Consider the following 144179-nt stretch of genomic DNA (forward strand, 5'->3'; position numbering starts at 1 on the left):
GTGTAAGGGGCATTATGGTTATAAGGACATTAATAATGTGTGTCATGTGTAAGGGGCATTACTGTGTGGTATTATCAGCTGTGCCGAGAGAAAGGGGTAGGGGGTACAAATTACCCAGGCCAAAGTCTGATGGAAGGGCCCAGTGGGGGCTCTGGGCCCCCTCCCCTTAAGTGACAGCAGCAGCTGCAACTCTTCTCCTCTGCCCAGCACACACTGCTTTGTGCTGGGTTGCAGTGTGGCCATGGAGGTGCTTAAAATACAATATTTTCTCAGGATTTTATAAGGGTATAATATGAATAATGTGAGGAGTAATGTATGTAAGGTAAAGTGGTACTACTGTGTGATGTAACGTGAATAAGGGACACCATTGCATGATATAATGTGAATAAAGTTGCACTACTGTGTGGCATAATTTGAATTGGGGGTACTATTGTGTGGCCATGCCCCTTCCCAGCAAGAACACACCCCTGTTTGGGCTACGCACCGAATGTGTGCACTGTTTCTATTTAAAATATTGCGGGTCACCAAAATGATGACTGCTATGATGAGGGTTGATGGTGCTGGGAAAGGGGAGCAGGGTCAGAGGCGGAACTAGTGGCGGTGCTAGGGGGCACCAGCCAAAATCTTGCATAGGGCATCATTTAGGCTAGGGCCGGTTCTGCTCCACACTGAGGGGGGGTGGGGTGTGGCTGCTCCTAAGTGCCGCCCTCCAGTGGCCGGCGCCCCAGGCAAATGCCTAAGGCTGCCTAGTGGTGGTGCCGGCCCTGCCTTCTTCTTTATCTATAAAGGCAAATAAATATTTCCCTGTTTTGGTCTTCTATTTATATTTTTTTTGGGGGGTGCACTAAGGGCTATTTCACACGCTCCGGCTCCTGCCGGATGGCGAAACCCCCCACGGCCAGGAAGCTGTGCCACATACCGTAGTTAATAATGGACACAAATGTGTCCGTTCACACGGGCCACTCGGTTGCAGCCGGATCCCACCACTGGATGGGACGGCTGCTGGGCTGTGGCATTCCCCACCATTGTAAACTGCTGTGTGCGGCACAGCATCCTGGCCGTGCGGGTTTTTGCTGCCCGGCAGGAGCCGGAGTGTTTCAAATTGCCCTAAAGGTACCAAAAATTGCAAATACAAGTGTTTAACAATATACAGTAAGTGCGGGATGAAAAGGTGGAGCTGCTGGACAGTCAGACTAGGTGTGTCTCCCCTATACTATAACAGCTTGGATAGCAGCACAACCTCTTCACCCACCACTGATACTAGACCTATGCTAAATACATATTGTACCTCGTGTTGCAATAGTTCAATGTTGTTTCAGTGTTGAAAGGCTATTTATGACCAATAAAGAATCACATTTATTTATACTTGAAAACATTTTATATTTAAAGTGAACTAACAGGCATAAAACATATTTGCCCAAAATAAAACAAGTTCTTTCCAACATACAACCCATTTGTCCTTCTACTGTGTCATAGTATGTAAGTTAAAAGTGAGGGTGTTACGGATATCCTCAGCAGTGGAACAACTTGTCTCACCCCCGTAGCCTGCTGATTCTACAAGGGTATCAGCCAGGTCATAGTCCACCACATTCCACTCAGGTAAAAAGTTCTCTTTCTGTAGCTCACACAGATTGTGCAGAATGTAGCAAGCTGCCACCACATCTGGAACCAGGGTAATGGCAATGTCATTCCTCTTGAGTAGACACAGCCATCGCCCCTTTAGTCTACCAAAAGCATTTTCCACCACCATCCGAGCTGAGCCCAGAGTGTGGGTGTAGTGTACTTGGTCAGGAGACAGTGGGGTATGTTGCATGAAGCCCTTCATAAGCCAACGCCTCAAAGGGTATGCCGCATCTCCAATAAGATGGACTGAGATCTCCACCCCAGATACAAACTTTGATCACTGTAAAGGTAAAAAAAAACATTAGAATAGTATAGGTGGCAAGTGTAAGTTGGTTTACTTGTGTCTCTATCTACTGTTTATTGATGTGAAACTGAACAGAATACGTATTTGTGCTTAACAATATACAGTGCGGCCCAATCATATCACTCACATGTAAACACTGCATACTGTACTACTTACCAATACTTATGGTCCACCACAGCCTGCAAGATGATGGAGTGCCAACCTTTACGGTTATGGTAATCCGCTGGGTTATCTGGGGGTGCAATAATGGGTATGTGTGTCCCATCGATGGCTCCAGCACACTGTGGATAGCCTCTTCGCAGAAAGCCTGTTATGGTCTCATCCAGTTGGTCGCCTTGTGGTAAGCAGATGAAACAGTGGTAAAGGCTCTCTAACAATGCCTGTGTCACACTCACTTCCCGCACTAGAACACACACCGTAGAAATGCCCACACCAAACAGACATGAGATGGTACGGTATTCCCCTGGGGTTGCGTACCACCACAACACAATCCCCAGTCTCCTGCATGGCTCGATGGTTTTCCGATAGTTGGTGCATCCCCTTGTAAGTGCCGGGGTGACCAGTTCCAGCAGGTAGTTGAAGGTAGCTCGTGACATCCGGAAATGTGCCAGCCACTGCCCAGGTGCAAAAGCTTCCGCAGTCGCCCAGAAAGCTTCTCCATGCCTGTGGTCTCTGGCCCACAACGACCGGTTTGAGGCACTTGTAGACTTCAGGATGGAGGTAACACTGGACAAAATCAGGGCTCTCCTCCAGCGCAAATACCTGCGTAGAGTGGAAGCCCTCTTCACCAAAAATTGGGCCTTCCTCCTCCTGGCATAACACTGTGCCAGGTAGCACAGTGTAAGCATCTGCATTATGCTCTGATTTGCTGTAAGCAGCAAAACACACAGAGCACTCATGACCTCCAGGTTCTGCAACTTGTCAGCCATGTTTAATGCAATGCAGTGAGCAGACACCTCCCACTTTTCATGATCTCATCTCTGTGTGCCTTTGAAACTGTCCTTTTCTTATGACACACAGAGTTTTGCAGGAAAAATCCGGCTTCTGTGTGAAAGGGGTCAACACAGGAAATACCCGGGTTTTTGCTCCTGTGTGAAAGGGGGTCAGCACCTTGCTGCCTAGTTCTACCCAGGTTTTTGTATCCGGGAAATACCTGGGTTTTTGGGATTTTTCTGTCTGAAAGGGGTACAAGAGACGACTGTTATACCCCGTTCTAACTGCCTCAAAAACCCAGGTTTTTGCCAGGGCAAGCAGTAATTTCCCGTGTCCTGCCCCGGGAATTAGACACGGGTTTTATGCAGGATTTTTCCTGGGTAATACACTGGTGTACGGCAGTGTGAACAGTACAGACCCGTGTTTTTCATACATGATGCCAAAAAACAAGATGTAATCATGTGATATGTGACAGGCAGCCAATAAAAGCTGTTTTTTAAACAGCCAATCAAAGCAATTTGTAGAAATTTCCCAACACTCAATCAAATTCCACACACTTGTTGGAAGGCAGACCATGGAAAGCAGTGTGAAAGGGGCAGACACAGGAAATTCCCGGGTCTGAGGTGCCGTATGAAGCTCTGTGCCCCGCCAAAAATCCGGCAAGAAAAACCGGGGATTTTGCAGGGGCGGCAATGAGAACGCAGCATTACTCCAGTATATTACGTTAATAGATTGAGTACACGGAAGCACACACGCAGTCTTTTTAACAATTTATGGTGTTGTGTCCTATTTACGTATATGTATGCGTGTTCTTTTATACTCCGCTTTTTAGTGTGATTCCTAATAAAGGTTATATTTTGGACTGATTTAATTCTCTATGGTGCACTACAAAGTGACAAACTTTTCCTTTTTTGATGATCATCAACCGGGGCCAAGCAACCAGGCAGAACAAGACGTGCCATTACATGAAACATCTGAGACCAAGCAGGTGCCTGCTGAGGTGACTGCCCACCCCAGCAATCGGCCTGCATCATCTAGGAAGCGTGCTAGGCAGGATCCCACCAAAAAAACACAAGAACCCTGCATTTCTGGAGACTCAACTACAGATTTTGGTACCCCGAGCACGGGACTGGATTGAGTTAACCCCCAGGAAGCTGACCCCCTCTGCGAAAAAGATTTGGGTACAAATCACAGATGAAGTCAATAAGGTGGCACCACTGCAGAAGGATGTGAAGTCTGTGCGCAAAAAGGCAAGTGTGTTAGTAGAACTGATATGTAGTTATTTGTGTAAAAATAGAAAAATGGTATATACCATTTAGGATAAAGGTGTGTTTGTTGATATGTCGTTACTTCATTGACACATGTGAGCACATTTATAGAGGGGAGTGCTGTCCCGGTGGTGTGATTATGACACCTGGCACCATGGACAATAATTGTAGATGTCATTGGTTTCCAAAGGTGATCTTCAAGGCAGGCCAACGTTCCAGGTATTAAGTATATCCATGCTTGGGCAGAGGTGACTTAATTAGAAACTAATTCAGTCTGATTTAACCATCTGTGCTGAGCCATGGATATAGCTGAAACCTGGACCGTTGGGGTGCGTTGAGGGCAGTGTTTGGGTTCCTGTGGTGTATGTGAGGGTTCACCAATTGTGTGTCCCAAAAATAGGCAAAGATAAATGTGTGGCATGACTCATCTTACTGAAACATGTTCAAACATGTTGATGTCATTACCCTGCAATAGTTGGAAATATGTGATAGATTAATGCTGTTTTATGGATGTAAAAATGTGGAAGCTGCTAACTTGCTGTATATTGATTCAAACCATACCAGCCACAATGCTAACTTTTCAGTAATTTTACATTATTGACTTTAGCTTTTTTAGGTGGCAGGACTTCAAGTGTGGCCTGAAGAGGAAGCTGAGTGACAGGTGGATCCAAACCATGACCACCGGGAATGGACCTATGCCATCACACCTGGAGATGACCCCCCTGGAGTGTACTGCATTAGATGTGATTGATGAGGCAGAGATCAGGGGGGTAGCTAACATGGATAGTGAGCTCCCAGTGGAGGTTTTTGCTGCAGAGTTAGCAGGTAAATGTGGCAAATGCATTGTTGTTGTTAACATACATTGTTTATTGATGTGATGGTGACCATGTTTTTTTTTTTTCATAGCTGAGGAGGAGCCTCCACTGTCACCAGCAGCTTCCCCTTCAAGTCCACAACAATAGCAGGGTGCCACACAGCCTGAGGAGACCATCCAAGCCCAGCTGCTGAATAACATTTTGAAGCAAGGGGTGGAGAGTGCCCAACGCTATGAGTGCCAAGTGGTATTGATAGACAAGGTGGTTACTGCCATTAATAATATGGCGCAGCAGACCAGCCACCAGAATGACATTCTGGTGGCTGCCATTAACAATCTTGCGCAGCAGACCAGCCGCCAGAATGACAATCTGGCGGACCTTACCAGCAGCACCAGGGCGCTTGTAGCGGGCCAGGTAGCCAATCCACCTGCTGCCCCACCCCGTGCTACCAGAAGGAAGCCACCACCACCCCCTTCCTTAGCAGCTGAGCCTCCTCAGGCCACAGGCCGATGAGGATGAAGACCGGCTGCCCCCAAGTCCCCACCACCCAAGGTCAAAAAAGGGCAAAAGAAATAATGTGGTGCCACCTTATTGACTTTGTGTGTAGTTTGCTCCCAATTCTTCTTCTTTGCTCTGGACGGCTACTTCCTGTGGGAAAACGCTTTCTATTCCCATGCAAAAGGTACCAAAATCCAAAGTTCACACTCTGGAAATGTCTTGTTTTGATGTTGTGTATCCTGCCTAGCATAATTCCTGGATGATGCAGATCCTATGCTGGGGTGGGCTTTCATTTCAGCACGCACCTGTTGTGCACCTTACACATTATGCCAACCTTTATTAATGCCCTTCATACACATAATGACACACATAATGCCCATTACACATATGTTGCACACTATTAATGCTCTTATACACATGACACACATAATGCCCATTACACATAGGTTGCACTTTACTAATGCCCTTATACACATGACACAAATAATGCCTGTTACACATATGTCACACATTATTAATGCATTTATACATGACACACATAATGCCCCTTACACATATGCTGAACACTATTGCACAACCAACCCACCCGCAGACAGCACTCGCACAGCCGCTAAGAGTGACCTCTGCCTCTGCTTGGATACAGATGTTTCCTCATACATCTTGCCTCAATAGGACATGCAGCTCCTGGCCAGTTCTGCTAACGTTGGGTGCCTTTTTTGCTGAAAATTCGTCTTATTTGCATTGTTATGTGACCAGGACACACAAGGAGCTTCCGATGATTAAAATGATATGCAGCATGCCTATATTGTGTGTGCGACTGTGGCTGTACCTGCATCCGGAATGCTATGTTACAGTGATTTCCATGAATACACTATTTCATATGCAGATACAGCCTCACTCACACACATAATATAGGAATGCTGCAAATCATTTTAATCAGCAGAAGCTGCTGGTGCCCCTAGGCATTCCAAATGCCCTAGGCAATTGCCTAGTTTGCCTATGCCTAGGGCTGGCTCTGTTCAGATGTAGTTGGAGTTGCTATCACTGCTGCTTTCATAGCCCTAAATGGCAATGTAGTGGGAGGCGTCTAGTATTACATCCTAGGATACTGGCATGGGACCACACACTCACCATTGGACAGCATGCTGCACCCATGGGGATGCATAAGCCACCCATCACAGAGGCATCTTGGCCTCTTCCCTCCCCTTAAACTGCAGTGGCATGTCTCTCTTTTATGGAAAACAGAAGATGGCACCACCACCTCAAGCCCCCAAAACAGAGTATGTACCAAATGTGTGTTTTTGCTGGTGCAAGACAGAGGGCCAAATGTAATAGTGTGAGCGTTTCTGAAAGTGAGAGATTTTGGGAGAGTTTTCCCATGTTTTTTTTAAAGCAGCAATCAATTACATGGCAAAATCAACCTGGTTTTGCAGTGTAATTGATTGCTGCTTTAAAAAAAAGGGAAAACTCTCCCAAAATCTCTCACTTTCTGAAACTCTCACCCTATTACATTTGGGCCAGGAAGTCTTCAGCTGTCACTCCACAGACAGCATCATTATATTGCCTACATGCTCAACAATCAGAGTTCCCTCCTTGTTATGTCTCCCGTCATGGTAATTTTTTCTTTAATTGGATGCCACCCAGAAATGTAGGCAAGTCTCCCACAATTTTCCCCACCACCCCCTCAGCACTCTCAGCCACAGGCATGAATGCTAGCGCTTTGACCAGGGGGATTAAAAAGTAGACAAGTACACTTGTCTCCTATATTTAATGCAACATGAAGGGGTTCAGTGAGGGTGGCTGTGTATGTGTGTAAGTGTCTACTCGGGTCACACAGAGAATAAGAGCGCTGTCCTTCCTAATAAAACAGATATATCCTCATTCTGTTAAAGTCATATAAGCAAGTAAGTATGGTTAAAGGAATATTGCGCCTGATTCATTTCAGACCCAATTATAGTTTTGCAACACTTAGCGGTATTAGGCTGGAGGGAGCGTCCCAGTACAGGGCAAGCCACCCTGCTCATTGTGCCCTGTCCATTGATGTGTCCCAAGCGGTCCAAACATGCCTGCCTTGTCCATTCAACTATCATAAAATGCAGCGCTCCGCACCGTAGCACCACTGTCCCGTCGCCACCCCATCAGTACTTAAACTGTGATAGCATGTGCAGATCTCTGGAAATCGCAATCTTTGATTTTCCAAGGTCTGGGTCTATAACAGGCACACTGTCAGGTAAACAGATTGCTGTACAGCCATATATTAGTGAGCAATGTCAAATATATGGAGGCGATATGTAGTTATCCCCCTATCATTTTTTTTCACAGAATTTCATTTTTTTTTAATAACACAGTAAAAACAACAGCAGAAATGTAATAGGGATCTATTGTATAAGTATGCTTCCATGGACAGATAAGCTGTCAGATAAGATATTTAAAATATATTTTTTTTATTTAAAAAAAACCCACTGTGAAAAATAATTATGGGGATCACTTTGAACAACCTAACAGTTAAACATACACAGTTTAACCGGTTAACACCATATTATGTATGATGTTTAATCTTCCAAATATTCACACTTATGGGTCATGTGACCGAAGAATGTGAAAATCAACACAAGTGTCTTCATCTGGTTTTTAGATCACAGTGTGTTAATCCCACTTACTTATTTTAGGGATATGAGCCGCCAACGTCATGGGTTTTGGATCTGTATCTCCTTCGTGTTTTGGACTAACTCACAGCTCAGGGAAATATTGTTTTGATCCAGACAGAGTGGCAGTATAATGCACAAGAAGACAGTTAGCAATGCTCCAAAGAGTGCATAATGCAAAGAAAGGAGGTGCAAGATGGAATTGGGTACTTGTTTCCTAGCACGGCGCCCATCGTGGTACATCGCATGCCTTAAGTTAAGGTACTTAAGGCATGCGATGGACGCGATTGACCCGATTTTCTGTCTTTAACTGGCTCAATTGCCGGTAAAAGTGAAAATCGCGTTGAATAAGGGGCCGCGATGCAACCAACGCGATCAACGTGATTTCCCCATAGTGTTAAAGTGAAAATCAGGTTGATCGCATCCGATGCAATGCGATCAACTCGATTTCACATAGGTTATGGCCCATTTAACATTGATTATGTGTAAAAAGCATGGTTAATGGCCCCCCCAATTTTAAACGCCACCCCGCTATTGACGCCAACCCGAAGCGTGGCGCACGCAGCGAGCCCGCGAGGGGCGGCGGTACGCGTCCTCCAACCTTTTCATACCCCTACTATCCACGTCGGCGTGGAGTTGAAAATAGAAAGTGTGGCGAGCGCAGCGAGCCACCGAGCCCGAAGCGTGGCGAGCGCAGCGACCCCCACGAGGGGACGCGAACACCTGTGATGCCCGCGATGGGCCGCGATACCTGTGAAGGTATCTGCGTCCGCTTGCCACGCTTCTGGCTCGGTGGCTCTCACCCATGGCTTTCACCCATCCTTATTTTGTATATATGCACAGTTTAACAAACCAATCATTTCAGTGGCAGGGACTGACAAACTTGTTTGAAATGATTGGCTTGTTCGGGCCCCCATAAAACAATGGGCTGTGATGTCAATGATCTCTCCATGCACAAACTGTCTCTACATAGGCAAGATGCCATCATCATCCGATTCCTCACCCCTTTCAGTGTGTACATTCTCGTCTTCACACTACCATCTAGATCAGGGGTGTCAAACTCAAATTCATCAGGGGCCGCATCAGCAGTTTGGTCACCCTCAAAGGGCCGGTTGTATCTGTAGGACTATGTGTCCACTCTTTATTATCATAAATTATTGTCACTGCATTCAATTATTGTATACTCAGCAGTAGCATTTTCCTCCTGCTATTGCTGTGAACTGCAGTGCATTAGGGCACACGCTGCCTGCACAGGGGGGCAGCACTCAGTCTTAGGGCATATGTCCTTATTATTATGGGACACAGCAATTAATGATGGGCTGCAATGTGCCAGTGCACACACACACACACACACACATAGAAAGAGAGTTTGACACTTACCCGCTCTGATGCGTCCACTCCAGTCTGAGCTGCTCCACCACCAAGGACACAGCTGCGCTCTCACACAGGCGCATTTCCCCCTCCCTCCTGTGAGTAGCGCTCCTCTATCCAGGAGTGGGGGGCAGCGTGCTCCCGGTCACTGTGCAGTGCACACTCAGCAGTAAGTGACCTGAAGCGCACAGCAGCAGCAGCACCATTCACCACGACGGACCTGCTCTTTCCTCTCTCTTGCTCCTATACAGCAGGTGGGAGCGGAGGAGGGGTTGACGACCGGCAGCACTGCGCTAGAGGGCAGACGTTCTCTGGCTTGTAGGCTGCCACACATGCGCTGAAGAGGCGGCTTTCTTGTTTAAAAAAAAATAATCGAGAATAAAAGGTGAAGGCTGACGGCGGCTGCGCGGGCCACATAAAGAGGTCTGGCGGGCCTTGTGTTTGACACCCCTGATCTAGATCATGGGGGTGGGCAATTATTTCAGCTGGGGGGCCACTTAATACTTCCAGCAGATATTCGAGGGCCACACTCCAGAAATAGGGGGTTGTGGTCACTCAAAAGGGGGTGTGTCTTTGAATGTATTGTAGCACACATATACCCCTTTTACACATCATGCACACTATAGTAGGCCCCTTATACTTGCCCCTTACATTAGTAATTCCACACACCAGCTCCCCCTTAGTAATGCCACACACCTGTCCCCATTAGTAATGCCACACACCTGCCCCCTATAGTAATGCCACACATGCCCCTCACATTTCCACACACCTGATCCACCTTAGTTATTCCACACACCTGCCCCCATTAGTAATGCCACACACCTGCAGCCCCATGCAGTCACAGCAACTCACCCATCCTCGGCGGCGCTGCGGCTGTAGTGACATGCAGGACATCTGGACACCCCTAATCTGAACCCACTCTCCAAGCCTGTTCAGGATTTACCGCCCTGGCTCGGAGCGCGGGTCTTGGGACCTTGCAAGATCCCGCCATTGGATTTCACGAGATCCGGACCCTATATATATCTGAGCGGCAAGCTCCATTTTTCTCTACAGTTTCTGAGAGTGGTACTGCCATTAAAGTCCAGTCCAGTGGTACTGGCAACAGCTCCTCCTTCATTTTCTCCCACAACTGCGGCTGTGAGGAAACAGCTCAATTTTTCTACCCGGCCCAATGGCGGTGATGCAGGGCAAGCAGGAGCGAGTTTGGACATCTGGTCGGGACTGAAGTACCTGCCAACACATTCTAACATGTCTACTGTCACTGCATACGATGCTGTCACCATTAAAAAAATGGTGGAGGATTACATTGGTGACAGCATCCAAGTAGGCATGTCAGACAGTTCATATATATACTAGCAGAACAAAATGTGCAGCCTTGCGAGTCCATCAGACGCCGCCCGCAGTGCCGCCCCCCCCTCCTTGCACGCCTGCGAATGGATGATTTACATAATCATCCATTCGCAGGTGGGGAGAAATAATTTGATGGTCAGCGACCATCAATTCATTTCTCCACCGCTTGCAGTTCAGAGACACCTATATGGCGACTCTAAACTGCGGGCGCTCTTTGCGAGGACAGGGCGGGCAGCTGACAACCAGTGATGTCAGCTGCCCACCCCCCACACCCACATTGCAGCTTCATTACCATGAGAATGCCCAGTGGACGAATCAATTAGAATAAGGTCATATATATATATATATATATATATATATATATATGCACTTACCCCCTCTGTGTAGAAGGAATTGAAGCCAGCACTCAGCGATGTAAGTGAAAAAAAACAAAATAGCTTTTATTGCAAACACATCATTGCAAAAAATGACAGCTGTAGAGACCTGACAGCCGTTTCAACTGCTCCCAGGCAGTTTTCATCAGATGGAGCAGTTGAAATGGCTGTCAGGTCTTTACAACTGTCATTTTTTACAATGATGTGTTTGCAATAAAAGCTATTTTGTTTTTTCACTTACATCGCTGAGTGGGGGTAAGTGTTTTTGTTCATGTACCTATGTGCCCTGCACCAGCTCAGATATTTCTTGAACATTTAGGAGTGCCTAACCTGCAAAAACCTGCTATATATATATGTATATATATATATATATATATATATCCAATGTGAACAGTGTAGTATACACACAACTCAGCACTTCAGCAACTTTTAAAGAGATTGTATTAAAACATGAAAGTAGCAACGTTTCAGGGTCAGAGGCAGCTACCCCATATTTAGAGAAATGGGTACATCTGACGCTGAAACATTGCTGTTATATCATGCTTTAATTCAATCTGTTAAAAAGTTGCTGAGTGGGGGGGCGTGGCCTGGTGAGAGAGGGAGACAGACGTGCCCTACAGAGCTCTCTCCAGACACGGGCAGAATATAGCCTTTATCCCCCCCCCCCCAAAAAAAACACATTGCTGGGTCCCGCTGTACCTGAGGGTCCGGATCGACATCTGAGATAACTGCAAGGCTCGAGGGGGATCTGTGCGGTTGACAGAGGACGGCGGCTGTGAGAAACGAGCGGTGCAGGAGAGACGGCGTCTGACGCTAGCCAGAGCTCTGACGGCTTCCGGCGCACAGAATAGAGGCACACGCCGGGCTGCAGCCGCGAGCGGACGAGGAAGGAGGGAGCCACGTTGGGGCTAGGAGACAGGACGCTCTGAGACAGAAAGAGCCAAACTATAGACGGAGGAGAAAGCCCGATACCGGCTGAAACAGCTGGGAAGCAGGAACGTGCAGCAGATGGTGACACATGACATGCTGAATGAATATTGGTGACAGGAGCAAAATTGAAGCTATGATATATCATCATTAGGAGGTGGATTAAAGAATTTGCTGAGTTCACTTAATAGACATTCATTGGATATTAAGCCCGGCTGAAGGGCTATAAGACTTGCTAAATAACCTGTTGGAAATTATTATTCCAATTTATAAGAGACCTACTGCCAGATTGTTGGGAGACTTGTACTAATCTCTGCTGATAAATTGTATAAGACCTGACAACAGATCAGGGGCAGGAAACCAACATCTTTAACTTATAGAAGTTGCAGTAACACCGGGCCGCGGATACCCATTTAATATCAAGTTCTGCTGAAAATTGTATAAATCTGCCAATAAACCTGGGACTGAAAGTCAATATATTAAACAGCAGAAACTGCAGCAACTTGCTGCCAGGCTGCAGATATACACTCAATATTAGAGAAGGGCTATAAGACCTGCTAAATAACCTGCTGGAAACTATTATCCCAATCTATAGAAATTGCAGAGACTCACTGCCAGATTGCTGGGAGACTTAAACTGATCATTGTTGAAAAATTGTATAAGATCTGACAACAGATCAGGGGCAGGAAGCCAATACCTCTAATTTCAACTCACGAAAGCTGCAGAGATTTATTATCGGCCCGCAGATACTCATTTAATATCAAGCTCTGCTGAGAATTGTATAAATCTGCCAACAAACCTGGGGACTGAAAGTCAATACCTCAAACAGCAGAAACTACAGTGACTTGCTGCCAGGCCGCAGACATTTACTCAATATTAAGGAAGGGCTATAAGACCTGCTAAATAAATTGTTGGAAATTGCTATTCCAAAACACAGAAATTGCAGAGATCTACTGCCAGATTGGTGGGAGATTAGAGAGACTAAAGGCCCATACACACTAGAAGATTATCTTTCCAATCTGGCTGGTTGGAATGAAAATCTGGAAATATTTGGGAGCAAATGACAATTGACCATTTGCTTCTAACACAAATGACACTAATAGGCCCTACAAACAAATTGGTCATACTGTACATACTAGCGATATGAAAGCCAAAAGATATTGGTGAACAATTTCCCTTGAGCTGATCATGAAAGATATTGTGCATACACACTGATCACTGGGTGCATGAGCAATATTGGCAGATTGGCCTGTGTGTCCTGAAGATGTCAATATCTTTAACAATAAGTGGGAGGGGGGGGCACATTGTTAAAGATATTAGGAATACACACTAGAAGATATTGCTATCAATATCAGTCAGAAGCCAATTTCTGAATGAGATTGATGCCAATATCTTCTAGTGTGTATGGGCCTTTATGCAGATAACTGCTTTTGTCCATTTTCCAGCATCCGGTTGATTGTAATTTGTTCTTAGAAATTTCCAGATTTTCATTCCAGCCAGCCAGATTGAAAAGATTATCTTCTAGTGTGTATAGGCCTTAACACTGATCTTTGCTGGTACAGATCAGGGGTAGGAAGCCAACATCTATAACTTACAGAAGATGCAGAGATTTGCATATTATTTCAATCTACAGAAGCTGGAGAGATCTAGTACTGGACCGGCAGACTCTTACTTACATGGTGAAACGATCATCCTGAGCATTACGGACATTATCAGTTTTTCCCCTTTTTTTTTTTTTTTTCTTTCTCTCTTTTTTTTTTCTAACTCTGAGGAAAACCGTACAGAATTGCTAATAAAACTGAGGTTGAAGGTTATTATTTTCACTTCGTAGAAATTGCAGAAACCTACGTATTGACCAGTAAGCCCCTGTATATCGTGATATAGGTATCAGGGAGGCCAGTGAAGACAGACATCAGGGAACTCATCGGTGAAATAACGGATCTATATCTAAATAGTGAAACAACTAACCTAAACTTGCGTTGGTTCAGCAAAACAAAAAGGAGAAATCCAACATACTCTCCAAAATGGATAAATACGTTGGAAAAGCTTCAAAAAATTCTCAATCAGCTAAAACTGGCAGAGGGCGAGGACGAGAGAATTCAACATTAGAGACCCCCGCCTCACCAACAAATTCTCAACATTCTTGGGCCAATAAATCATCTACTGAGATACCACAATCATTCACAACAGAAGAAATTACAAACATATTATCATCTTTACTAGACAAGAAGCTGGCACCACTAAAAGAATCATTAGATGCAGCCCTTATCCAGATAAACAAACAAGAACAACGTATCTCTGCGGCTGAACAACGCATCTCAGATTTAGAAGATGATCTAGCCATAACTCGCAATACGCTAGAAGAAAATACAAAAATCTTAACAACAATGCAAGATAAATTAGAAGACCTTGAAAATAGAAACAGAAGGAATAATGTGAGAATTATTGGGGTACCAGAATCCGTCAAGCCATATGAATTAATGCAATTTGCGACACAATGGCTGCTTAAAGAGCTGGGCATAACTACCACATGCAATAATTTACAGATTGAAAGAATACACCGAATTGGACCGGACAGACAAACCACAAGAGACAGACCAAGACCAGTAATAATGCGAATCCTAAACTATGCAGATAAAGCTCGAATAATGGACGCTTACCGAAAACATTCCAATTTAATGTACCAGGATGAGAAGATTCTACTATTTCAGGATTTTTCCTACATGGTGGCCACAAAACGCTGCGAGTTTTCACCAATATGCAAGCGTTTATTTGAATCCGGATACAAGTTTGCACTTCTGTACCCGGCTAAATTGAAAATCAACCATGACGGGAAAGCATATATATTTGATTCTCCACAAGCCGCAAAAAAGTATGTGGACTCTTTGATACCATCAAAATCCCCCCCGCAAGGAAGGAGCAGACTGATGTAGATTGAGTATAAATTTAGCTTTTTCTTCATATCTCCCTTTTTCTTTTTAAACCGTATTATAGTCATATTCAAGTGTTAATGGGAAAAAAATATTTGGGAAAATGTCTTAATTTGGAGTGTAGAGAAATTATGGAGACTTCTTTCTTTTCCCACCTTTTCTTTCTATCATACTTCTCCCTCTTTTGCATTATTATTTATATAGGGATCAAATTGATAGGAGAATTGGTGTGGGAGGAACAAAACAACATACATAAAAGTATTGATGTGAATATAAAACTCTGGCAGCATAACAACTGCCTAAATAGAATAATATCTGGGTCCGAGGGGGAGGGGAAGAGGGGGGGGGGGGTGAAAGGGGGGGGGAGGGGAGGTGGGAGGGAAAAAAATTGATCGCTTAAAGATGCTAAAAGGTAGTTCTAACTGTAGAAATGTTTATGATAATGTATGGAACAATCAAGTTGTTAAATGTCTAAAACCCAATTATCCGTACGCTGGGGCGTATATGGTCAAGATATATGCACAAATCAAATATATGAGGCCAAGAGAAGGTGTGGGTTAATATGCCAGAAATTAAAACAAACCAGGAAAAAAGAGAGATCAAGTTTGTGACATGGAACATAGAAGGCATTAACACTCCAGTCAAAAAAAAGAAAATATTAACAGCACTTAAACGGATGAAACCAGATGTGGTTTTTTTACAAGAAACACACTGGAAAGCATCAGATACGAACACTTTTAGAGATACATGGACAGGTAGTTATTATACTGCCTCGTTTAATGCCAAACGCAGGGGAGTATTAATTATGTTTCATAAACAATTACAACATCAAGTTAAGTCTATCCTCAGTGATCCTGAGGGCCGGTATCTATTTTTGAAAGTAGAAATTCAGGAGGTACAATATACACTGGCCACGATATATGCCCCCAACAGCCCTAACGCTTCTTTTTTCACAACCATTTACTCAAAACTAATTGACTGGGCAGAAGGAGAGATCATACTGGGTGGTGATTTCAATTGTGTCCAATCAACTGGTTTAGATAGGACGTCTTCCACTAATACTTTAAAGAATAATCCATCCACATTTTCACTACTATCTAATGCATTACACTTATGTGATCCTTGGCGCACTCACTATCCGATTAATCGCGAATATACTTTTTTTTCTCACCCACATAATTCTTCATCACGGATTGATTTTTGGCTTGTCGCAGAAACACTAATAAGTAAAATTGCTCAGACACATATTGAACCAATTATAATATCAGATCATGCACCTGTTTGGTTTACCTTAACACTACCCCTTCCTATAGTAAAATCATTTAATTGGAGATTCCCCTCACACATGGAAAAATCAATAGACTTTTGCACACACTTAAATCTAGCGTTCCAAAATTATTCTAATGATAATATTTTACACAAGGAGGATATTAATTTATTTTGGGCCACTTCAAAACCAGTAGTGAGAGGGCAAATATTGGAATATATGTCGAGGAGACGTCGCCTCCTAACTTCGCAATTAAAAGATCTAGGGAAAAACTTAACAGAAACATATAATACATTTCTGCTAAATGAAACAATAGAAAACCGAGAAGAATATAAAAAGGCCAAACAACTATATGATATAGTTTGTACGGAAAAGGCACAATTCGCATATAACAACCAGCGTAATAAATTTTTTAGAAGAGGCAATAAAACGGGTAAAATATAAGCCAATTTGATTAGACCTTACTCATCAACCTCATTTATTAACCAAATGGGTACAACAGATAATAACAAAACATCGGATATCACTCAAATCTCAGAAACATTTTTACATTATTATAAATCCCTATATACTTCACCAATAGACGACCCTATAACAGGGATGGACTTTCTTAAAAAAGCTAAATTACCTACTTTAACAGAAGAGGAAAGGAAATCCTTAATTGAACCGATTACTGATAAAGAAATACTTTTAATAATAAAAATATTGAAAAAAGGGAAATCCCCCGGACCTGATGGACTGGGGGCAGAATATTATAAGATACTAGCCCCACAAATAGTTCCTCATTTAACAACATTGTTTAACTCACTATTAACAGGCCATATTCCACCTTCTGGGTTCAATGAGGCAAGAATAGTGGTATTTCCTAAACCCAATAAAGACCCTAAGCTGGTACAATCATACCGTCCAATATCGTTACTAAATCAAGATATGAAGATATTTACAAAGCTGATAGCGGATCGCTTACAATATGTATTACAACGTACTCTACGCCCTGCCCAAAACGGCTTTGTGAAAGGCAGAACATCGGTACACAACATACGAATGTTAATGGCTGCTATCCACCACGCTCAGAAAACAAAACTTTGCAATGCACTAGTAGTAAGCTGTGACGCCGATAAGGCATTTGATCGGGTATCGTGGACCCATATTCAACGAACATTGCAAATACAAAAATTTGGATCCCAATTTATAGAAATATTTCGTATGTTGTATAACCGACCAATGGCATTTCTAACAATAAATGGGCTTAATTCCCCTAGGTTCCAATTGTACAGAGGTACACGACAAGGGTGCCCTCTATCACCATTGCTTTTTAATATTGCATTAGATTCATTGATTCGTACATGTGAATTGGAAACATCTTGGGAAGGAATAAAGATAGGGACTTACAACATCAAAGTATCGGCATTCGCCGATGATCTGTTGTTGTATATTAAAGAACCAAAACTTTGTATGTCCAGATTAATGAATATCCTCCAAATATTTCATCAGATATCTGGTTTTTTACTCAACCACCATAAGTCGGAAGCATTAGCGATAGGCACAAGTACCGTAAATCAGGGAGACCAGAGATTCCCCTTTATTTGGGCGAAAGACAGCCTGCGTTATTTGGGTCTACGTATCCCACAAAAAATAACAGATATGTATAGTTATAATATTACCCATGGCATTAAACAAATGCTAAAAGATTTTACGAAGTGGCAATATTTACACCTTTCATACTATGGAAGATGCCATTTATACAAAATGGTATCATTCCCACGCCTCTTATATATATTACAGATGATGCCTTTCCTGGTTGCCAAACGTGACATACATACTATAAATCAAGCACTAACAAAATTTATATGGGCAAATAAACGACCGAGAATCTCATTATTTAAACTACAACAACAAATAACATTAGGAGGGGTGAACCTGCCATCTGTAGAAGATTATGCAATGGCAGCTAACTATAGATACGCACTAGATTGGGTAAGAGGCATAAATAACTATGTAAACTTAGATTTAGAACAATCCATGATATCAAAAATTGATTTAAGTGCCATTTTACACACCCCACTCAACTCTTTAAACGTGGAAATAAAAAACAATCCATTGTTATACACCACATGCTTAGCATGGCAAACTTTGAGAAAGCGAAGGAGATTACCCACACAAATTTCTGGGTTTAGATCACTACTAGATAATGCACAATTTCCGGCTGGTGAAAGTAATGCCACTATTTATAGTTGGCATCGACAAGGTTTGCGTTGTATACATCAATTTATGGATAAAAATGGTTTAAATATTCTAACCTTGGACCAGCTAAAAAGTAAATATCCAGATATAGATTTTCCATATTTCGCCTATTTTCAAATACGAAGCTATATACAAGACATATTACCCCAACTAAGGATAATAGATAACACATTTCCATTGGATAGAGTGATACGAACTAAACAAGACTGTGTATACTCCACATCATTGATATATGCCAAGTTTTGTCTCCCTGTATTGTTCCTTTGTACGGCGCTGCGAAACACTTGTGGCGCCTTATAAATAAAATTATAATAATAATTATAATATATGATCTAACCAGGAGAAAAATAGATCTCCAAAAAATAAAGACAGGCTTTGCCAAATGGCAAGATACATCTGAAAATATAAACCTACAAAAGATCATCCAATGGAATAATAAATAAAAAAAACAACTAGTATCCTCATCATACACGGAAATGCAAGACAAAATACTCCATCGAGCATACTACACACCTAAATTGAGATATCTAACTGGGGCATCAGACAACTCAAGATGTTTTAAATGCAATACTGAAGATGCAGATATTACACACTGCATGTGGGAATGCTCGATAATACAAATATTTTGGGGGGAAGTCCAGAAATATATAAATAATGAAATAGGGATTCCATTTGTCGTATCAAAACAGTGGGCACTCTGGAATCACTATACACCCCAGAATAAAAATGTAACACAAAATACAAAACAACTATTAGCCCGAATAGCAGCAGCGGCTAAAAAGGCGATTTTATCCCAATGGATACATAGTGAGCCAATATCTATAGCCCTAATGACATCTAGACTCCAGTTCCTTTATCAGATGGATTGGGCAGAGTGTATTCTAGAGGTGGAAATTAAATCTAACAAATTTTTCGCTATATGGCTATTATATATAAAAACATTACAAATGACAACTAAAGACCAAATACGCAAAATAGTAGGAAAAACGACATGGTATAGTACAAGACAACTAGCTACAGGAACTACACCATTTTAGAAAATACACATCATATTTTGAAGATCAGGATGGGGGGGAGGGGGGTGGGAGGGGAGAAGAGGAGAGGGACGGACTCAGAGAGATTTAATGTATGTTTAGCTTTGTTGAAGGATGAATATAGGAACCCATAAACAAAGATTTTAGTGACTTAATTATGACTTGGTTTATTGTAATGTATATAAAACACTTCAAATGATATACATTGTAAACAAATACTTTGTAATATAAGATGTGACATATATGCATGGAAAACAAAACATGTAAAATACAAATGCTTATGAAATATGTAATTTTAACTTTATATACTAATAAAGAAATAATAAAAAAAGTTGCTGAGTTGTGTGTACACCACACTGTTCAGGCTGGATTTGTATGATTGTTTAAAAGAGCACTCAGCGTTTGAATGCTGCAAACAGCAGCCAGCAGGTGACAGGTCTGATGCCTCATCTCAGTTAGGAGGATCAGACACCCTGCTGCTGCATCTGCCAGCCCACCTTCTCGGAGTGGCTGCTCTGACGGCCCTGGCCTTGCTGTAGTGTGGAAAGTCTGGTGAGGTGCTGGCAGTGCAGAGAAGATGCATGGTCAGTTGCAGTGTGTGCAGCTTATGGAGGGCTGGGAAAGCCTACTGCACCACCATCAAGCATAGGCACAACAGTATGGTGGCAGCGGCATTTAAATAAACAGCGTCGCTGCTGCGGAGAATGTAACTCGTGTTAGGGTTTTGGGTGTGAACCCACAGCCGGAACCGCTGTTTAGAACAGCCACGGTGACACCTACACTAACTCTTTTGACCTTCTTGGACAGGTGACCGTAGTCTGCTGGTAACTAGGGTTCACCTATAGTCACCGCATTCGAAGGAGCGAGTTAAGCTCCAACCCGATGCAACCAGGTTTTACGTGGTGACAAGGCTATGGTGTCCGTCAGAGGTAGAGACAAGAGGAGGTCTAGCTAACTGGCGCTATCTGGGAGTAACACCCTGCCTAGCAGCACCAGGCCAAGGACGGGACACCGGACACAACAGCCTCCAAGCTAAAACACACCAAAGTAAATAATGAGTACACAAACACACGGTACCCCAAAACAAGCGTATACCCACTACCGTGAGCCTCTGCACACCTGGCAGAGCCGGACCAAGGGAAAATATAAAGTAACAAAGGAAACAGGGCCACTTGCCCACAAGTGAATAACGAAAGGAATATGGCAGCTTTGCCAGAACTTTATAAATAAATAAAGAACAAAACCAGGCTCCACTGGAGCACTTACATTACCTGAACTGGACATACAGCGACAGGACCATGACACCCAGCTGCACCAGATGGAAAAGTGCAGGCTAGGAATGACTGGCAGGTCTGGACAAGACAGGAATGCTGACCAGGACAGGACCAGGACACACTGCAAGAAGCAATGAACTGACAGATGACCAGCAGGAAGCAAAGGACTGCAACTCCCTGCAACAGGAACAGGAAACTATAACCGACAGGACAGTGCTGGGAAGAATGACTTAAGAAGGGGTCAGGTGATTAAAAAACCTGTGAAAGATCCAGCCCAACTCCCAAGCTGGGATAACGAGGACATTAACTCCCAGACTTGTGCATAAATCAGGTCACAGAAGATTGAGCTGCAATGGCACAGACCCACCACCAGAGAGTCAAATACCAAAAACAGACTGAAACAGAACACAGAACTGACATGACAGGACTGAGCCATAATCAATGGCTCCTAACACCTCAGTCGGATGTTGACACCGGAGGGGCGAAGCCTAGGACTGAAGGTTGCAGTAGAAGGAAATATTTTTTTTCCTGTCTACAGCAGTGGAGATCTGCAGATCCTGTGGGCCTATTTTGAAGGATGAGTCTGGAGCTTCAGCTCCATTAGTACCATTGTTAATCCGGCCATGGTCCTAACAGAGTTAGGTCCCTTCTGCTCTACATGAGGTTTCTGTCCTCTCTGAGCTCACCTTCAGACAACTGCATTATGGTTTGAAAGGTGTGCCGACTCCCGTCATACTCCCCACCTGCCACAGAGTTAAGGCCCATACATGCTAGGTGATTTTGAGCTAAAAGTAGCTCAGTTTTCCCATTTTGAGCTACTTTGAACTCAAAATCTTCAAGTGTGTATGGCCGGGCGTTAAGTGTCAATTCACGCTACCTCATCATTGCCGGCGTCCGCCGTCCAAGTTGTTCACCACACGTGAATATCGCTGGACCATGTGAAAATTGTGCAGTTTGTATGCACTGAGCGATTTTCAAGCCAGCAATTTTTACATGATCGATCGGTATACACACTGAGCAAAAAAAAAAAAGTTATATCAGAATATCTAGATACTATCTTCATAAAATCATAAAATTTGCAGACGACACCACCGTCATCAGCCTAATTAAGGATGCATCCCAACACAAAGTGGTCTGTATAATAGAGTGGTGCGGCAAGAACAACCTTAAACCCCTCAAAATGGTCGAGATGATGGTGGACTTTAGAAGGAAACCAAACGCCATGCTCCAACTCATTATAGAAGACAGTGTGGTGTCGTGGGTCGACTCATTCAAATTTCTATGGTCAAAAATCACCCGAGACCTCAAATGAGGACCCAACATAAGCGCTGTTGTCAAGAAGGCTCAACATCCCCAGGAGCTGCTACTTATCTTCTACACCACCATCGCAGAGTCAGTCCTATGCTCCTCGATCACAGTCTGGTATGGAGAGACCAATGACAAGTAACAGATGGAGGCTGACTAGTAAAGTCAGTGAAAAAGATTGTTGGGGCCGACCTCCAGCCTGTCCAGGGTCAAGAAGCATGCTGGGAAAATTGTGGTAGATAAGCTGCACACTGGCCACAACCTGTTTGGAGCGCTTCCATCATGAAGACGCTACAGGTCCTTCCATGTGAAGTCAACCAGAACCGCTAAAAGCTTCTTCCCAATAGCTGTCCATCAACTGAACAATGTCTAATGCGTAAGATAACATTTAATATGTCTAATATGTCGAGCCCTATGCTCACTCATAGTAGATAGATGAGGTGTCCACTTTGATCTTGCATGTGTGATGCTTGTAATGTGTGTTATGTATTTTCCCCTACATATTCTTGTTTGGCAATGCAATGTTACTGCCAAAAAATCCTAGTATTTCTGAGTATACCTGGCCAATAAAGTTGACTCTGATTCTGATATGGTATGTTAATTGTTATAAACTAATTTAAAATGACAGTTGAGTGTATATTGTCAGTGGCGGAACTACCGTGGGTGCAGGGGGTGCAGCTGCTATGGGGCCCGGCGGCTGGGGGGGCCCGATGGACAGCTAGCACTCCCCTGCACTGTGCTAAGATATTTTATTAGTTTTTGAGGGAGCCACGGCTGCCGCAACTGCCTGTGTGAAGCTGCGTGCTAGCTGGAGGGAAACAAGAAGCTGAGCGGGGGGCGGGACACAAGTCCGGAAGAAACTGTGGGAGATTGTGTGCTGCGCTGCTGCCTACTGAGTGCCTAGCTCTGGCACGCTGACGCAGGCAGTGGGGACTGACAGCGCGGGGAGGCAGAGGGAGGAATCCAGCCTGGCAGTGAGAAGTATGATGGTCAGTGGCTGTGTTTAGAGACGCACAGCCGCTCACCACAGCCACCACCTCCCCCAGCCTCACACTGCCGCTGATACTCTCCCCACCGTTTACACCCTCTGCGGTCCCCGGCAAAACTCCCCGTGCCCCCCCCCAGTGAAACAAACTAATATAGTGATTGCGCAGCAGCATTTGAAATCTGCCGCTGTCCGTGAACTAATCACTGCTCACGGATCAGCAGTCTGATTGGCTGCTGATCCGTGAGCTGTGATTAACTTCAGGAGAGCGGCAAATTCAAAATGCCGCAGCGCTGCTTGAGGCTAGAGCAGACAGTACTAGGGGGGAGTAGCAGCGCCCCCCCCCCCATGCCCAGCAGTACGGTGACGGTGCGCAGATCTCTCATACTCCAGCACCTGTGATGCAGAGAGGAGCAGCGTGGGACAGAATAAGAAAGAATATTGGTAAGTTTGTAATTGTCATGTAATGTGTATTGGGCTTTGTGGTGTGTCGCGTAATGTGTATTGGGCTTTGTGGTGCGTTGCGTAATGTGTAATGGCCTTGCGGTGTGTCGCTTAATGTGTATTGGGCTTTGTGGTGTGTCGCGTAATGGGCTTTGCGGTGTGTGGCGTAATGTGTATTGGGCTTTGCGTTGTATCGCTTAATGTGTAATGGGCTTTGCGGTGTGTCGCGTAATGTGTATTGAGCTTTGCGGTGTGGCGCGTAATGTGTATTGAGCTTTGTGGTGTGGCGCGTAATGTGTATTGGGCTTTGCGGTGTGGCGCGTAATGTGTATTGGGCTTTGCGGTGTGGCGCGTAATGTGTATTGGGCTTTGCGGTGTGGCGCATAATGTGTATTGGGCTTTGCGGTGTGGCACGTAATGTGTATTGGGCTTTGCGGTGTGGCACGTAATGTGTATTGGGCATTGCGGTGTGGCGCGTAATGTGTATTGGGCATTGCGGTGTGGCGTGTAATGTGTATTGGGCATTGCGGTGTGGCGCGTAATGGGCATTGCGGTGTGTCGCGTAATGGGCTTTGCGGTGTGTGGCGTAATGTGTATTGGGCTTTGCGGTGTGTGGCGTAATGTGTATTGGGCTTTGCGGTGTGTCGCGTATTGTGTATTGGGCTTTGGGGTGGGTCGTGCAATGTTTAATGGCATTGTGGTGTGTCACATAATGTGTGAGGGGCATTACCCTTTGAGGCGAGGCCACACACACCTTCTTATATAATGTGTGCATTCTTTATTTTTAAAGTATCTATTGGAGGGGCACATTGTTACTGTTCCCACTGATGATGGTCACAAACGGTGTGTTTTAGTAGAGACCTGAGTTAGGGGGCCCCATTATAAATTTTGCTATGGGGCCCACAAAGTTCTAGTTACGCCTCTGTATATTGTATTTCATAAAAGACTTTTCTTTTTAAATTCAAAGCACATACGCAATTTTGGAAAATTTCCCTTTTGTTATAGGAAAAGGTAAATATATCACTGAAACAAGATTTTCTGAAAGGAAAGATGACATAATTTGTACTTTCAGTTCTCCTAAGATTCCCAAAGTAGAAATATGTAAAAGAAACTGAGGTTCTAAGTGTGTCCGACTGATGACTCATGAGATGATGCAATCTTTCATAAATGTATATAACCAGTCAGATACAGCATTACTCCAGAGAGCTATCTGCAGTACCTCATTGGCAGGGAAGATCTGTACTCAGCTGTCATCATGGACTCCAAGTGTGTTGTCATCATTTGCGTTCTCTTACTCTCTGCTACTCTTATACAAGGTACAGTCATACAAAGGTGGTTATTTTATATACTGTAGTTATTTTATATATATTTTTATGTCACTTTTGAGATAAGCGCTAAACCGTAATCAACTTATTTTTAATCAGGGTTTGCTCTTCCTCGTGGGAACCGATGTTTGTGCAAGAAACTTGCTGCAAAGATTAATGTGATGGCACTGGAAAAGTTAGAGATTTACCCAAGAAGCTCTACATGTGAAAACACTGAATATATGTAAGTAGGCAGTCCTTATGCTTATTGCTGTAACAGTGTCAGGTCATATAAATACCCCATAGTGAAGCATTGCAATGAGTAACAACACAGTCAGTGAGGAAGAACATACCTGGGTACAATGAGCATCACATAAAAGCAGTTGGTTAATATAGTTTGCTTGTTCCAACATTTGTCACAGCAAAACTATTATGTTTAATTGGTTATATTTAATGTAGGTTAACACCCCGTTTCCACTGCAGCATTGGTCTGGCATATTCCCAGGTTGACACCATTCACACTGGAGATGGGTGCAGTGCAGGCACTTGGAGATAATGTCATCTCCAAGTGCCGGATCTCCCCAGAATACCGGCTGGAGCAGGATGGCGACCTGCAAGTGTGTGCAGGCAGTTCCATCCATTAGGGTTCCATTAGGGTGTCTGTGGACAACCACCACTGGGGAGGGAGAGATTATAACCTCCCTGTTTGAAGCAGAGCTGGGGTAAAAAAAAACAGAATAATCCAGACCATACAGGGAGGCTTTAATCTCTCCCTTCCCTATGACATCTGTCCATTCCCTATGAAATCTGTCCATTTTTGACCAGTCAACATGATGTAAAAAGAAACCAGGTCGGACTGCGTGGGTGACCCATTTACACTGCCTCTTAACCCAAGTCCTATCTGTGTCCAAACCAGAAAGCTGCATGGATTGAATTTCTGAGTATCTGGCCCCGTTTACTGTGAAAAAAACCAAGTTGATGCGCATTCATGTGCAAAAACCCAACTTTTTGAATTCAGTGCAAAAGGGGTATTTGTGACACAAATAGCAGAATAATAATCTAACATCGATAACTAAATGTAAAATGTTCATGCAGGTTTATAACTAAATATAAAACCTGTAGTAAACAATTACAGTAAGCTAACAACTCTAGTTGACTGTGAATTATACCCCTTTCACACTGCACTTGTTAAACAGTATGTTGCCTTTTTTTTCCATTTTAAAACATTTTAGGCTGCAGTGGGAAAGCACCAGAGTTCTTTTACTGGTTAAAGATAACCGGTATTTCAAAACGTTTAAAAGCAGAGTCCTACACGTTTCAGAGCCGTTTTTTATGCAGTGAGAATATCTCTGAAACTGTATTTAGTAAAAACAACAGATTACAGACCTGTGATAGGCTATCCAATGCATTCTGCCTTGAAACGTGTTCAGACGATTAAACCGGTTGACTGATATGAATGGTATTTAAACAGTATTTAAAACGGTAATCTATTGCAATGTGAAGGCTCAGACCCGTTTTAAATACCGTTTCAAAATACTGGTTTTTAAAACGTTTAGGCAGTGTAAAAGTGGTAAAGGTGCTAAAAGTTACATTTACTGTGCTATCTCCTAATACAATTTTAATAAGATTACTTGCATGTGTACGTAAACAAATTGGATATATATGAAACATGGACTGAAATATGTATTATCTCATGTTGCACAAATGCTAATAGACTTCTCTGTGTCATTGCTTCACAGTGCTACATTGAAATTCTCAAAAACGAGAAAATGTGTTAGTCCTGACCTAGTTGAAGTGAAGGCTCTGATAAGTGGAAAAAATCGGTAAGTACTGTAATATCTAAATTATGTTTTTTTTTTTTTTTTTTTATTATATTAGAGGCAGGGCAGTAGAGAGCCTGTCCGAGCCCCAGTACTTTCCAGGAGGCGTGGCCCAAGTGAGGGAGGTGTGGCCATGCACCCTTAGACTAAAATACAAAAATAATATTATTTTAAGCACCTCCCTGGTCACACTGCAGCCCAGCACACAGCAGCAGATGCTGGGTTTAAAACAGCAGCTGCCATGTGGTGGGTGTGGGTTGTTAGGTCTACACCAACTAGGTTGACAAGCATTGGGTCGACACCACCAGCTCGACAGGGACCAAGGTCAACATTGGTCTAGGTCGACATGGGTCAAGGTTAACAGGTGTCTAGGTCGACATGGGTCTAGGTCGACAGGACATTTGGTCAACACAAGCATTAGGTCAACATGGGCAAGGTTGACAGTCAAAAGGTTAACATGGGGTTTTTCACTGTTTTTTTACCCGAATGTCAACACAGTCGACATGGACACAGTTTGAAGTGCACCGCATCCGCTCGCTATGCTTCGAGCATGGTGCCTCACTACGCTCAGCACACTATTTTATTCTCCCACCACACCCTAGTGGATGGTAGGGCATGAAATACCGCCTGTCGGCACACGTCAGCTCAAAAAACAGTGAGAACCCCCATGCTCCTTGACCATGTCGACCTAATGCTTGTGTCGACCTAATGACCTGTCGACCTTGACCCATGTCGACCTTGTTGCCTATCGACCTAGTGGCGTCGATCCAATGCTTGTCGACCTAGTTGGTGTGGACCTAATGACCATATCCCCATGTAATATGGCCCCACTTGGCCCCTCCATCAGGCTTGGGCATGGGTAATTAGTACCCCCTCTCTCTGTGACACTGATTATTAGAGGCTCCTAGTGTAACCTTGTGACTGTTGTATGTGTGCAAAGCACTGAAATAGTAAACGGGTTTTGATTGGGCTTTAAAAAAATGGTAAATGATAATATTAAGGCATGTTTTGAAGTGCTTACTGCCAGAGGCAATAACCTTGGCAGTTGGCCCCTGTGGATAGAGTTCTAAACGTAATACTGTCACTGTTACTAGGCTTTTAGAGCTAAACATATTTTGGTATTTCTGCAACATTTATCCCCACTCCAGATCATGGGAGAGATCAGTGCAACACTTCTGTTAAAGAGTGCTGTTAAAGGGGGATTGTGAAAGCATGTTTAACGCAAAATAGAGTTGAAATGGGGAACAAAGGGTAGGGCCCAAGCTTATAGGGGTGTGGCCAGTCCCAATAGGAGGTGTGGCAAGCTACCACACATTGGCTTGGCCAACCATTAGAGAGAACATGCACATAACAGGGGTCCTTTATAAAGGTGGGGGAGATTGTCAGGACCACACACTTTGATTGGCAGGAGGGTTAATCTTGATGTAGTTTCCATAAAAATAAAACAAGCACCAAAATTAATCCACCAAGTTACTGACAGGCAGAGGGGCCCATTGAGGATTTCCCCAATACACTTGTGGGCCAGTCTGGCCCTGAGTTGAATTGGCTACCGAATGATGATGAGTCTGTCAGTCTAGGGATTTACTGTATAAGGCCCTAGAGTCAGAAAATAAATATTACTTATTATATATGTTAAATTGTTTGGTATGGTAACATACCAAAACAAATATCCACCGCTACAATATATTTAAACTGTGCATATTCTATATAACATGCCTAATTGTATGACAAATATGTGCTTTTAATTTATTAAGTAATAAATAAATAACTGTAAATGCTATATATATATATTGGTGAAAACATGTCATATATAAAGCTTAAATAAATTTCTATGTCACATGACTCATGTTTTTTTTACTCCTCTAGACAACTCAAACATATTCCAGTGATTCGTCACCAATAAATGTCAAGATTGATGGAATCAATCTCTCCAAAGAGACAGCCTTCATAGAGAAAAATGTCCTCTGCTTACTTTAGATCATATTATAATATAGTACTACAGGGAACTCTGATGTGTAAAGACTGTATCCTGCAATGATCAGCAATCTCGGTTCATGTTGTGAGATTTGAAACTTTTATCTAAAATATAGTTTTTTTTTTTAAATATCAGCACGTATTTAAAATATGTATTTAAAATATTTAAATAACCTAGACCATCAATTGTGCACTTTATATTTTGTATCAAAATATGGCAGAAATGTTTATATTATCATGTGTTGTGCATTGTGAGTATTTTTATATAGATTTCAATAAAGATGAATTTGAATTGTCTGTAATTCTAAATTACTTTTTGGATTTCCGGCTGTGAGAATCCCTGAAAAAAAATATGAATATACAGGTTGAGCATCCCTTTTCCGAAATGTTCGGGACCAGAAGCATTTTAGATAACACATTATTCAGTTTTTCTGAATATTTTTATACAGTATTTCAATGATGTATATATTCTATCTGTGTATGAAACAAAGTTTTAAAACTGGAAAAAAAAGTATGTGTACTATCTCAGACAGTGAATTTAAATACTAAGCTATCATTTTTTTCCACATATTTAGTGCCAGTTATATATCATGTCTCCACTAGTGTCAGTTACATATCATGCCCCCTGTAGTGCCAGTTACATATCATGTCCTCAGTAGTGGCAGTTACATATCATGTCCTCAGTAGTGCCAGTTACATATCATGTCACCACTAGTGTCAGTTACATATCATGTCCTCAGTAGTGCCAGTTACATATCATGTCCTCAGTAGTGCCAGTTACATATCATGTCTCCACTAGTGCATTACATATCATGTCCTCAGTCAGGGCCGGACTGGCCATCTGGCACTTCTGGCAAATGCCAGAAGGGCCGATGGCCTTGTGGGCCGATTTTGTGAGGACACAGTAGCGCTTTACCGGATGTTACCGGTACAGCTTTACCGGAGGTTGTCATTACTTTTCAACGGACGCTGCCTGGCACAGGCTCCACTCGTAGCTATCTTCACTTCCGTCCGGTCAGGCAGCCCGACTCACCCCCCACATGTCTGCCGCATCCCACACTGGTCACTGACAGTCTGTACCGCCCCTCTGCCAGCCGCCGCGGCACGTGTTGGGAGGAGAAGGCGGGACAGCAGTTAGTCGGGCACCATCGCAGCGCCGCAGCGGCATGATTGATTTGGTCTCCGTGACGGAGACTCCCTCTGACAGCCCAGGAGAGGACCCACTGCCTGCACAGTTTGTAATTTAGCCTGGGGAGATCCATCATCATACTTAAGGAAGGGAGAAACAGCCAAACACTAGAGAGTGGGCAGCTGTTCACAGAAAGGATTCCTTGTGGGAGGCACACTTTTATATTATACAAGATAATGAGTAAGATAAAACATAGCTTTTAATTCCAATTACTTAAAATATTGGCTCACATAACACATAATAAACAGTTATTAATGAACATAATTGATAAATAATAAATGCTTATAAGTTTGTGATCAAAGATTTTTTGCCACTGAATACTTGGAAGTATTTCTGTCTGAACAGTGGCAGTTAGTGGTGATTTTGATTAGTGCATACACTGTTGGTGTATGACCGGTTTGTGTCCTTAAATAGGACAACAAATGACAAGTCCAGCTTATTAACTAATTATGACTGAAGTGCTTGATCAAAACATAGTTAATGCTGTATAATATAGTACAGTAGTCACAAAAAGTACCCGTTAGGGGTAATAAGTAATAAAGGGGGTTGAGAAGCCCTTGTTTAAGGTAATGTGGCGTATCAGGTATCCTTCTGAGAGTGGGAAAAGATATAGTACAGTGTGTTAGGACCAATCCTTTCTGCTGCTCACCTTCTTCAAAAATGAATTTGAGCGGACGGAGAGTGAGAGAAGGAATGGACACACCGATAGAAAAAATAGATAAATGTCTGGAGGACACTCCTGTAAGTGGTGTTAGGTCAGCCCTGATGGAATAGCATTGCAGGGCTGAGATTCGCTACCAGGAAGTCTCTCTGACACAGAGTAAGATACAAGTGATCAATAAATGTAATAAGTGTTGAGTAATGTTTTGTACTCTAATTAGGAGTAGTTCAAAGACTATAAGATTGCCATACCCAGATACTATAGAATAATCTGTTGATGACCAGTCCGTGGCTTTAAACCAGAGAAAGAGAAAATATATATATATATGTGTGTCTGGGTTTCTGGTAGGTAAGACAAATATATGATTTCTAGACAAACTCAAACCATTTTATTAGATGAATGAAAGTTCAAAAAATACCCAAAGTAAATATCACACTGCCTCAATACTAGACTATTAGATAATTATAAGCTCTGAATTTGCTGAAAATAAATAGTGCCAGTATTGCAGGTGAAATCACTGAGTTTCAAATGGTATCAAAAATGTTGCAATCAATGATTGGATGATCATATAGGCACATACGTGAGCATGTAGATAGAAACAGTTTGAATAAACAATCAATAGTTGTAACCTGTTGGTTGGCAATAACAAATAATTGTAAATGGGGCTAAATGCATGGAGGGAAGAAATAGCAGAGGGCAGTGTGTGTGAGAAAACCCGATGTCACCCGCACCTCACCCGTCTTCAGCGAGCGGCCGGGGGAGTAAGTGACAGAGCGGCACACTGCGGATAGAATAGAAGGGGAGCGTGCACGGGAGATTCGGGTGAGCACGGCGTTAGGTCAGCCCTGGTGTCAGTACAGTGCAGGGCTGAGATGCACCGCTGACGGATCCCAACGTGCACGGGGAAGGAGGAAGGGGGAGAAGGATACCTTACACCACGCCGGGTATGCTGGACGAAGTCAGGAGCTTAGACTGTCAGTTCCCCATGGAGGAGGGGAAGCTGCAACAGTCCCACAGAACGCGTTTCACCACGTGGGCTTGGTCACCTGTAAGCCTGTAATTCGGCCTGGGGAGATCCATCATCACCCGTCCGGTCCTGCGGTGAAACTAGTGGGTGCACTACTCCTGCATACTATACATTTTGTATATTATGCCACCAGAATTTGGCCTTAAGTGTTCCCACTTATAGAACACGCTACAGTATTAAGATTTTATTTGAATGAATTGTGGAGTTTTGTGGTGAAAGCTCCAAAGAGTTCTTTTGGCTACAATCATAACAGTTTTTGCGCACTGGGAGTCAAAACACATTTTTTCCTAGTCTCACACAACCAATCTTTTTAAAAACAGATTCCTGCATAAATTGCAATTTATACAAAAACTCATAACAATTTTGCTCATCTCAGCATAAGTGGCCCGTCCAGTCCATAAGCTATGATTATGGTGGGGCAGTGCTAAATCAACTAATATGAGTTCCTTTTAAAAATGTCGAGAGCGAAAGTGTAAATAAGGATGGGAAAAACAAAAGGCAAATAGCCAAGTGAAAGTATGATGTTACTTGGAATTTATTGTTCTTTGCTTCCAAAGCCCAAACACCAGGCTAGACAAAGCAGATACAGTATGCAAGGGGAAATCCTAGCACAATAAACAATGTCTGCAGAGAATTTCTAAATAGGGGAATACCCAATGTCTTAATTATAGGATCAAGCAGTTTGTGGACACACATAGGGGACCTTATTCATAGTCCACCAAAACCTGCCCTGTGAATGGTGGTACACCCGCCCCTCCCTCACAGGCTGTGCACACTCGGCCGGCATTTGAATGCATGTTTAACATAAACATCCATTCGCAGGCTGGGGAGAAACTCCCACATCTTTCGATGGTCGCTGACCATCGAAAGATGTGGTGCGTGCACGCATATATAAAGTGACTCTCAGGTCACTTATATATGCGTGCACACTCGAGAGGAAATGGACGGGCAGCTGACCTCCGGTGATGTCAGCTGCCCGCCCATGGTGCCCATGTCACCCAGCGATTTCCATAGAAACGCCCAGCATTTTCATTGGAACGCCCATGAAACACTGGACATTCCCATGGGCGATTACCCTGGCCTGCCACCCCACGCCCCTTACCTGCAATGTTGGGTGTGTGCAGCCGGAAAACAGAAATGCATCTGCGCATGCACAGATGCCCACCATCGGCCCTGTGCGAATGAAGGGGACCTTGCGAACAGACCAGAATAAGGTCCAAGGAGTAATAGACTGCAAACCGCAGGCATCAGCGGATTCCCAGCAAGTCTGCAAAATGTTTTTTTGGTACTCTTTACCTAGCACGGCGCCCACGATCTTGATCGTGGGCATCGTGAGGTAAAAAATCGCGTCGGTCACGTCGTATGCGGGCTAAAGATGCCCGGACGCGACGCGACCGACGCGATGTCCACGATTTCCCATTGAAAACCATGTTAAACATGGACATCGCGTCGGTCGCATCGCGGCCGGCCATAAATGTGCACACGATGGCCGCGACGCGATGCCCACGATTTGCCATAGGAATCAATGTTAAAAGGCCCGATGGACACGATTTTCATGTTAAATGGCTGAATGGACCCGATTTTACCATAGGAAACAATGTTAAATGGGCCTTAGAGCCCAAATACTTACCCTGAACTCTGAAATGGCCCCCCCAATTGTTTACGCCACCCCACGATCAACGTCAACCCGAAGCGTGGCGAGCGCAGCGAGCCCGCGAGGGGCGGCGGTACGCGAGGGGCGGCGGTACGCGTCCTCCGACCTTTTCATACCCCCACTATCCACGTCGGCGTGGAGTTGAGAATAGAATAGTGTGGCGAGCGCAGCGAGCCACCGAGCCCGAAGCGTGGCGAGGGGACGCGGATACCTGTGAAGCCCGCGAGGGGACGCGTATAGCTGTGAAGGTATCCGCGTCCCCTCGCGGGGCTCGCTGCGCTCGCCACGCTTCGGGCTCGGTGGCTCGCTGCGCTCGCCACACTATTCTATTCTCAACTCCACGCCGACGTGGATAGTGGGGGTATGAAAAGGTCGGAGGACGCGTACCGCCGCCCCTCGCGGGCTCGCTGCGCTCGCCACGCTTCGGGTTGACGTTGATCGTGGGGTGGCGGTAACAATTGGGGGGGCCATTTCCCAGTCAAGGTTGCCTATTTGGCCTCTGTGGCCCATTTAACATTGTTTCCTATGGCCACATCGGGTCCATTGAGGCATTTAACAGTAAAATCGCGTCGGTCGGGCCATTTAACATTGATTGCTATGGGAAATCGGGTGCATCGCGTCGCGGGCATCGCGGGTACATTTATGGCCGGCCGTGACGCGACCGACGCGATTTCCATGTTTAACATGGGTTTCAATGGGAAATCGCGGGCATCGCGTCGGTCGCGTCGCGGCCAGACATAAATGTACCCGCGATGCCCGCGATGGGCGCCGTGATAGGTAAAGAGTACCGTTTTTTTAAATGGCAATTAAAATGTTACATGCCAGATGTGGATTTAGAACCTGATTCAGACCCACTCGCTGCATAGGGAGCGGGTAAGCGCTGCCTAGGGAGCGGGTAAGCGCTGCCCCGGTGAAGGACCCCCCCTCCCCCCGCCACCAGAGCCATCTGCATCCCCTCGTTAATATGTCCCAGTACACATCCCCTCGCATATGGCCGAAGGGGACAGAAATAATTTGATTATTCGCCGACCATCGAATGATTTCTCTCCCTTTCAGAAATAAAAGTCAGTGAAAACTGACTTTTATTTCAGCTGGAGATGGCCGAAAAGGGTGCGGGCACTTTAGTCATGTGACCTCAGCCGCCTGCCCCAAGCAGGCATCAGCACGCCTGCGTTCCCAGGGGAATGCCCAGCATTTTCATGGGGATGCCCATGAAATGCAGGGCATTCCCCTGCAGCCGTCCCATGCCACCCCTGCAGCCGTCCCATGCCACCCCTTAGTGTGCCAATTCCTCAGTGAGTCGCAAAGTGGGTCTGCATATGAGCCAATACATGCATTCGCAGACCCCCCACTATTGAAGTGGGGCCAAATTCAGACCCGGCTGCACGGGTCTGAATTGAACCCTTAGAGTAGACCTCATGGGGCCCATGTTGGCAGTACACCAGTATTGGACCCATAGCAGTATATTTTGAAATGCTGATTGCAGGAGGCATCGATAGAGTATCTTGACGTGTGCACAGCCTACCAATAAATGTTCAGCTGCGTGAACATCAGCATTTTGTACGAATACTAAGCTTCACAAGTGATAAAATGGAAAGTGATAAACAACCAACCAATCAGCTCCTACCTGTCATGTCACTGACTGTGTTTAAAAATGTCAGGCACAGGCTGATTGGTTGGTTGTTTATCAGTCTCCATTTTATCACTTTTGAAGCTTAGTGCATCTAGCCCAGGTCTTTTGGAAGAAGGCTTAATACCTGTGTCACATGTAAAGTAAACTGACTGCCCACATACAGTGGATGAACCTATTTGGATGTTAGAATAGTTTTATTCCTTAAAGAACATCAGAGGGACTTTGGGACTGTGGGAAGATCCATGAGATGTCATAATATCATGCGGCAGTCACGCAATGCTCTTCTGGGAATGTTTTGGCTGGCCATCATATCATTAAGGGGCCTCATGGGTTCTGCTGGGCCCTAGGCAGGCACCTAGGTTGCCTTGTGGAAAATCCACCTCTACAACATGTAGTAAAGTATTTACAATTCCATGCACAGTAAACATGCATAAATCATAGCCAGAGGCATCAAAAGGGGGTGTGGGCTGCTCCCAGATGTAAGCACCAAATGGACAACTCCTTCATTTAACAGGAGCTGGATGTTGCAGTGTGAAAATAACCTGTGGCATTCAGCTCCCTGAGGAGCCAGCAGTACTGTAAGAGTCTCCAGGGATAGCCCAAATGCTTTAGGAGTGAGGTTATTGGGCACTTCTTCTGATAAGTCATGCCCCTTTTTCTGATGTAATCAAAGCTCCTCGTGGCCACACATCTTGTTGGGAAGCCATGCCCACTTTTTAAGCATGTGCAAAGGGGTATTTTGGCTAAACCTGGTGCCACCGCTGAACATAGCCCTACTTATAGCATAATCGGAACCCCATGTTGAGATACAACTATTTAATGTAATTTTCTTGCAACCTGAACACCTAGAAAAATTATATACAGCATGTCATTTATTTTGTCACATGCAAAATTATCAGCAGTATCTGTACTACTTACACACTGAGGGGACCATTTATCAAACAATATTTGTGGCTTTCTCCCTGACAACACAAATTTGGTTAGCTGCAAATATTAAGTATCATAGAAATCATCTTGTAGCGTGTTATTGCAGTGTAATTTAATTTTCTATTGTATACTAGGGGTGAGATGAAGGGAGATAGATAAAAATGGGAGGGGCCCTGATTGAAAACCTCACTCAGTGCATGTTGTGCATGCAGTGGCGTAACTATAAATTTTGCTCCCCCCTGCCAAAAAGTTTGTGGCGCCCCTCCCCCCCTGGGCTCCTCTCCAGCGTGTTTCCCCAGCGTGACGTGATGACGTCACAGGCATAATGGAGAAGCTGAAACAGGATAGAGGATGAGAAACCAGCATACACTGCTGATTGCCTTGGCTCTGACGCATCCCAGGCCGCCCCAGCACGCCCATCTGCCCCCCCATCCTGTACACAGTAGCCAATAGCCGGCTCTGTGTGCAGTCAGTCAATTGAATCAGTGGGGGGGGGGGGGATTTGTCGTCTCTGCCATGGCCACACCTGCGCTGCGGCTGACTCGCCTCCAGTGCTCGGCCAGCGGACAGTGGCAGGCAGCAGCATGTCAGTGCATCCAGCTGGTGCTGGCGCCCACATAGACCCCACTGTGGCTTGCTCCCCCAAGCGGCAGCTGGGGCTGCCTTACAGTAGTTACGCCACTGCGTGCATGATGTATGCGCACCTGGAGCAAGATTCCCAGTGCGAATACATCTGTAAGAGATGTGAGCGAACGACCGCTCTGGAAGCCCAGATCACTGATCTAGAGCGGGCTGTTCAGCAACTGAGAGATATTCCCAATATTGAGCAAAGTCTAGATAGAACGGTGGAGGAGTTGCAGATAGGGCCACCGGTAGATGAGGAGGATCAGGTAACCAGCTGGGTCACAGTCAGAAGGAGAAACAAGAGGGTCAGGAGAGACAGGCACGACATCTCGGATCTATCACACCCGAATAAATTTGCCCGGTTGGACGAAGTTTCGGCGGAGGATAGCGACAAAATGACGGAGCAAGAGGGGACTGTTCCCTCTAGCAACCACAGGAGCGGTCCCTCTAGCTCAAACGGGATGACAGAAAGTGAGGTACCAAGGCAGGTAGTGGTGGTAGGGGATTCTATCATCAGGAGAACAGACAGGGCAATCTGCTATCGGGACCGTGATCGCCGCACGGTCTGTTGCCTCCCGGGTGCTTGGGTATGACACATCGCGGACCGATCCCCGGCGCTCGGCTCTGACACACGCCCGCGGCCTCGTCCCCTCGCCCGGTACTTGACACCAGGAGGCGGCTGGCTGGACGTGGGGACTCGGCGCCTCCCAGCTCCAGACCCATCGGGAGGTGACGGTCCCCCCCGGAGGCAATATAAACGGGTGAGTCAGGCCGGTGTATCCGGCAAGAAAACGGGGTGGGCGCGGGGAGGAGGTGGACGGCGCCATCTTAGGCCCCCACACTATCTGCCCTAGAGCCATCAACTGAGCGCTGGGGCCGCAGCCTGCCCTTTTAATACCCCTCACCACCTAAATTGCATGACCTGAAGACAACAAGTGGGTGCTGGGGTCACAAGCCTGCCCTTCCACCACTCCATATACTGTCTGCCCTGGAGATATCAATTGGGTGCTGAGGCCATAATCTGCTCATCCACCATTCCCCATACTGTCTACCCTGGAGACATCCACTGGGCACTGGGGCCACAACCTGCCCTCCCACCACCCCTGCCCCTCCACCACCCCTCCTGCACCTAGCCCTGCTGGTGGGTGAAGACACAGACAGTGGGCCCTTTGAACCTGGAGTGGGAGCTGCCACCCCACACAGTGACATTATTCCCTCACTCTCTCTGGGACCCTGTACCCTAAAACCTGCTGCAGGCACCCCCTGAGGAGTTTCACTCTGACTAAGTGACTTTGGCTCTCTGATATTGCTCCATTCACCTGGGCCTGCGCTGAGAGATCTGCCTCTTGTTCAGTGACTTGCTGCTCTCTGATATTGCATAAGTACCATCCTCAGCTGCTTTTGCCCACGCCGGTGTGGCTACCCTCTACCCTTGTGACTTGAGTGCTCTCTGAACCCGCTGCTGGGACCCTGCCACCCTCTCACAGCTGACATCTGCTGGGATAGAGTGGGATAGAGTGCCTTTAAGATCTGTATTACTGACTTCAGACTCATTGCAGCCCCAAACCTTTAATGTGATTACACTGATACTCCGTCCTCCAATATGTGCTGGTTATATCCAAGCCCCCAGTGTCCTTAACCATGGGGAAGACTGGAGGCGCATCCGCTGCGTCCAGGCTTGAGAAGTATGCCCGTGGCTCCCAACCCCCTCCCCCAGCACAGCCTGCACAATCATCCAGCTCCCCACAACCCCCGAATGAGGGGGAGGACTCCCCTCCTGCCGAAACCTCATTCCAGTCCACCCAGCAAATTCTCATGGCCATAGCAGCCACCGAGCAGAGAGTCATGGATAAAATGGGCCAGGTGCAATCTGACATTTCCATTATCCGCCATGACATACAGAAGGTCCGGGAGCGGGTGGGGGAGGCTGAACACCGGATATCCGATCTAGAGGATGTGACTAACCCCCTAAAAGCAGCAGTGGCGGATCTCACCACGCAAATGGCATCTGTCAAATCCAAAATGTCAGATATGGAGGGGCGTTTACGCCGCAACAACGTGCGCTTTGTTGGCCTCCCGGAAAGGGCGGAGGGCGCCTCCCCCGAGAAATTCCTCGAGAGATGGTTACTAGAGACATTCTCCCCTGACGACTTCAGCCGACAGTTTGCTGTGGAGAGGGCCCACCGGCTGCCTACTGGAGCCCCACCACCAGGGGCTCCGCCACGCACCTTTATAGCCCGCTTTCTACACTATAAGGACAGGGATGCTGTCCTCAGGCTTGCCCGAGAACGCGGCCCACTTAAAATCGACAACCAGGTGGTGGCGGCATACCCGGACTTTGCGGCTGACGTCCAGAAGACCAGGGCCCAATTCCTACAGGTCAAGCGCAAGCTACGCGACAGACAGGTGCAATACTCTATGTTGTTCCCGGCGCGACTCCGGATGGTGGCGGATGGCACCACCCATTTCTTCAACCCTCCAGGAGGCCGAGCAGTGGCTGGACCGTAGACCGCGGCACCCGAACTGACATCCTTATCGTGAGCAAAATGATTAAATGATTCTAATATCCCACTGGTGGGACACCTAACCTTCTTTTTGTCTGACTCTGTTGCTTTATAAATCTTTCTGTTTAGCTCAGGATGTACTCTACTTAAAGGAGCTCAATACATGCTAGGAAATAGTTTTATCTTTTATAGTTGACCACTGGTCTCTATACCCCTCAGTTAATACAGTTCATACTGTAGCCTAACTAGGCAAGTTTAGTTCTAACGGTTATAGGGATCCAAGTATATCTAATGTTTGGTAGGTATACTGGGTGGGATGGGATGTTGGGATTCTCTTTTTCGTTTATGTCTATGTTTTTTCTACTGCGTTTTCTACTTTTTATTTTTCTTATTATCTTTAAATGCAAGGATGTGTACGCTGGCACGTTACTCTACCTCAACCAGATGTCTGTGCTGTGGCCGGGTTGCTCTGGGGATGGGGGTGTGGGACCGGGGCTTTTTTTCCACCAGCAGCTTCTTGGGTGGGTCGGAGGTGGGTGGGACCTTACTCCAGAGTCAGCGCCCGATATTTCGCATGCCCCCGCTCTGGCCGGAGACATGTGTGCCTGCCCTGTGCCCTGATGATGAGCGCCCCCCCTCCTTCTTTCCTGTCTCTTCTCTAACCTATGCCTCCCCCTAATACTGTAGCGGGCCTCCACATACTCGGCTGGAATGTGCGGGGTCTCAATGACCGGATCAAACGCTTGCTGGTGTTGGCTGAGATCAAAAATTATGGCGTAGATATAGCCTGTCTCTCAGAGACACACTTGATGGGCACTAAAACGTTGTCTCTTAAGAAGCCCTGGGTGGGTCATATGTTTCATTCCACCTTTTCTAATAATGCCAGAGGGGTTGCGATCCTAATCAAAAAAAACATCAATTTCCACCTCACCCATCATCAAATCGACCAATATGGTCGGTATGTCTTCCTTAGAGCAAATATCAACCATACTACCATGAATATATTAGCGACATACATACCCCCCCCCCCCCTACAGTAATGATGTCCTCAAGAAAGTAGTGGCATTCATTGCCTCCTTCCCGCCGGCCCCCACGGTCTGCATAGGGGACTTTAATAACATACTTGACAAGTCCCTTGACAGATGGTCGGCTGCCCGCCCCCCCCCCCTCTGGTCCCTCGCCCACCCCGTTTGCTAAACTAACCGCAGAACTGAATTTGGTTGATGCCTGGAGACATAGACATCCCACTGACAGGCAGTTTTCGAGTTTCTCCCCGGGTCATCAATCATTCTCTAGAATCGACCTTGTGTTGGTTTCCCCTGACCTACTATCTAAAACCCTTGCTGTGGAGTATCTCCAGAGGGGGATTTCGGACCATTCTCCCCTGTCTGTCACGCTGGACTTGATGCCTCCTCGCGGCGCCAGCACCTGGAGGCTTAACCCCTTCTGGCTCACTCTCCTGACTAACAATGACGTGCTGGTGGAGGAGTGGTCCGGGTTCCACAAGGACAATGCTTCATGCCGGGACCCGGTTATAAGACACAAGACGTTTAAAACAATTATCCGTGGTTCCCTTCTTAAGAGAATAGCAAACATTAAGAGGGCTGGGCGGGAGGAGGAGGTCAGGCTGGAGGGGGCATGCTCACTATGTGAAGCTGCATACTTGCGATCTGGCCTCCCTGAGGATAGAATGAGGTGGGACGTTACGCGTAAACTGTGGACTGACCAAGTACTCGACAAATCTAAACGTAAACTCCTCTTCTCGGCCCATAACAGATACTCCCAGTCCGATGTAGGAGGTAGCTACTTGTCGTATCTCGCTCGGGTTGAAAGATCCTCCTGCTCTATACAAAAAATATGTGACCCACAGGGGGAGGAACACTACACCACGCCGGAGATTGCACAAATCTTCCTAGCCTTCTACTCCTCGCTGTACTCATCCCGGGCGACATACTCCTCACAACAGCTAGTTCAGTACCTCTCGAGGGTTAATATACCTCATCTCTCCCAACAATCTATTGCCCTGCTGGAAGCTGACATCACCTCTGCTGAGATTGAGGCGGCCATAACCTCCTTTCCTAATAAAAAAGCCCCTGGTAGTGATGGTATACCGATAGAGATATACAAAAAATATAAAGATTACCTTGTCCCTTATCTCCTTCAGCTGTATGGCGACCTGGGGGAGGGGGGTGTCTTGCCCCCGTCCATGGCGGAGGCAATCATTGTCGTGATCCCTAAACCTGGGAATGATCCTTCCCTTCCGGACTCTTATCGCCCCATATCTCTCCTCTCCACTGATGTAAAGATACTCGCTAAAATACTGGCGACCAGGCTTAACTCGGTAGTAACCTCAGTCATACATGAGGACCAATCTGGCTTTATGCCGGCGCGGATCGGTCGGGGGGCGGTGGTGGTGTCCCTGGACGCTGCCAAAGCCTTCGACTCGGTGGAGTGGGACTATCTCTGGGAGGTGATGCGCAGATTTGCCTTCGGTCCTAAATACATAAAATGGGTGCGTCTGTTGTACTCCTCACCGGTGGACCGCATTTCAGTCAATGGCTATGTGACAGAGGCGTTTCCACTGGGCAGGGGCACCAGGCAGGGCTGCCCACTATCACTGGCCCTATTTGCCCTTGCCATTGAACCCATGGCGATCATGCTTCGTGACTCCCCGGTGGTCCGGGGCATCCCCCTGGGTGGACGAGAGGATGTTGTCGCACTATACGCGGATGACACCCTTCTCTTCCTAAACGATGCTGCGGCCTCCCTGAGTGAGATGCTGCAGATAATACAATCATTCGGGATCTTTTCGGGTCTCCTGGTCAATTGGGGGAAATCCAGTATACTCCCCCTATCCGGCGTGGTACCGGATAGGTTGCCGACTGCCTCTCCACTTCAGTGGGTCCTCAGGTTTAAATACTTGGGGGTCTGGGTAACTCCTACTATTGCAGATTTTGTAGACCTCAATATCAATGCGGTCACCAGGGAACTTAAAAATAAAATACACCTCTGGAAGAAACTCCCCCTGATAGTCATGGGCAGAATCAACCTCATCAAAATGTCTATTCTCCCTAAGTACCTATACCTACTTCAACACTCCCCGATCTATATACCCAAATATGTATTCATGGCCATCAACACGCTTCTCTCCTCCTTTATATGGGCAAACAGGCCCCCTAGGATTGCAATCAAGACCCTCAGGCCGAGGGTGGACGGGGGTTTGGGACTCCCGGATTTCAGGCTCTATTACCTTGCAGCCCAACTGGCACATATATCAGATTGAATAATGGGGAGATCCGGCCCTACCTTTGAGGGCTCCTTTGCCGAGTGTGTGGGGTCCCACCTCCTCCCCCTTCAGTTTCTCCTCTCCTCTCCCTTTAAGCCTACTCTATCCCCTCTCTTTAAGCAGGCGCTACTTGTCTGGCGCCAATCCCACAAAATATGCGGTTGGGATGGGGTGGATGGGGAGACCCCCCTATGGTTCAACAGGTCGTATCCGGAGTTCAAACAGCTCTCCTCCGATGGTTTCTGGTTGAGGGCGGGCCTTACATCAGTCTCTCAGCTTTTCTCTATGGGCACAATTAAAACATTCCAACAAATTTCAGGGGAGCTCCAATTATCTAATAGATCCTTTTATCAATACCTACAACTTAGGTTTGCTGCCCGGGCTCAGTTCAGTGACCCCCCCCCCTCTACCTCCGACTCCCCAATTAAAAGTCTCCTTCAGTCCCTGGCCACCACAAAGCAAGTCTCCACCATTTATAAATGCATTATCAGCCGAATAGACACTAATAGCCTTGACCACCTTAAAGCTAAATGAGAGCTCAGCATTGGGGAACTGGATGGGGAACAATGGGCCGAGGTCCTTGACTCGGTCAGGCACGCCACCCCCTGCTTGAAATATCAGCAAGTATCATTTTATGTGTTACATAGAGCTTATAGATCTCCAGTCTCCATGCTGCGAGCGGGGCTCAGACCGGATGACGCCTGTCCCAGGTGTGCGTCGCCTGGCGCTGATTTCTGGCACATGTTATGGTCCTGCCCACCGATTCTGGCCTTCTGGGAGATGGTCTGGGCCGACATACTCCTCACTGAGCCGTCTCTCCCCCCCTTTGACTCTAAATACTGTATGTTTGCTCTGGGACTTCAGGAGACTCACTCACCCCTAGTTTATAAAGTCCTCTGTCTTACTGCCTTGCTAAGGTGCTCATAGCCAGGAAATGGTTCGATGTGTCACACCCGAATATCTACCACTGGAGGGCACTTGTTAACGAGGTTGTAGGCCACAAGAGGTTTACCTACAGGTCAAGGGGTTCGCTCGTCCCTTATGCTGCCAAGTGGGATAGATGGACCTCCTCTGGACTGGCACTGCCCGCTGACCCCCCAATATGAGCATACAGCTCGCTGATCATCTACACGTGGAGCCTCGATGGTGCCCACCCCCCTCCCCCTCCCTCTGTGCTTCGGTCCGTGACGCAGCATCCCCATCTACCTCAACCCAATGAGAATGCCCCCTTCCTGGGATGCTGGATGATTATTACACTATTCCTTGCTGCTATCTCAATGGCCCAGTGTGCTGCTTGCTTGGACATCTTTCTTTCTTCTTTCTTATGTATACTTGTTTACTTTTCTCTATTTGTTGGCGGGTGGGGAGATGGTACTCAAGACATGAGTACCGGGATAAGTTTGTTAGGGAGAAAATATACACGACTGTTACATGTGTGCATCTGTACTACCGCTAACCATTCCTCGACATCGCTCATGGACTTTGAACTTTGCCGCAAAGAATATCCTGAGACAGTTTTGCATTGAAATATTTGCACGTGTTTATTGTTCATTTTTGCATAAATTGATGTATCTTACCACTGGCAATACTGCATGTTAACAGTACTGATGTACATTCATTCCCATTTGCTTCAATAAAAAATGTACCCCAAAAAAAATAAATAAATAAATAAATAAAGGAATTGTGTGGGAAACGGTTATGGAGGGAAAAAATGCAGAGGAAATGTGGGATACTCTAAAAAAGGTGCTACATTCACTAACTATTAAATACATTCCTAAAGTAAATAAGGGTAAATTCAATAAAAAAAAGCCACCATGGTTGGACAAAAAAGTTAAGTCAGCTATCAACAATAAAACAAGAGCATTTAAATTCTATAAAAATAACTCAAATGAGGAGGCGGTTGCCAAATACAAAGAATCAAACAAAACTTGTAAAGGGGTAGTCAAAGCAGCTAAACAATTATATGAAGAGCGCATAGCCACTGAAAGCAAAAACAACCCCAAGAAGTTTTTTAAATACATAAATAGTAGGAGTATAATTAAGGAAAACATAGGCCCATTAACTGACAGCAGTGGAAAAAGTGTTACAGAGGATAAGGGAAAAGCAAAACTGTTAAATGAGTTCTTCTCGTCGGTATTTACTAAGGGAGAGCAGACTGTGGAACGAACATCTACCGCAAATGAGACAAATAAGCCAGATCTCATTGTTGACTTCACACCCAAGGAAATAATACTGAGGCTCAGCAAAATCAAAACAAATATATCACTGGGGCCAGATGGGATTCATCCCAGGGTACTAATGGAATTAAGGGATGAACTAGCTACCCCCTTCATTATATCTTTAGCAATTCACTATCATCAGGTAAAGTACCAAAAGATTGGAGAATAGCAGAGGTAGTGCCAATATTCAAAACAGGAAAAAAGGTGGATCCCGCTAATTACAGACTCGTTAGTTTAACATCAATTGTGGGTAAACTATTTGATTTTAAGGAATGGAATCCAGGAATATTTAGACCATCACCGTCTACTCAGTACTAACCAGCATGAGTTTGTGAAAAATCGTTCATGCCAAACTAATCTACTAGGGTTCTGTGAGGTTAGCCCCTTTGTAAATAAAATTCAGTCTGAACTGACTTTTATTTCCGCTGCTGAGCGCTGACGTCATGCCCCAAGCAGGGAACGCCACTCCTTCATTCCCAGGGGAACTGCCATAAAACACGGGCCTTCCCCTGCATCCCATTTTAGCTAATAAGCTTCCGTACAGAGAGCAAATTATAAATAATGAGATGAGAAATAAGCACAATATTTACTAGAACTACATTATGGGTTGGTTCGATTTGGTGATCATAAAATGCTGAACATCCTCTCCCATTGTCTGTATTTATATTGTAACCCTCCATAACTCTGGGGACTATATCATATAAATAGCAAGCCATAAATGCCATTAATTTTCATTGACTTTGAAGTTAAACCAAAATCACACTCCATTAGAGTATTGTATTGTATTCATTCACTTCTTATTTCCAATTTCTTTTTTAATGTATAAAAGAGAATTGAAACTGCTAGTGGTGTAATTCCTCTTTCATTTGATTACAGCACCTTAACTACAGTACACTGTAAATTACCCATTGCTGGAACTGACGAGTCTTAATAGCTACTGCAGCTTTCAAATGAGAAGTACAGTAAATGGCAATTATCACATATTTACTCAGTCATAAGGGGGTGTACTGCCTCTAACCTGTGTACCAAAGATCCTCTTGCCATGCTGCAGCATTCCTGTAATTGTGGTTACCATGTTATGGTCATCCATGCTTAGTCAAACCCATCTAGGTAGCTGCATAAAGATAGTTGACTGCGTCTAGATCGACAGTAAGGAAAGTTATATGCAAGCATTAGGTCAAAGGCAGTATGGTCGACAGTCACATGGTCTACATGAACTTTTCATGGTTTTATTGGGTGGCTATATCTATATACTGTACTGTAGGTCAAAGTGGAGACTGTATAAGTGCACAGTGTCCCCTTGCATGGCTTGCTGTCCTTGCTACACTTTGGGCACGGTGCCTCGCTATGCTCGGCACACTATGATATCCTAACTCTATGTCCATTTGGATAGTAAAGTATGAACCAAGTCAACCTGCACCCAAAAAACAACAACATGAAAAACCTCTGTCAACCACATTCCAGTTCCCTAACTTTCGTTACTATCTAGACACACTCGACTATCTTTAGGCGTCAAACTAGACACGTTCGACGCGTAGTTGCCTATATCATGGTCGATCTACACCCCATCAATCCATCGACCGGATACAGCCTCAGCTTAAAAAATCTTTTCTGTGTACAAATGTGACAGTTGTGGGGTCTTTCCATTACTGGTTTCCCTCTCATGTCTCAAAGTGCTCCACAAATCCCCAAGGAATAGAAAAAAACTGAAGACATTAGTGACACCCATTTTACCACAAGTGGATATTTTGACATGACAGAACGCTAACGTAGGGCAATTGCATCGCATGGGCCATTATAGCTGCATGCGATGCGATTTTTTTATGTAATTTTTTCAATGCTCTGTGTGCCCCACTGTATCGCATCGCACCTCCCGCAAAATCCCATGCGATTGCATGCGATTTTATAGGGTGTGCGATGCCATTACATTAGGTATACAATAATATAGTTGTATGTCCTAAAAAGAGGTTTTACGCACTCCCCCACTATCCACACCACCCCGAAGCATGGCGAGCGCAGCCAGCGCAGCGAGCCCCGCGAGGGGTGGCCGAACGCATCCTCCGACGTTTTCATTCCCCCATTATCCACGTCGCTTGGAGTCGATTTTATATAGTGTGGCGAGCGCAGTGAGCCACCGAGCCCGAATCGTGGCGGATGCATCGAGCCCCGCAAGGGGACGCGGATTACTTTACATGTATTCCACGTCCCCTCGCGGGGCTCGCTGCGCTCCCCACGCTTCGGGTATGGTGGCTCGCCACACTATATAAAATCAACTCCACGCCGATGTGGATAGTGGAGGTATGAAAAAGTTGGAGGATGCGTTCTGCCACCGCTCGCCACGCTTCGGGGTGGCGTGGATAGTGCGGGGTGCGTAAAACCTCTTTTTAGGACATACAATCATATTATTGTATACCTAATGTAATAGCATCACACACCCGATAAAATCGCATGCGATCGCTTGCGATTTTGCGGGAGGTGCAATGCGATGCCCTGGGGCACACAGAGCAGTGAATAACTTACATTAAAAAATCGCATGCCACTAAAATGGCCCATGCGATGTGATGCGATTTCCCTATACAGAATAGCCCACTAAGCAAATAGCTTAGTGGGCGTCGTTCTAGGAAACAAGTACCGAATCTTTTATTAGAATTAAGCAGCCCATACACGGTCCGTTTAACGGATCCGTTTGGGACTTAAATAGTGCACATCGGATCGGATTGCATCCCTAGTGCATGCAGTGTGCATGCACTGCGATCCGATCCGATGTGTACCTAGTACAAAAAGTATGTGCAGCACATACTTTTTGTACCGTACTATGTGATGCGCGGGAGGGCGCATCGCATAGTACAGAACGGAGCCGTACACAACAGACTGTGTATGGGCTCCATTATACAGTACATGCTTTGGGCATTTTAGATAATTTGAATCCTGATGTCATCGGTATAACTGCATAGTTAATAATACTACTGAATGTTGACTGGTTCTTTCAAAGTAGAACACAGAGCAGGGGGTAAAATTAGTCTGAGGGCATTTAAGATATAGGATAATATTTTAGTAAAAATATGGAGATATGGGGCGTCCTTGAGTCAATGACAAAATGAAGCATGACTCAGAGAGAGGCATCATTGTTCAACTTAATGGAAATGACAGGTGTTAAGTCGCCCCCTCCACACTTTTACCAGAGGTTTTGTAAAGTTGGCTTTAGTGTGTGGGTGATGGTGGGGGCAGTAAGAAGGGTACTGAAAAACCATGCGGCGACCCTGATGGAGAGAGCACTTGACTCGAAATCTATTTTTATTGTGTTCCTATTATGGTGTTGAGACACCACAACTGGAAAGGAGTGAGAGGTAAGCTGGTCAGTGTAGGTTGTACGTATATCTATATGACCACACATTTTGTTCCATATGACAGCTTATTTCCCTAAACGCATACATTATGTAGAAATTACTTGTGTTAAAAAAACTTGTGAACACAAACCACCTAAACAGGAACTTTAAAAATATAACCAAGTTACATAATGTTTCCTTTTTTGTCACCTCACACATTCTCACTGTGGGGTTTATTCTAGTTCATTCTTTCTGACAAAATCCTTCTTAGATGGACAAAACTATGTGCACTGCAGGGGGGCAGATGTAACATGTGCAGATAGAATTAGATTTGGGTGAGTTATTTTGTTTCTGTGCAGGGAAAATACTGACTGCTTTATTTTACACTGCAATATAGATCTCACTTTGAAGAAAAACCCCACCCAAATCTAATTCTCTCTGCACAAGTTACATCTGCCCCACCCGCAGTGCACATGGGCCCTTATTCTGATCGGTGCGGCCGGATCCGAATATGCGGCCAGGACCGTGCGTGCGAAACCCCGCCTTCCATACGGATCGCCAACTCCGTCCGTACACGGGAAGAAGCTGGCCGAACGGACCGCACATGTATTTTTCACGGAATACGCCTCCTCCATCTAAGGGAACCTCCCCCATCATTCGATGGTCGCAGACCATCGAATGCAGGACCGAGTGCTCCACCAGCTCCCGCAACCTCAGACCACACGGACATTTTTCCGTGCAAAAGCAGGGATCTGGGCGGGCAGCTGACATCCGGCGATGTCATATGTCCGCCCACTACACGTGCATCACGGCCGCATTACCATACGTACGCCCAGCGTTTGCATGGGAACGCCCATGAAACGCGGGGCGTATGCATATGGTAATGAGCCCAAATAGCCCTTCACGCCCCTCTCCACCCCCTGTTCGGAGTGTTCACATATCATGCGGGATTTGGCCGTACGCCCCGCTCGCACATGCGCAGAGACGCCTCTGCACATGCGCAGAGACAAAACATCGGCGGGCCGTACGCACGCGGAAAAATCCGCACCAACCAGAATAAGGGCCATGGTTTTGTCCATCTAAGAAGGATTTTGTCAGAAAGAATGAACTAGAATAACCCCCTGTGTTTGTAGGATGTTATTGGCTTACTTATATTTTTTTAATTAAACTACAATATAAAAAAAATATTAAAAAGATAACACAGGTGACAGAACTTACATTTCTGGACAGCACCTATATGGCACAATCATGTATTCTATTGGTAATTCTGTGGCTTACATTTTTTTTTATCTGAGGTAATGTTCATTGACATTTTCTATAGCATACAGTATAATCAACACTGGCAGTAGCTTTTTTGGTGAAGGCTAACGGCACCTGTCTGCGGTCCTGGCGCTCCTCCTGGCTCCTGCGGCTAATGAAATATCTCCCTCACAAAATGACAGCCCTCTTACAGCAGTTTTTGAGGATGCTATGATATGTGGCAGTAAAGAGTTGCAAGGTCTGTCCCTGCACGGGATCATTGATACATCCCTGTGATATATACAATCTGGGCAAATTTATCACATCCCAGCTGCATCTGAGATACAGATTGTGATAAATATTCAATTCAGTGCAAGGCTTAGCAAAGTTAAAACATTGCGTATCTCAGACAATTTTAGATTACCGCAGGTATTCCAGCTCCCGATACCCGCTTTATTCAATTAAACAACAAAACCTAGAGAGCATCTAAAAATAAATAAAAAACTAACTATCTGGTGGTCTCTATAGTCCCCCTTCATCTTTGCACTGGAGAGGGGTCTGCTGGAAGGATTTACAATTGAAATTTGCTTAAGTAGTTCTTAGGGGTGGGTGCCAGAGCAAGTCCCAGTGATTTTTTTCCTAAAATTAGATGCAGTGATTACATAACATGACATTTTTTGTCCGTTAATTGGTTGGCAAAAGACAACGGCTGCTGGATTTTTAACATTTCTTGTATTACACTCTTATGGTGTGTACACACAGTGAGATGTGCCTTGAGATGCGATCCCCGATATGATCAGATCGGATCGGGATCGCAAGGCACATCCGATTTGCATACAATCTTGACTATATAGTGCAGATCTGCACTATATAGTCAAGGCAGCCAAGACTTTCTGGCTTGCGATACGTGAACGCGCATCGGGATCGCAAGGGTTAAAACCCTTGCGATCTGCATCTGATGCCGATCCGATGTTGACTATATCGTCAACATCGGAAGGCAAAATGTACCGTGTGTACACACTATAAGTATACACTCAAGTCAGGACATTTACTAAACATCAGTTTGGACAAACCACTGGTTTTTGGTGGTTGTACCAGAGATTTAGTGATCTATTTATTTATTAAGTTTCCTATATAGCAAAGCAAATTCCATTTTGCTTCGCAATTGGACATACAGATAAAACAAAACTGAGTAAAACAAACACTAATAGAGGTAGGAAGGCCCTGCTCACAAGCTTACAATCTATAAGGAAATAGCCATTGATTCATAGGTGCTATCTATTGATAGAGTATAGGTAGTTTCGAGATTAATTTAAATACAGATGATAATGAAATCCAGAAGAGCCAATGAGTTTATTAAAAGATAGGGTATAGATTAAGAAAAGCAGAGGACCTAAGACTGAGCCTTGTAGTATTCCAACTGGAAGAGGTAGTGAAGAGGAGGGGGATTTAGAGAAGTGGACACTGAAGGATACATCTTTGCACATCCTAAACTGGGATGGTAATTATCCATTTATACCTGAAACTTTGGGGTAATCCTAGGAATGGACTCTCCGGGACAAACTATTTTAAACCATTGTGGGTGTATCTTATCATACATTATTTTATTATATAATATTGTTTATGTTATTATCTAAAGTATACAGAGGAATTTTTCCATTGACAGCGCTGCTATTCCTTCTTTTGTTACATCAAATCTGTCAAGTAGCATGGAGGCATGGGAGTTGAGAAATGGGTCGTATTAGGGTCAGAATTTTTTTTTTTTTAGAATGGGAGTAAATACTGCATACTTGAAAATTGAAGAAAAGATACCAGTAGCGAGAGAGAGAGAGAGAGAGAGAGAGAGAGAGAGATTGCAGATCTTAGTTTACGGTTAGGATGAGCACAGGAGTTAAAGATTTACTTACTTATGAGGGTATAGGCTCAAGAGGAGAGGTAGTAGAGTAGCAGGGTGAGAAGAGTGTTGACTCTTCATCTTTAAATGAAGAGAGAGTGCCATCTTATCAATCTTGTCCATGAAGTAGGAAACAAGATCTTCCACCTTAATAGTGGCAGGTGGATTGGGTGAGGAAGGGATCAGAAGTGATGTATATGTACTAAAAAGTAATTTGTGGTTAGAAGCTTGAGCAGAGAAGATAGTTTGGAAATGTGTTTGTTGGGCAGTCTCCAGGGCATTATGATAAGAGACAGTCTTATATGTAAGGAATTGGAATACGAGATGTAAGCCACTAGCGTTCAACTTTAGGTTAGAGTTTTTGTACAGTAGGTGTCTTGTTAAGTTAGAGTACCACGGTTAAAGTCTAGGCCTACGTAAAGTGTGGTGGGTCACTGGAACCACTACATCAAGGGCTGTCTGTAGAGTATGGTTTAGGTGAGATACAATTTATCTATTAATTTCTAAAGTCCAAACTGTTTATATATATTCTGAAGTAAAGGTAGGACTACGCAAACAGTATCTCTTATTTTATCCCCCAAAATTTGAGTGCACTTTTTCAAAAATTCTGACACATTTATTTTTTGTTTTACTATTTTTATTTCAGCATTAAATCTAGTTTTCTTATGTTTTAAATGCTTTCAAACTTGAGGAAAAATGCATGTCAAAAATCTAAAATGATTTCTACATTATATCCTACATGTTTAACAATGTATTTTCTAGTATAAACTATCTGGCTCTGGAGTGATCCTTTTATTATAATACAGACGCTTTCTAGAAAATGGGAACTGACCAATATGAGAAATCCCCTTAGAAAGACATCCTGCGGGCTTTCCCCTGGGCTCCTTCTGAATGAAGTACTGTAGGAGGGTTCTGTGAATATAAATAATGTCTGCTCCTGACTCTGGTTTATTAGATTTTACAAGTCTATCTTGTGCAGCTGTGAGGACATCCTGTTTCAGTTCTATTCACCACAATGGACAGAACACTCATCATTGTCTTTTGTTCACTGCTCTTCCTTCAGTCCTACGTGCAAGGTAAGTGATATTATATACAAGGTACTTGAGGCATGTAAACGTGGGACTCGTGATTATGTGCTGTAATGTAAATGTTGGGGCAATATAAAGAAGAAAATATTAGATTCCAATGTAAAAACAAAACAAAACAGGATATACTGTAAAGCAGTGCAAAAGACCAATAAATCCAAAACAACATAATATACAGTCTCTTAGGTGATTGAGAAAAATAATTCTGATACAGCTTTACTGTATTTATAGTTGTTTAAATAGCCCAAAAAAATCATATATTTTTGTAGTGATATAGAAAGTAGAAATTGTAGTTTAGTGTGACTTATACAGTATGATGCTAGAAAGTGAATAACAAGTTGATATACAGTAGCAAACATTGACACATACCGGGGTTTAGGTAATAGCCTGCAAGCTGTGGAGAAATTTTGGTGAGTCTGCACATATTTTTAAAGTGGCAACCTTATAATAGGCAAAACCAAAATGGCTTTGCCTTTGATATAACTGCTGCTTTAAAAATATGTTTGCTGCCTTAAATGGAATCGCCGGAATTTCAGCATGGCGTACAGCTTGCAGGCTATTACATTAACTCCTCTAAGTCCAATAATGGGAATCTTTTCTTATTCATTATTGTGGTGCTATTTAACAACAATATTCTTATCACTTGTTATATAAGCTCCTAACTGGCATTTTACAAAAACATCACAGGAGCTGATTGGTTGAAGCATTATTTATCTTTCATCATGAGTGTCGACAAGAATATCCCTTATTGTTAAATCTGCCAATATATCTCTGTAGTCTTTACTTAAAAAAATAGGAATCCCTTCAAGGACAAATCAAGATAAGAATCATAAACCCTGGTACTGTACCGTTTTTTTGTACCTCAATGTCGACATTGTGAATGTCGACCTTTTGTCAGTAATGACTTAATGTATGTCAACCTTTTGGTGTTGACCTATTAGCTATCGACGTAGACACTGTAGAGCTTTCCATTCACATACATAGAAAGTCCAAAAGCAAGGCTTTTACTGGTCGAAAGGAATATGTAGGGAGAGTCTGTATATCTATATAGTTATCTCCTAAGGCAGCGGTTCCCAAACTTGGGTGCCTCAAGATACCTGCAGGGGTGCCTCTGGTTGGTGGTCCAGGACCAATTTATTTATGGTCATTTGAAAAGGCAAAACCAGTGCTGGTAGCTGCCATTCATAATCTACAGTATCATGGTACGCCAGGGTACCATGATTCTAAAATGTTTGGGAACCACTGCCCTAAGTTCTGTCCCATCTCCAACATACTGTGCATATATATGTGCATCAACCATCCAACATCTCCCACTACTAGGGAGACAGACTCTAGCAGGTGGACCCACTTTAAGGTAAATATATAGAGTAGCGAGGGCAGGACAAACAAAGAAGGGTCTAAGTTAGTTGATGTGGTCTAACAGCTGATTGTTTTGTACTGGGTGGGAGACAGATTTACCTCCTGAATATAATTCTGACAAAACCCTCTTATTTCTAGGCATGTCCCCACTGGGGAGAAGACGCTGCCTGTGCGATGAACGTGGTACCGGTTCGTTTGACATGAAACAGGTGAAGAAGTATGAAGTATTTCCACGAAGTGCCAAGTGCGAGAAAATGGAATTTCTGTAAGTTGGTGTGTGGGCTGTAATGTCGTGGCTTTGGCTAACCATATATAGGATGTGAAAGCCTTTAAATGCACATCATGGTTCCCTCCACTTCTTTATAGTAATAATATAGCAATGCAATGGTTTTTATTGATTTTTCAGCAATTGTTACCTGTACGAATATTTTACTAACATTGAGGGCGAGATATACAAAAGCAAAAAATTCAGTAAAAATCCAGGACTTTGCTATGAAGTGTAAAGGTGTTACCCTATAGAAGCCTATTGACTTCTTTCCACATTCAGCACTGAGAGGAATCCAATCAGAATTCTCCCAGCATCCCCTGCAGCTGCAGCGTCACTCTTCTCATGTGCAGACAGAGTCCCAAGTCATAAACCTGGATGTCCAGTGACCGCTGCTGATCACAAAGGACAGCTTTATTCTTAATATTTTAATTAACTTAATTAGTCCTTGCTGTAAATGAGGCCACAGAAATAATATCTATATTAACAATATTCTTCATAAATATATCTTCATAAATGTATAAAGTATAAATAATATTATGTATTTGCTACAGTGTTCACTTAAAGAATGGAGACAAGAAATGTCTGAATTCCTCCTCCGAACTAGGAAAGTTGATTACAAACGCAGTAGAAAAACGGTAAGAAATTATATATGAAAGAAATCATACTGACTAAAATGATTGTACAAAAATGAAAGATGTGTGGTTTGGTTCTCCAGAAATCTAAATCCACTCATATTTTATGAATCCAAACTATATAAAAACCAGGCCGGATCTCTTCAGGTAATCTGATCCGAACAAATACCGTTTTGTATTATCCTGCGGTTCATAATTCGAATTAGAAATCTGAATTTTGCATCTTTGGATTGTGAAAACTACGTGATTTTAGCTGTTTTTATTCATTGTATAAATTGTTAACAATGACACCAAAAAAACTAATTCAAACCAAAATGATTTTGCCAAAACCAAGACATGATGATGAATTAGAACCAAAATCTAAACAATGGGGTCCATGCACATCTCTAATACCCCTTTCACATTGCAATACCAGGTCAGACCCTGGATCTCGATCCCAGGTCCAACACTGCTGCAACCCAGGTCCAGTGCTTTCACATTAAACCCGAATCACCCATTATACAGTGGCTGACCCGGGTTTAAACATTCTTATAAGCTGGGTCATGTTTAAGTGTTGCACTGTTAAGGCCCCCATACATTATGCGATTTGGATGAATCAGGCTGTGAAATCGTCCCAAATCGCATGTTTTGACACCCTATCCGACCCGATGCGCGGTCCCGTGCGCATCGGATCGGAGTCGGGCAGTCGCACTGGCTGCACATAAGATTTCCTAAATCTTATGTGCAGTCTCCGGGCACCGTCAGCGGGCGGGGGAGGCCGGGGAAGGTGAGCTGACAAATAGTCAGCAGGCGGGGGATGCCGGGCATGGGGAGAGGATGGCAGGGGCATCTGACACTATAGACAGCGGGCGGAGGGACGCCGGTGAACCGGCGAGGGGAACAGCTCACTGCTGGGCAGGAGGACCAGGCAGACGCAGCTTCAATACAAACGATTGGGGAGGCAGTGATTGGCTGAGAGAGCTCTCTCAGCCAATCAGCAATTGGCTGAGAGAGCTCTCAGCCAATCACTGCCTCCCCATTCTTTGTATTGTTTTTTTTATTCCTTGAAGCTGCGTCTGCCTGGTCCTGCCCAGCACGTGAGCTGTTCCTCTCGCCGGTACACCGGCGTCCCCCCGCCCGCTGCCTATGTGTACACTGCCCCTGCCAGCCTCTCCCCATCAACAGTGTCCCCGGCCAGCTGACTATTTGTCAGCTCACCCTGCCCAGCTGTTCCCTGCTGCACCCCAGCGCCCCCCACCCGGCTCTCCCCCTGCAGCTCCCCGGGGACTGCATATGATAAATCCATGAGATTTATCATATGCAAAATTTGGCACATCAAGTGCCTAATCGTGTGTCCCCCTCCCAGGGAGCTGCAGGGGAAATCAAGTCCGACTTGTCCCTAGGACAAGTCGGACTACTTTATGGGGGCCTTTAGTCCCAGGCATTTTAGGTGAGACCCTCCTTCTGAGACAACAAAGACATGCTCAGAGATCTGATGTGAGAACAATGGGGGTCATTACAATGTGATCACTTCTCTGCTAATTTGCAGAGCCCTGCGATCAGATAGCCTTTGGCCAGCCAGAGAAACACTACAGCAGATAGCGACACCCCAGGCAGGGAAGAGGAACTGCATGGGTTTTCAAATATGGCGGGTGCTAGAATGAACACTGAACATGAACATCGAATGGTTTCCCCAGAGTGTACAGTCTGTATGTAACCCAGAACCTACTCGGCCATTGCGATAGAAACAGGCTGTTTGAGGCACGAGCTGATGTCACATGATTTCCCTGAAAACGCCTGGACATATCTGTGATTTCCCTGAGACTCCCAGAAATCAGCCTGGTGACACCCACAAACGCTGACTTTCTGCCAATCAACTAGCAAATGGCTAGCAATGAAAAAAGATGCTAGATTTTATCGCAGGATGGCTTTGTGCATGCACTCTTTGATCGCATGTGCAGTTGATTGATAATTGGCCTGGCTTCGAATTTGCAGTTCAGAGATGAAGAAGTATTATTAAACTTCGAAACGTTGACATTACTTAGCTGTTTCCTGTTCCATTTTTGGACCAAGTGCCGCCAGTGTTTGGAGTGTATTGGACTCCATGCCAGGAGTACCCAGGAAGGCACCGGTATCTACTACGGTTATAAATAAAAATAATCAGTATTTTTTAGGTTTAAATAAAGTAAATCTGTCCAATTGTCTGTAGCAGAGTAATAATGCTTGTTATGTTCTTATTACAGGTCTAAAAAGTCACCTACAAAATAAGCAGAGAACAAGATGAAAGCAGCCAATACAGTATAACCCATTACCACTTATATCTCTACACTAACGTGGAATTGTAGTCAATAATGATAACACGCATGTGTACTCATTAACTAAAACAAATTCTGATGTTAAAAACATAATCACTATAAAAAGGAAAAAAAAACAATAAGCATGTATTATAATAAATGTACCCAGCATTTGAAAAGGTATGTACATTTTGGACTAAGCAAACATACACTCCCCAAATCACCCTCAGTGACAGTTAAGGTACAAAAAGAGAAAAAAAAGAGTAACAATTATGTATAGAGCAATTAATTTATTAAAAGAGAACTTAATTTAAAAATAAGATATTTATTTTTTTACATTCATTTTAAGATTTATTTTTAAGCTATTTTTGATAAATACCAGGAAACAACTGGAAAACAATGTAATTTTAAACAATGTAATTTTATATTCAATTGTATTTAGAATAGTGCTGTATGATCAGATGACTTTTATACTTAAGCTGGACATTTATATGTTGATTTCCTCAGACATTTTGGGTTCATATTATATTAGATCTCCAAGATATTATGTGTGCTTGGCATCGCCGGTGTAAGGCTTCTCAGGACACTAGGCAAGACTTCGAGCTACTGCCCCCTGACCCCTCACTGCCACCAATACCCACTTTCCAGCATTTTCAAGTGAAGGTGTGGAGGTTGCATCTTAGAAGTTCCACAGCCGCCTTTCACTCCTTTACAGTTCCTGGCTGCCTTAAGTTGCCTAATGGTAGAGCCGGCTCCGATGCTTGCTCAAAGTAATGGACTACCCATCGCTACAAGTTGTGGTTTATTTGATGAGATTGGTCTTAAAATATGGTTGACTCCTGCATACATTCATCTGCCAACCAAAAGGCAAGGAACCTCTTGGACAATTTTTCACGTGTGTAGTAATACTGACCCCAGATAAATTTCCAATATGAAATGCCACTGGTTCACAAATAATCACAACTACTCATATATAAAACGGTACAATGTTTTGAGGAATGTTCTCAAACTATAGTTGGGATAGGCAGTGAAAACCAATAGACTAAAACATTTGAATGTTAATGTTATAATGTAACCATGTTATATTTAGTGAAATGTCAAAGTGACAATTTATCTGTAAATGCATTTTAAGGGTAAATTTACTAAAGTGAGAGTTTCTACTTATCCTTTATCTAGCACCTTCTAGAGCAGGCATGGCCACACTGTGGCCTTCCAGCTGTTGTGAAACTACACATCCCAGCATGCCTTGCCATAGTTTTTGCTGTGGCGAAGCATGATGGGACTTGTAGTTCACAACAGCTGGAGGGCCATAGTTTGGCCATGCATGTTCTAGAGGATAATAGCTAAAATTTTATTGATTGCTGTGGGCAACATCTTTCACTTCTAATAACTCTCACTTTAGTAAGTCTAGACTGAATTACACAAAACTTAAATAAGTAATCTGTTCACTGACAAATTCCTAAATTCCATAATTAAATGATTGAGGAAATACATCTATACAGTATATCTGCATTAACTGTACGTAAAAGCTGATTGTCAATGAACAAAAACAATAAAAAGGATTAGAATTACCAATGCAAAAAAAGGTTGCAATGTATTTTCTTGAAACACCTGTTTATGTATATATACACATGCATGTCAATGAACAAAAACAATAAAAAGGATTAGAATTACCAATGCAAAAAAAGGTTGCAATGTATTTTCTTGAAACACCTGTTTATGTATATATACACATGCATGTATTATATATATATATATATATATATATATATATATGTATCTATTTGCCTATCTATCCATCTACCTATTTAGATAATAACAAGCACATTTTTATATTGGTAGAAAATTTTGTAGATATAGGGCGGTATTCAATGCTCTGATGGTGAGCTATGACGGCTAACAGTGCAGAGTATTCAATTGCCCCCCTTTCACTCGCCGTTTCCACCTCGCTGGTTCTTTTCAGCAAGGTGGAAACAACGAGTGTGGCCATTAAAAGGGCGGGGCTCCCACAAAATGCAGCGGACTCACTGCATTTGTGGCAAACTTCGCTGTTGAAGGGATTCCTCTGCGTCCTCTGCTGGCCAGGATTCCGGGCATTGAATACGGCGAGGGGTTTGGTATCTTTCCTCGCTGAAAATAAGCCATTGCCGTACAACACCCCCAACCCCGGTGCGGCATTGAATACACCTCAAAGGGTTTAGTGTTCATTTCCCCAATAAAACATGGTGCTACATACAGTACATTAGACGTGGTTAAGACAATTGTTCAGTACAGGTCCAGATTAAGGGCCTCATGGGCCTGGAGCTGAAAATGTCCGAAGGCCTATTATAGGAAGTGGAGGAGGTGGGGCCAATGCCATGTAGGCATGTAGAACACATACACTATAAGCCGCAATGTCTTCCTAAATATACTGTATAAAAGTACAAACCATGTGGCCAGCTGGTGATCATCATGCTGTCATAATGCTGGGCCTATTTTTATATTAAGGCCTGGTGCTACAGCTCCATCGGCCCCATTGTTAATCTGGCCCTGGCTCAGTATACATAAGCGCTAATTTTTTAGAATAATGAAATGTTCATGTATCAGTTTTTAGATCTTTCCATATTAGTTTGGTTTACAGAGATTTGCTTGTCATACACATATTTCAATAATCTTTTGAAGGCTTCTCAGTCCATTGTTTTTTTAATCTAGTAGTTAAGGTAATTACCTAATATGTTTTGGGTTGGTTCACATCACCAGTCAGTGCCATATTAAGGTTTGTGGGGCACCAATGAAACAAACTTCTGGGACCCCCACTAATAAATTGTCAATAAGCTATGCCCACAATGTGTTATTAAGGTGTATTTGTAAATACTTCCAGCACTACAAATGCATTAAACACACTGCAGTGCCCACAGTATGTCATGCAGAAACCCCAGTTTAGATATGCCGCAGTTACAGATAAGCAAGCTCGGTTCTTGGTGACTTCAATGGAGAACTGCACAGAACACCGCACACCTGCCCCACAGACACACCCCATCTGAACACCACCGACAACCCCACACCACCGACAACTCCAGAACCTCCAAGCTGCTGGCCCCTTCTACACTGTCGACACAGCCAACCACCGCACTGATGGCACCGCAAGCACCCTTGAACTGAGGACACCACAGGTACTACTGCACTGCGACACCACCGCCACCCTCTGATCTGAGGACACCGCATGCGTACAGCGTCTATTCCCACAGCCAGAGGGGTGGGGGCATGGTTAGATGATCCTCTGGCCATACCCCCACAGTGGCAAAATGGGGGCGTGGCCTTGCTGAATGCCAATTTGTAGGCCACATCCCCACATTTCAGGCGCGTGCCTTCGCTCGCACAGATGTCCTGCTGCAGCACTTCATAAAGTTGGGAGGCATGCCATAATGTATCTGACCTGCACTGTATGCGACCCATACTATATAAAATCTGCACTGTATCCAACCTGCACTGTATCCAACCCATACTATATCATTACTGTATCCAACCTGCTCTGTATCCAACCATTATGGTCTCCAACCCACACTAGATCCCGCATTGTATCTGACGTCACTGTAACCAACACTGTATCCGACCCACACTGTAACCTGCACTGTATCAGATGCATATTGTATCTTGCAATGTATCCAACCGACACTGTAACACGTACATGGGCCTGATTCAGCAAGGCTGGCAGATCCCAAAAATTAAGATTTCTATTGATCTGCGCAGATGGCAATATGCGTGCCCTGTCCCACCCTCTGCCATAGGCCTGCCAACAGCAGTGTGTGGCCCACACAGCACAGTACCATTCCCACCACACAGCAATCACCATGACAGATACCTCCACCATCTCATATAATAATCTACTGAAGATAGGAACGAGGGCATGGCCACACTCCCTTTCACCGTGGCCACGCCCCCTTTCCTGTTAGCATTAAGTTGTGTACACATGGGGCAATATGATCGCTGCCAATATATTGCAAAGAGAAGAGAGGAAGGTAGATGTAGTGGATGCAATCCTGGTGTGCATCCGCTACAACTACCTTCCTCTCTTTTTTTTGTGACTACGTTTATCTAGTCGGTAGGATAGCACCCCCGCTAGTCAATCCAAATATAGAGGCACTAACACCCGCCAGGGCCGGATTAACAATGGGCCTGATGGAGCTACAGCTCCAGGCCCACTGTATAAATAGGCCCATTTTGTAGCTGAGGGCCAGGGCTTTCCAACGTGAAAGATGAAAGAAAGAAAGAAAGAAATGTTGGAGGGTACGTTAGTAAGTACAGATCCCAGCATGCCCTGCAACAGTTTAAGCATGGCCAAATGGCAAAACTGTATCAAGGCATTCTGGGATGTGTATGTCAACAACAGCTGGAGGGAAGGTTCTGCTTTAGGAGAAATTACCCCTAAGAGAGGACTGAGTTATAGCGAGTAATAGTAAATAAATTATGCAGTTGGTCAATATACTATAATAAACGGATGGACAACACATTGCAAAGGCAAATCTTTACAACTTACTCCTGTCCTGAAAATTAGAATTATTCAGAGGTTATATGTGAGTAAACAACAGATGCTCATTGGCAGCGGTTGGGTACATGCAGCTAGCAGTAAGTAAGCACTGCAGTGCAGCTGCAGCACTACATGGCACACACACTCACTGGGAGCAGCAGGGGGCACACGTTGCCTCTTTCCCTTCGTAGTCGTACAGATACCTTTTGTCCTGAATACGCCGCCGTAGTGACGTCACCAGCTGCAGACCAGGACAGTGACTGTGATACTCCCAGCCACCACTGCTGCTTGATAGGAAATGTAAGATGGCGGCTCCCTTGGATGTATACACGTGTGCTGGTCAGTGACACTTCTCGCTGGATAGAGAACAGAGATCAGCTGTTGATTCGGAGCAGTTCGTGTAACAGAGACATTTGTGACTAGTGACAGAAATCCGTGGGCGCCGCCGACATGTCCGGGAGAAATAACAACAAGCTGCCGACCAACCTGCCCCAGCTGCAGAACCTAATAAAGAGGGACCCGTGCTCTTATACAGAGGAGGTGAGAGCCGGACACACGCATACACACACCCGAAGAGCAGAGGCTAGCATATAGCCTTCTCTCCAATCCAATCAGCCCTTGCTCATAATTGACATGCTATACAAGTGTGCACCCACATTAAGAGCTGAAGGTGTGAGTTACATTTACAGTTGTTCCCTACGGATGAAATATTGTTAAAAGTACTGCAAATAAGTGCTGTCATATCAGGTGAAATGTGTTGGACTTGATACTACATGTATCTGCTTCTGGTTAATACTATTGTAGTGAAGATCGCTCATGGTGAAGCCTCACTGCATATTATATTTATCATTGCTATTAGAACAACAAAAATATGCACTGCTCCATGCCTTCCTTTATATTTATGCAGGAACATCCTTGTTTAAGTGATTTTATTGTGCAGAACTTGCTCTTTACTTTTCCTATTATTTAGTCAGTCGTGTATGTTATTGATTGCTCCATTCCCAATAAAATATCAGAAAAAAATGCACTGTTTAATAGTTTTTGAGGTTTATTCAACAAAAGGCCCTATTACCAGACAAACAGCACTGATAGAAGCCTTCCTTGTCAAAATAGTTTGCAGTAAAGTGACAGCTGTCACCACTGTACTTTCCACAGTTTAATTTTTCTGGTCCCTGAAAAGGGAGAAGCATCCCCATTCTCCCTGCCGCAAGGTTGGCTAAAATCTTTGGCTCCCGATTAAGAGATCTAGGTAGACAGTTAATAGGTTGACTTCTGTTGGCCAACAGGCAATGGGCCGACACATGGAAAAGGTTGACATGCACAAGGTTGACACAAGGAAAAGGTCGACATGGAAATGGTCAACACCAGAAAAGGTTGACATGAGTTTTTCAAGAAAAACAAAGAATTTCTGTGCTTCAAAGTAGGCGCTCTAGATTCCTGCAGTAAGCACCAAATACCTACAAAATAGACTAGTATACAGATAAGTGGCACCAGTGCCCAATTGGAGTTAAAGCAATTGTTGAACTCCAATTGGGCATCCTGGTGCATCTTATCTGTATATGAGTGTTTTGTGTTTATGTAGATATTGGTCTACATCAGGGGTGGCTGGACTTTTGATACCCGGGAAAGTCGTGATCTACCATTGTCAATGGGCCAAATTTACAGGTAGCCCATATACTGATATGTGCATGTTTTTCTATTCCACATGCATGAAAGTTACGAAAAACCTTTACTGCGCACATGTAAACATAACTGTGCGATGTCGGTCACAGTTGTGCAACGGATCGCTGCCAGTACAGATGGTGACTGCATACTTTTGCAGTTATGAATACATAATAATCAGCAACAGTGCATACATAGCATCCACCTCTGAATCAGGCTCACGGGCACTACGCTTATGCTTCACACAACAGGTTACACAACTGCAAAATAATACTAGTGCTTGTTTTTTATTGAAAAACACAAATAAATGAGGGGGTTTATTAAAAATAACGTTGTAATTTGCCTTCTGTGGAAGAGAAATTGGCATTGTTACTGGACCTACTAGTCAGTCAGCAGCTACATGGAACCGCATTCTCGGGGTGCCATATTAATGCAGCAGGAGGAAGCTGTGCTCCACCAGCATCACCCAACAGCCTCCATATCAGACAATGGAACCCCACACGCTACATAAAGGAGCCGTTCAGGATGTACACTTGGCGCTGTGAGGAGCCTATGTGCCGCTACAGAGCAGTAGGCCTGGCATTACAGTCTGTGGGGCCAGGCAGCTGCTCTTCACAGCACTCCGGGAGCGTCATGACATCAGGGGCAGGCTGCACTGCTGGGAGCTGGTGTTCTGAGACCTCAGATGTCATTTCAAGTGTATTTTTGTTCATTTGGTCATGATCTACCAGTGGATGCCCAGAGTTCTACTGGTAGATCGTGATCTACCTTTTGACCAGGTCTAGTCTACATGGACCCCCAATTAGTTTAAAGCGTCTTCTCAGATGACTCGTTTGCTTGCCAAGCTTCTTGCACTATTTGTTTTCCCTCTATGCCCACTGGAAAAACTTGTCTGCCTTTAGGTCTGCTGACCGTAAAGTGACAATCTAACATCCAGATCCCCACCACACACACATCTCTGAGAGCCATTTAGACCAGAAGGCAGTTACATGTCACATTAGGTATACTAATTGATGTCAAATCCGTGTCGTAATGAAATTCTATACGATTTATCGATCTAATGTGTTGAAATTGTGAAGAATAGGTACAAATAATAATATTTGTATGGCCACCTTAATAATGGCATGTAACTGCCTTCAGGAGGTACAAATGCCTCTTAGGTCATGCATGTCCAAACTATGGCCCTCCAGCTGTTGTGAAAGTCCCATCAGGCCTTGCCATAGTATTTCTATTAGGGGATGCTAAAACTATGGCAAGGCATGCTGGGATGTGTAGTTTCACAACAGCTGGAGGGCCACAGTTTGGACATGCCTGTCTTAGGTGTTTGTGTGGTGGGGATCTGGACAATAGGTCATCAACATAAGCACATTCTTTACCATACAATTGGACTACAATTGGGAATGGTAAATTGTGCAGAGCGCAGTGTTAGTGGAGTGAGGCATCTTGCCTGAAGCATGGCGAGCAAAGCTGTAGACCACGGGTTCTCAAACTCAGTCCATAGGACCCCACACAATTCAAGCAGCAAAGATCAGACGGTATCCGGACTGAGAATAGACTGACTCATGATAGACAGTCATATGGTCGACCACTAATGGTCGACAGGGTTAAAGGTTGACACACAATAGGTCGACATGGGACATGTATTTTTTTTTTTACTGAATTTTCAGTCTACATGTGCCGGCAGGTAGTATTTCGTGCCCTACCATCCACTAGGCACGGAGGGAGAATAAATTTTGTGCGGAGCGCAGAGAGGCACCGAGCCCGAAGCATGGCGAATGCAGCGAGGGGACGCGGAACACTTAGACAGTGTCCATGTCGACATAGACATCCTTAAAACATAAAAAACCCTCATGTCGACCCTTTGACCCTGTTGACCCTTTGACCCTGTCGACCTTGTGACTGTCTATCATGAGTCTGTTTTTATACCATAACCGATCAGACGTAGCAGTCGGTGTACTTGTCTGTACCACCTTGTCAGCAATAATACAGCATATTTTTAAGACCATGTCATGTGGACCTATGGGAAAATGCATCACACTTCTCTCTTAAGGGTGGACAGGTGAGCAGTTACTCATAGCAACCAGTAAGCTTCTACTTATATTTATCATCAAGTACTTTTTTATAATTTATGTAAAAAAGTTCAAACTGCATGCGAGAATCGCAACATGTGTGCTCACCTTTACCTTTTGAGTGCCAACATCTCTGAGAAATGCACAAAATATCAGCTAAACATGCCAGCATCACTCACATTTGTTATATAAGATCAAATATAAAATGTGAAGAAAAAAAGCTTATATTTTCTATATAAGGTAAACATTACAGGGCGTTATGAATGAAAATGTTTACTTGCCAATTTTCACACCTATTTTGCCAAGTTCCCTTGGCACTCATAGGGTTAAGCTATATTTATCATTTTATTTTTGTGTCATTTAAAGTGCTCTGGCAACTGTTTCTTAATAATATTTTTTATATTGTAGTTTTTACAGCAATACAAACACTTCCAGTCCATCATTGAGGTTTTCAAGCTCCAACCAGACAAGCCAAACAAGGATTTAGCAACATTGGTCATGTTTATGGCACAGGTAAGCATCTGCACAGACTGTTAAAACCATTTTCACTTGAGTATGGGTCAGTGATGTTAATGAAACGCCATTACCACCACATTTACATTTTTTTTTTAATTTGATGTAAGTCTCTTGAGGGCATTCTCATTAGAAGGCATGGCTTCATGTTGCTAGCCTCTGGACTCTTTCCTCATCTGCTTGTGACCAAATATATCACAGATTTTATCTTCCTGGTGCTTGAACATCTGCATGTTGCTGTAAAGGCCCGTACACACTGGGTGATTTTGAGCTGAAAGATGCTCAAAACAGTCTGTTTGAGCGGCTTTCAGTTCAAAGCCGCCCAGTGTGTATGGCCCGGCGGTTAGCGCTGCTGCGCGCTCCCGCAGATGAGCTGCTTTGAGGACGGGTTTGCATAGCGCTGTGCTATGCAAAGCTCCCCGCTGACAGTGCCGGGCAGTGAGAAAGCGGCTCAGTGTGTATGTACTGAGTACATGGCAGTACTGGCAGTGTAAATCTCAGTGTAAAGGATCAATTCTCTTGCAGCCTATATTCTCTACAGCAGTGGTAGCCAACTCCAGTCCTCGAGAGCTACCAACAGTTAACATTTTCCAGATCTCCTTACAATATCACAAGTTAAGTAATTATCTTGACCTGTGAATCTTTTGTAATTTGGCAGTGAGTAAAGAGTGCACCTGTGTACCTGCTAAGTGGTCTGGAAAACATGAACTGTTGGTAGCTCTCGAAGACCGGAGTTGGCTACCCCTGCTCTACAGGATCAACTCTCTTGCAGCCTATATTCCCTACAAAGAGGGTAAAGGCGCTGCTCTGTTAATATAGGTCTGTGTCTGACCGTTCTATCGCTGCTGTTTGTCTTTATTAAGTATTTTTTTATATATATAGGGAGCTTGGTTAAATAATGTTACACGTAAACCGCAGCAACTGTCACCTAAAAGAGCACTAGTCTTTTGATATTAATTTATATCTGGCAATACTGATAGTACTGTCTGCACTTATCACAGTGAATACTTCATCAATTGATCATGCTGCCAACTACAGATTGCTTGTTCTTAAGGCCCCCATACACTATACGATTTTGGGACGATTTCATCCGATTTCGGCACTTTGGGCCGATAACCAGATGAAATCGCCCCAAAATCGCAGGCGTGTGATGTATGATCCGATCCGATGCGCGGTCCCGTGCGCATCGGACCGGATCAGGGAGGTCGGACGGTCAGCACATAAGATCATCCGACCTCCCTGTATGCTATGCATATGCCTGCCCACCTGTCAGGCATATGCATGCAGACGCGGGGGGGCGGGGGAGCACGGCGGGCAGACACACTGACCTGGCCGGCTGTGATCACAGATAGCAGCGGCAGTAGTGGGGGCGGGCGGCGGCAGTAGTGGGGGCGGGCGGCAGCTCACAAATAAGTTCCCGGCGGGTGATGCTGACCTGGCCGGCATGCTGTGGTCTCAAATACAGTAGTAGCGCTGCCGCTGCGGGACGCACAGCGGCGGCTATTAGATTTTCAAAATAGCTGTCAAATGACCGGCCGTTCTGTGATTGGCTGAGAGAGCTCTCAGCCAATCACAGAACGGCCGGTCATTTGACAGCTATTTTGAAAATCTAATAGCCGCCGCTGTGCGTCCCGCAGCGGCAGCGCTACTACTGTATTTGAGACCACAGCATGCCGGCCAGGTCAGCATCACCCGCCGGGAACTTTTGTGAGCTGCCGCCCGCCCCCACTACTGCCGACGCCCGCCCCCACTACTGCCGACGCCCGCCCCCACTACTGCCGCTGCCCGCCCCACTGCTCCTCACCGCCCTGCAGCTCCCCATTTGTTTTACATGTGATAAATCGCATGCGATTTATCACATGTAAAATCTGGCTCATCAAGTGCCAAATTTTATGTGAGCCTCCCGGGGAGCTGCCGGGCGGCTCACAGGAGAATTGGGTCCGACTTGTCCTAAGGACAAGTCGGCCTAATGTATGGGGGCCTTTACACAGAATAGTATTAGCTAAATTAGATTGTTATTCTGTTGGTGTGGGTCTGTATCCAACAGTACATTTTTACCAACTTATCATACTTCAAATACAGATTATGGGCATTATAAAAGGTAGTCTTTATTAATTTAGATATTCCCATTAAATAGTCAGTAACATCCATGCAGGTAGGGTATAATTCTTATCAATTTTTGTTAGCATATGATAGTGGTTAGTAATACTGTAAATGCAATTATTACATTGATAGTCACAGTGTTTTTACTGCTGTATAACTATCATTAACAATCCAATGAACTGATAGATATTCTTAAAATAATGTTTACTCATGATCGGGTATCTAGTAAAACTGTCTGTAGGGATCCACGTGCAGTGGTACTCGGCCACGTTGTCAGCACGGGTCCTGCAGACAGATAGTTTATAAGCGGACTGGCAGCCTTCAAACGAGCTGGCAGGTTTTAGGCAGTGACACAATTGCTCTTATAATTTATTTATTTTATTTATTAGCAGCACAGAGATTCCGCAGCGCTTTACAGAGAATATTTGAACATTCACATCAGTCCCTGTCCCAGTGGCGCTTACACTCTATATTCCTTACCACATGTACATGCACACACAGACATTCTAGGGTTAATTTTTTGGGAGCCAATTAATCTACCAGTATAATTTTTGGGGGGGATTGTGGGAGGAAACCAGAGTACCCAGAGGAAACCCACGCAAGTACGGGGAGAATATACAAACTCCGCACAGTTAGGGCCATGGTGGGCATTGAAACCATGACCTCAGTGCTGTGCGGCAGTAATGCTAACCATTACACCATCCATACTGCCCTATAAGAGCAGTCTTTCACGAGACGCTAATACATAGAAATTTCACAATCAAACAACATTTGCCCTCACACACACGGAGGAAGTGCATTTAAACACCGCACACAGCTTAGTTTGGCCGGCGCGCACTTCGCTTTGGGGAACGCTTCATCCGGGCGCCCTCAATCAGTTTAAATACCCTAGCTTATTTTGAATTCTCCAATGATCGTTGTTCAGTCCCGGGAGTCTCCACCCCTTAATCTCCGGGTCAGCCCGGAGTGTGGGCGGGTTTATGTGCAAAGACTTTTGTATTTTACTCCTGTATATCTTTTATATATATTTTATCATGTAAAGGGCTAAGTCCTATTAACAGATAATTAAATGCATTTATCAGGAAATATAAATTAACGTATGAATACCAATGTGTACAGTTGTTAAGGTTTTCTATTTTAATTATGGATTTTTATCCTTTACTATACCATTCCTTCGTTCTTGTATATTATAATAAAGACCACCAAAAAAGTGAAGTGGCAATTAAGGGGTCTTTAAACCTAATAGGTTATAAACTTGTGAATCCACTGGTCTGGTGCAACCAACCACCCACCCCACAAATCTCACAAAGAGAAACTAATCTGATTTCACTTTGATTATTTAAGTGGCTAAAGCTGTGTTATGGTGAATCAACATTATGTTGGGAGTCAAAACCAGCATGTAAAGTAGAATGCCTGTTACTGAAATATAGCAGTTTATTAGACACTGCACACACCAATATATTGATGCTATTGGACAGTAAATGGTCAATGAGGGTTAATATGAAATAAAGACAAAGGATCCATAATCCCCAGTAGCAGTGTAAAAACGTAGGTGAAATTTAATCAGCATCTAGGTGAATATTTGTGCAGCGCAGCATCATTGTTTATACAGCTCACTATAAATAGATGCATTTATTAGAAGATGAGGAGAGTTCTTTGGAAGCTGATTTTATAAGCACTTGTTCTCTTTAGCAACTTCATGTTAAATGTATTGAATTGTTTTGCATTTTATTCTTTTTCAGACTGCGCATTGTTACCCTCAACACCTTGAGGACTTCCCACAGCAGCTAAAGTCTATTCTGTCATCACAACACACAGTGATGGACTCTGATCTCAGAATGGTAATTGTAGCAATGGCTAATCTGGTCATCGCTGTTCAATATTTCTTCACCAGATACTGAGTGTGTGTGTAACATGATTATGTTGGAGCATCGCATATCTCCATACATGGATCAGTACCACTGAACTACAATGTTTGGGAACACATTAACTTTCAAGCTCATTCAGATTTTCTCAACTAAACCCTCTTACCAGTATATTTTATCCTTCTTATTGATTTAAGAACGGTTACTTTGCTTTAAAATGTAATTCGTATTCTGATGTGAGATTTTAATTTTAAAATATTCTGTTTCTGAATAGGATTTATTTAAAAAAAAAAAAAACCTGTAAAAATGTAATATATTGTTCAGTATATCAAAAATAGCTTGTGCTGCTTCAATATTATAATTTACATTTTTACTATATTTTGGTTAGGTGATTTGTTAGATTGGTGCAGTAATTCAGTGCACTGGTTTCCTTTATGTACACAGTATATCTGTTCATTTTATCTTCCAGACTTTGTGCAAAGCTCTCATTTTGCTAAGGAACAAAGATTTAATAAGCCCATCAATAGTACTTGAGCTTTTCTTCGAACTGCTGAGGTGCCAGGATAAGCTCCTGCGGAAGGTAAAGTTTTTGCATGTTCTTCCTTCTGTTATGTTTTCAAGATGATCATTTATAGTTCAGAGTAATTACTTCAGTTTTAAATGCACTATGTGGGAGCTTACATTGAGTAACTGACCATGAAATATGTGATACGTGTCATAGGAATTAGGAGAAAACTCCACAAGTGAATTTCAGCTATCTTTATTGCAAGGATTTGATCAAGAAATAGGCAGTTTATTGAACTTTAAATTCATTTATTTTCCAAGGTTCTGAGGTGAAATATTTTTAGTTAAATGCTGTGTAATATGCTACAGGTGTGTACTCCTGCATCTTTGCCACAGTCAAGACAAACGCCAACTCTTCACATGCCATGTTGCGTGAGAATCCTCTAGCATTGGGCATCCTTTCTATTATTTTTTTTTTGTCTCTGTATAAAATGACTCTTCGTCGCAATGCGAACAAGAAACACAAGAGACACAGCTGATGATATTACACCTGTATATGGGGGCAACTGAGTCTCTTGGGTAAATTTACTGAGATGGGGGTTCTCTTGCAGATGAGATGTTGCCCATAGCAACCATATTCTATCTATTATCTTCTATAAGGTTCTAAATAAATAAAAAGTAGAATCTGATTGGTTGCTTTGGGAAACATCCCATCTTAAATAAAACTCCCATTTTAATAAATTTACCCCTTTCAATCTGTACACGAAGTGCTACTATGCAGCTTTTTTTCCCCCCAATAAAAGTTCTGTTCTGCTCCGTATACAGACTCCGTCATACACAATGTACAAGCGTTGTCGCCTCTTGCATTCTAGATGCATTACGAATAGGAGATGTTTTTCAAACTAAGGCACCCAACATTAGCAGTGCTGCATGGGACCTGTCTGCTCCCTCACCCTAGCATCTCTTACTGCATGGCATATTCAGGCTAGATGTATGAGGACACATTTGTATGTAAAAACACTTTTTTGATCAATTGAAAAATTGTTTTATTAAGAGAACAAACATATTAGTGGCATATCTTACTTGCCTCTATGTACACTGGTGTTACGCTTTATAGTTGTTCGTGTCCGAGAGGTTTCTGTTTTATGCTAATAACCAAAAAAATAATTTTAACTGAAATCTGCTGAAGCCCGTTTATCATATAAATATAGTCCTTTTTTTTTCTAGGCATTGTATACTCACATTGTGACGGACATAAAAAATATAAATGCAAAGCATAAAAACAACAAAGTGAACACGGTAAGTCCCATGATTTCTGTGCACCGGACAGGATAGAATTGTTGGACACAACACTGATTATTGCTGTCTTGCTTTGTCTAGACTCTGCAGAACTTCATGTACACAATGCTTAGAGACAGCAATGCAACAGCTGCTAAGATGTCCTTGGATGTTATGATTGAGCTGTACAGAAGAAATATCTGGTAAGTGAAATGAATAATTACAAATGGTACAGGGACAATATAAAGGGTGTGGTATGGGGCTCCGACAGTCGGGATCCCGACAGTCATTAGCCCAACGTCGGGATCCCGACTGGCCGGACCCAGACAGCCTGGCGAGCGCAAAAAAGCCCCTTGCGGGCTCGCTGCGCTCGCCATGCTGCTGGCATGGTGGCTCGCTACGCGAGCCTCCTATTCTATTCTCCCTCTATGGGGGTCATGGACCCCCACGAGGGAAAATAGCGGGTGGCCGTCGGGCACCCGGCTGTCGGTGTTTTGACAGTCGGGATCCCGACGTCGGGTAAATGACTGTCGGGCTCCCGACTGTTGGAAACGCATCCGGCACCCCAATATAAATGTAGGTCTTGCACCCTATCTTTCTTTAAGCTCTTTGTGGCATTAGAAAGTGACTTGCTATACTTTTACCAAAGCAATTTATGTGGCTGTCACTGGAAGGACTGAGGGCCAGATTCTCTAAGCTTCAAAAGTGATAAAATGGAGAGTGATAAACAGCCAGCCAATCAGCTCCTCTGACATTTTTCAAACACAGTCTGTGACATGGCAGGTAGGAGCTGATTGGCTGGCTGTTTATCACTCTCCATTTTATCACTTTTGAAGCTTAGAGAATCTGGCCCTATGTACCTTAAGACAAATGAAAAAGAAAAGGAGCATTGTTCAGTTCAGGGCACATAACTGGAAAGGGAGGACAAAAATGTTGTGGATCCAGTTCCTGTGCCTCTGCTGCAAAAAGATCACACCAGAAATAAATAAATATATATATATATATATATGATCATCCTGTTTCTTGTAGAACTGCACTAAATTGTCTATAAAGTAACACACAGCGTAATTGTAACCTCATACTAGAGACCAATGTAGTATTTTTGGTAAGTTTAAATGCAAAGGACCAATTTATCAAACAGTGAAATGCCCCATTGCTGGTGAAAATGGGTATTTGTGCTATAAGTTCAGTGCTAATGCTTGCAATGATACCATCCTGGCCTTTAATTATGTCTGTTTCACACTTTTACGTGGGTACTTTGTACATTTGGCTTTCGGTTTGCTGTACATTTTAGCATTGAACAGTTTTGAAATAATAGTATGCTGAACATGAACAGACTTAAGATGGCATATACCTTAAAATGAATGGTCCAGTGAAACACCTTGTTAGCTGGTTGGAATTAAACCTAGTAATATATGGGCGCAAATGACGACAATTGCCCAATTTCTCGCAAACACTAGAAAACAGACAAAAACTATAATTCAGAAAAAAATTGTTAAATCCATTTGCTTTAACCAATTTGTCTTTTACTCATCTTAATCTTATTGGGCCTACACACCGGGCGAATGTGCCGAGTGATCTGAGAAATATAGATTGTTTAGAAAGAACACAGCACTCTGGTCAGAACACTGGTCCTGACTGGTGATCTAACTAAATGTATCCAGCATGCTGGATCTTAATCACACAGCGACGTGTGGTGTCGCGCATCACTCTGGCCCCTGTACGCGGAGTGATGTGGGTCATTTTCTAAGCGATCTAGTCAGATCGCTTAGAAAATTAGCTGAAATTGCCCTGTGTGTAGGGGCCGTTAGTGTTTTATATCAAATGGTAGATATTTGTTTGCCTGTTATATCCTACCCCTTGACAGATTGCACTGTATCAAAATACTTCTCCTGTTGGTGCTTTTAATGTTATGACTTATAAGTGTGTATATATGTGATTTCTAAATTGATGGTTATTCTTGCATATCAGTGTTTTTTTTTATGTTTTTTCTTTTCTTTTTTTTATATTTGTTTTATATATTAATTTTTTTTTTGATAGGAATGATTCTAAAACTGTCAATGTGATAACAACAGCTTGTTTCTCTAAAGTCGCCAAGGTAAGTTTGGAACTTAAAGTCTGGGTGATGTTAATGCATTAGATTTGTTGGCACGTTTTAAATTGTTTCCTCCTGTTGTACAAAATGACTGTCCAAACATGGTGTTTTTTTTCTTGTCTCTTAAAATCTAGTTATGCACTGCATGTGCTGTATTAACCTTTTTGGTTTTGCCTTAGATCCTTGTTGCTGCATTGCAGTTCTTCTTAGGAAAGGATGAAGTGAAGAATGACAGTGACTCAGATTCAGAGGTCAGTGACGTTATGCTAAAATAATACAGTATATTACACTTAAAAAAATCACATGAACTTATACCCAAGAGCCATGCGTTCACTCTTCATTAACCCCTTGAGTGGTGTGCCCGGAAATTTTGCGCTGCCGCAGCGGGATGTCTCGGAACATTTCCGGGCATACCACTAATATAGAATAGGTGTGTGCCTGTGGTGTCCAGGTGGGGTGTGGTATGGGACTCCGACAGTCGGGATCCCGACTGCCCGGACTCAGTCGGGATCTACAAACCTGCCCTTTGGTTTGTCCTGCCCCAGCAAAACCCACCCCTCAAGGGGTTAATGTGCATTGTACTAATGTGTGTTTTAATTCAAGGATGATGGACCCACAGCTAGAGACTTAATGGTGAGATACTCCACCAGTAAAAAGAATACAAAGAGCAAGAAGAAGCTGGAGAAGGCCATGAAAGTTTTGAAGGTACATCTGCGTAATAAATTAAGAAATGTGGGCCTTTTTCAGAGTTGTACTCTGCCAATGTTTTCCCAATTAAGTGATTATCGGCAGAATGTGCTATCACTACAATCGCACTGCATATATATATATATATATATATATATATATATATATATATATATATATATATCAAGCTTCTTTTGTGTTCAAAGTGAGGATCTAGACATACAGTGATTGGCAGGAAGTGACCTTTGTGGGAGTTAACGGGGAGTGGCTGCAAAAAGGCAGTTGTCATGGGCGTGTATTTGATAGCGGCTGCAATTATGTATGCAGAGAAACATGGTACTTGCAGCGCTACTGCTCTGTCTAGTCTTCTGGGGCAAACGATGTTTCCTGTTGTTTTGTATGTACGCATAGTCGAAAAAAATCGCAATTGCATTTGAGTAGAACTCTGAATCCCTCAGTTAATATATCACAAAAAAGTGTGGATAAAAAAACATTTACATGGTCTAGATCATGTCCAAAGTCAGGCCCTGGGGCCAATTGTGGCCCATGCTGTCATTTCAAGTGGCCCGCAGCCTCCAGCTGGAAGCAGAGCATCAGATGTGGGAAGCACAGGACACTAAAGGTGGGGCCCCGGCGAGTGCGCCTTTACCTTGCTGTCTGCTGCAGTGAGGAGGTGCCGGCCGCTACAGTCAGATGTGTTTGGCGTCCTACACCTGCTGCTGCAATCGTATATCACCCTACTCCACAATCACAATGGCAGCAGTGTTTGGGGAGGGGGGCAGCAAGGGGGAAGCTTGCTCGCGTAACATGCAGAGCAGAGGAGGGCAGCAGCGGGAGCCCAAGCATCTCCTGTTCTTGCAGTGCCTGCTTTGCCTCTCCTTCCTCTGGCTCACACAAGGGGCTGGGAAACATACAGAAAAGGGAGGGGGCAGAGTGGGGGACATACAGTGAAGGAGGGTCAGGCTGGGGACATACAGTGAATGGAGGCAGTGATGGCCATTCAGAGAAGGGGGAGCAGGGGCAGGCTGGGGGACATACAGTGAATTAGGGCAGAGTGGGGTACATAGTGAATGGGGGTCATACAGTGAATGGGAGTCATACAGTGAAGGAGGGTCAGGCTTGGGGACATACAATGAATGGAGGCACTGAAGGACATTAAGAGAAGAGGGCAGGCTGGGGGACAGAGTCAATGGGTGCAGAATGGGGAACATACAGTGAATGGGGGACATACAGTGAAGGAGGAGCAGGCTGGGGGACATACAGTGAATGGGGGCAGGCTGGGGGAAATACAGTCAAGGGGCAGGCTGGGGGACATAGAATGAAGGGGGCAGAGTGGGCGACCATGCTGATGTGATTTAATGATTCAAAGAATGTCGGCCTGAATGGTCGGCCCCCCACATTTACACTTCACCAAATCTGGCCCTCGTCGCAAAAAGTTTGGACAACCCTGGTCTAGATAAACCGTTTAATGGTTGACTATTTCAAATTTATATTTGTATGTTATTTTAACATTTAAACCAAACTCTCCCCCTGGTGTCTAACCCTAATTATTATTTTCCGCAGCCTAACGCTTAACCTTCCCCAAGTGCCTAAGCCTAAAAGCCGCCATGCACTCGTGGGAATTGGTCCAATTTTACCCGATTCCAATAAATCAGACCAAATCTCATGTTTTGACATTCCGGACGGGCTGCCGGCAGGGAGGTTGAGTGGCGGGTGGGTGATACACAGAGGCAGTGAGTGGACGCGGGCAGGGGGTGCCCGACATCGGTGTTCTCAGAGAGCCTTGCAGGGGAGCTGGGAGACTAGGTTAAAAAAAAAATAACATGCAAATAAATGGGAGGCCAATTCGCAGCCTCCCTTTCATTTGTATTGGTATTTTTTTTTTTTTGTCTGCAGCTCATCTCCCGGCTTCCATGCATGGCTTCCGAGAACACCGATGTCTTGCTCCCCCAGCTGGCATTCCGCCGCCTGGCTCCCCGGGAGTTGCATGTGAATTATTACATGCAGAACTTGGCGCATCAAGTGCCAAATCATGTCAGAGTCCTTCTGGGAAGCTGCCGGGGAAATAAGGTCCGACCTAATGTATGGGCACCTTAACCCCAAGCCTAAAAGTGGGCCTAATATATGGGGACCTTAATCCCAACCATGAAAAACCTTGTCATGATTTTGACTTTGTCGCCCTAACCCCATGTAGATCTTTTGACCCTATTGACTGTCATATCTATTGTCTATCTTCATTAGGATACCAACAAAATGGCATATGGGAATTAAGGGGGTCAATATCTAATTCAGTTACCACCATAATGTCTTATTGCTTATTGATGCTTGCTGGAGAATAGACAAGCCTAGCTTCCAGAAGAATAAACACAAAGAATTGTCTGCTATAGCTATAATAAAAACATTTTACCATTTTAGATGAGGGCTATAATGAATACTACTGCTGCCATCAGGAGGCTAAATACAACAACATTCCACTGACTATGCACCTCAACAATTACATTTAATTTAGTCCCAAAGTCTAAAGGAGAAATAAGTCAAATAAGCCATATACATGTATTAAAAAATGTTTTTCTTCTCTCTGAATCGGTAAGAAACATAAAAAGAAGAAAAGACCAGAGGTCTACAACTTTTCAGCTATTCATTTGGTGCATGACCCTCAAGGTAAAATACATATACTGCTACAAATATACGTTTTATAAACAATTGAAGTATTTAATTAGATTACGGTAGTTCGCATATGGCTTTCAGTTTTACCATGTCAGTCACGTCCGTTTAATCTTTGCTATCCACTGTCACCCCAGTCTTGCTGGAAATGCTCTATTATGTAAATTCATCAGACCTCAAAGGGAACCTTACTATCATGTGCATTGACTGGGCTGGTTTAGGTCCGTATGGTTTAACCCAGGCATGTCCAACCTGCGGCCCTCCAGATGTGCTGAAACTACACATCCCAGCATGCATTGTTATCATTCTAGCATTCCCTAATAGCCAAATTGTGGCAAGGCATTCTGGGATGTGTAGTTTCAGCACATCTGGAGGGCCGCAGGTTGGACATGCCTGGTTTAACCCATATTGACTGTTCCATATGGTGACCCTGCAAATGGGTTGTTCCTGTTATTAGCAACCCAGGCCTGTGTGCTACCTTGTGTGTGAAATATGTGGCTCTGGGTTCCAGTTCCGAACCTGGTTAAAGCTGGGGTTTTAAGTCTGAAAGGGGTATTTGGTAAAGTTCTTAAGGCGAGGAAACTCTTTAAGCAAGCTATGTGTATTAAGTCATTTAATATTCTTTCAGAATTTGCAGAGAAACTGTTGAAGCAGTTAGAAAGTTCCAAGGAAAGATTTGAAGTTAAGATGATGCTTATGGACCTAATCTCCAGGCTAGTTGGAATCCATGAGGTAAATCTGTATATTGTTACATTTAGATTTTACTGTCTCTTTATCTTAGTTTAAGTTTAGATAGTTCAACTTTTACTTCATATAACTACACTAAATGAGACTAAAACGCATTAAACTGCTCATTTTACATACATATGCGCTTGTCAACTGTGCCTGACACCTAAATATTACATGAAGTAGGAGTTTTCTGAAGTTATAGACTACATATTATTATGACCTTATAAAATATATATATTCATTCATTCAAATTTATTATTAAAATTCATTTTATAATAATGGCACATCCAATATGTTAGATTCTACTTTTTGTACAGTGATGTACATTGTAAGCTGCAGATATGATTGTATTATATTCTTATGTATGACTTCATCCAGTAAAGATTTTACTATGTCCACTGGTTTCACCTACCATTCACATGAGCGCCACTGTATTCATCTCTGATTTAGACCTGATCACTGATCTGCAAAGTTGCAGTTCACTTGCGAGTACATAGCCGCCACTCAGACGGAAACAAAGCCCGTCCCATTCTATCTACAAGTGAATTACAAACATATTTGCTATCCGCCTGCAAATCCAAAAGCAATTCCAGAACCATCAAATGATTTTTCCAGTTTGTGCACATGAGAATAAGTCTGACCTTCCCACAACTCTGCGACAAGCTGAACATGGCCGGCGCTGACATCAGACGCTCTCTAAAAATGCCTGGGCGCGCCATGTTTTTCTGACACTTACAGAAAACGGCCGGTTACCACCCCCCCCACCCCCAAACACAGGCTTCCTGACAGTCAAATTGTGAGGGAATTGCATTTAGATCCATTTGCTATTTCTGATGCTGTTTTGGCCCATGATCTGTATGCATGAGCAGTCATTCCATAATCACACGATCTGCGAGTTCGCGCATCAGTGATAAACTCTGAGTTACGCCCGTAGTTCAGAAAAAGCGGCAGTATCGGATTGCCATAAGGGGGCAGAGGAAAAGGAGGCAATACCAACACCACAGGTCTGTTAATAGTCTTCAGACAGTAGCATGTAGCTGTGTATATAATATATGCATTTCCCATCATATGAGAACATTAAATAGAGTTGAGCATCTTTTTGTAGCTAAATGTTTGTTGATTATTGGTGCTGTGCTTTATGCTATGTGCACACGGTGAGATTTGAGGTTTTTTACCTTGCGATCCCGATGCGTGCTCTCGTGACAGCACAAATGGAAACCCAGATAGACAGGGCAGCAATGACCTATATAGTGCAGATTGTATGAATTGTATGTAAATAGTAGAGTTAGCATAGATTGTATAGCAATCGAATAACTGTTGAATAGCAAGGGAATCTCACCATGTGTACACTCCATTAGACTACTTTAGCAAGACCACAAATGTTGCTGCTTCACTATTGTTGGTGTGTACACACGGTGCGAGTACCGTACAATGTGATCCCGACGTGATCGTGCATGCGATCTGCATACAGCATTTACTATATAGTGCAGATCTGCACGAAATAGTCAATGCAGCCAAGACTTTCTGCTTGTGATACGTGAACGTGCATAGGGATCGCAAGGGTTAAAAACCCATGTGATCTGCATGCGATCCTGATGAGATTTTGACTATATAGTCAAAATCTCATGCACCATTACTCTTTCACTACTTTAATCACCGACATAGATACATTATATCTACTGTATAATGCCTTTTGAAAAGTTGTGTTGGAGGAATTACATGAGGAATTTTACTAGTAACACATATGCTGACTGTCAACTATTCTTTTTTTTTTTTTTTTTTACAGTTGTTTCTCTTTAACTATTATCCATTTATACAAAGATTCCTACAGCCGCACCAAAGAGGTAAGCTTCGTATGGGTTGTATACGGGTATGGACAATGGGTGGAGCACTTTTGAATGCAAGGTCCACATGGTCAAAAGGTCGGCATGAGTTTTTTGGGTACTCCCTCATCTTTGCGGCCACCGCTGCTATGCCAGTTATGTTAGCCGCTACTTAACCGCTACGTAAGGCAGTACCCCAACCTCCTGTGTCCACACCACCATCTATTACCTTTAGTAAAGTTGTGGCGAGTGGACAATGGTGCTCTTTTGACCATGTCGACATAATGCAAGTCAGCCTTTTGTCTGTTGACCCATATTGGTCAACCTACTGACTGTTGGCCTATCAACTGCGATGCGATTTTAAATTGTATAAGGCCCCTATACGATTTTTAATTGTATAAGCACCCTAATGGGGGCTTACAATGTGAAATGCACCCCCACGCCACCCCCACTATGAAAGCCAACCCGTTTACTACTTGTATATTCTGCTGCCCTTTGTAACAAACATTTTCAAACGCACCAAATTATCCAGCTTAGACAGGTCAGTGAAATCTGTGTGAGTGTATACTGTACTAATCCTCAATGTGTTGTCATTTAGAGGTGACCAAGATTCTGCTGTTTGCTGCACAAGCCACTCATCACCTGGTCCCTCCAGAGGTAACTTCATCAGTTTCCCAGAATCGCTGTAGAGTATTGAAGCATGAACCTCTTGTACAATTTTGTCATCAGATCTGATTTTTCTAAATTAAAATACAAATGTAAACTAGTACATGCCAGTAGTTCTTATGATGCCGTTTTGTAATGGCAAATATACGTATGCCATTTATAGTGTTTAACAAAATACAATTTAGCATGCCCGTTAGGAAAAGACCATTGGTGTGAAATGTGCTAAGTCTGCCTTGATGTATTTTTGTGAATTTAAGAAATTAATCTTAGATTTTCTTTAGTATTGTAAAAGAGGATAGCAATTCATAAATTATTTCAGTAATTATTTTCTGTACTGGATAGTATCTAGTTCTGCCAAGAAAATGGAATACATTTTGGATTTTACAGTTTGGATTAGAAAAATGTGTTCATGTAATAATGCTTCACTTTAATCGTTCTATCCTTGTGTCTTTCCAGATTGCTCAGTCTGTACTAATGACCATCGCTAATAACTTTGTTACAGACAGGAACTCCGGAGAGGTGATGACTGTTGGGTGAGTGTCATATTTGTCTCCAGGGTCACTGTGTAATTTAGGTTGTCCATGAGCTTCTGTCCATTTATTCATAATGGGCACTGGGATGACACTGGGTGTAGTGTGGAGCCTGGGCACCAAATGGCTAAACTTTGATTACCAGAAGCACACACTCCCTATAACCTGCCCCCCCAGCACATTCCATTTGGTGTCCCAGTTAAGGCACCATTTTTTATTTCTTTTTTTACATCGATCTGTTTTTGATGTGGAAACTAGATCTGTCCTTCTGCCCTATCATCAACCTAAATACCTCAACCAGTGTTTCAGGGTTCCGAGATTTTCAGCTGAAGTCGATTCACTCAATCATTCTGAAGGTGCCCATACACGGAGCATTATTCCTGTGCGATGAGCACTTCCACGCACATCACATCGTGCAGCACGTACTTTTGTACTAGATCGCATCGCATCTAGTACAAAATGCTTGCATGCTTATTGTACTAGATACGTTGGGATCTAGTATAAAAAGTATGCAGCTCATCTCTCTGTATGGGCACATTGACAATCTATCCAGGGGATTATATGTCCAGGATGTATATTTGCATATACCTATCCAGAACCACTTTCAGATGGTTTTCAGTCATTGCTGATCACTATCCGTTTCGGGCCTTGCCATTGTTTTCTTTTTCCAAGGCACCATGTGTTCGCCGCAGATATCAGATGAAAGGGAAGAATGTGACTTCCCTTTCTTCTATCTGAATGATCTACTTATTCTGTCACATTTCCTGGATGTCCTCCAAGAACACCTTCGGATCACAATGGATGTCCTCCAATCGATGGGTGACCATTCCATTTCCATATCAATCAGGAGATGGTTGTCTCTTCTAGTAATGCTCTGGAATGTTCTCCTGGGCAGCCCAATTTAGATGTGGTTCTGGCTCTCTGTAGTTATGTTGACAGAACTCAGGATATCGGAGTCTTTGTTTGTCCTTTATATGAAATCCACAAGCAGGGTTGGCTAGCATCAAAACAAACTTGAGCTCCATTGGCTTCATTTTACAATTTGACAAGCTTACTTGCCCCAGCCTTGGTGTGTGCCCATTTCACTAGGTCTGTAGGGGCTTCCTGGGCAGCTCAGTATAGCACCTCATGATCCTATGTGCACACATTCATCAGTATATTGTTTTGACACCTTCACCTTGACGGCTTGTTTTGGACCTACTGTCGGTTCTTAAACACGAGAGCATTTCCTCCCTTAAGGGGGGTAGCTGTAGGATGTCCCAGCATCATCCCAGTGTCCGATGAATGGAGAAAAGTGTACTATTTTAAAATGTTGCATATTAAACATAGTGGCTGATGGAAGGTTGGGAACTGACGAAAAATTGTATATTGTTTATCTGTGCTCCCTGGCGAAGGTTATGGTGACAAGATCCTGAATGTCCAGAACGGGCCCCGATGTGAATGGCTGGAAATCCTTAGTTAACTATACAATAATACATGGAAAATATCTACATATAAAGAGAAAGACCATCACTATGGGCAATATTCAATTTTTTTTTTCACACTGTGCAGCGAATCCTGTTTAGGATTCACTGCACATTTGCAGGGTTCCGGAGGGCTAGAGCATTCGCTGCCAGCCCTACCTCTCCCCCTCTCCCTTCAATGCCTCAGGGGCTCGCTGCCCCCCTGACGGCAAATTTGAATACCCCCCCCCCCTGGTGAATGCTGCAGGGAGCCAGGGGGACGGCGGAAGGCAGGGAGATGGAAGCCTCCCTGCCTACGCCAGTATGTTTGGGGGAGAAGGAGAGCTGGCAGGGACATGGGCAGAAGCAACTGCCACCCTGCGAGAGCTGGAAGGGTGCGGTGGAGGGAGCCACTGCAATGTCCCGCTCGTGCATATGTAATGAGGGGGACCAGCCGCAGTGAATATCTAATGAGCGACTTTCCACCCCCTGTGATGTCATGTTTTTTAAAAAAAATTCAATATATATTCATGTGCTGCAATCCAAATAGCATGCCCCTTCAGATAATAAAATTACTGATTTTTTTACAGAAAAAAACTTTTATTTAAAAAAAACACATTCCAGTTCACCTTAAAAAAGATGTCGAATGCAAACTGTGAATCATGGCAAAAATCATGGTGAAAGCATGAAACCGAGAACTGGCCGGCATTCACTGTTTGCTTTTGGCGATGGAAAGTGTCCATATATTGTCTGCGGAAGGGAATATAATGGGCAAGATAGATACAGCTGCTTTGCATGCTCTTGGTTCTATGGTAAAGGCTCAATTGATAATGGATTAAGGAAACCGGGCCCATACACACGGCGATTTTGAGCTGAAAGTCGCTCAAAACAGCATGTTTGAGTGGCCTTCAGCTCAAAGCCGCCCAGTGTGTACGCCCCATCATCGCCAGAAAAGCCATTCATCTGCTGGTATTACCAGCAGATGAGCGGCTTTGCATAGCTCTGCGCTATGCAAAGCAGTCCTCTGACCGACCCCCCCCCCCCTTCGGCACCGGGCAGGGGGGATGCCGCTCAGTGTGTATGCACTGAGCGGCTCTTCCCCCAGCGATGTTAGCGATCTTCGCTGACCCTACACGCTGGGCACAGTGTGTATGGACCTTAAGACTCTTGAGCACATGCGGAGATATACAATATTTCTATTTATTCGTCTTCATTTTCTATGAGTAGAGCGTTCTTTGAAACTGCAGCATGAACAGTCAATTCAATTTTCTTTTCCTTTTTGAGTTTATTTTTTGGGTATGTTTTTGTGTCATTTGAAGTAATCTTTGTTTTTAATATTTCAATTTTTATTTGTTGGGTGCAGTTTTGGTCAAATTCAGGGATATGGGATTTCTGTTGAGCAAGTCTAGTGCTTCTACTGTAGCATTTCAGTTCTCAGTGATGTGCACAAATAGGCTCATTGCTGAGTAATAACAGAAAAAGTTACACAGAGTTTCCTGTGCATTTCTGTGGCGTTGGTAGCAGCAAGTTGCCATGGAAAAAGGTCCAATCACCAGCATCTCATGTCTCTCGCTTTGATTCGAGTTGCCCCTTAGGACTGTTATAAGGGTGGGAAAAGTAATTAATGTTTTGGTTTTGTATGTATTTTTTAGATACAGAAACCAAGATTTTTTACACTTATACACTATTTTATGTGGTTTGCAGAATAAATGCCATTAAGGAGTTAACTGCTCGATGTCCACTGGCAATGACAGAAGAGCTATTACAGGATCTAACACAGTACAAAACACACAGAGATAAAAGTGAGTGAAATGTTAATGGATCTCTAATCCCCAAAATAGAGATTTCTATGAAGGTAACCCTAACATTCGAACCTAGACGTTGTTTAAAGATTGACTTACTTCAGCTTTTTGTCATGAATTATTAGCAAGTTGGGTCTAATGCAGATCATAAAGTATGCATACGTTTTGGCTGCTGTGACATCATTTTGTACGTAAATGTATGAATCCACCAATTGGCACAGTGCATTTCTGCACAGCACATGATCAATGACACACCTGCTTATATTGAAAAGTGCAAAATGTGGCAACTTGCTCCAGGAGGGTAAAACGGAGCATTGTATGTGTAATATTCAGCTGACTATTTCTTTATGGAGTTCTTTAATTACATTAACAGCTGTGTTACCAAGTTGATAATGGCTATTTAGATTTCTTTCCAGTTAGATGATCAGTGTATATTTTGTAAGCCGATGCAAAAATGGAATTACAGCATTGGGTCACAGGTTTGCAATAGAAACCCAAACAGGCATTTCCTTCAGGCTGGTGTGTGTGACCATATCCGCTGAGGCAGAAACCATTACTACCTTCCCACATTGCCCAGAATTACTGTAATAGAGCACTGAGAAGATGTCATAATGACCTATAATGTTTACCTGGTACTTGTGTAATATCTGGGAGCCCGATTTTTTTCATCAGGTCGGAAAAATCGGGTCAATTGCATCGCATGCGACCAAATCGCATTAATTATGTAAAATGCCCCAACATTGTTAACGCCACGCCGCGATCAACGCCAACCCGAAGCGTGGCGAGCGCAGCGGTACGCGTCCTCCGACCTTTTCATACCCCCACTATCCACGTTCGCATGGAGTTGAGTTTATATAGTGTGGCGAGCGCAGCGAGGCGAGCGGACGTGGAATACGAGCCCGAAGCGTGGCGCTTTTCTTCACACATTTCGTATTTGAATTTAAATAACTAATGTGAGCGACGCTTGCATTTTTAGTCGATATGTTGCACATCTCTCACAGATGTTGGCACTCAAAGGGTTAATCGATCTGCCGTGGTTCTCCTAACGTATAAAAGAAAAACAATAGTATTCAAGAAAAAAACTTGCCCCATAAATCTTTACCTAGCTTTACAAAGTGATGAAACATTATTTTCTGCGAGACTTCTATGTTGTAATGCCAGATATTCATGTACATATACATCGCTTCATGAAGAGTAGAAGTCTTCAACTAATACAGGCTAAAAAATACACTACAGCTTTTTGTCTACTTACTCCTGGACCCTTCCCTACTTGCATTGTACATATTCATACTATGGAGGACCCTGATAGCACAGGTGTTAGAGGTTCCTGAATGATTACAATAAACTGCCACAGGACTGTGAGTGTTGTAAGGTATACTACTAGATTGAAAACAATAGAAAAAGGGGTGGTGGTGACCCTGACCACACAGAGTGGGTCTGGGTGCAGGTGCGCCTGGCTGGAGCTGTGTTTCCCTAGCTGCTGCTCTGGGACAGGATAGTTAGTCCTGTACTGAATGAACAAGAAAAGAAAGGGGTGTTGAGCTGCGCTTGGTATAACTTTGTAAAAAGTGAGGTAATGAAACCTGTAAAGTTGGGTGAAAAAAATGAGGGATTGGTTGATCTAGTACAAAAAGATTTAATGTCTAAAATACATATAGCCAGAATACATTGATAATTCTCTAAAATCACATAAAATTCATATCTCACCAACCAAACTGGGGAAAATGTATGTCCCGGAGAGTCCCAAGAGTCCTGTATAGGGCTGAGATGTAAATCGTCCTGTATGAAGCTGCATACTACTAGATTGATCCCTAAGGCTTCTGGTCTCCAGCAACATTAGATTTATTTTATTCACATAAACTTTGACCTTTGTACTACTTCCTCTTTTTGAATGCATTATTTATTTATTTACAGTTTCTTATATAGCGCAGCATATTCCATTGGGCTTTACAGTTGGAAACAACATTGACCCATGTTAAACATTGTATCTATTATTTCAGAAACTAAAATAGAGTAATGGGGGATAATTTAGTGTTTTCATAAATTATACATTGTCTTGTGTTTTTCTCCATGTAAAGACCATGCTAAGAATGATTAGAAGTGCATTAGTCTTATATTTTATGTCTCCCACTTAGATGTCTCCATGTCTGCCAAGGGATTGATACAGCTATTCCGCACTTTGGACCCTCACATGTTGCAAAGGAAATTCCGGGTGAGTTACTCACAAGATTCAGGTGCCCAATGGTGTCTTGTTCCATTAGTATATGGATACAGAATGTAAAAAAAATGCTCGTAAAACTAGTCTAAAATGTTTGACTTAAAATTCTATTTAATTAGATATCGGTTAGAAATTCTTAATTCTAGTATAGTACAGATGCGTCGTCCCCATTGCAGCAGGTCCCATGAGACTCTGCTAGCAGTGGGCGCCTTCTTGTTGCCCAAAATAGACTTGCAACCCAATTCACCAAGGACACACCAGAAGAATGTGCTGATTAATTTGATATGGTGCTTGTCTATTGTTTTACTACAGAGTTTCTGAATTTATAAACAACGTACTACAATATAGCATCCTCCGCTTTTTCCCAACATTAGTTCCATTCTGCTCCGTATACACACTCCATATCAAATTTGTGATTAATAAATATTCAGCAAAAATACACCAGATCTGTGTCTTCCTATTTTTGTAAATATTAAGCTTTCTCTTTTTTTTTTAATGTTTTATTTGTTTTATTTTAATGGTAGATGTATGAAAAGTAGTCATAGGGAGAAGTGGTATCAGCGCACATTGTGTGCTGTTAGCGATCTCCCCGATGTATTAATTTGCCGATGTTTGTTAAGTGACGGAGGCACCCCTGTCATTTTTGAGGCTGCTTTCATTAAGATTACTTACCAAGATATGTATAAACCGTCAGTTGCACTGACTCTTCTGACACTTGCAGCTATTAATTTTGATTACTACCGTTTTCATTGCCCCATCTCTAGAGCAGGGACAGCCCTGTGGGGACTGCTGGTTTTCGGGCAGCAAACGATAGGAAGATTCTCTAAGCCCAGTGGAAACAACAACAAGGAGGAGAGAGAGAGAGCTCATACTTCGCAAACAAGATGTTAATACATCTCATTGCTGCTGCTTCCTTCTTCACCTTGGTAAAGAGGTGAAGCAGGAAGCCATATATGCATATATACAGTATGTACTAGTAAGCGCTGCCTTTTCATACACCACTTTCTCAGATCAGTGTCAGGGCTAAGTACCAGTGCATTTATTGTGAATGCTTCCCCTAATTACCGTCTGATTATAAGATGAATTCCATGTGCACATTTTAGTGTTCACTCTAGAAATTTTTTAGGGCAGGGTGCTGACCACAGGGAGGGCACATTTTTCAATCGTGAGGGCACATTTTTTTATCCAGGAAGGCACATTTTAATTTAAAAGGGCCAAATTATGTACATGATATTCCTGCATGTCAGGAAGGTTGACCTGCAGGAAGGTTGACATAGGTTTTTCACTGTTTTTTGAGCCGACATGTGCTGACAGTCAGCACAAAAAACTGTGAAAAACCCATGTCAACCTTCCCACATTGTAGGAAGGTTGACATGCAGGAAGGTTGACATGCGTTTTTTCACTGTTTTTTTTTTAGCCGACATGTGCTGACTGTCAGCAACAGTGAAAAACCCATGTCAACCTTCCTGCATGTCAACCTTCCTGCAATGTGGGAAGGTTGACATGGGTTTTTCACTGTTTTTTGTGCTGACTGTCAGCACATGTCGGCTCAAAAAACAGTGAAAAACCTATGTCAACCTTCCTGCATGTCAACCTTCCTGCATGTCAACCTTCCTGCATGTCAACCTTCCTGCATGTCAACCTTCCTGCATGTCAACCTTCCTGCATGTCAACCTTCCTGCATGTCAACCTTCCTGCATGTCAACCTTCCTGACATGCATTTATGCAGAGGGGGGACTTATGCAGATTTGATAGTGTTTGACACACGTGTCTCACGTGTCTCAGGTGTCTGGGTCATACATAAGTTGACAGAGCTGACACGTGTCAGCTCGGCAGGGGGGAGGAGGCATTCTGATTGAAATAGTGCTGACAGCAGCTCACATAACATTGTGTTCGGCATGTCAGCTAGGCAGGGGGGAGGAGGCATGCTGCATGTAATAGCTGACTGCCGCGAGGTGAGCGGCATGTCAGCACTACAGGGGGAGGGGGCATGCTGGCCAGAAGAGCTTGAAACAAGTGCTGAGCTGAAGCTTCAGCGCATATTATTATGCATTGCGCAGGGCAGCCAGAGTGAAGTGTCACGGTCGGGGAGAGACAGCAAACCGCACTTCATGTATCATTATGCCGGGCGCGGGGGGGGGGGGGGGCGAGCGGAGTGAGACAAGCCACAGCCTGTATCACTATGCCGTGCGCAGGGCGGCCCGAGCTGCCGGGGAGAAACAGAAAGCACGCGGCCTATTACTATGCAGGGCGGGACTAAAAGGGCAGGGCGGAATTGAGCAGTTTTTAAAGGGGCAGGGCGCAGCGCCCTGTGAAAGAAGCATAGCGTGAACACTACATTTATTATGTGGCTGCGAGTGTTTGTCACTTATATTTGCAGGCCCCGCCAGCTTGTTATGCACACATTAACAGTTATGTAGAATTTCCAGCTTTTTGCGATTATCTAAACTAAATCTGTAAAAGGATGAGTGGTATGTAAATATCCGCTTTTCCATCATGCAGGGCAAACCAACCGAAGCCACTACAGAAGCAAAAATCCACGCGTATGGAGAACTGGATGCAAAAGACTATATCCCTGGGGCTGAGGTGCTGGAAGTAGAAACTAAACCTCCAGAAGAGGCAGAAGAGGATGGTAAGTGAGCTGATTATTTTGTGTGTAGGCTTTTATTTATTTGTGAGCAGTCTCTGAATGTTAAAATGATATGTATTGTGTTCTCAGATGGCTGGGAAAGCGCCAGTCTAAGTGATGATGATGAAGATGGCGAGTGGATCGATGTTCACCATTCCTCTGATGAGGAGCAGAAGGAAATAGTGAGTATAGTGTCACGATGAATGCTAAGTCCAATGCGGTCTGTCTGAATGCCAGATCTCTGTACAGATGTCCCATGGTCATTGCATGGGTACAGCACGGAATGTATTAAAAAGCATCAAATCGCCAGCTTAGGTAACATTAGCCAGATAAGCATGTAAGAGAAGAACAGGATTATGAAAGCATTAAGCCCCCCCTCCCCCCTGCACTTGTGATTATGCCATAGCTTACTACAGTGATTTTATAGTATTTTATTAATTAATTGGACTCCATTTTATTACATGCAAGTGTTTAGTAGTTTATACCTTTCAATCTGAGAATACATAGCAATGGACCAGATAACAGCATTACATTGTTGGCCTGCCTGCAAGGTAACCAGTGCATCCACCACCATGCCGGGTTCATTGCAACATGGTGAGTTGTTCTATGTATTTCTAGAAATTGTTGCTGCCACTAATAGCCAGAACATACGTGACTGTATATCTCAGTGTCCCGAAATACACAGTAATCATAATGTACACATGTCCACATACATCTAGCCTCCTTGTGTGTTCAAGAGCCCTGATAGGCGCGCCATTCTATGGCGTGACTCTAGCTCCGAGTGTCTTTGTGTGAACTTTTCCATTAAAATGTGTCTCAAACAATGGGCCTTATTCTGGTCCACTCCTTCTGGCAAATTCCTTCTTAGATGGACAAAACCATGTGCACTGCAGGGGGGCAGATGTAACATGTGCAGAGAGAATTACATTTGGGTGAGTTATTTTGTTTCTGTGCAGGGAAAATACTGACTTTATTTTTACACTGCAATATAGATCTCACTTTGAAGTATAACCCCACCCAAATCTAATTCTTTCTGCACAAGTTACATCTGCCCCACCTGCAGTGCACATGGTTTTGTCCATCTAAGAAGGAATATGCCAGAAGGAGTGAACCAATATAACTCCCAATGTGTATAGCAGCTCTTCCTGATTAAAATTATATTTGGTGTGCCTATATTCTACGAATGACTGCGGCTGTATCTACTTACAAAATGCTTCACTACAGTATGTTACTTTAAAACATGAACGTAATATTTTGTATATAGATACAACTAGAGGTATACATAAGATTAAGGCCTGCTGCACATTGTTTTGGGAAAAAGATGCATTTAAACAAAACAAAAAGTTGCAGGAAAAGACACTTGGCGCTACCGACACTGCTTTCACATGTGTAACATGACTTGTATCACACGGAGGATAGATGTGTGTGTGCTCTGGTCCTTTGACTGAAAGATGATACCAGCAGGTATTGACAGCAAAGATGTGAAAATCGCTCAGTGCATACACACTGAGCGATTTTTGTCCATTTAAGCGGTTTTTTTTTTCTAGGGGTGGACTACTTTCCATAGCGGGACGCTATGGAAAGCCATCCACCCCATCGCTCATCTGGTATTACCGGCACCCTCCAGAGTTTATGCAGGAGCCGAGCATCAGTGCTCATTGCTGCCCTGTACACACTGGACAACTTTTTGAGCTAAAAGCAGCTGAAAAGGTAAAACTGAGCTGCTTCCAGCTCAAATTTACCCATTGTGTATGGGGCTTTAGGGAAACATAAATGTAGTAATGCAAACAATAGCCTCCACAACAATACTAACTTCATAGAGTACAAATGTTAATATTAATACTTACGATTTTACAGTCAGAAAAGATTCAAGCAATGCCAGAAGATGAGCGAAAGGCCAAGGCCGTCGCAGTCAGTGCCAGCAGACTTCTCACCCAAGAAGAGTTCAAGAAAATCCGTGTTGCACAGATTGCCAAAGAAGTCAATTCTGCACCTGGTAAAGCCGAGAAGAGGAAAAATATTGAAATAGACAGTGATGAGGAAGAGAGGTCTGTATTCTCTTCAGTCATAAAGGATTTGTGTCTATGTAGATCTACAGTCATTGAAAAGTGGATCATCAAGTCTTTGGTTTAGTCCCAGTTGCTTTAAGCATGTTTATATGGTTATGTTAGGATCTACTGCAGTCGTTTTTTTGATCTGAGATGTCTGCATGTGATGTGCGGGGAAAAAAATAGGTATTTTCATGATATGAGCCGTGGTGCCAAAAGGGGGGGTGGGTACAAATTACCCAGGCCCAGGTCTGATGGAAGGACCCGGTAGGGCCCCGGTTGCCTGGCAGCTGTAGCAGCTATTCGCAACCCAGCACATGCTGCAGTGTGGCCAGGGAGGTGCTTAAAGTACAATTTTATCTGTATTTTATTCCAAGGGTGCATGGCCATGCCTCCTGTGATTAGGCCACACCCCCTGGGAAATACCTGGGCCTAGCCAGGCTCTCTACTGCCCTGATTATGAGTGTTTTTAATGTACACAAATCCTCTGGTATTATCACAGTATGTATAACCAGGAAAAACAACCATTCTGTGGCATTAGATTTAGGGCTGGAATGTGTTTTAACAGTTCTGCAACTTTTATCTTGAATTATTAACCTCTTCAATGCAAAGGATATTTGGCATTGCAGGAGATGATAGGGGCGGGAAACACTATTGCACAATGCTTGCCACGGACGTGGAAGCTGGGTAAGGCAGTGGGTGGTTGACATTATTAAGCCCTCCTCCATGACTACTACACTACAGTGATCTCTAAAAAGCCAGGCAATGGGATGAGGACATTAAAAATGTCCTACCTCCCCTACTCTGCCAACCACAGACACAATGTTACCACCCTTTGCAACAGGGCAACCAAACTGGTGTTTTCTAGAGATGCTAACAATTAACCCTATACTGAAGACCTCATTTAAAAGACCAGGCTTCAATTAATTTAAAAGTAATCGTTTATGATCTCATATATACAAATGGCCTGCCTTCATGTTATAAAATAGCTCGGAAAACAGAAAATATTTCGAAGCCCAGGATATGGGGTCTAACTGGCTCCAAACTTCAGGGAATCCTAATATGAAAGCAGGAAGTACCATCCTTCCACTAACGTGCCCCCTCTAAGTTAGTTTATTGTCTCATGTCACCAGACAAGAACACCCACTTAATATAGAATGCTGTGAGACCTTCGAAGATGGTGGTTTTCCTGTTCAGGTCTCTTCTATCCTGGCATCCATAAACAGAACAATACATTTTGTTATCCAAATGTTCAGTGTTTCACTATGGGATATTTTTTATTTTATTTTTAGGTACTTATATGTTAGTTGGGCGCCCGTTACGTAGTTTGCGTAGTGGTGTATTAAGAATACCAATGCACCACTATGCTGGCTACGTAAGTTACGCAAATTACGTAACTGGAGCCCTGCTAACACATAAAGGATCATATGGCCACTATCCACGTCATAACCCCAGTGCCCACGTGAGCGTGGAGTTAATTTTATAGAGTGTGGCGAGCGCACAGAGACCGAAGCGTGGTGAGCGCAGTGAGCCCCACGAGGGGATGCAGATAAAGTGCACTCGCCACACTTTATAAAATTAACTCCACGCCCACGTGGATAGTGGCCATATGATTGTGTGTGTGTGTGTAGTGTGCATGATACGATGTCCCCGGTGGCTCCAGCACTCGGTCCCGGCCTCCATGACAATCTGGCAGGTACGCTATTGCAGTCGGGCAGGTACGCTATTAGCGCAGTGCCGCTGGGGGAGCTGGGAAACCATGTGATACTCCCCCAGTGGTGACTACGCTAAAGCGCCACCATTGTTCCCCGCCGCATAGAGACGCCGGCCGCCGCTGATTCCCCGCCGCAAATATGTAAGTTAACACACACACACCCCCCCCCCGGGCTGCCCGGCTAACCTATAAGTACCTATTTTTATTTAGTTTTTTAATCAATTTTTTTATTCAGATTTTCAGAAAAGGGTACACAATAAGCTGAGATTAGATTGTTACCAGCACACACAAAAACAATAATAGCAGGATACAACGAAGACAAAACAATAATATGCATTCAAACGTTGTAAACACCATCAACAGATACATAATATCAGAAGATCCTATGACAAAGCAGGGGTCAAGTGGCCATAAAAGATCAACAAGAAAGGCTATCAAAACTAATTTGTATATAAGAAAAATATAAGGTAATTATGGATTTGACAGCATTACATACATGGACTATAACAGATCAGAGAGGAACACTAAAAAGTGCTACAGGAACATCACTCTGAAGGAGTATGCCTATGACTTACAGTAGTCCCACACTTGATCCTAAAATATCTTAATTGGGCAGGACCACTATGTGTGATGGAATGTATTCTCTTCACATGGTCTCCAACAGGAGCGTGAGGAGGTTGAAAATAGGGTGTGACCCTTAGACAACACACATCTTGTATATATACCTTTTTATAGCACATCTTTGATGGAAGCTTTAGCAATTCTTGTTCTAATGGTCAGCCATTCCTCGTATTCAACCGAAATTGGGAGTCTGTCTCCCAAGCTAGTTCATGGGGTTTCCGGTCAGAGGGAGTCAGAGCCAGAATGAGTGATGGAAGTGAGCAGCAAGTTTGAAGGACAGCAAATGATAATTAAGCAGATTGACCCATCCAGTATATATCCCCTGCCGAAAAGAGGCCATACAACCGCTACACCCTGGGGGAAATTAAAGGATGGTTAATATAGGCTCATTTTATTAAACTAAATTTTAGGCTAGTTAAAACATAATCATTAAATTGAAACTCTGATTTCTCTACCAATACTGTTTTGTACTTCTTCCTTTTCGTTTGAAATGGGCACCATTTTTTTGTAGATATTGTCATACTACATGTTTAAATAGCGTGAAAGTACATTTCCTTTGTAGCCTTGTTTCTAATGCTAACTACTGTATTATTTCTTGTAGAGGGGAATTGCTTTCACTCAGAGATATTGAGCATCTGCATAAAAAGCCAAAGTCTGATAAAGAAACCAGACTTGCGACAGTTTTGGTAAGTATGTTACATCTCTGTGTGGGATTGGCTTGAGGCTTCCCTGCTGTAGAATAAAATAACTGACCGTTGCATATGCGTTGTCTTTCCGTGTTTATTACTTTAAGTGACGTGCGATGTTGCACTGTAGTTGTGTTGACTATTGTACAAGAAAGGAGAAGTGGAACTGCCAGGTGGCGCTCAGATAGTAACTATGAAAAAAGGGTGATAGACCTCAGGTGTGATATAGTATAAATACAATAAGAGGATTTATACAAAACCAGGTATCAATTCTCAGTATCCCACACAATCAGGGGAACGTAAATAATTCCAATTTTCCACAAGGGAATTTCTCTCCTATTGAATATAAATGGGAAACACAATAGGGAGAGACATGGTGCAGATCATTTAAAGTAAAAACAATTTAATACATTTTCATACACTCACAAGTGTTGCAGATAAAAAGGCGTGTAACAAAGTATCCAGGGCATTACAGCATACACAGTGATGGTATTCGGAAGGAAGTCCTGTTCAGGGTCCCTTGGTCCGGAATCAAGGGGGGCTCAGTCCAGGGTCCTTCACCGATGTAGATGCCGCTGCTCCAGGATCAATGCACAGGCGAAAAAGCGGGACACGCTTAACGCGTTTCGGAAGTACTATCTTCCTTCTTCAGAAGCGTGTATAAAAGTCCCCAAGCGGGCATATATATACCCCTTGCAATTTCTAAAACATACAATACAGCTGCCGCTAATCGGCGTTCAATATCCGGGTTCCGTGTGGAATCAAAATGGTGGTGCGTTTCACGCACAGGAAGTGCGTCACTATATGCATTCCAAATGCCGGAAGTTGCCGCGCTCAGCACTGGTCAGTGCGAGTGACGGCTCAAAGATGGCGGTGCGTTCCTTATCCAGGAAACGCTTCATATTATGCGGTCCAGCAGCCGGAAATACCACGCTGTATACTCAGCGGTGCAGGGATGCGTTCCAACCCTCAACGGACTGCGTTCCACTGACTATAGCCTCTTATGTACGATGTCAATCTACATGTATGCTGGCAGTACCACACGGAAGACGGATATTGTTCACAATATTTCATATATGGATAAAAAGTCTGTAATGAGATAAAAACAAAAGGGACAAATATTAAAATACATCCCACATTGTCAAAATCCCCACACCATGGAAAATAGGGAAAATTGGGAAACAGAAAAAAGTGAATAAGATATAAATGGAAAATCTAAGAAACCATCAGAATTAGAAACCAGGTGTTAACTCAAAAAGGGTTTTAACTCAAAATCGCCATTAAGGCCTTTAGGCACCAATGTCCCTAATTTATGGATCCAGCGCATCTCTGTTTTGGAGAGACGTTTTGCTAGATCATTAGTTCTAGTTTTAGGGAGAATTTGTTCCAAAGCACAAAAATTAACAATATGGCATTCTTTTGCGTCATGAACTACTCTAAAGTGTTCAGACACAGTGTGCGTTTGTAGTTTTTTTCGTATGTTGTATATGTGCTCAGCTGTACGAGCTTTAAGCTGTCTGCTCGTTTTACCTATATAGGCCAAACCACAACTACACTGGAGCACATATACAACATTACGAGAATGACAAGTCAAAAATTGTTTTATGGCAACCCTTATATCATTTATAAACAACTGTTCAATTTTTCTATCTTTGGCCTTTACTGTTTTACATGCAAGGCAGGAGCCACAACGATGGAACCCAATGGTTCTAATTGTTTGTCGTGGTTTTTCCTCAGTCGAACTATGTACTAAATGGTCTCTTAATGATGGCGCTTTTTTATAAATGAATTGAGGTTTATCTGGAAGTTGAGGTCCCAGGACAGGATCCGTCTGAAGAAGATGCCAGTTGTTTTTAAACACCCGTTCTACATCCTTGTGGATTGAACTGTATCTACTAATGAAAGCCCATTTAAACCTGTCATTGGTCTCCTCAGATTTCGGTTTCACTTCCAGTAGGTTAGTCCTTTCAATCTGGTCTATCCTTGATTTTGCTTTGTTTAAAACCTGGCTCGAATAACCTTTAACTTGTAATCGGTCTGAAACATCTTTTATTTGTGATTCACACACCAGAGGGTCAGTACAATTGCGTTTGATCCGAGTGAATTGTCCAAAATGAATGGCATCCAGCCAATTCCTATGGTGCTGGCTGGTAGTGTAAATGAAGCTGTTTGAATCAGTTTCTTTTCTGTATGTTTTTGTTTTGAGAGTATCAGATTCAATGTATATATTTAAATCAAGAAAGGATACCTCCTTCTGACTACAATTGAATGTGAGTTTGATGTCTCTATTATTAATATTCAAAGAATCGCAAAAATTGTCTAGGGAATTTTTGTCCCCTGACCAAATAAAACAAATGTCATCAATAAAACGGCTCCAGGACACCAGGCCTACCCCCAGCTTGCCCCCATGCCACACTACTTGATCTTCCCAGTGGGCCATAAATAGGTTAGCATAGCTGGGGGCAAACCTGGTGCCCATCGCCGTACCAGTACACTGTAAATAAAAAGACCCTTCATGTAAAAAATAATTATTGGTCAAAATAAAAATGATGCTGGATAACAAAAATGCTTGTTGTGATTCAGACAGATTACTGTTGCTCAAAAAATATTTAACAGCTTCAGTGCCTTTCTCTGTATCAATAATTGTATACAACGTGCTAACGTCTGCTGTGCACAACCAAAAATCTGGTTCCCACTTAATTTTTGAAAGTTTATTCAAAATGTCTCCAGTATCCCTAGTATATGCCTTAGTTGCAAGGACCAGGGGTTGGAGGTATGAATCCACAAAGGCCGAGAGATTACATGTAAGACTATTACAGCCCGAAATAATTGGGCGACCTGGAGGGTTCAGGGGGTCTTTGTGGACCTTTGGGAGGACGTATATACAGGGTACAGTTGGTTCAGAAATATTTAAGAATTCAAATTCTTGTTTAGATATTATATTATCCTCTACAGCTTTAGTTGTAAATTCTAAAAGAGATTTTTTAATTCTTACTGTAGGGTCTCCCCTCAGTTTTTTATATGTCTCTCCTGTACTCAACTGTTTGGCAATTTCTGATAAATATTTATCTTTTTGCATCAGGACAACCCCCCCCCCTTTGTCAGCAGGTTTTACAATAAGGGTCTTATCGCTTTTCAATTCCTTGAGAGCGTCGAATTCTTTTTTTGTCAAATTTAACCTACTGTTTACTTTAGGTTTAGACCTTTTTGTGATCTTATCCAATTCCTCGCTAACAATTTTATTGAAACAATCGAGAAATGGGCCCTTACTGTGTGTTGGATAAAAGGTTGAGGGATTTTTAAATTTAGTATTTGTAGTTTCAGACGCCACAATCTCACTTTGTGTGTTATCAACACTACAATCCTTTTGAGCAAAAAAGCGTTTGATAGCCAACTTTCTGATGTATTTCTGTACATCAAGGAACAGGTCAAAGGAGGTGGGTTTAAAAGACGGGGCAAATTTAAGTCCCTTACTGAGGACTCTAATCTCAGCATCTGTAAGAGTTCTATCAGTAAGGTTGAAGATTTTTGTTTTCATATCTTCATTTTCCATTTGGGGAGATACTACATTATACAGACCTATACTGGATTTTTTACGTTTTTTACGTGGATGATGTTTGGTCTGGCCTGATCGTTTACCTCTCCTTGTTTTCTTATAATTACATGATGTTAATTGATTCGCCAATTCCTCTGATCCTGTTCTAAAAAAGTAGGAGTCTCTGTATTTGTTACCAAAGGGGCATATCTATTTGTCTGGTCATTATTTCTTTGATTTTTATATTTATTATATTTATTTCCATTGTCCCTCATATTTCTTCTCATGAAACTGGGGTTGGTATCAGAATAATTATTCTGCCAGTTTGGGGTGCGTTCATACCCTCTATTTTGTCTTTGTGGGGTACCAAAATCCCTTTTATTTATTCTATTATGATTAGGGCGATATCTTTGTGGGGTACCAAACTCTCTTTTATCTGTACCATTATAATTGGGTCGATATCTCTGCACATTGTTATTATTTTGTGTTTTCTGTTTATAGTTAGTACGAGTGGGGTTCCTTCTCCATGGCGCAGAACCAGCTATCGCCGGTTTCGGAGTTGGAACTGTTGTTTGCGGGGCATCAATAATAATAACACTTTTACTGGTGTCTCTTTGGTATTTTCTGGTTTTTTTATCTCTTAATTCTTTTGTATTCTTTTCAATTTTTAGAATCAGGGATTTTTCATATTCCAGAAAGTCATTTTGTTCTTTAAAGGGTAATATTAGATTTTGTAGCGTTTTTATTTCTACGTCTAGTTCTTTCAAGGTTTTGGTACGCTCTGTAATGATTAAACCCATCAGTCTCATGGCGCAGCTATCAAGGATAGCATTCCATTCCTTATTGAACTCTTCTGTAGGAGTTTCAAAGGAAGGGATTTTTATAACCTTGAGACCCTTGGGAATGACATTGGTAGTTGTATAATGCTCCAATGTAGCAACCTCCCACCAAATGCGATTTTCTTTTAACATCGCTTTTTCTAGTTTATGAAAGACACCAGTTAAACTTTCGTCAATTATATTGATATTCCCTTCTGATAGAGAGAAGGTATTTTTGACTAGTAAATTTCTAGTCTCTCTAAAAGTAAACATAGTTGCTGCGTTCACTTAGCTAAATGAGATGTTGAGTAACAAATGGACATGCAGTAGTTAAGCAATGTGAATGCGCAATTAAACCACAGTGCAGCTACCGTACAGAACCACAGAGTAGATACACCTCTAACTACTCAATATAGACAATTGTACAAGAAAGGAGAAGTGGAACTGCCAGGTGGCGCTCAGATAGTAACTATGAAAAAAGGGTGATAGACCTCAGGTGTGATATAGTATAAATACAATAAGAGGATTTATACAAAACCAGGTATCAATTCTCAGTATCCCACACAATCAGGGGAACGTAAATAATTCCAATTTTCCACAAGGGAATTTCTCTCCTATTGAATATAAATGGGAAACACAATAGGGAGAGACATGGTGCAGATCATTTAAAGTAAAAACAATTTAATACATTTTCATACACTCACAAGTGTTGCAGATAAAAAGGCGTGTAACAAAGTATCCAGGGCATTACAGCATACACAGTGATGGTATTCGGAAGGAAGTCCTGTTCAGGGTCCCTTGGTCCGGAATCAAGGGGGGCTCAGTCCAGGGTCCTTCACCGATGTAGATGCCGCTGCTCCAGGATCAATGCACAGGCGAAAAAGCGGGACACGCTTAACGCGTTTCGGAAGTACTATCTTCCTTCTTCAGAAGCGTGTATAAAAGTCCCCAAGCGGGCATATATATACCCCTTGCAATTTCTAAAACATACAATACAGCTGCCGCTAATCGGCGTTCAATATCCGGGTTCCGTGTGGAATCAAAATAATGGTGCGTTTCACGCACAGGAAGTGCGTCACTATATGCATTCCAAATGCCGGAAGTTGCCGCGCTCAGCACTGGTCAGTGCGAGTGACGGCTCAAAGATGGCGGTGCGTTCCTTATCCAGGAAACGCTTCATATTATGCGGTCCAGCAGCCGGAAATACCACGCTGTATACTCAGCGGTGCAGGGATGCGTTCCAACCCTCAACGGACTGCGTTCCACTGACTATAGCCTCTTATGTACGATGTCAATCTACATGTATGCTGGCAGTACCACACGGAAGACGGATATTGTTCACATCTCTGTGTGGGATTGGCTTGAGGCTTCCCTGCTGTAGAATAAAATAACTGACCGTTGCATATGCGTTGTCTTTCCGTGTTTATTACTTTAAGTGACGTGCGATGTTGCACTGTAGTTGTGTTGACTGGCAATTTTTTGATTTACTTTCCATAAAAAAATTTTTTTTATGGAACTGAAATCCAGTACAGCTTCTTTGCAATTACTTACTAAGGGCTTTATTTATAAAAGAATAGAAGTGCCTAGACCAGGGTCTTTGTCACTTTAAGAGGCGCTGTATTGCTTGGGTCAATGAACAATCACTTAAATTACTATAATATATACATTTATTAAAATATATTTTGTTAGAGATATACTGTCAAGAAGTGCACTTCATATAAAAAATCACAATAAAATATATCTGGATAAAAAAGGAAAAAACAGGGAGTGGGGACATACAAGACTCTCAACATATAACATGTATAACTGGCAATTTATTTGTGAGGCTTAATGGTGCCTTTGTTAAAGGCTTTGCTGGAATATGCAAGAAAATCCTCTTAATGAGGTAAAGGAATGATTGTCCAGTATATTTACCAGTCCTGCAACCAAGACACTCCTCTCCAGTATTTAGTATATAGTGCTTTTGTCCTCAAACCCTTAATTATTAATTACCTGGGTGATGTTCACAGCAGTCTCTCCTTGAATTACCGGGACTTCGTTCCGGACAAGTGTTTGGAAGAATAGCTGCCACACTGTAAGAGAACTGGGCACTTGATATTGCCAGCAGGGACCAGTCCAAATAGCTCAAACAATGCATTTCTCCGCCTTTGTATTCGGCGGCTTCCTCATTTACTGAAACTGACGAAGCCGCAGAGTTAAAACAAAGGCGGAGAAATGCGTTTTTGGTGAAAAGGAGGGGGAAGGGTGGTTAAGGATAGGAGGAGGCAGGTTTTTGATGGCCTGTTGGGATGTGATGTCCTGCCTTATGAAGTCAATTTTGCATGTGAGATAGGTGGAAAAAAACGGATTATGTGGATAAGTGAGCGCAATAAATTATATGGGTGCGGCCCACCACAACATGAGGAGAAGGGGTACACCGTCCCCCAATGGACATGCTACAAGGCAAAGAATTATGTGGTGTGGCGCAACCCTCTTAAAGGATGTTTTACCAAACAATTTTTTATTTTTAAAAAAAGTGTTTATTTTCTGCAGAAGTACAATAAAATGACAAAAAATTATGACAATCAATGACAATAACTTGCATGTGATGGATGCAATGCTTTAGCACTGAATTCTGGGTGAGCAGCAATGAAAAAAACATGTGGGTATCTCACGATGTGAGTGCACCGCAGTGGGCTATGCTTTGGACCCAAAGAATGCGGCACCACCACAGTGAGCTTCCGATGTAGTGTCCCCAATGGATAAAGTGCAAGGTGCATCCACAGTAAAGTGCTTCCAGTGTGAAAGTTCAATAGGGCAGAGGCATATGTTGTAGAGGCAACACGTTTCGGAGAACCTTCTGTCTCCCTTTTCAAGCTGAATATTCAGAATATTGGAGTTGAATATTCAGCTTGAAAAGGGAGACAGAAGGTTCTCCGAAACGCGTTGCTGCTACAACATATGCCTCTGCACTATTGAACTTTCACACTGGAAGAACTTTATTGTGGATGCACCTTGCACTTTATCCATTGTGGACGTAGCCCACCTTGCACTTTATCCATTGTGGACGTTTATCCATCGGAAGCTCACTGCGGTGGTGCCGCAGTCTTTGGTCCAAAGCATAGCCCACCGCGGTGCACTCACATGGTGAGATTCTCACATGTTTTTTTCATTGCTGCTCACCCAGAATTCAGTGCTAAAGCATTGCATCCATCACATGCAAGTTATTGTCATTGATTGTCATCATTTTTTGTCATTTTATTGTTCTTCTGCATTAAATAAACACTTTTTTAAAAATAAAAAAATTGTAAAACATCCTTTAAGAGGGTTGCGCCACACCACATCATTCTTTGCCTTGTAGCATGTGAGATAGGTGGCAAAATCAAGGGCAGATAGTGAGAAAGGTAGACAAGGTGGTGGTATGCTTTCTACCTTACAAAACATTGCCGCATATAATGTTTTGTCTCAAGCCTTTAAAAACTCAGTTTTTGATTGGAAGGCATGGCTTATAGATTACTTTCTAACAATATTTCTCTTGGAATAGGCTGGCAGGACAGACCGTAAAGAGTTTGTGAGGAAAAGAACAAAACTCAATCCCCATGCCAGCTCCACCAACAAGGAGAAGAAAAAGAATAAAAACTTCATGATGATGCGGTATAGCCAGAATATTCGTTCCAAAAACAAGCGTTCCTTCAGAGATAAACAGGTAATGATTACAGAGTGCAGTAGAGAAATGTGCGTTCACATAGGCATTAGAGAATAAGCAAACTGTCTTTGTTCCCTCAGATTGCTCTGCGAGACTCACTTCTGAAGAAACGGAAACGGCTTATGAAATAACTTAAATGTCTTGTTACTGTAAAATATGATGACTTGTACATGCAAAACTTTGTGAGACTGTTTTAATTTCTACCTACAAATTGGCCAAATACAAGTAACAGCGGTGAGTCAGAAACAAAATACTGACTATTTTTCCCCTTGGGGGACCAGGATGTTTCGAAGTGGTGACTTGATCTAAACCAATCTAACTGTTTTATTGTAACTACAACCTGTGGTGTATCTATAAAGTACATTTTCATTTTTGCCATTTCTGTTGTAAGCATCAAATTATTTTCTGTTAATACATCTCATATTCCGTATAGTGCTAAATTATGCTTTGATGAATACAGAAGAATCCTAGTAATTAATGATCAGTAATAGGAATCTGACCACACGTTGCCTTAAGCTTGGGTCATGGAATGGATACAAGTCTGTATTAGTTGTTTATGACTTGTTCACTTGCAAGAACAGCAATGTGTTTAGCACCTATATTCAGTTACAATAATGATGCCTCGCAGCACAAATCCACACCAAACCAGGGTGCCCCATGCAGAGGCAAGTGTGGAGCCATGGCACCTGGAGCAAGGTCATGTCATGGCTCCCCCCTCCTATAAACACAAACATGCACACATTGTCCCTGATAGGGAAAAAGACATTGACCTCCACGGGGAAAAAATACAATGCCCTCCATTACCTTCCTCAGCCCCCAGCTGCATCAATTTACACCGAAGCCTGTCTCAGCATGGCAAGCCTCACTTGGGACAATCATGATTTGCCTGCCTCATTGCTACATGTATGTACATGGCATTGTTGGATGTATGTAGAGCTGTCAGGACCTGGGACATACCTGCACCATGAAGGCAAACAGCAGGAACTCTGTGGGAATGCTGTCCCTGCACTTCTTACAAGGGGTATGGCTGCTCTTGGTGTACTATGCTTGTCAGAGGCATCAGCCATAGCTGGGTGCGGGAAGTGGAGTGGAGAATATCGATACACTGGCAGTAGCATGCAGCATACTTGGAGCCTCTGCTACCAAACAGACCAGAGCTGCTGATCACAGACCCTGGCACTATGATGCTCACATGCACAGTTTAATTGGTAATAGATTGCTTCTGCCTGGATAGAGTGGTGTTTAATGGGGATAGTGGAGCGGAGATGGAGTCACTGGGAGAAACTTGGAGCATACATGAAGCCATCACTACAGGAGGATCAGTCAGCGGTGCCGAACAGGAGAAGCTGGGGGTGAGACTGACAAGTCACTGCAGTCTGACTCAGCACAGCTGTGGCAGGAAACTGTGTCCGAAGAGCTTTGCACTGTACGCGGCTGCATAGCTTACGTCATTGGCCGGTGGGCTCTGGCTCTGAGTTAGGGTGCCGGCAGCAGCCGCACAGCGTTCTTAGGCTTTTGATGTCTAGACCTCACCATCCACTGAGACCACCCTCCCTATGCCCATGTCCATATGCCCAGAACCCATTTCTAATACTTACATATTATATAAATCAGTGGTAGCCAACTCCAGTCCTCGAGAGCTACCAATAGTTCACATTTTCCAGACAACCTAGCTGCTGCAAAGGTGCACTCATTAGTCGCTGACACTTTTTCAAAGATCCACAGGTGGAGCGAATTACTTCTCTTGTGATTCTGTGAGAAGATCTGGAAAACATTAACTGTTGGTCGCTCTCGGGAACTGGAGTTGGCTACCCCTGATTTAAATGTATCCAGGGCTTACCATTCATACACTATATACCCATATGTAGTTTGCAAATACAAGGCACCCTACACTAATTAAAAACATCCAATTGAAAAGGGTTCTAGTCCAAGCTGAAAGAGTCTCCGACTTAAGGCGGGATTCAATATCAAGCCTGCCACAGGACGAGAGGGGGGCGCGGCCGCTAGCTGCGGCCGGGAAGAGGCGAGCTGCAGCTGGGAGCTTGTCACTTTCCATCAGACCGAGCCCGACTGCTTGTGAAGTCGGGCTCGTTTTACGAGATCCCCTGTTCAATGCTGTCAGGGAAGACGCATTGAATAAGGCCCCTGCAGCCATCTCGCTGAGGGTGATTGAATACCCTCCTTAGTGTGCACACATGTACAGAATAAATAGGGAGTGACCTGGACTGCACACCCTAATTCTAAACATTCTAACAGGTACTACCATGCTCCACATGGTCAGGTGAACACTGACAATTCACATGAGTAAATTCTTGGTAAACATAATTCTTGATAAATATATGGGCACTACTACCATGGAAAAGTTACCTCATCAGGACAATGGGGCAGATGTAGTAAGCCTGACGAAGAGATAAACTGGAGAAAAAGTGGAAGGAGATAACGCACCAACCAATCAACTTCCAACTGTCATATTTCAAACACTGCTGATTGGCTGGTGTGTTATCTCCTTACACTTTATCTCCACTTTATCTCTTCACCAGGCTTAATACATCTGCCCCAATGTGTCTAGAATATTAGAGTGTTGAATCTATACAACAAGGGTATCTATTAATTCATGTTCTGTCAAATGACTGCATGGCCAGCTTCCATTAGAATATGGTCATACAGTAGAAGGGACGAGGAGCTCTGAACTGAAACTGATCCCCAGTTGGCTGATTGCTTATATAACTGGCAGCTGTGTGCTATTAGTTGGGCACTGGATGTGCTGAACTGCTTGTTATGCAATTAAAATTAGTTGTCAAAACAATTTTCAAATTCAAAAGTCATCTCTTAAGGGATACAGATGTTAGGTTGGGAATAAGACTAGCCATTCTTTTTTTTTTTTTTTTTTTTTTAGAAGGTATTTTAAAATTAGAAGCTCAGGATAATATGAAAAAGGAATTCTGGTAGAAGTAAAAATAATAGATCTATTACTGTAGGTGTTCAATTCAGGGCAGTTTCTTCATAGTTTGACCTTTTTTAATGTTGTTTTCCACACAATCAAATCGGTCTGAAAGCAACAGTTCCTTTTGTCTGTCTGGCAGCCTAATCCATGCATCCTGTCCAGCAAGGAAAGATCTCATTTAGAGTAAACCTGCTGTGTCTTACCAGGATTAAATCATGTTAAAAACATTGTATGTTCATTTGAATATAAAAGGCAGTGACTTTACCATTGCCTGTACTTACCGGACTAGTTCTATTTACTGCAATGGGAAGTTTTTACTCCCCTAACTACAAGACTATAGTTAAGAGAAAAATGGGACCCGGCTAAGCTTAGTACTCTATGGCTCTGTTTTTTTCTTGTTATCTAGGCACAAGGCTGTCAAATATTAAATGATCAGATGATCAGTTGGTGAAAATACTCATCCATATGCTACTGCCCGATAGTCAAAAAACATTAAGGGAAAAATTCACTGTACTCAGGATTGAAAATAAACTGGGAAAAATCTAATATATTACCTATGTCAGGTTTAATTCCCATAGATCATCAAAATAGCTGCCAGTTGAAATGGACCCTAAAATTTGAATATCTTGGGATATGGGTGTCCCCGAGTGTTAAAGATTATATATCACTTAATGTAGACCCAATAACGGAGGAATTTAAGAACAGATCCAATATCTGGAAGAAACTTCCTATAACAGTTACTGGTCGTATAAATATGATAAAAATGATATTTCAACCAAAATATCTGTACGTATGGCAGAATTCACCAGTATATGTGCCAAAAAGGGTCTTCTCAGCTATTGATTCCATAGTTACTTCTTTCGTCTGGAAGAACAGTCCTCCTCGGGTGGCTTTAAAAACTTTGTGTAGATCAAAGGAGCAGGGAGGCCTGTCTCTCCCAGATTTTAGAAGTTACTATTTAGCTTCACAACTGGCATACCTGAGTGGTTGGATTTCCAACTGCGACCACATTTTGCAGGTCTTTCTAGAGGAACAATGTTCCTGGACAGATCCACCCCTACAACTACTTTTATCTGGGGAAAAAATAAATAAACTCCCACCAGTAATTCGCCAAGCCATCTTAGTATGGAGGCAAGTACATGCGATATATAACTGCAGAGGTACGGAAGCCGACTCGCCACTTTGGTATAACAATAAATATCCCGAGCTCAAGAAAATCTCTAAAGACAATACATGGAAAAGCAGGGGGATTAATAATATAGGACAACTTTATAATGAGGGCATTTTTAAGACATTCGAACAGCTCCAATGTGAATGGGACATCCTGAGCAAAGAATTCTATAGATATTTACAGCTGCGACATGCCATTACCGCACAATTTGGGGGGTTAACACTTGAAGTCTACTCATCCCCAATAAAGGTGGTTCTGGGTAATTTACGCAATAAAGGCCAAGTGTCATATCTCTATGCTAACCTGAACGGGAAATGCCACGAGGAACAATTATGCCATTTGAAAGAGAAATGGGAACAAGATCTAGGCCCCCTTACAACAGAACAGTGGAATCAAGCAAAGGCCTCGATAAAAAATGCTACCGCAAATATTAGGTACCAACAAATCTATTTCTTTATCCTGCATAGGGTCTACTGGTCTCCGGCAAGGATGCATAAGCACCAACTAAGAACAAATGACAGATGCCCAAGATGCAAGGCAGGACAGGCAGGGTTTTGGCATTTACTCTGGGAATGCCCAGAGATACAATTGTTCTGGAGGAGGGTTTGTCAAGATATTGAATGTATAGCCCCTACCGGGGTACAGTTTGGCTCTAGGGTCTGTATACTTGGAGCCGGGATGTATGATCTATGCTCCAAGGATACATACGCCTGCATTGTGTGTCTCTGTACGCTGGCTAAGGTAATAATAGCTCGGGTCTGGTTCTCAGATAAAATCCCTGAATTAATGAAGTGGAGAGCGCTAGTCAATGAAGTGCACAGACATGAGAAATTTATGTATAAAGAACGTAAAGCTATGAATAGATATCACGCAAAATGGGATCTGTGGTGCTCTTCGGCAATGTACGATCCCCGTATGGGCGAGAGTGCATGAGTGCAATAAAATCCGGAGAGGGGGGAGTGAAGGGGTAATGTACGAAAATAGATAGATCAAGTTTTTTAAGGGGGTGTTCCCTTATCCTTTTTTTTTTTTTTTCTCTCTTCCTTTTTTTTTTTTTTTTTTTTTTATTATTATATAACTAGTTGGCACGTTATAAGGCACACCATTAAAAGCTATAAAAATAGCTATAAGGCACCAATACCGATATATATATATATATATATATATAAGTAGTATAAAATGCACAAATATATTAGAAATTACCAAAAGATAAAAATATTCACTATATAAACACGATAGAAGGGGAGAGGGAGGGGAGAAAGAAAAAGAAAAAAAAACTAATAACCGTTCGATAAATTGAGAAGGGAAAGAGGGAAGAGGGTATACATGGTTATAGATACGTATATATTTATATATATTTATATATATATTTTTTTTTATTCCTCTCTATGTATGCACAAGCACTTTAAGAGCACAAATAAATTAGAAACTACGTAAGAGATAAATGTAGCTACTTTGTAAGTATGTTTTAAAATAATAATTTTTTTTTTTTTTTTTTCTTTCTCTCCTCTTCTCTTATTGACACAAAACTATGAGCAATAGATAAGATAAATTTATAAAGAAATTCCCTCCCCCCCATCCCTAAAGAAATTATAGAAATAGCGAGCACCCCGGCACTCTCGCCAGCGGGAATAGTTAACGATATCTATAGGGTGAACGTTTATAAGAACACGCCTGCCGAATGGTCTCATGAATAGCGTAGGAATTGACAGCGTATAAGGAGCGAGCTAGGTGAAGACACACAGGATTATGAATTAATGTACTGTATGTAATTCTTTTTTTTTTTTAAAGTAGGTAATATTGTTACTATGCAATAATGGCATCTGCTATGTTTGTTTGTTTCTTCTTTTGTATGTGAATCTGTTTAAAATGTAAACGAAATAAAGAATATTAAAGTAAAAAAAAGGGAAAAATTCACTGAGTTGGTATTGGACCGAGAGGATGTTTTCATTTACTTGCATCTCTTTATCCTGATAAATCCATTTACCCAGAAGATCTTATTTTTCTTTGGAGCGTAAATTATGATGATGTTGGAATTTGTTTATAGTGCTCAAAAAATGGCGCCCAATGATTTGGTACTATGTGAAGTATATTAAGATATTGTAAACTTTTTTACTGCATTTATTTAATGCCAGTTACCTAGCGAAGGGAGATAAGATATTGTTCTTGTATCACAAGAAAACCAGTATATCTCTTAACTCAGTAGTCAGGAAACTCTGTCCTCATTACCCCACACAGTGCATGTTTTGCTGGTAACCCAGCAGGTGCACAGGTGTACTAATTACTCACTGGCACATTTTATAAGGTCTGCAGGTGGAGTTAATTATTTCACTTGTGATTCTGGGGCAGATGTATTAAGCTTTAACAAGAGATAAATGCAAGGATAATAAGGAGAGATAAACAACCAGCCAATCACATCTTAACTGCCATGATACAGCCTGTGTTTGAAAAAAGTCAGTAAGGAGCTGATTGGCTGGATGTTTATCTCTCCTTATCACCCTTACATTTATCTCTTGTTAAGGCTTAATACATCTGCCCCATTGTGAGGAGACCTGCAAAACATGCACTGTGTGGGGTAATGAGGACCGAGTTCCCTGACCACTGTCTTAACTGAAAAGACTGTTGACTTATAATGCACCAATAAATGAAGCACAAGCAACACGTAGTTTTGCCCAATCAGTCAATGATGATGTGTTTGGTGTGCATATGACTGCTTAGTTTGAAAACATGTGTAGAGCTAGGGGATATGTTCACTAGGTCTACAAGCATTAGGTCGACGTGGATTAAGTTGACACAAGCATTAGGTTGACATGGAGTTTTTCACTTTTTGGGGGGGGATGGGGGACCGACGTGCCAACATGCAGTATTTCATGCCCTACCATCCACTAAAATAGTGTGCCGAGAGTAGCGAGGAACCGTACCCAAAGCATGACTTGTGCACGCGGTACTACGTTTCAGTGTCCATGTCGACTCGATATTCAGGGCAAAAAAACTTGAAAAACCCCATGTCGACCTTTTGACTGTCGACTTTCCCCATGTTGACCTAATGCTTGTGTTGACCTAATGATCCTGTCAACCTAACCCATTTCGACCTTCAGGCATGTCGACCTAGTTGTGTTGACCTAGTTGCTGTATATCCAATGATCCACACCCAGAGCTAGATCATTCTAGATAAACTCTAAAAAGTGGACAACTCAGTCCCAAAGTGTTCAAATGTGTCTTGTTCACACAAATAGAACACCTGGAAGAGCCAAAACTGTAGCCATGGCCAAATGTTTTGAGAAGGATACAAATACAGGTCAAGTATCCCGTATCCGAATATCCGTTATCCAAATTATTCCGAAATACGGACTTTCCAGAAAGTGAAAAAAAATTTTTTTTTTGCTAAAAACTCACTGGGGACATTTGTAACAGCATCACTGGGGACATGATATGTAACTGGCACTATATATGTGCAAGACAATGATTGCTTGGCATTCAAATTCAGTGCTGAGATAGTACACACATTTTGTTTCACGTTTTGAAACCTTGTTTTTTGAACAATTAAAATATATTTGTGTGTATTTTATGTGGTAATAAAATATATTTGTGTGTATATTATGTGTTTATACAGCATAAATGCAAGATACTTCAAAATACATCATTGAAATATTAAAATATTCCGAAATACGGAATAATCCGTTATCCAAAATTCTCCTGGTCCCGAGCATTTTGGATACGGGATACTCAACCTGTACTAATTTTCACAAAGTCTGCTGCTTCAGTTTTTTTTATGGTAATTTGCATATACTGCAGAATGTCATGAAGAGTGATCGGATGAGAAGCAGTTAATTGCAAAGTCCCTGTTTGCCATAACAATTAACTTTTTCTGCTACTTTTCAGCCCAGTACAAATAAATAACAGCTGCCATCATGTCTGCAATTCTCTAGTTAACTTCGTGACCTCCAATCTTGTCCTCAATACTGTCATTGTCACCTGTCATGCTGACCAGCGGCGGCTCTTAACTCTGCAGAGGAGGGGGCTGCCGCTATGCTCCTGGTAGCACCCCTCCCCCCCCTAACCACCCCGCTGCCGCTGTGCTCCTGGTACCTGCCACGGGGCCGGCGCATGCACAGTAGCTTCTTCGGTACTGCGCATGCACTGACACCCAGCATCTATGGGCTGCTTTTGCAGCAAGCCCCAGAGGTATACTCAGGGTCTCGGGTCAAGTGCATTCTCGTTCTACTGCGCATGCGTGGAACTTGGTTTTTATGGGTGTCCACTCAGCAGCCCATGTAGAGGTGTCTCTGAGGGAGGGAACACCTCCCAGTGGGACTGCGTTGGGTGATTGGCAGGTCTTACTTCCAATAGGAAGTCACTGCCAGTCACAATGAAGCCAGAGCAGCCTCACAGACTGCATCTGGCTTTACTTAGGGGGGCAGGGGGGGGCTACAGCCGTGCAGCCCATAGCTAAAACCCCCACTGATGCTGACTGAGTTAGAATGAAAAGAAGCTTTAAAATGAGGGTGGTGCTTGATATTATTGTTCTTTCCCTGTTAACCATGGGTACCTGTAATAAAACACATGCAGTCATCATTGCTATAACAAAAATGGCATCACAGGCAAGGATATTGCTGCTAGAAATATTGCAGCTTAATCTACCATTTATCGAATCATCAAGAACTTCAAGGTGAGATGTTTAATTATGTAGAAGGCTACTGTCTGCCAGGACTGTCTCCTGAAGTTAATTCAGCTTTGGGATTGGGGCACCACCAGTGAAGAGCTTGCTCATGAATGGCAGCAGGGAGAATGTGCTTTAACGTGGAGCATTTAGAGGTTAAACTGTGTATTACATGGTATGGGACTTAACACAGCCATAATATATAGAACTCGCTATTTAGGAGCCTAAAAAGCGCACTATGAGCAACGATGTATGAGGACACATCTGTACTTACTCTCTGCTGACGCTGAGCCCAGGGCCGAATTTAGGGCTTATTGGGTTTGGAGCTGAAAATGTTCAAGGGCCTATTATGAGAAGTGGAGGTGGTGAGGCCAACGCCATGTAGAACCCATACACTATAACCCCCAGCTTCTCCATAAATATATAAAGTACAAAAATTGCATAAATGTGTAAAACAGGAATACAATTTGAATACTTATGATTTATGGCCAACCATTTGCACATAAAAAATACATATTAAAAATTGCATTTCTATTTGACATATTTATGCAATTTTTGTGGTGTGGTAGCGCCTGATTGCCGGACTGCGAGCTGGCGCGAGATTTGAAATAGAGCAGACTTGCTTTGATACAGCCTGCTGCCTGCCACTGTCACCCTCACTGCTCTTAAAATCGCCCTTGGCAATGAGCATTTCACTCCCCCTTGGCTATGGGCATCACACTCCCCTGTGGCAATGAACATACAGTAGTTACATAGTAATTTAGGTAACAAAAAGACATCAGTCTATCATGTTCAACCTATTTAACTACTGTAGTTGAAGTCATGACTTGGCGACAAGCATCTCACTTCCCTGTGGCAAGGAGCATTTAACTCCCCCTTGGCAACTTCCTCTTGTCGAGCATGAAGGCCCTGGCATCAAGCATGAAGGTCCTGGCATTGAGCAAGAAACCCCTAGCAATTATGTAGGTAAGTGGCACTAATATGGCATAATAGCCATTACAGTGTGTGGTAAACTATGTAATGAGCATCACAGTGTGTGGGACTGGCGGTATATTTAATGCTCACCTTGATGTGTGTAGGGCAGGCATGTCCAAACTGTGGCCCTCCAGATGTTGTGAAACTACACACCCCAGCATGCCTTGCCAGAGTCTTAGCATTCCCTAATAGCAAAACTGTGGCAAGGCATGGTGGGACTTGTAGTTTCACAACAGCTGGAGGGCCGTAGTTTGGACATGCCTGGTGTAGGGAATGCAGAACGAATGGTAGTTGGAGAAGTAAAAATGGTAGAATAGACAGTTATATTCAAATGATTAAGGGGCAGATTTATTAAGCTTGGAGAAGAGATAAACTGGAGATAAAGCGGAGAAAAGGTAAAAGGAGATAAAGCACAGCCAATCAGCTGTGTTTGAAAAAGACAGTTGGGAGTTGATTGGCTGGTGCTTTATCTCCTTTTACCTTTTCTCCGCTTTATCTCCAGTTTATCTCTTCTCTAAGCTTAATAAATCTGCCCCTAAGTGACTATACTAATAATGATCCATGAGGCAGTATCGGGTATAGCCATTTATTGTAAAATTAATCAATGTATTGCCTGGGTCTAATAGTCCATAGGTCAGTCCACACAGTATCATTCTAAAGGGACCCTTCGGGTAATCTTTTAGGGATCCCGTAAATCATAGGACCCTCACCTGGGACCTATGTTTCCTAGGGTGTGGTACAGGGGTCCGACAGTCGGGATCCTGACTGGCCGGACCCAGACAGCATGGTGAGCGCAACTAAGCCCCTTGCAGGCTCGCCACGCTGCGGGCATGGTGGCTCGCTACGCTCGCCACCTATTCTATCTCTTTGTTTTGACAGTCGGGATCCCGACTGTCGGACCCCGTTCGGCACCCTGTTCCCTACATGTGACCGCAGCTAACTACAATGGGGAGGACATAAGGTTCCATTTCTCGTTACTGGAGCCAGTTAGTCAATTAGTACACCACAGCCGGACTGCTGCGCCCCCTGCCGGCTGCTTACCCTCTCTGTTGGTAAGCGCCTCTACTCCACATACCTGCCAGTGATGCGGAGTACAGAAGGAGAACCTGATAAACACCTGTATGCACTTTTCCGGTCATGACGCTGGAGCAGGGAAGAGCGTGTAGGCCGCTGTAATCACCTGAAGGTAAAATCGGTTCCAGGTGAGGGTCCTATGGTATACAGGGGTCCCTAAAAGATAACCCTGTAGAGCCAGGGTGGGGAACCTTTATTGTACCAAGGGCCGTTGGAAATATGTAAAAATTTCTCTTACAAATTGTCCTGCTACAGCCGTCCCATGCTCCGGCGGCTGGCGCTGAATAGGACTGACAGTTTCCGGCTGCGGTTGGTTAAGAAGAATCTTGCGAGAACTACCACCCTCTTACGAGAATTCCCATGTACTTGACTCCCGGCAAAGCCGCAGGGCGAATGGGCGGGCCACTCAGACTGGTTACGGGGGCCGCATATGTCCCCTGGGCCTGAGGTTCCCCACCCTGCTTTAGAGTGATACTGTGCCACAGCACTTCTTTGATCACAATGTGTGGCATAATGTGTAATGAGCATCATGGTGTGAGGCGTAATGTGTATCACAGTGTGTGGCATGCCGTGCAATGGGCATTATGGTGTGTGGCATAACGTGTAATGGGCAATACGGTGACATAACATGCGACATAAGTGGCATTACAGTGTGAAAAATAAAGTAGAATTGAAGCAAAGGTTAAAACAACCATGATAAGGCAGGTCAAGGGGTGGGGCTGGGGCGGGTCAAGGGGTGTGTTGTGGGTCAGTCAAAGCTACGGACCACTGTCCGGGAATCTCTCAACACTAAGTAAATGCTTCTTTACATTCATACACCTTTTGCACCTAAAATTTTGTACCTGGGTCCAACCCTGGTGTGACCCTGCTTGTGACCCTTTTTACACCGGTGTCCTCATCTGGTATAATGCCAAGCAGGTGACATCACCAGAGGCAGGTCCTCAGATGGCGCTGGGAGATTAGAGCAGTGGTTCCCAACCCTGGTCCTCAAGTACCCCCAACAGTGCATGTTTTGCAGGTCTCCACATAGAATCACAAGTGCTATAATTAGCTCCACCTGTGGATCTTTTCAAATGTGCCTGAACAATGAATGCAACTGCCGAGTGACCTGGAAAACGTGCACTGTTGGGGGTACTTAAGGACCAGGGTTGGGAACCACTGGATTAGAGCATCTCCCAGTGCTGGCTATTAAATTGCTCAACGCTAATCACTTGCCACGTTGAAATGCCGGGTCTCACAACCTGGGTCATTTCAAATGGGAGCATTTACACCATCTGCAAACACGAGTTTTTGTGCATTCTCATGCAAAAACCCAGGTTATTTAGGCGGGTGTAAACATACTTGCCATCCTGACCCTCTCCATGACCCTCTCACATTACCTAGCTCCTGTGGGGAGCTAGGTAATGTGATGGCAATCATACATTACCAGGGAAGTCCAGGAACAAAGCATTTTCTCCCGCATGGAAAGGGTCAGGTAGGAAAGTATGGTGTAAAAGGGATATCAGAGATATGGCTATGTGTTGCAATTTCGTTGGACATGTGGGTATACCGGCCAAACCCAGTTTTTTTTTTATAAAGGGGCAGTCATTTACAAGGTATGGTCGTCAGACTCGTAACACATTGCATCCCGCCCACAGTGTTGTCAATTCTATTTATGTTTGCCCATCTCTCCTTAACTATGGATAGCTACAGTCTAGTACAATAAGCTGCACATAAAGCTGCCATTCTTACCAGGGCAATAGCTATGTGGAGTTTGTATGTCTTTAGTTTCCTCTGTTCCATTTTCCACCAGCAGTCCAAAAACATACTGCTAGGTTCATAGGCCCTTATTCAGATCTGACTGCAGTACAAATTTGTTTTCAAAATTAGCAAAACCATGTGCACTGCAGGTGGGGCAGATGTAACATGTATAGAGAGAGTTAGATTTGGGTGGGGTGTGTTGAAACTGAAATCTAAATTGCAGTGTAAAAATAATGCAGCCAGTATTTACCCTGCACAGAAACAAAATAACGCACACAAATCTAACACTCTATACATTTTACATCTGACCCACCTGCAGTGCACATGGTTTTGCCCATTTTGAGAACAAATTTGTACTGCGATCAGATCTGAATAAGGGCCATAGTGTGGTACTTCAATAACACCTGGACAGTGACTATTTCAATGATGGATAATCTCTGTGATGTCTATACTGGACTATTTTGGACTGATTGGGGTAAATTTACAAAGATGGGAGTTCTATGGAATTTTGCCTATAGCCCTGGTTCTCAAACTCGGTCCTCAGGACCCCACACAGTTCACGTTTTCCAGGTCACCCTGTAGGGAGTGGTACTGATTTCATCTTGCACTGTGGCGCAAAATGTGCCATATTTTCCCAGTGGTCCACAAAAGTTAGTTAGTTCGGTTTTATGGAATCTGCAGTCTCTTGGTCATGTTATTGAAGATAGCATGCCACATCAGTCATATAGGAAACTTTGTTACATTGATGTATTAGTGTATTAGCTTTTTTGTAACCAGTCTTGTAGGTGTCTCAGAAGGAAAGCATGGTTGTAGATCACATGAAAGTTGTCAGGAAAATTGATGAAGCAGGAAGAATTTGTCGGAAGGCTACCATGTTAAGCAGATTGTCTCTTCCAAGATAAGAAAGTGGAAGGAATTACCATCCCTTCACATCCCTGTACAGACCACAATGTTTCATGGTACCATAATCCCAAATTATGGGATATGTGTAGAATCGGTCTATTGTGGGCGGGTGTTTGTTCCATAAAGCAACATTGCATTGGATTTGTCCAGGTTAATGCTAAAGCCTGAATTGAAGCCAAACTTATTAATGTTATATATAGAGGACAATGTCAAAAGAATACACAAAGAAAAGAAGACTGGTTGGGGGCACTGTTGTCAGTAAATAACGGCAATCAAGGACTAAGTTAACAATGGGGGGATAGAGGGCATACCTAGCAGGTGCCCCTCTCTGGATAAAAATGAGGTCCTATGATCCAAATAAGAAGTGGAGGGCCTTTTGCTAAATATAATTGATAAAATTAAGAAATTCTTCAAATTCCCCCTTTTCAAGTGTGGCCACATGACCATGTCAAATACCTTATTGTCATCAAGACTTAAGAGCGTGTTCTGAACAGTATGTGAGTCTAGGGATGCTGCCACTGCTGCCATTTACTGCATTGAAAACATGTTGGCCTTGTACAAACCCCATCTGTTTGTTAGTAACAAATATCAGGAAGAAAGGATTTCAGCCATGTTGACATTATTTTGGCTAATAATTTGTAGGCTACGTTCAAAGGCCTATAAGATAATAAACAGGGGTCCTAATATGGGTTATATATGCTTCATTAAAGAGAGGATAATTAATTTTGTTTATGGCCTGCAATAATTAAAGCAAGTTGGAGCTATGTAGGATTGTAACATGCGATAGTAGGCACCTGATAGGCTATCTGGGCCATGGGCTAACCGATAAATGGCATTATTGATATCATCTATTGTGATTCTGCCCACAAGCACCTCTCCTTGATCTGGAGTCAGCAGAGGTAGTACAATATTTGTGAAAAAGTGTCTTTGGACCTTAGTATTAGTATCATTGTAAACTATTCCTGAAATTGCATTGCAAACACAGCATTTGGTCAGGATAATGCCCAATGAGGGATGTTTCAGTGTAGTTATTGTGTGGTGCTTCCTAAGCGGTCGGTAATAATCTCTAGCAATCTACCTGCCTTGTTTCCCCAAAACGTATTTCTGGTGAAGTTAAAGGAATGTTTCGCCTGGGTTGCTAAGTGTCAAGCTTGACTGTAGGCAATCAATATTTTATAATATCCTCAGAGTTGGTTAAATAGCGTGTGAATCTCCTGATGTGATCTGACCGATCCATAAAGGACCGGTCAGATCACATCTGACAGATATTGGAAATTAATTGGTTGGCTATCAACAATTTGTTCATGCGGGATAAGGACCTACGGACCATTGAATAATATATGTGTATTCCAGTGGTGCAAGTAGGAAAAAGGTCTTAGTGGGATACTGTGCCGCGCGCCCGAAAAATGGGCGTAGTCAGGGGGTGTGACCAGGGACTTGGTCATATGACACTAGAAGAGTGGCTGGAATATTGCACGCCGAAGGCACACGGCCAAAGTTTACACAGTAATGCCTGTTACGCATCACACACCCAATACATATGACCCATGTCATAATGGCCGTTACACATTATTCCCCACACCATAATGCTCATTACACCGCACAACTGATGCCCATTACTAATATGCCCACACAGTGCCAGATATGCCCCCACAGTGCCCCAGTGCCAGATATATGCCCCCACAATGCCACACATATGCCTCCAGTGCCAGATATGCCCCCACAGTGCCACACATATGCCCCCAGTGCCAGATATGCCCCCACAGTGCCACACATATGCCCCAGTGCCAGATATGCCCCCACAGTGCCACACATATGCCTCCAGTGCCAGATATGTCCCAGGTGCCACACATATGCCCCCAGTGCCACACATATGCCCCCACAGTGCCACACATATGCCCCCAGTGCCAGATATATGCCCCCACAGTGCCACACATATGCCCCCAGTGCCAGATATGCCCCCAGTGCCAGATATAATATGCCCCCACAGTGCCACACATAAATGCCCCCACAGCAGCACAACTCACCAGTGCTGGCTGTGTCCGGTCCAGTCAGGTCCTCTCCCCCCTACAGTCCCCCGCTGTTCTGCTTCCCTGGGGAGGGGAGGGGGAGGGAGCGCATCTCCCGTCACTTCTGCCTGGCTTCCCTGACTCTCTCTATCTCGCGGGCTGGCTCCTGATTGGCTGCCGGCCCGCGAGCTCTGATTGGCTGTCGCCTGACAGCCTAGTCTGAGTGACACAGGGAGGGGAGGGAGAGAAGCCTGATGCGCTCCCCTCCCCTCCGCTCCGAAAGCAATCAGCTGTGGCGGGGCGGTGAAAACCACGCCCCCACCACTTACATATGCGCGCATGCGCATTAAACACTTTGGGGCAGATTTGTTATGGCGGTACGGGGTACCAGCAGTATTTCTTTTAACGGTACGCCGTACCACCCCGTACCGCCATACCTCCATACTTGCAGCTCTGGTGTATTCTATCTCTGGTGTTTAACAGTTTTCATGGATCTGACAAGCATAAGGTTAGTCTAGAATGATGTAAGAATTGGCTCCCGTTACAGCCGGCGACCTGTCAATGGAAGGTATTAAAATACCCACCTATGATTAGGGAATAATTAGTTCTACCTTGTAAAACATGACCACAATTTTGAACAAATGTACTAATAAATTAGAGGTGGAAATTTTTAGAAAAATCACAAAGCGTGACTTTTGCAGAGTCCAAGGTGTGCCAAATTGTGCCATACATGGTGCAGTAAAACCAAGATATATGTGTACACATCTGTATGTATATTGAAGTAAGGGGTATATAAATTGAACAAGGTAAATATAGTATGAAATAGTTCTTATTCAAGAAGATTCGGGATTTTATGAATGGCTTTTAATATACTGTATACTTCTATACTTACATACCATCTACTGTGGAATATTGGCTACCAAAGGAAAATATGCAGTGAAGTTGTGAACATACAAGAAAACAAGAAACATACCTTATATAAATTTCATTGGTACTTGTGTATTATCACGGCGCCGTCATAATACAGGAGGCAGCACTGGGAGCAGGGTGGTGTGATTTATACCCTAACCCTCCTCCGGGCGGCGAACCCTGATGACTCCCCGGCGGCAGCGATGGTTACTCCCCGGAGGCAGCGACGGTCACTCCCCGGCGGCAGCGTTCAGTCCCCCTCCTCCGGCACTCGCAGCGGATGCTGTACGTGATTCAGGCTGGCGGCGTATCACATGGTTTCCCTGCTCTGCCCGCGGCACAACGCTAATTGCGTACAGCGTCTGTGGCGAGTGCCGGAGCAGGGGGACTGAATGCAACTGCCGGGGAGTCACCGTGGATCCCAGCGTGAGTCAGCGGTGAGTCAGAGGTGATTGACGCGATACCCGGGCCGGAGGAGGGTAAGTATAGACCAGCCATTTTACCCCCACTATTCACGTCATACCCCCAGTATCCACGTCGGCGTGGAGTTGATTTTATAAAGTGAGCCCGAAGCGTAGCAAACCCCACGTGGGGATGCGTAACCGTGGCCGCTCGCCACGCTTTGTACTCGGTGGTTTGCTGCGCTCGCCACACTATAAAATCAACTCCACGCCAACGTGGATACTAGGGGTATGACGTGGATATTGGGGATTTAAAGCATTGTGTATTTTTTGGGCTCCAGAGCCACTTACATAGTTTACGTAGCCAGCATAGTGCTGTATTGGTATTCTGAATACACCACTACGTAAACTACGTAATGAGCACCCTGATAATACACAAGTACCATTTTATTTCCTTTATTCAGTGAGTTTGTGGTACACCCACCTTTTTGTGATCTATACACAAAGAAACCTTTATGTGTGTATATCTTCTTTATAAAATGGAAGTGGGGTACATCTGGTTACTATTGGGGATAATTATTGTCCTTCATTCTGGTTGACTCGTTAAGCTGCGAAGCTTGCAGTTTACCGAGTCCCAGAGGGCACCCCCTGCCGAATCGCCACCTCCCCCCGCCACTTTATCACCTCACATCCATGGAAGGGGATGTGTCATGAAGACACATCCTCTCGCATGTCCCGTTGCCAGAGAAATCATTCGATCGTCGGTGACCACCATGAAACACTGGACGTTCCCATGCCCCCCCCCCTTCATGTATTTTTTGTTTATAAATGTGGTGACATTTCAGTTTTGAAACTGACTATGCCTAGGTAGTTTTGTTGCACCATCTTTTAGAACCCTCTATTTTTCTTTTCCGAGCTACAAAGCCAGATTTATGGCCATCTTGGCCAGGGCTGATAATGATAAAGGGTCTCTAGTGATTATCGGAGTAGGTGTGACCAGTTCTGTGTGGTGAGAACCGTGTGTGTGTGTGCATCTACCTACACTGTTATACCGAGTCTCACAAAATATGTAAAAGCAGAAATTGCATTATTTTGTCTGGGTGGCTGTTCATAATTTTGCAACCATGACAGTTAGCCTATTTTTATTTATGTGGAGTTCTGGAGTTGTAGTCCCATCTGTCCCATCATCTGGTCCTGGGACTTATTCTGGTTCACTATCAGAGGCAAATTCCTTCTCAAATGGCCAAAACCATGTGCACTGCAGGAAGGCAGATATAACATGTGCAGAAAGAATAAGATTTGGGTGGGGTTTTACTTCAAAGTGAGATCTATATTGCAGTGTAGAAATAAAGCAGTCAGTATTTTCCCTGCATAGAAACAATAAAACACACAAATCTGCCCCACCTGCAGTGCACATGGTTTTGTCCATTTGAGAAGGAATTTGCCTTTGTGAGTGAAATAGAATAAGGGCCATTGTCCTCTCTCCTCGCATTCCTTCCCCTGGCCCTCCCAGGGGGATGCAGTTAGAATCCCGGCAGTCGGAATCCCGGCGGTCAAAATCCTGACGCCGGAATTCTGACCGCCGAATTCCCGACACTTTCTCCCTCTATGGGTGTCCACGACACCCATAAAGGGAGAATAAATTAGTGTGCCAAGCGTAGCGAGGCACCAGGCCCGCTGCGTGGTGAGAGCAGCGAGCCCGCAGGAGGGGGGGGGGGGGGGGGCGATCCACGTCTGCCCCTTGTCGGGATTTCGTGCCAATCCCCTCCCAGGACCCATTTCCTTGTGTCCTGAAACAAAACAATGATTTTAGCATGTTACACTGAAAATTGCACTTATCACTTTGCAGGGAATGCTTTAACCTCACTTACATCATCAACTCTACTTGCCATCTTGCTTTACACACTATGTGCATTATTGAAATCTAGATGCTCTTATATTCATGAAGACATTTCACAGGTCCTAAGCTGCATTTGTGCCTCTAAGTTTTTGTTTTGAGCATCATAAATGACCTAAATGTATTTTCAGATTTGTTCCACATGATGGTGCTATTACATCATATGCTTATTGTAAGGCTTTTACATATCATTTGTGCCAACTGTGTATATTCCTTTTAAGGATGGAATAGAGTTTCTTGAATTATATGTGCTCATCTTAGCATAAATGGACAGTGAGCAAATTTGCAAGATAGCCATAGTTTAATTGTGAAACTTTCTTGAAGTATGCAGTACATCCTTTCACTTCATAGTGTATTTAGTAGACATAGGAATCCACACCGCTCCAAACACTGGGATCTGACTCTCCCAGAGCAAAGCTGAATGCCATCCTTCCAGCGGCGGATTCCGGTGAGACTTGCAACCCATATAAGGCAGCGCAGGTCAGCACCATTATATGGGACAGAAGGGTACTGAGTGCATGCTCTGCTTTTTTTTACTGCTGTACCTACTCTGCATACTGTGACTGCTAGCCATACCCCACTGTAAATATAGTACCGTCACTGCAAGGAAAGCCATACCCCACTGTGCATACGGTACTGTGACTGCTGCCCATAACCCCACTGTGTATACTGTACCGGAACTGCTGGCCATAACCCTACTGTGTACGGTACTGTGACTGCTGGTCATAACCTCACTGTCCATAACATACTGTTGGGGAGATTTATTAAGCTCTGTGAAGTGATAAAGTGTCTGTTTTTATCACCGGACAATCAGTTCCTAACTGTGAAGTTACAGGCTTGGTTTGAAAAATGACCAGTAGGAGATAGTTTATTCATAGTTGCCCTGAAATTGCAGCAACCTCCCTCTCTCCCTCATTAGTTTTGCAATCTCCCTCATTTCACCTAGCCCACATTATGTAGCTGTTATATTTTTGTGGAAAAAAGGAATGAGAAATAGATACACTTACACTAAATTATCAGCGCCATTTCCTAGCATTGCTGATAAAACACAATGATCCCTATGGCTACATGCATGTCTTGTGGCCATTTATATGTAACCACATGTAAAATACAATAGATGAACAATCCCTGACACATGTCAGTGACTTTTCTTTAGCAAGTACAATAGATCTTACAAACTGCTTTGGGGCTCATCTACATTTGGATATACAGATGGGGCAGGCCTCTTCCTTGCTGGCGAATCGCCAGAACGTCAGCGCTGGCGATCCGCCAGCGGCCTGCCTCACCATCTGACTGAGACGGACAGAGTTAGGGGGGGTGCGGGCAGGCGGCGGGGACCCCGGGTTACCGCCGACAAGCCGGTGGTGACCAGGGGGAGCGGCTGGAAGCGCCGTCAGAAGGGGACACGCGCGCCTCTCGTGCACGCGTCCCCTTCTCGTTATGTAGATTGCACTGGCGGGGGATGGCGGCTGGCGTCGCCATTGCCATCCCCTGCCAAGATGGGACCTGCCCCATCTGTAAGTCATTTTAAAAGATTCCTCTCAGATGTAGCAGTACACACCCACGCTTCAAGGTGCCACTTTCACAATATCTACTACCAACTATAATCTCCCTGAAACTAGTTTTCAAGAGTAGGCAAGTATGACTTTATCACTTCACTGAGCTTAATAAATCTGCCTCTGTGACTGCTGGCCATAATCCCATTGTGTATACGGTACTGTGACTGCTGGACATAACCCCACAGTGAGTACAGTACTGTGACTGCTGGCCATAACCCCACAATGTATACGGTACTGTGACTGCTGGCCATTGTAACCCCCAGAGTTTAGACACAGTGCATTACTTTGTTTACAAATAATGTCAATGTCTCCCAGCAGGTCCAACATGATGACCCAGCTTTATCCCAGTGTCCTGCACTGCTCCTCCCAACACTAAAAGCACACTGCCGCACATGGGGACACCACACCCTTCAACATGACCCATTCCATTAAGTACAACATGCTCTGTTTCTGGACTTCCTGCCAGTGGCAGTTGCAGAGGTGGGGCGGCAGCACAGTCCAATATTCAAATAGGGGAGCCACTCCAAACATCACTGTCCTGGACTCGCTGGCAGTTGATGTGACTCCCCCTCCTTGAATTTTGGACTGTGCTGGAGTCCAATCTCTGTAACTGCCACTGGCAGGGAAGTCCAGGAACAGAGCATTTTGTACCTAATGGAATGGGTCATGTTGGAGGGTATGGGAGACACTGAGTCTGGAATTAGCACAGACTACTCTATGCCCCGGATCCCCATAACTACTGGCGATTGAAGTTGCACATGATTGTGGCCCGCACCTCCGGTATTGCCGAAAGTGACGTCATGCATTCCACTCGTGGAACGCATACCAGTGGCGGGAGTATAACACTCTCTATAAAAGCAGGGCCCCAGGAAACACTTTCTTGGTCCCCAGTTTCCTTTTCCATACCTTGGATATTACTGTTTTTGGATGACAATTTGTTGACTACTTGTTGCTTTTTTCACGAATAAATCTGGACCTGATGACACTTTTAGACATTTACTTTGAGTCTGGTGAGAGCTGTATCTCCCTCAGGGGAATCTACTGTATGTGTATATACTGTATATTATTATAATTATATACATTAAACCCCAATATTCCAATATGAGCTATAATATTTTAGGAAGTTATATATCATAAACACATAATGAAAGGCAGCCCAACCACTGTGTTCCCTGAAGGCTGGGGAACAGAAACTAGAATATACAACACAATAGTGGCATGGCGCTTAAATAGTACGAAGTGAAGCTCTGTCTCCTACAGGGATAGCTGCCAGAACTTCAGACGGCTATCCCTGTAGGAGACAGAGCTTCACTCCTGAGGTTTTTTTTTTCTGCCAATTGTCTAGTAGAATAGGTATCAATGTAAACAACCTTTTTTTTTTGGTAAATCAATTGATGTCATAATTTAGAAGGGATAGGCATCACTTCAGTTCCCCTGGTGTATTCACTATTACCTTTTAAATAAATCTTTTAAGAATAAATCCCTTAATTATGATAATTTGGTTGCACACTGAATAATAACACCTTTAATTCAAAATAATGGATTTACTGTAAGAATCATCTCTGTTGAAAGATATACAGTATAAATATTCCCCTGATGACATCTGTATAGACGAAATGCATTGGGATGTTTCTGTTCTGTACCCTTGATTGAGGAACGATCTGCTGTATTATTATTATTATTATTATTATTATTATTAATAACAGGTTCTTATATAGCGCACGCATAGTCCGCAGCGCTTTACAGAGAATAGTTATGAGCAAAAGCACATACCGAATTACAGTACAAGACAGTTTAGGACACGTACATGGTTAATATGGACAGGACATTGAAGCAATCATCAGGGTGGCAGAGGTTTATATATTCTAAGAAAGGCACACGAGGAGAGAGGGCCCTGCTCGTGAGAGCTTACATTCTAATGTGGAGGGTTTGACAGACTGGGGTGACACAGAAGGTAAAGAAGTGAGCATAAACAGTAGGTTAGGATGAGAGATGGTCAGGTTTAATGCAGGAGGGTGGAAAGAGGTAAGCTTAGTCTTTGATATTTTAAGTCTAAAAAAAAGCACTGGGTCATCCAAGAGTAGATAGCAGAGAGACAGTTGGAGAAATGAGTGAGGATAGAGGGAGAGATGTCAGGACGGGAGCAGTAGATTTCAGTGTTATCAGCATAGATGTGACAGTGGAAGTCAAATGAGCACATGTAGAGATAGAGAAGAGGACCAAGAATCAAATGTCAAGGGACACCTACTATCAATGGAAGAGCAGGAGAGGACTTCATTAGAGGTACAGCTGGGAATTTTCAAAACTGACAGTGCAAATACAAGCATTAATAGTGATAGTAAAAGTTGTTTGCAGATGTAAAAATGGTGATATTTTGGTTGAATAGCCAGATTAAGCAGCCAGGAGTAGTATGTTGTGAGAACTAAAAGCAGTCTTTGGTTTTCTGAGTTGTTGTTGTTTTCTGTCCTTCTGTTTCACTTCAGTGTAACGCCAGTATAACGCTGCAGTTATGTTTCAATTATGCCGCACTTTCAAAATTATGCACTTCAAAACTATTATGCACACAGCTACACCATGCACACAGTCTATATGGCCCATAGCTTATGTAGTGATCTTTAAATGCATGTGCAATCATTAATTGGACTCTTCCCACCCAATCCCCAACCCCCTACTACAATGAATGGTAATAAAAGTGGCTTACATAAACACCCATGCATTCCAAGATACCATGTATCATTAATGCCCCTTTCAGACTGCACTAAAAAAACGGTATTTTGCAGATTTTTAACTGTTTTAAAATGGTAATATGTGCGGTCTGAAAGGTGCAGAGTGATTTTTCCGTTTAAAAAAAAAAAAAAACGTTTTTTGAAAATGGTAAAAAGCAGGGTCCTACACGTTTCAGACCCGTTTTTTTTTTTTGCTGTCTGAACGGGTCTGAAACGGTACCCAGGCAGCAGTGAACACTATTTGTCCCCAGCGCAGTGCATATGTAATGAGCTGACAGCTCATTACATATGTGCATATGTAATGAGCGGCCGGCTCATTAAATATGCACTGCACTGGCTCAGAGCAGATCAGCTACTGCTCACTGTTGCCTCTGTTATTACTGTGTTCCGCTCCCTCTCCCTGTTCTGTGTCGCTCACCCTCCAGCAGCTGCCTCTGGTGTCCCGGGGATGTGTTACTCCATCTGGCACCTGTTATATGCCCCATCTATCATATGTGACCAATGTCATCATCCCTGTCCCCTAGTGCCCCCTATATACTGTATGTACCTGTATATCCTACACCCTGAGTCACCTACTTCTCCTATATACTGTATTATTACGTGTACCTATGTCCCAGACACTGATGCTGTTTTCACATCGCAAACCTGCTTTAGACCAGGTGTTTACATGCGATGTGAAAGGGGTTAAACTTGCTCTGACCCGTTTTAAAAAAACTTTTAAATACCGGGTGTAAGCAGGTTTGCGGTGTAAAAGCAGCATAAGAGTTATAAAATGTTCCTCCCTTCACAGAATCAACAGAGATTTGCTATTTAACTTGCAAAATGAAGTTAGTCAATAACACATTTCTGATATCTAGAATGATCAATTACCAAGCAATTAAACTTATCCAGAAACTGAGGTGGAATACTCTGCTGCCCTCTTCTTCCCCACACACAGGAAAGAGTAGATCTGCCAGATTACCTTGGAAGGTACTCTTGTGAATTACACAGTTCAGATATTCTGTTCTGTTTACCTCGACAATTTATATAAATCAGGGTTGCCGACTTTTAGATTCTCCTCTCTGGGAGAACCCCGAAGAGGAGACTTTCAGCAGCAGCACAGGGGGCGGAGCTTGAGTGTGATGTCATTAAGCCCCTCCCCATGATGTAAAATAGACGAATTCACGGATCTCTGTGGAGGGGGCAGGGCTAAAATGATACAATTGTGACATTTTAGCTCCGCCCCCTCCTCTGACACCCGCAGATTGGGGCATTTAAATGCAGAGGTCGGGGGAAGACTGCTGCAATCAGGGGGCACAGTGGGGATCCCCCTGAATCCGGGAGGGTTGACCACCTTTCCGGGGGGCCGGGAGGGGGACCCAATTTTCGGGAGACTCCCGGCCATTCCGGGAGGGTAGGCAACCGTGATATAAATCAATCCCACATATAGATTTAATTCTCTGCAGTGCAGGTCAGATATTCTGTTTTGTTTACCTCAACAATTTATATAAATCAATCCCACATATAGATGTAATGCTCTGCAGTGCAGGTCAGATATTCTGTTCTGTTTACCTCGACAATGTATATAAATCAATCCCACATATAAATGTAATGCTCTGCAGTGCAGGTCAGATATTCTGTTCTGTTTACCTCGACAATGTATATAAATCAATCCCACATATAGATGTAATGCTCTGCAGTGCAGGTCAGATATTCTGTTCTGTTTACCTGTTGGAGAAGTGAGAGCAGATGAATCCAAATAAGCTGAAGATCTGACTAATAACGCCAGTATAATGCTGCAGTTATGTTTCAATTATGTTGCACTTTAAAATTGACGCACTTCAAAACTATTATGCACACAGCTACACCATGCACAGAGTCTATATCCTGTATCAACTTATTGAAGGACCAAATAAATATGTTTTTGGATGGACACCTTTCTCTTACTTTATTTATTTATTTATTTATTGCTATTCCAGTGTACAATACTTCTCTTTTACTGTGACACTTCCGGTCACACTGTAGTGTTGTAAAGGTTCTTCAAGTCCAGTCAGTCAGCTTGCAGCAATTTAAACTTGCCACCAGCAGTGTTCCAATGACAACATGCTGTATCATAGCTCCAAGCCAGGCTTTTATTAGCTGTCAATAGCAGGGATGCAGGAGCGCACATCACATCGGACCTCATGGCACATACATGGCATTTGGATGCTTTTTATGCGATCTATCACTGCAGTCGCATAAAAAGTGACCAAATCACGTGCATATCGCCCTAGTGTATGGGCACCCTAAGAATACTCCACCTACCGATCTCAAATGTATGTATTATGCTTTTAGGTGGGGCATGTGTAGGCAAGCATTATAATATCTTTGACCATAAATTCCAAGCGAGATTACAGCTGCGAATGCAAAACCCTACAATTATGCATCAAGCCCCGTGTGCTATATAAAATTATAACTATACAGCAAATCATTTTGCGAGCTGATTGGCTGCTGCACCATTTTACATGCAGCTGTATCACTCTTTGATCATTTGGCTGCTGACTGTTTTAAATAGAGCTCAGGTTCTCAAAGGCGGTCCTCAGGACTCCACACAGTGCATGTTTTGCAGGTCTCCTCAAAGAGGACCTTATTCTGGTTCGGTCGGTGCAACATACGTATGGTCCATTTCACCGTACGTTTCCCGTACGTGGACGGTGAGCGTAAGTCCGCCCACAAAACATCTTCATACGGACGGTCACAAACACAGACAATGGGTAGTGGCGTACACTTGAGCGTATACGGGCGGCTCTCGTCCGTTTTCACACCGACATCTTCCGTATATCGGAGCGTACACCACAGTGCATGGACGGGTCTCGCCTTTTTTCAATGGAAAACTCAGCGTGTGTCACCGTTCGTGAGAGTGAGCGTTCGTCCATGCAGGGTGGCATACCCTTCACATATATGGCACTGCAAATCTTCCCTTTCAACTATAATTAAGACATTTAATTAATTATTCTAATTTTTATTCAATAATTGTTTTCTATTAACTCAATTGTGTACCTTAATAAACACCCTAATAAAACAACATTTTAACCCTCATTACATGTATATTTTTTTTATGTTCTAATGTTGCATGTTAATCACTATCTACAGTATGTGTCCCCACATTGGTTTTACTTTTAAATAAAGTTATGTTGGTGTTACAGTGAAAAAGTTGACACATGTCGATTTCTGTAAATTGAGTGTCCTGTTTTTAAAGTATACAAAAACACTTACTGAATGGGTGTAGATGGTTATAAAATAACTACCTTGACATATATAAGCAGCTCTTAGAAGGAATATTACCTAAAATTAAAACAACCTTTACATGTAGAGAAGTGTAGAAAGATAAGGTTCCAATGTGTTTGAGGGCTGTGTGTGGCTTGCAGGTAGTGAAATCATGGTTTTCACTTAATAGGCTGTAGTAATCAGCGTTAATTAGCAGACCCAGGCATCCGCTCTCATGCGGTATCTCTAGGGGTGGTCTGGAGCTATCTTTGGCGTCCACCTGTTTTTGGCCCAAAATGCACGGTACGTTCGCCGATCGAGCGGTTGTAGCACCGTACATTTTTGGTGTAAACCCATGTTTACGCCCAGTTTTCCTCATTATTCCGGCCGCTCCCATAAAAACACCCCCATGCCGCCCACATTGACCGTACTCTTGCGGACAGGTTTTTCGCATGAAGAGACCTGTCCGTGAGCGGTGTGAGGTCGCCGCACATGCGCATAGTGAAAGCTACGCATGCGCAGACGAAAAAAAAACCCGATTCCCCCGTATACGGTCCCACTGTACCAAGCAGAATAAGGCCCAAAATCACAAGTGAAATAATTAGCTCCATACAGGAAAAAAGAACAATACTGATGCACACTCTAGGTGCTAAGAACACTGATAGTAAAAATTATTTTGATAACTCTTACAAATTACATGGAGTATAATTGAAGTTCTTAGCACACATTTGCGCAAATATGTGGGCCCATCCACCGCATCCAGGTGAACTTCATTAGATGGGTCCCTAACATTTCTAATACTAACACATTATATAAATTTATCTAGGTCTTACCTTCAAATAGAGCCCATATTAACATGCAGTCAGCAATGTAGGAACCTGTTCTAATTAAAACACCTGAGGGTAGATGGGAGGGGTGCCAGTGCCAGAATGAAGGTGCAGTCCAGTCCCCCCCGCTTTCCCAAATAATTAGCTCCACCTGTGGATGTTTTAAAATGTGTAATGAGCGAACCTGTCGAGTGACCTGGAAAACAAGAACTCTGTGAGGTCCTGAGGACTGAGTTTGAGAACCACTGAAATATAGGCATCTATAAAAGCTGTTGACTCTACGGAGTAAAGTATATGGTATTGTGTATCGTATTCAGTATATTTTACTGCGGCAAAATGACTGTTTTCTGGAGTATCCACAATCATCTTCTTTTGGGCTATCATTTCCTACCAGGTTTTACCCAATATGGTTGCAATTCAAATTTTCACTTGATATTTGCATTGGCTTAAAAAAAAAAGAACCATCAGCTAAGAAAATCATTTCAACAGACTATTGTTCTAATCAGAGGAACGTTACTAAACCATAAATAATTATAATCTCTTGTTTCCTGTGTTGTTGTTATATCATCCTTTAGTACTTTGCTAACGTCCAGATGAAGAACAAAGCAATTTGACCATGCTCTCACTGACCTTGGCAGACCTTGTTTTGTGCTGACAGCGAACATTTATTTAGATCTTTTAAATGCAAAAATATAATTAGTTACTTCCATGTGTCAACTAAGCCTTAAAATAAATATTCCAATACGGCGGATATCTAACTGGATTTGTAATTTAAAATTTTATTTCTATTAATGCATTTTCCATCTGTATCTGACGCAGGTAAACTGATCTGTTGTAATTGTCTAGTGCAGATCTGTTCTGTAGCTGTCATGCAATTGTGAATGAGATGTCACTTCTGCTTAACTGTTTCCTCCAAGTTAGCTGAGCCTTGACTGATGTGGTCTCCAGAAAAAGAAATTCTGGATCGTCGTACTATGATTTTGTCCACTGAAATATGAAATAAAATTAGTTACAAGTAATTGAAGGGCACTCAATACAGTAGCTTCAGTAGGTCAGCAATCATTCACCCATTAAATCACAGCATTCCTTCCTGGGAAGCAGAAGGGCTGGAAAATTTTGCCAGTGGCCCGGATCCAAGTCAGCTCTGCTCCATGATACAAGTTGAAATGTTGCATTAATGACTAGAGATCTCTGTGGTGTAATTTCCCTTATTTCCATGGATCATATAGGTCCGCTGGCCCGGCCGGGCCCCATTGTTGATTTAGTTTCATAGCAAGGCCGGCAAACACAGAAATACCCTAACGTGTATTTGCAAGCTTTATCCAGGTTTTCAAAAGTCATATTTTAAAGATTGCATTTATATACCATTTTTAGATTGCATTGGCCTGCTGAGTGTTATGATATAGTTTAGCCCACTATTTTAGGTAACACATTATTCAATTATAAGTAAAGGCCCATACACACTGGGCGATTTTGAGCCGAGAGCAGATCAGTTTTTTGTCATTTGAGCTGCCCAGTGTGTATAGGTAGGTGATGAGCGGTAAGCGCTGATGCGTGCTTCCGCATCAATGCCAGTGGCCGCCATTCATCTGCTGGTATTACCAGCAGAGTCAACGTCCGGCTATTATGAAAAGTTGTTCACAGCAGAGAAAATCGCTCAGCAGGTGCAGTTTCTTCATCTGACTATGGCCTCCTATATCTGAGGTTGTGCATCAGTATATCAGTATAGCAGCCACTTTCACTGACACGGCTATGACACTCCCATAACGCACCCATGAAACAGACAATTTATTTATTAAAAAGTTATACCAACCATCCATTACAGTAGACTCACAATATCAGGCTCGGATTATGACTGTCGGAACGTCCCGACAGTCAGAATTTGGGCTGTTTTTCGTTCCTTCCCACACAGGGCCGGCGACAGGGGGGGTCAAGGGGGACAAGTGTGACGGGCCCCTGCGATCTGAGGGGCCCCAGAGCCCTGCTGTGGCCGGGGCCCGTCTATAAGCTGTGTCACCCCCACTGCGTGCACTGTGTGTGCAGTCTGTGTGTGCCGCCCCGCCCCCGCCCGTGTGACTACCCTCCCCGCAACCTAAACAGATGAGTCGTCACAGAGCTGGACTGGGGAGAGCAGGACGGATTGTCTTTGAATATGTGCGCTGACTGTAGCAGGACTCCCACGCTGAATGTAGCAGGAGCTCCTTCCAGGGACTTCCCAAGCCGAGTGACACACACTTCTCCAGCAGAGTGCAGCGGCTGGGTGATGCACACCCCCACCAACTGATGCATGTCTCTTATCCAACTCCAGCCCCAGGTAGCCTGCATTACCCTCTTGTCACGTAGAAGTCCCCTTGTGTGCTGGCTGTGGTGCACCCCAGGCTGTCCCTGCCCACCTCGCTCCTATACCTTTCCGATCACTAATTTAAGAAGCCAAATACTTTATAGGGAAGTTTTTCTAAAGGGGGCGTAGCCACGAGGACCCGCGATTAGGCCACGCCCCCGACTTTGCCTGGGGCGGATGCTGAGTGCAGGAGTCTTTGCTGCAGTGCTGATCCTTCTTCCACTGGCTGTCTCCTGAGGTCACTGGAGCATGTAGTGTGTGTGTGTGTGTGTGTGTGTGTGTGTCCAGCTGTTTCTCTCTGCAGTTGCACAAGCACTGTCTGTATTTTTATGTTACACACTTCACTTGCCACATGTCCTAATATCTTTAGGCTTCCATGCCTTGAAACGTAATGTCGACATCAGAGTATGGCGACTTATACGCTTTTGCACTTCAAATACAGTGTGAAGATTGCCACCTATTGTCTTTTATTCTGGATGCCCTAGAACTAAGGGCCTGATTCAGGCCTGTTTGCTAGACTGCGAATGTTCGCAGCCTAGCAAACAGGTATTCACCGCCTGGCCGAACACCCGCCTCCCCACCTCACATGAAACACTGAATTTGCATGTGAGGGGATGTTTACGCTTACACATTCCCTCGCACTGACCATCGAATGATTTTTTTCCCCCATTCACAGATAAAAAGTCAGTCTGGATTGACTTTTATCTTGGCTGGAGATGGCCAAATTCATGTGACATCAGCCACCTGCCCCAAGCAGGCATCGACACACTGGTTATTCCCCTGCTCCAGCCCCCTGCACTCTGCTTCCCACCCCTCCTGGAGCGAACTGATTGGTGAGTGTGAAACTCGCCAAAGCTGGTTGCTCCCAGGGTGGGCACATGTGCAAACCATGACCATCGGGGACGGGGACGAATTCGGCCCGCTACGAGCGGATCTGAAACGGCCCCTAAAGTCATTGTCATATATAGATGTATATATAGATCTACCTGTGCCTTCCTTTACCTCACTAGTGAATGAGGAGAAACATACTATTCCGGATCGGTGGGACACACAGGCGACTTCAAATAAGGATCCTGATGAAAAAGCTAATACAAGCTTTGAAACATTGACGCTAACTGCAGACTTTTTTGACGTCGCCTGTAAGTGCCGTTGATCGAGAATAGTATATTATGTGCAAACCATCACCTCCACCCCTTATATAACATTTAATGATGCCCCCCTCACACCCACCCATTTATATTTTTATGCTTCCCAACACCTTTAATAAGTAATTACTCCCATCACTCCCTCCCAATAAATATTTAATATTTGGGATTACGTGGGGGGGCCCAGAAATATCAGTGTACAGGGCCTCAAGATTTCTGTTGCCGGCCCTGTTCCCACAGGAACTCGACAGTTGGTATTCAACAGGGCCGGACTGGGACCAGAAATCAGCCCTGGCATTTTGAGCACACAGGCCCACCCATAGCAGACAGGGCCCTTGCGCTGCAAAAAGGGGGCGTGGTCTCATGGGAAGGGGACACACCAATATGCCCATTACACATTGCCACACACTGTATTGCCCATTACATATTATGTCACACACTGTAATGCCCATTACACAGTATGGCGCACACCATGATCAGGGACGGTCATCCACCACCACTGTGACTAGGGGCGTAACTAGATTCTTGTGGGCCCCATAGCAAAATTGTGAAAGCCCCCCCCCCCCCATATATACTTTATGAGTGTGACAGGGAGCAATGGTATCAGTTGCTAGGGGCCACAACAGTGGAGAGCAGTGGAGTGTTACCCCCTCTTTTTCCCATGACAGATTACACAGACACCCCCCCCACCCACCAATACACAGTGCCAGCTTGCACAGTCCCCAAACCCATGACCCATTGACAGCTTAGCCTTTATCTCCCAATCAATCTGCATACCCTGGACCCAGTTATAAAGCTCACCAGACCCGGTGACAGCTTGTACAGACAGCTACTTCACACATCTCCCAGATCCTGTGACTGCTTGCACTGACTTCCACAACCCCCCCCCTCCCTCCATCTCCCACCTCATGCCCCCGATGACAGCATGGACAGACACCCCACCACCACTGACCTGGTGATGGCTTGCACAGCTAGCCCCAACGCAACTCTTCATGCAGTGGGCTCCACAAGTTGGGACAGGTGTCTGCAGCTTGCCTCAACCCCCTCCTCAGTGCCAGAAGTTGGGGCTGGTTCCTGCAACTGATCTTAGTCCTTGTGAGTGGCCGAGTAAGAGGCTGCAGGTCCCAAAATCACTCTTCTGCTCTCAATCATTCTACTGCTCTGGGGAAGCTGAAGCTGAACACAATGGCTGGGTCCAGTCCCAGCAGAGGACAGCAGCGCTTGCTCACTAGCGCCTCCACCGCCAATATGCTAATGCCACAGCAATATGCTAATGCCATGGCAATATGCTAATGACGCTGGGGGGGGGGGGGTGCGGCCCACAAGGCATTTGCCAGAAGTGCCAGATGGCCAGTCCGGCCCTGGTATTCAATATACAGACTGTCGATTTCGGAAAGTCCGCAAATCAGCGAAATCCGGCTGTGAATTCGTCAATCCGCATTCGTTTCCGACAAAAGGATTCAGTTTGTTTTACAGTCGGATTTGTTTTGTCAGAACCTGCCTTCAATGTGGTGATAACGACAGCATTGAATAGGCGACGGCTGCCATTTCCGCTGGCGGAAATAGCGACTGGGTCTGAATACCCCCCAAAGACTTCAAAGAATTCAGATTTAATTTTCCATGGCTTTGGGAACAAATATCTAAATATTTTGCAGAATTTACACTTACACAAATGGATTTATGATTTATTATTTTTCCTAAAAAGAATGGGCGATGTTCATTACCATCCCTGCATTCTTCTGTTGCCAGTTTTCCAGTTTTACAATCCCATCACGGACACAATCCCAGGCATGTCCCTACAGGACAATATTTTATTAGTGTTATTATGTATTACAGAGAATATCAGTAAAATCATGGCATGTAGTCACTTGTTTGTTTAGTTTTGTATTTTATCAGTGGGCATAATGTACTATTCTTTGTATGTACAGTATAATGCAGCAATAAAGCAGTACGAATGGCATCGTGCCCTCATAAATATAATCCAAACATGAATAAATTCAATATAATGATGTTGTATTTCAGATAATACAAAGGGATATGTTTTCTTTTGGTATGTGAAAGCTAAACTGCTACTACAAAAGTGTGTCTCACTAGCTGAGATATATAGGGATTACAAAATGAAGGATGTCTATGAGTAAGACCCATGTATGCATGGGGCTGGAAAGTGGGCATTGGTGGGCGTGTTGGGGTAGACATTAGACAAAGACCAACATACGTTTTTCATTGAACTTTTTGAAACTGGCTTGTTCTTACTTTACCGTCCACGTAGACACACCTTAAGCAAGGCAACATTGACAACCAAAAATGGGAAAAAAAATTGATCCTGTTGACCTTTTGACCTATTGCATATCGATCTATTGGGGTCTACCTATTGACTGTCTATCTAGACACTGTCGATCTAATAATCCACACCCCACCAGCACTGTATTAATGCAGGAGGGGCCCCGTGTGAAACAAACCCCCTCCTCTTAGCATAGGGCCCCATTTTCAGCCCCTTACCTTAATTTCTGCCAGCTAGCAGATCCTTTCTCTTCTCAGAGAGATATTTAGGAAGATGGCATATGCCCATAAGAGAGCAAAGGAGCTGGCACAGTGATGGAGTCTTTCCTCTCATTTCACGGTGTCATATTCAGAGCAGGAGGGAAACGCTATCTAGATAGGTATAGTTTGGGGGCAAGGTGTGTCTCCCCCAGACCCATGGACTCATTTGCACCACACAAACACCATGCACTCATTATAGATATGCCTATGGGTACTCATATGAAGAACAACAACAATTGGATTACAAGGAAACATAAAATGTTGGTTAATATCAGCTTTTATTGCCTGTGTTATTCTTCCCTTGTAACTCGCTAAATTGTGCAGATGAATGAACAGTTTGAGACAATATCTGTTTTCACTGTAATGCAGGTAGTTTCCTCAGTTTCACAAAGGTTTGCTGACCTCTGCTTACCAACGATTGCTACATTCGAGTCAAGTGTTCTCCATCAATTCCGACTGACTCAAATCTACTCTGAACTTCCAGCCATTCTCAAGAGTCCATCTTATTTCACTGTGACTTTCCTTTCATACCTGTTCTCTCTGCTATTCAAGCCCTGCTTTCATCTTCTGCTCAGCCATCCTCCGTAAATTCTACATTATGGGATTTATTCTGATTGAGTCGGATGGCTGCGTGTTCGGTCGGACAGCCGATGTATTGTGTTTGCGCATGTGCAGAGGCGTATCTGCACATGTGCGAATGCCGCGCATGTCTGAATACGGCCTGAATTCCGTACAGAAAACGATCGGTCAGAACAATCCGAGCAGGGGGTGGAGAGGGGCGTGAAGGGCTGTTTGGGCATCTTTACCATATGCGTATGCCCTGCGTTTTATGGGCGTTCCCATGAAAACGCTGGGCATAGTTATGGTAATGTGGCTGTCATGCACGTGTGGGGGGCGGACAGCTAACATAGCCGCATGCCAGCTGCTCGCCCATATCCCTGATTTCGCACAGAGAAATGTCCGAGTGGTCTGGAGCACTCAGAGCTGTCTGACCACTCGGTCCATCATTCGGTGGTCGGTGACCATCGGAGGATGGGGGAGGTTCCCACAGATGGGGGAGTTGTTTACATGAAACATCCACTCACCGCATTCGGACGGTGTGAGCGATCCGTACAGTAGGTGGGGCTAAGAACACTCGGTGGCCATCTGAAAATATGCATCCATCCAAGTCAACTAGAATAAGGCCCAATATGTAGAAGAACCACATTTAGCCACCACGCTTTCTCTTCACTCCAGCCCAGAGCCCAGGACCAACTAAGGCAGTGATGGCTAACCTTGACACTCCAGCTGTTGTTGAACTACACGTCCCAGCATGCCCTGCTACAGTTTTACTATTTTGCCATGCTAAAACTGATGCAGGGCATGCTGGGATGTGTAGTTCAACAACAGCTGAAGTGTCAAGGTTAGCTATCACTGAACTAAGGTGTGACAGCTTGCACCTATATATTGTTGGGAAATCGCATTGTCACATTGGCCCTTATTCTGTTTGAGTCTGATGGCTCCGAGTGCGGCTGGCCGGCCGATGGTTGGTGTTTGCGCATGTGCAGAAGTGTATCTGCGCATGTGCGAACGCCTCACACGGCCTGAGTTCCGTGCAGAAAATGATTGTACGGAACCATCCGAGCAGGGGATGGAGAGGAGCGTGAAGGGCCGTTTGGGCTCATTACCATATGTGTACGCCCCGCTGGGCGTACATATGGTAATGCGGCTTTGACACACGTGTGGGGGGCGGACAGCTGACATAGCCAGATGTCAGCTGCCCACCCATATCCCTGCTTTCATACGGAAAAATGTCTGAGTTGACTGGAGCACTCGGTGCTGCCTGACCACTTGGTCCATCATTCGATGGTCGGCGACCATCGGAGGATGGGGGAGGTTCCCACAGATGGAGGAGGTGTTCACATGAAACATCCACTCGTGGTCCGTTCGGTCCGTGTCTTACCGCATTCGGAGTGTGAGCGATCCATATGGTAGGGCTAAGAACACTCGGTTACTATCCGAAATATGTATCCGTCCGATTCAACTTGAATAAGGGCCATTGTCTGATGGAGAAAAGAAAATGAAAAAGAAGAGGTAAGACATTTTCTGGTGGGAATGATTTTCTGTAATATTCAGTGTTCATCCACCATGCTGGCTTAGAAGTGCACTGACATGAGTGGTCCTCTCCAGGGGGCATAGATATAGAGACATGATACAAAGCAAACAGACATTACTATAAACATATCAGAATCAGCATCCACATGCTGACCTAAACAGAAAGGTGCCTGGACTGCAGGTCAGGCCAAGAACAAGGTACTGTTTATCCAATGGCAAGTAAGCTAGCAAAACTAGACAATGAAAACAGGATTCAAGTTGGGGTAAAATATAAAGAAGCTAGAAAAATATACATCCTGGGAATTAACGCTAACAAAAGTAGTGAACCTTTCTCAATAGAAATAGCAGGTAGCAGTTTTCTCAGCTGTACTAATATACAGCTGGTGACATCACAGAGACATAATAATATTTCGACATATGAGTGAGCTAGGTTCCATGTTCGTAAATACTGAGACCACAAAATGCTTGGCTCCAAAATGGCTACACCTAAATACGCTTTTACAGCAAGACTAATCTTTATAAAATGTATGCTCAATAATTGTTCCTTGAGACAACAGCAAACATATTTCTCATACACTATGATTATCCCCAGAGGTATTTGAAGAAAACTAGTTGCTAATTAGATTATAAAAAGAATGTCAAAAGCAAACAACACAGAATGGTTTTCTTTATATATAAATTCCTCAGGGGAGAGTTTGTGAAAATGAGAAATCCATATAATTATATAGTATTTATTGAACTTAATAATGCATTATTTAAACAACTTTTACTTGCATTCATCTTGCTGCTTATGGGCCCATCCTTTTTGGTCAGTGCAAGCTCTGCGCAGGACACAAAAGGCCCAAGGACATAATTGGTTTGAGAGGCCCAGCTCTAATTGCTTTGTTTTTGAAGTGCAACCCTTCTTATGGGTCGGAAACTGGAGAATAACATGCTTACAGCCTGCCTGAATTTTAGCACTAAAGCTTTTACATTCTATGTGTGTGGTAAAGAGAAGAGAAAAAAGGCGAGGTTCAGACAGCTGACCTAAGTTTCTCAGTTAAGTATGTGTTATGTGGAAGAACGCAAGTTGGATCATTACCATACACTTGTTATACAGGAACTGCCTCTGCAGCCACTGTTCAGCATTACTGCTGTCAGTAAAGACGCACTTCTGTAGAACTTCTGAGTACTGTGGTGATTTACGCATGGGCCACTTCACATGGTGTCAGAAATCAGGCTGAGATGACCCAGAGAAGTAAATTTACTAAAGCTTCTAAAAATAAAAAGTGGTGATATTACACATTACAGAGTCTATCAATCATTTCTCAATTGAATCCTAGAACATGATAGACAGAATATGATTGGTTGCTATGGGCAACATCAACTCTTACATGTTTTAAAGCTTTAGTAAATAAAGCTGCTTTTCAGTTATGCCTTTGTGGACACATGCCACAATATCAACAAGGAATGGTGCATATAATACTGTGATGGACTCTCAGACAAGTCAAAAAAGTAGACAATTATTTGACTTGGACATCCCACATGGGGCTGAGGCTATTGATAAGGCAAACACATGTGTCTATTTCTCACCACCCATTCTCTCTCACTGGCACTGAATTTGCTTCCTTCTCCTCCAAATTTGAAGCCACTCACCATGAAATCTCCTCTTGCATCCCCTCAGTACCTCTATCATTCCCACACCCTCTCCCTCAAGCCTTTCCATCTTGTGCTCCTTCCACCCGACCACAGACAAAGTCCACTGCCTCATCCTATCCCCTCCCTCCTCTACGTGCCCTGGGCTCCTTTTCCTCTTGCCTCCTCTGCTCCCTCTCCCCCACTGCATTCTCCCACCTTTCTCACTTCTTCAACATATAACTCTCTACTGACATCTTTCCCTCACCATTTAAACATGCTCTTGTCTCAACTATTATAAAAAACATTTTTGCACTTGCTCACCCATTAGCTACCTAGCTACCCCCCCAATCTCTCTTCTCCCATTCACCCCCAAACTAATTGAGCTGCTTGTATACAGTACTCTCACCAGCTATCTATTGACAATGTCATCCTCAATCCTCTTCAGTTTGGCTTTTGTGCACTCCAATGATCACTTCTCACTGCTTCTCTTACTGGAGCTTTCTGATGCCTTCAATCTCTGAATCATCCTCTCCTCCTCCTCCACACCCTCCAGAGTATTAACTTCTCTTGCATTGTTCTGGCCTAGTTAATCCCTTACCTCACTAACTGCTCCTTCTCGAGGTCTGCCTCTGACTCCTCACCCCCTTCCATTCTCCCTGTTGGGGTACCCCAGGATTTTGTCATAGGTCCCCTTCACTTCTCCCTGTACATCTCTTCCCTAGATGCACTCATAAGCTATTTTGACTTTCATTACCACCTTTATGCTGACAACGCATAACTATACCTCTTCTCTTCTGACCTTTCCCCCTTTGTACTCTCTCAGGTATCCAGCTGCCTCTCCTCTTGGATGTCTGAAGTTCAACATGGATAAAACCATACTCATCATCATATTTTATCTATCTAGAGTCACCACCCTCCCAATATATCCATAACTGAAAACACAATCATTGCCCCTGTTCCCTAACTCTGCTGCTTAGGTGTCCCTCTTGACTCCTCCCTCTCCTTTGCCCCCCATGTTCAATCTCAGGCTCAATTCCGAGAGTTCCAGCTAGGCATCTCACAGTTCGATGCTCCCTCCAGTCTGTTTTCAACTCTGCATCTAGACTTATCTTCCTCTTCTGCCAAGTTCCTTAAAAAAATTGTCTTCTATTCCTTTACAGAATTCCTCACACTCACATACAAAGCCCTCTCTAACTCCACACATATCTCACTTAATTTCACTACAAACTCCTTCCCACCCCCTCCGGTTGCCAATGACCATCTGGTGTCCTCTACTCTGGTCACTGCATCCCATGCAAATATCCAAGAAATTGCAGGTGTTTCATTTTTCTAGAATAAGCTCCCTTGCGTTATTAGACTCTTCCCAACCTTACAATGTTTCAAACAGGCAGTGAAAAGCCACCTATTCATCAATGCATATCCTTCTGCATAACCTACTACCAAGGCCACTCTCCATACCTGCCAGTTTGTGTCTTGGCCACCCATGCCATGCTCACTTCCTGCCTTGAGGCCTCGTTGCCTGCACCTCATATCTGTCTCCCTCACCCTCTAGTTTGTAAGCTTATCAGAGTAAGGCACTCTTCCCTCCTGTTCTTACAGAACTCTTCTCTCACACTTCAATGACAGCTCTCTCCTACTTTGCTCCCCATCTATAACCAGAGCTATTCTCACTTACAATCATTAATCTCTACCAACGACAAACTGACCCTGGTAACACATTGGACAATTCCTTTGCTTCAGTTCATCTTAACTGTATTGATTTCCAGCCTAGTCCTGTGTGGAGTTTGTATATTCTTCCCATGCTCATGTGGGTTTCTCCCATAATCCAAAAATATAATGGTAGGTTAATTGCCTCCCAACAAAATTAACTCAAGAGTGAATGTCTGTGCGTGTACATGAGGTAGAGAATATAGATTGTGTAAGCTCCATTGGGGCAGGTACTCTTGTGAATGGCCTTATGTACTCTGGAAAGCAATGTGGAATATATGTGTGCAATTTAAGTAATTTAATAATAATAATGATTATCAAATTAGCTCATCAGGGACAGGATTGTGTGTAGAACGAATATTCATGCAGCACCTAGTTACCATTTTCAGCAAACCCATGCATATTGCTTCTGCATGAATTCAACATTTCATGCTCAAGGTATCATCTGGCTGTGGTGCACAAAAAGTGGAAAGGTCATCTACTGTATATCACTGAGGATTTAACACATGCTCCCCTCCCACACTTAGGTGTTCATGATGCTGACCTGGATGTCATGGAGTATGATGTCCTCTCCTCCATGTGCATAAAGGGGCTGCATGATGCAACATTCAGGGATGAAACTGCCAGCGGTTGTCCTATGTTGTCCTGCGTAGCTGTCCTTTGTCCTTCAGGGAATTTACCCACTCAAGAGAAGCCAGGAGAAGCAAAATATGAACCAACTACAGATCCCGCCACGTTGGCCCACACTGTAATGGAATTCTTGTAGAAAATGTTCTGCATAAATACGGTAGATGCATAATGTAAAAATAAATAAATAAATATATTATATATCACATTGATTCTTTGGATGTGACAATTCCTCTTACATTTGTCTTCCATAAATAACTCAGGTAAGTTACTGCACAAGATATTTCTATGCATTACCATACATCACAAAGTTTTCCAAGCTAAAACTCCATATATCAGTCCTGCATTTGAAGGCTAAAACTCAAACCAAATGTGGTGTGCAGTCCCATGCAAACCACATACACAATGGCCAGATCACCAGAAAAAAGGTAATTTTTCTTCTGAGCTACCGATGTCAACTCTCAGGACTACGTCTAGAAAAACTGGCAAGTTTTCAAGAGGTTTAAATAAATGGTTTTGTCTTTAGTAAATCACATGCTCAATAACCCGGGCACAAAACTGCTAAACACAAGCAACTTTGTAATACACATTTTTTGATAAATCTCCCCTTAATGAGTTAACTCTCTAAGGGTGTTATTTATCAAAGTTTGTCAATAACTGTTATGGGTCACCAGGCTAGATCGCTTAGAAATTAAGCATAGATCGCTCTGTGTATACAGCCCCCAACGTCGGGGAAGCACAGTGCCCCACGTCGCCATCGCCTGACTAGATTTATACTGAGTACAGTATAAATCTAGTTAGATCATCAGTGTTCTCATGGTTAAAACACTGGTCAGTACAGATTGCTCAGCACAGATTGCTGGTACATTGCATGTGTGGCAGCGATGCGTGCTGAGAGATCTGTGCTAACCTATATCACTCGACATGGGGCTTTAGTCACACCGTGTGTATGCATGCTGCTTCAGAAGATTAACTTAGAAATCCTTAACCCCTGCAATGGTGGGGTTTTTACTGAGCGCTCCTCACTGGGCAAGTCTATTTTGGGAGCACTCCCCACACTGTGTTTCCCGGGCCGGGCAGCACCTCTGAGCACTCCATTAGACGCTGCCCGGCCTTGCCCTCGGAAACCCAGCCGCACAAAGCCAGGGACAGGAGGCGTGGCCAGGCAGCGGCTGAAGCTGAGCACATCACTGATGTCAACGGCGCTGCCTGACAGGAGGGAGCGCAGAAAGTGGCACTCCCGAGAATTTTACAGGTTTGCCAGTCTGCACACTGGAGCATAACCCGGAAAATTCTCGGGAGTGCCACTGAAGGGGTTAATAACATTCAAAATAAGTCAGACTGTTAACCTCATCTATGGTACATCACATGAGAATATTTATATTGTAGAATAGTGCGTTTTTTACCTTCTTTAATTAATATTTTTTAGTATCTCTGAGGAAAAATGCTGTGGTTGAGAAAATTTGGGGCAATTAAGAGGCAATAGCTGGCACATCTCATTCTATTTCAATGGGCATCTTCTCGCTACAGTAGTTAGCAGACTTCTAGTTCAAACCTTTCTGTTTTGTTTTTTTGGGAGTTGAGAGTTTGGAAGACAGCCCAGAATTCTGCTGGTATTAGTTTAATTAAATATACATTTCTAAGTCTACGACTGGAGATTAAATACACAAGAGTTAGTAAATGTGTGTACTATGTACATGCTTATGTTTAAACAGGTGTGAACAGAACCATGTATATTTTAAGGTGTCTGGCCCCAGACTATCTGGTTTAGACTGAAATGCAACAGTGGAGTGTCCGCTTGCCATTTGTTGGCTCATCTTTTATGGTTCTTTCTGTGGTTTGCTGCTTGGCGCCAATCCAGAGTAAGAGGAAATGTTGAATTCACTACCTGAGATTTAAAGACAGAATGGTAACAACTCCACTCACATCTCTCATCACTGTGATGCTATTCTGGTGTTGTGGCTTTAGAAACTGATCACACATAGTCACATACATCTTTGTAAAGTATTTCACATCTCAGTTCATTATCCCTTCTGCACCTGCCTACAGCCCATTACTCGCTTTTTGTACGAAGAGATTGCAGAACAGGTGCAAATTAAACACATTCGTATAATTTACATTTTAATCACACATAACTTTATTTATAACTGCATTCAACAGACAAATTCAGCTATTGCTATTGTGTTTAAGGATTTTGCAAGGTTTCATTTTCTAGTATAGTCAAGTCACATAAGAGAACAATTAATAAGTCGAGTGGTTATTTAGTAACTATTTTCATTTGTTAACAATTACAGGTATAATAATTAATGAATGAAGATTTCCTCTCTATTCATGGCCATAAAGGCTGTCCTTAGGGGCAATTTATCAATTTATTCATGTCGAGACAGCTGCGGTGTCAGTAAATGCTGAAACCGGAACTTTCGCTGGTGTTTGCAGTGGTTAAAGATAATGCTGCCTGGTTCAACCCCTGTCCTGGCATTGGGCTATCACAGATTCTAAAAAGAAAGAATGATTTGAAACTGCAAGGAAACTTTTAACGATTAACGACCTCGGATGAGGAAAATAAAAACGTGTGATATGCATCAATTTTCGTAAAAAAATAAAAAATCATTATCACTCACAATTCTGTCCTTTTTACTGTATGTCCTGATCGCTTTTGAAAAAATTGCTTAACATATTAAGAACACTGTTCTCTCAGTACTCCTTCTAAATAATTATATGTTCTTAGTCTTTATAATCTATAGCAAATAGTTATATCTAAAGTTACACAAGTCAAAGCCCTCCTTAACTATTCCAAACATGATTTTGTTCTTCTCGGTTTATTGATTGTTATTATAACTGACCTTCAGTGATGCGATTGTTGGTGTATTGATTTAGCAAAATGGCTTATTTTATTGTTCTTTCCCAGATTTCTTCAGATTAAAAGTGAGTCAACCTCTTTATTGATCAGATCATGAAAATACACAGAATTTCTGCCTGAAGCAGAAATGGAAGTACTGTAAAACAACTGTGTTTAAATCATAATGATAACAGAAACTACAAAAATGACCCTGATCAAAAGTTTACATACCCCAGTTCTTCATACCGTGTATTGCCCCCTTTAACATCAATAACAGCTTGAAGTCTTTTGTGGTAGTTGTGGATGAGGCTCTTTATTTTCTCAGATGGTAGAGCTGCCCATTCTTCTTGGCAAAAAGCCTCCAGTTCCTGTAAATTATTGGGCTGTCTTGCATGAACTGCGTGTTTTAGATCTCCCCAGAGTGGCTCAATGATATTGAGGTCAGGAGACTGAGATGGCCACTCCAGAACCTTCACTTTATTCTGCTGTAGCCAATGACAATGTGTTTTGGATCATTGTCATGTTGGAACATCCAAGTACTTCCCAAGCGTCTCCAAGATGAACGAGCATCTGGACGGGGATTCTGGCTGCAGACATAGGGTTTCTGCTGGAGTCTCAGGGAGGGTGACATGGCTCAGGATGTCAGCCTTCAAATGGTTTTAGGGACTGGAGTAGAGCTCACGCGAAAGCTAAACACACCCAGATTTTGGACAGTACAGCCAGATGTCTAGGACACTGTTCTTCGGTGGCCTTGCACCACCTGCTGCTGCTTTGCAAGGGTAACAAACTACTATAGCTCTCCTTAGTGAGGGGACAGGCAGGTGCAAACGTACACTCACTGATCATGATGCAGTGACAGAACCTTA

The 144179-nt window shown here is 43.5% G+C and overlaps 3 protein-coding genes and 1 long non-coding RNA gene across 4 annotated transcripts; 3 read left to right on the forward strand and 1 right to left on the reverse strand.

The window, feature by feature from the left end:
* Positions 1–24809: 24809 nt before the first annotated feature.
* LOC146061179 (C-X-C motif chemokine 10-like) lies at positions 24810–28692 on the forward strand. Its single transcript, XM_083174447.1, has 5 exons — positions 24810–24907; positions 25016–25139; positions 26635–26718; positions 26774–26831; positions 28582–28692. The coding sequence occupies exons 1-5, from the start codon at positions 24847–24849 to the stop codon at positions 28690–28692; spliced, it is 438 nt and encodes a 145-aa protein (XP_083030573.1). The 5' UTR covers positions 24810–24846.
* A 22817-nt stretch (positions 28693–51509) lies between these two features.
* LOC146064591 (C-X-C motif chemokine 10-like) lies at positions 51510–58115 on the forward strand. Its single transcript, XM_083178281.1, has 4 exons — positions 51510–51948; positions 53455–53581; positions 54136–54219; positions 56439–58115. The coding sequence occupies exons 1-4, from the start codon at positions 51888–51890 to the stop codon at positions 56461–56463; spliced, it is 297 nt and encodes a 98-aa protein (XP_083034407.1). The 5' UTR covers positions 51510–51887; the 3' UTR covers positions 56464–58115.
* A 3098-nt stretch (positions 58116–61213) lies between these two features.
* Positions 61214–101760, forward strand: SDAD1 (SDA1 domain containing 1). Its single transcript, XM_083178294.1, has 22 exons — positions 61214–61536; positions 65136–65240; positions 69086–69184; positions 69678–69788; positions 70940–71011; positions 71093–71193; positions 73031–73088; positions 73265–73336; positions 73689–73790; positions 76364–76433; positions 77065–77168; positions 78952–79009; positions 79587–79645; positions 80111–80187; positions 83331–83428; positions 85564–85640; positions 88149–88278; positions 88366–88457; positions 90133–90323; positions 93260–93344; positions 101221–101382; positions 101463–101760. Exons 1-22 carry the CDS (start codon positions 61447–61449, stop codon positions 101511–101513), a joined length of 2064 nt encoding a protein of 687 aa, XP_083034420.1. The 5' UTR covers positions 61214–61446; the 3' UTR covers positions 101514–101760.
* Positions 101761–129161: 27401 nt separating this feature from the next.
* On the reverse strand, positions 129162–133682 carry LOC146026872 (uncharacterized). Its single transcript, XR_014454568.1, has 2 exons — positions 133557–133682; positions 129162–129389 (listed from the first exon to the last, which is right to left on the reverse strand). It is a non-coding gene; the product is annotated as an uncharacterized LOC146026872 (long non-coding RNA).
* Positions 133683–144179: the final 10497 nt, after the last annotated feature.

This window comes from Crinia signifera, chromosome 1 (genome assembly GCF_055691185.1).
Source record: "Crinia signifera chromosome 1, ASM5569118v1, whole genome shotgun sequence".
Classification (NCBI taxonomy): domain Eukaryota; kingdom Metazoa; phylum Chordata; class Amphibia; order Anura; family Myobatrachidae; genus Crinia; species Crinia signifera.

Coding starts and splice junctions, on each gene's coding strand:
- SDAD1 (XM_083178294.1), top strand. CDS start 61,447: ATGTCCGGGAGAAATAACAACAAGCTGCCGACCAACCTGCCCCAGCTG. Junction 80,188..83,330: donor GGAGAGGTGATGACTGTTGG/GTGAGTGTCATA, acceptor TGTGGTTTGCAG/AATAAATGCCATTAAGGAGT. Junction 83,429..85,563: donor CAAAACACACAGAGATAAAA/GTGAGTGAAATG, acceptor TCTCCCACTTAG/ATGTCTCCATGTCTGCCAAG.
- LOC146064591 (XM_083178281.1), top strand. CDS start 51,888: ATGGACAGAACACTCATCATTGTCTTTTGTTCACTGCTCTTCCTTCAG. Junction 51,949..53,454: donor CCTTCAGTCCTACGTGCAAG/GTAAGTGATATT, acceptor TCTTATTTCTAG/GCATGTCCCCACTGGGGAGA. Junction 53,582..54,135: donor TGCGAGAAAATGGAATTTCT/GTAAGTTGGTGT, acceptor TATTTGCTACAG/TGTTCACTTAAAGAATGGAG.
- LOC146061179 (XM_083174447.1), top strand. CDS start 24,847: ATGGACTCCAAGTGTGTTGTCATCATTTGCGTTCTCTTACTCTCTGCT. Junction 26,719..26,773: donor CTGATAAGTGGAAAAAATCG/GTAAGTACTGTA, acceptor TTATTATATTAG/AGGCAGGGCAGTAGAGAGCC. Junction 26,832..28,581: donor TTCCAGGAGGCGTGGCCCAA/GTGAGGGAGGTG, acceptor TTACTCCTCTAG/ACAACTCAAACATATTCCAG.